Here is a 144179-nt window from a genome sequence, read left to right on the forward strand (position 1 = left end):
CTTTACTCCAGAATAAGAAATCAAGGGGGATCAATCTACTAAAAAGTTATTAATATTCCCAGACTCTGTGGCCTTCCGTATTTTCTTTTTAAGAAGATTCACCTAGTGCAAATCTTATAAATATTTTTACCATTTAATATGCCCAGACAAAATGGATACAAAAATTAGATAAAAGAGAAAACAACAAAAACAGATCCCCTTTGTTTTCAAAACATTTGATGTTTACATCAAAATATTTTGTTGAAAATGAAGTGATTTTTAATCTATAGTTAAAAGACACTACAATGATATTTAGAACATATTACAGATCTGGATTTTTACAAATAGATTTTTATTTAAAAGAGGTCTCACACTGATATCAAGAAACCAGGCACTCTAGAACAAAATGTGGAGAGATGGCAATTATGCGATGACTTCTTAATACTCCAAGGGAAAAAGATTTTTTCCAAAGTAGTCCATCTACAATATTAACCCTTAAGATCTACTCCCCTTGATAGGTTTCAATATTATTTTCTGTTTTATACACATTTACTTTATAATTAACTCCTACAGGAGGACATTTCTGGAAATGTTCCCAGATATCTACAGCCACACTTTCTGTCATGATCACACCATGGAAAAAGTAGGGAACCTCCAGATCCTGATGATCCAGGGGTTTCATAATTACCCCTTTGAGGTCAGTCAGAATCATAATCATTCCCAGAACAGGGTCGGTCTTTACATTTGTGCCCCTAGACATGCAGATTGTAACACTACCCACCCAAAGGCAAGTTGTCTTCCTTACTCAGGTTTGCAGGGGCACCACTCACTGTGGTAGCTAGAAGAGTCCGTTGCCCCCAGCCCGGACCTGCATTCTCTACTCTCCACAGACACATCGTACTACAGATATACCAGTGGTGCTGATGAAACTTCCAGAAAGCTATAAAATAATGCATGCCAGGCACGGTAGATGAGGATTTAGAAAATGCTAACATCTTCTCTAGGAAATAAAGGTGACATACCTATGTGGCTTTAAGCATTTTTGTGCATTAGCTGGCCCCCTGGATCTGGGAAAAAGCATCTGATTTTAAAGTTTCTCAGCCTCATTCTCTGCAATGAAATCTGAAGCTCTTCCTTCCTTCTCTGAGTCCAGAAGCTGGAATTGATACAGTCTGCTCTCTGTGATTTGTCTCTACCATTTGTTTCCAGTGACCACTTCAACTCAGATATCTCTCAATTCAGGGATCACTCCTAAACTTCAGGACGAAGGTCACTGCCCTTTTTATTCCCACCACAATTTTATGCTAGTGACCCTTTACAGTGTCAATAAATTTATTTTGTAGAATGTGCCCCCTGGACTCCACCTGCTAAATCTGTTTTGTGGGCAAATCATTTGTTACTTAGCTAAACAAATTTTATAAAATCATAGTTCATACAATTGTATTTTATAAAATGTTACTTTCTTATTTTATAAAATTGGTAAATCCAGGGATTTAGGCTTAATTCTTATTTTTAAAAATGTTGGTACTCATTTTGCCAATTTTTCTCTTTTTACATATATCAGAAAATATGTTAAGAACTCAACTGTGAAGATACCACTATTTTTATTTTTTCTCACTTTTTGTACTTAACTTTTATAACAAACCTTTATTATTGCACAGGAAACAGGAAAGTTTGTTCCTTGGAAAACATCAGGTCTAAGAACGTACTAAGTTAAAGCTTAGCATGTTAGATCTGCGAGTAGACTTGTCTTTTTTTTTTTTTTTTTTTTTTTTTTTTTGGTACGCAGGCCTCTCACTGTTGTGGCCTCTCCCGTTGCAGAGCACAGGCTCTGGACACGCCGGCTCAGCGCTCATGGCTCACGGGCCCAGCCGCTCCACGGCATGTGGGATCTTCCCGGACCGGGGCACGAACCCGTGTCCCCTGCATCGGCAGGTGGACTCTCAACCACTGTGCCACCAGGGAAGCCCAACCTTGTCTTTTTTTTAATGATGCTTTTTCCTGAATTGGTAAAAAAAAAAAAAAAAAAAAAAAAAAGAAAAAGCCTTAAGGCTTAGGAACAGAAGCAAATTGAGAATTAAAATCCAAATCATTCAAATGAAGTTTGTCAGAACAGTTTGTGTGTGGAGAGGACAGCTTCTAGGCACTTCAGAGAAACCAGCAGGACAGATTTGAGAATAGCCAGCACCTTACAGGGCTTCTCACAGAAATGCTTTAATGCAAAGAGGTGACTATATTTCACAGGGAGACCAGGGAGAGGATGCAGAGATAATTAAATCACATTCAAGCACCTGTTTACCTGGGAGGTAAGTTCCTTCATATTGTGGTCAGATGCTGTTTAGGGGGACACTGGTGCAGGGGAGGTGTTGGGAGGATGAACTCTTTTCTGAGTGATTTTGCAAGTGTGAAAATTCATCCAACAGAGATGCTAGAAAAATTTGCTCCTAGTAGCAAGCATCCAACATGATATTTTGGGACAAAAATGTGTATTTGGAAGAATTTTTCACAAAAGAACAGTGATGGGAGGAAAAGATTCATATGGGCCTGGCTAGTAATAGTCTTCCTTCACAATTTTCTTGTGGGTTCCTGAGGCCTGTTGTGACTGCTTGGAGACCTGGTCCCCAAGCAATGGCCCTCTTTGTCATACTCAGGGTAACCCAGGAAGTTGCTTGTCTGAAGCAGAAAAGGTTCTCCCTTCCACTCATGTCCTCTTGCTGATCAGATGAACACATGGCATCATCTACAGCTGAGAGGTGTTTGTTAACTACCTTTGTTTCATAGGACACAACTCATATATACTCTACAGTAATGTTTATCACTGTCTTTTATAATCTCAAGGTAAGAGGTAATCAGTGTTAAAATCATTCTACTGGAATAACAAAGAACATGATTTTTTTTTCCCTAATAGTGATTGTATTTGTTTGCTAGGGCTGCCATAACAAAATACCACACTAGCTACTAGGTGGCTTAAACAACAAAAATATATTTTCTCATAGCTCTAGAGGCTAGAAGTCCAAGATCAAAGTATCAAGTTTAGTTTCTTTGAGGTCTCTCTCCTTTGATGGCTACCTTCTTGCTGTGTCCTCACATGGTTGCCCCTCAGTCTGTGCATGTCTGTGTTCTAGTGTTCCCCCCTTATAAAGATACAAGTCATATTGGATTAGAGTCCATCCATATGATCATTTTACCTTAATTTTCTCTTCCAAAGCAGTATTTCCAAGTAGAAGTTAAGCTTACTGTACAAGCAATCAGGTATTGAATAAGAGGCATTGCCATGGAGACAAAAAAACTATGGTTAATAATGGAGGCAAATTTCATATCAGGTTTTGAGTTCTGAGGGTAGACAGTTGAGAAGATCTCTAAATGTCAGGGTTAAAGCATCTTTTGTAGTTTGAATGTCCATCAGATGTTCAGGTAAACTTTCTGAGTGGTCCATAGAGCAACAGGAATGAAGAAGACTGTCTAAACATGAGCTGCTGTGGAGATTTCTCTGAAGTTTATATTAAGATATCTACCTTCAGTATGCAGGACTTCAGAAAAAAAGGCAGTTTTAGTTTCAATGATTCCAAGTTAAAAGGGTGGGAGAAAATTTGGAAACACTAGTTTGGAGAGTTGTAGTCGGATAGTGGAGGAAACTAGAAGAATTCAGGACACAGTCCAGTTTTCAGGTAATTAACAAAACTTCAAGGAAAATTAATAGCACTAGAATCTAATATCCACAATACGTATTTTGGTTTCTATCGAAAGATAATTTTTCTCTCTAAAATCACCCTCATTTCTATCAAAGATAGCCAAATTAAGACAAATTTGTTTGCAAAATAAGTCTAGATTCAATAAACTTGGTCTTATTTATATAAGTATAGCAAGGATCGTGACTGACCATATAGGCTTATTTTTTATTTTTATTTTTTGCTTTTATTAAGAGAATTTATTGCCTCTCTCTCCTCCCAATAGCTCAAACATGAAGAAGCAACATCAGAGGAAGAGAGACAGACAGACAAATGGCTCTTGGAGTTTGTCCTTCTTGGCACTGGTGAAGGAAGAGGCAGCTTTCTCAAAGTTTTTATCTGCTTAATTGGATGTAGTAGAGAAAGGGAACAAGGAAAGTCAGAGGATAAGTGAACAGGCTCTGCACCTACCAAGGATGTGTTATCCTCCTAATCGTCCCAGTAGGAATATTCCATTCATGTTCTTTGATCTGATCCTTGCATTGGAAGACACTTCTTTTGTTAATCTCTTTTTTTTCAATTTAATTTTAATTTTATATTGAAGTATAGTTGATTTACAATGTTGAATTAGTTTCAGGTGTACAGCAAAATGATTCAGTTATACATATACATATATCCATTCTTTTTCAGATTCTTTTGCCATATAGGTTATTACAGAATAGTGAGTAGAGTTCCCTTTGCTATACAGTAGGGTCTTGTTGATTATCTATTTTATATATAGTAGTGTGTATATGTGAATCCAAACTCCTAATTTATCCCTCCCCATACCTTTTCCCTTTAGTAACCAGAAGTTTGTTTTTTAAGTCTGTGAGTCTGTTTCTCTTTTGTAATTAAGTGCATTTGTATCATTTTTTTTCAGATTCCACAGATAAGTGATATCATATGATATTTGTCTTTCTCTGACTTACTTCACTTAGTATGATAATCTCTACATCAATTCATGTTACTGCAAATGGCATTATTTCATTCATTTTTATGGCTGAGTAATATTCCATTGTATATATGTACCACATCTTCTTTATCCATTCATCTGTCAATGGACATTTAAATTGCTTTCATATCCTGGTTATTGTGAATAGTGCTGCACTGAACACTGGGGTGCATGTCTCTTTTGGAAGTATAATTTTCTCCAGATACATGCCTAAGAGTACGATTGCTGGATCATATGGTAGTTCTATTTTTAGTTTTTTAAGGAATCCCATAATATTCTCCATAGTGGTTGAACCAATTTACATTCCCAACAACAGTGCAGGAGGACTCCTTTTCTCCACACCCTCTCCAACATTTTGGTAGTCTACAGTTTGTAGACGTTTTGATGACGGTTACTCTGACTGGTGTGAGGTGATACCTCATTGTAGTTTTGATTTGCATTTCTCTAATAATTAGCGATGTTGAGCAGATTTTCATGTGCTTTTTGCCCATCAGTATGTCTTCTTTGGAGAAATGTCTGTTTAGATCTTCTGTCCATTTTTTGATTGGGTTGTTTGCTTTTTTGATATTGAGCTGCATGAGCTATTTGTATACTTTGGAGATTATTCCATTGTCAGTCTCATCATTTGCAAATATTTTCTTCCATTCTGTAGGTTGTCTTTTTGTTTTGTTTATGGTTTCCTTTGTTGTGCAAAAGCTTTTAAGTTTGAATAGGTCCCATTTGTTTATTTTAGTTTTTGTTTTCTTTCCTCTAGGAGGTGGATCCAAAAAGATATTGCTGCTGTGAAAGAGTGTTCTGCCTGGATTTTCCTCTAAGAGTTTTATAATATCCAGTCTTACATTTAGGTCTTTAATGCATTTTGAGTTTATTTTTGTCTGTGGTGTTAGAAAATTGTTCTAATTTCATTTTTTTACATGTAGCTGTCCAGTTTTCCCAGTACCACTTATTGAAGAGACTGTCTTTTCTCCATTGTATATTCCTGCCTCCTTTGACATAGATTAATTGACCATAGTTGTGTGGGTTTATTTCTGGGCTTTCTATTCTGTTCCATTGATCTATATTTCTGTTTTTGTGCAAGTACCATACTGATTACTGTAGCTTTGTAATATAGTCTGAAGACAGTGAGCCTGATTCCTCCAGCTCCATTTTGCTTTCATAGTATGCTTTGGCTATTTGGGGGTTTGTGTTTCTATACACATTTTAAAATTTTCTGTTCTAGTTCTGTGAAAAATGCCATTGGTGCGGGCTTCCCTGGCTGTCCGGTGTTTGGGACTTCACCTTCCAATGAGGAGGATGCAGGTTCAATCCCTGGTTAGGGAGTTGGGATCCCACATGCAATGCAACCAAAAAAAAAAAAAACCAAAAAAACAAAAACAAAAACATAAAACAGAAGCAATATTGTAACAAATTCAATAAAGACTTTAAAAATGGTCCACATGAAAAAAATCTTAAAAAAAATTCCACTGGTAATTTAATAGGGATTGCATTGAATCTGTAGATTGCCTTAAGTAATATAGTCATTTTGACAGTATTGATTCTTCCAATCCAAGCACATGGTATATCTCTCCATCTGTTTGTGTCACTTTTGATTTCTTTCATCAGCATCTTAGAGTTTTCAGAGTACAGGTCTTTTGTCTCCTTAGGTAGATTTATTCATAGGTATTTTTTTCTTTTTGATGTGATGGTAAATGGGATTCCTTCCATAATTTCTATTTCTGATCTTTTGTTTTTAGTGTATAGGAATGAAAGAGATTTCTGTGTATTAATTTTGTATTCTGTGACTTTACTGAATTCATTGATGTGGTGTATCACACTGATTGATATGTGGATATTGAAAAATCCTTGCATCCTTGGGATAAATCCCACTTGATCATGGTATCTGAGCCTTTAAATGTGTTGTTGGATTCACTTTGCTAGTATTTTGTAAATGAGTTTTGAGTCTATGTTCATCAGTGATATTGACTTATTTTTTCTTTTTTTTGTAGTACCTTTGTTTGGTTTTGGTATCAGGGTGATTATGGCCTCATAGGATGAGTTTGGGAATGTTTCTTCTTCTGAAATTTTATGGAATAGTTTCAGAAGAACAGGTGTTTAGTGTTCTCTAAATGCTTGATAGAATTCACCTGTGAAGCCATCTGATCTTGGACTTTTGTTTGTTGGGAGTTTCTTTTTTAAAAATAAATTTTAATAAATTTTTTAAAATAAATTTATTTATTTATTTATTTTTGGCTGCATTGGGTGTTTGTTGTTGTATGTAGGCTTTCTTTTTTTAGTTGTGGCAAGCGGGGGCTACTCTTCATTGCGGTGCATGGGCTACTCATTGCGGTGGTTCTCTTGTTGCAGAGCATGGATCTAGGCATGTGAGCTTCAGTAGTTGTGGCATGCAGGCTCAGCAGCTGTGGTTCATGGGCTCTAGAGAGCAGGCTTAGTAGTTGTGACCCACGGGCTTAGTTGCTCTGTGACATGTGGGATCTTCCTGGACCAGGGTTCGAACCCGTGTCCCCTGCATTGGCTTGTGTTTTCTTAACAACTGCGCCACCAGGGATGCCCTGTTGGAGTTTCTTCATCACAGTTTCAATTTCAGGACTTGTGATTTGTCTGTTCATATTTTCTATTTCTTCCTGGTTCAGTCTTCGAAGGTTGTACCTTTCTAAGAATTTGTCCATTTCCTCTAGGTTGTGCATTTTACAGGCATACAGTTTCTGGTAGTAGTCTCTTATGAGCTTTTGTATTTCTGTGGTGTCCATTGTAACTTCTTTTGTATTTCTAATTTTATCGCTTTGAGCTCTCCCCATTTTTTTCTTGATGATGCTGGCTAATGGTTTATCAATTTTGTTTATCTTTTCAAAGAACCAGCTTCTAGTTTCATTGATCTTTCCTACTGTTTTCTTTGTCTCTCATTTATTTCTGCTCTGATCTATATGATTTCTTTCCTTCTACTAAATTTGGGTTTTGTTTGTTCTCCTTTCTCTAGTTGCTTTACGTATAAGGTTAGGTTGTTTATTTGAGATTTTTCTTGTTTCCTGAGGTAAGATTTTATCACTATAAACTTCCCTCTTAGAAATGCTTCTGCTGCATCCCATAAGTTTTGGATCTTCGTGTTTTTGTTTTCATTTGTAGGTATTTTTTAATTTTTGCTTTGATTTCTTCAGTGATACATTGGTTGCTTATAGCATATTGTTTAGCCTCCATGTATTTGTGTTTTTTACAGTTTTTTTTTCTTGTAGTTGATTTCTAATCTCATAGCATTGTGTTTGGAATAGGTGCTTCATATGATTTCAATTTTCTTAAATTTACCAAGGCTCACTTTGTGGTGCAGCGTGTGATCTATCCTGGAGAATGTTTCTTGTGCACTTGAGGAGAATGTGTATTCTGCTGCTTTCAGATGGAATGCTCTCTAAATATCAATTAAGTCCTTCTGGTCTAATGTGTCATTCAAGGCCTGTGTTTTCATATTGATTTTGTCTGGATGATCTGTGCATTGATGAAAGTGGGGTGTTAACATCCCCCAATACTATTGTGTTACTGTCAATTTCTCCTTTTATGGCTATTAGCATTTGCCTTATATATTGAGGTGCTCCTATGTTGGGTGAATATATATTTACAATTGTTGTATCTTCTTCTTGGATTGATTCCTTGATCATTATGCAGTGTCCTTCTTGGTCCTCATTACAGTCTTTATTTTAGAGTCTATTTTGTCTGATATGACTATTGCTACTCTGACTTTCCTTTGATTTCCATTTGTATGGAATACCTTTCTTTTACCCTCTCACTTTCAGTCTGTGTGGGTGTCTAGATCTAAAGTGAGTTTCTAGTAGGCAGCATATATATGGTTCTTGCTTTTGTATCTGTTCAGCCAGTCTATGTCTTTTGGTTGGAGCATTTAATCTATTTACTTTTAATGTAATTATCAATATGTATGTTCTTATTGTCATTTTGTTCATTGTTTTGGGTTTGTTTTTGTAGCTCTTTTTTCTTCCCTTCCTCTTTTGTTCGCTTCCCTTGTGGTTTGATGACCATCTTTAGTGTTGCATTGGGGTTGCTTTTTCTTTGTGTATCTATTGTAGATTTCTGGTTTGTATTTCCCATGAGGTTTTGATATAGCATAGTGTGTGTGTGTGTATATATATATATATATACATATATATATATATATACATATATATATATATGTATATATATATATATATATATATATATATATATATATATATATATATATATATATATATATATATATATATATATATATATATATATATATATATATATATATATATATATGAAAAGTTGCCTTAAGTTGCTGGTCTCTTAATTTCAAATGCATTTCCAATATCCTGCATTTGTACTCTCCTCCTCTCATGATTGCTTGTTTTGATATCATATTTGTGATTGGATGATTTCCTACCTTTACTGTATGTTTGCCTTTAATGGTGAGCTGTCCCATTCATAATTTTCTTTTTTTCTAGTTGTGGCATTTTCTTTTTCATCTAGAGAAGTTCCTTTAGCATTTGTTGTAATGCTGGTTTGATGGTGCTGATTTCTCTTAGCTTTTGATTGTCTATAAAGCTTTTGATTTCTCTGTCAGGTCTGAATAAGAGCCTTGCTGGGTAGAGTATTTTTGGTCATAGGTTTTTGCCTTTCATCACTGTAAATATATTGGGCCACTCCCTTCTGGCCTGCAGAGTTTCTGCTGAAAAAATCAGCTGATAACCTTACTGGGGTTTCCTTATATGTTATTTGTTGTTTTTCTCTTGTTGCTTTTAATGTTTTCTTTGTCTTTCATTTTTGTCCATTTGATTCATGTGTGTTGGCATGTTCCTCTTTGGGTTTGTCCTGTATTTGACTCTCTGTGCTTCCTGGACTTGAGTGACTGTTCCTTTTCCATGTTAGGGAAGTTTTTGGCTATTATCTCTTCAAATATTTTTTCAGCCCCTCTGTCTCTCTCTTCTCCTTCTGGGACCCCTATAATGTGAATGTTGGCACATTTAATGTTGTCCCAGAAGTCTCTTAGACTGTCCTCATTTGTTTTCATTGTTTTTCTTTATTCGGTTCCAAATCTCACCAATCTGTCTACCAGCTCACTTATTTATTCTTCTGCCTCATTTATTCTGCTATTGATTACTTGTAGAGTATTTGTCATTTCAGTTATTGTTTGTCTCTCTTTGTTTTTTAAAACTTCTAGCTCTTTGTTAAAATTTCATCTATGTTCTTGGTCTGTGCCTCCATTCTTTTTCCAGTTACTTGTATCATCTTTACTATCATTACTCTGAATTCTTTTTCAGGAAGATTGCCTATCTCCACTTCACTTAGTTGTTCTTCTGGAGTTTGATGATGTTCCTTCATCTGGAACACATTTCTCTGCCTTCTGTGTTTGTAGCCTCCTTTCCTCAGGCTGCAGGATCATGGCTCCTCTCACTTCTGGTGCCTGCCCCCTGATGGGTGAGGTTGGTCCAGGAGCTTGTGCAGTCTTCCTGATGGTAGGGACTGGTGCCTGCCCACTGGTGGGTGGAGCTGGGTCTTCTCCCTCTGGTGGGGAGGGCTGTGTCAAGTGGTGTTTAGAGGCGGCTGTGCGATCAGAATAACTTTAGGCAGCCTGTCTGCTCATGGGAGGGTCTGTGTTCCCACCCTGTTGGTTGTTTGCCCTGAGGCATCCCAGAATGGAGACTGCAGGCTATTGGGTGGGGCCAGGTCTCAGTGCCCAAATGGTGACCTCCAGGAGAGCTCACACCAAAAAATATTCCCTGGGTTCTCTGCCACCAGTGTTCTTGCCCCCACAGTGAGCCACAGCCAACTTCTTCCTCCCCAGGAGACCCTCCAAGACCCTCAGGTAGGTCTGTCCCAGGCTTTTATGGAGTTACTAGTTTGCCCTGTGTCCCAGGACACATGAAACCTTGTGTGCACCCTCCAAAAGTGGAGTCTCTTTCCCCCAATCCTGTGGAGCTCCTGCCCTCAAGTCCCACTGGCCTTCAAGATCAAATGCTCTGGGATCTCCTCCTCTCATTGCCATGTCCCCAGGCTGAGGAGCCTCACGTGGGTCTCAGAGCTCTCACTCCTGTGGGAGAACCTCTGTGATATGATGATTATTTTCCACTTTCTGGGTCGCCCACCCAGCAGGTATGAGATTTGATTATATCATGAAAGCACCCCTCCTACCATCTAGTTGTAGTTTCTTCTTTGTCTTTGGATGTAGAGTGTCTTTTTTGTATGTTCAAGTCTTTTTTGTTGATGGTTGTTCAGCAGTTCGTTGTGATTTGGGTGGTTTCATGAGAGGAGGTGAGCTCACGTCCTTCTACTCTGCCATCTTTGTCTCTACCCTCTCTCCTGAATGTCACTGTGAGGAGTTCTGGCTTCTTAAAGTTCAATTTTGATTGAAATTCATGAAGGACTTCAGGCTTTACCTCTGGTCAACCACTATCTCTGCAGAAAATCTCCAGGGTTAGAGGGAAATCTCCCATATAGGCTCTTTTAAATCTGCTTTGCTGGAACTTTTTATAAGGAATCTCCAGATTAAACTTTTAATAGTCCCTTGAGGCTAAGAAGCCAAGCCAATCATTTGACATCTATAGATTTGGGTGAATTCTTCTCCTCAATGTCCCCCACATATTCTGAGGTTCTTGCATTTGCCAGGAAGTGACCTTCCTTACTCAACTAGTAAGGCTGCTGGGAACTCTAAGCAAGGTACCACACTATTTTCCCAAGGGGCTTTATTGGCTCCATGAAGTCAACCTTAGTTTCTTAAAGCTGTTTGGTCAAACCCAAGTTTATGTATATCTCTCTCAAATATGATATTCTAGGCAAAACTTTAGTAATATAATCAATGTTTGCCATTATGTGCTATTATAAGGAGAACAGATTCTTATTGAAATTATGCAAATAACTATATTGCCAAGAAAACAAGAATGTTCACTGAAAGCTTCTGAATTCAGGAGGAATCGGATAGGGAGAAAAAGACAAATGATTCAATTTTGCTTACCAGGGTATAATTTACCAAACTGCTCTAAGCTTAAGAGAGAAAAACAAATTTTCCTACATTTGGAGAAACAAAACTTAAAAAAAAATAAAACCAGCAATGTTTCAAATTTAAATAGCCTAGGGCTACCCTGGTGGTGCAGTGGTTGAGAGTCTGCCTGTGATGCAGGGGACACGGGTTCATGCCCCGGTCTGGGAGGATCCCACATGCCATGGAGCGGCTGGGCCTGTGAGCCACAGCCGCTGAGCCTGCGCATCCGGAGCCTGTGCTCCACAACGTGAGAGGCCACAACAGTGAGAGGCCTGCGTACCACGAAAAAAAAATCATAAAATGGGGCTTTCCTGGTGGCACAGTGTTTGAGAATCTGCCTGCCATTGAAGGGGACATGGGTTCAAACCCTGGTGCAGGAAGATCCCACATGCCGCAGAGCAACTAAGCCCACGTGCCACAACTACTGAGCCTGTATTCTAGAGCCCATGAGCCACAACTACTAAAGCCCACGAGCCACAACTACTGAAGCCCATGCACCTAGAGCCCATACTCTACAACAAGAGAAGCCACTGCAATGAGAAGCCCACGCACCACAACGAAGAGTAGCTGCCATTCGCTGCAACTAGAGAAAGCCCACACACAGCAACAAAGACCCAATGCAGCCAAAAATAAATAAACTAAATAAATTTATTTTTAAAATCATAAAATATTATAACCATCTTCTTCAGTTTACTTAGTCCCATGTAATTAATTCTTGTTTTGTTTGATCTTTTGTTAGAAGTTTTATGAAACCGTCAATTTCTCCATTAGCGTTTTGTACATTCTTAGTTCAGTGTAATGATTTGAAATTCATCAGAAACTTGTGTTCTCGAATACTTGTTAGATCCTTTTCCATGAATTTCTCTGAACATGAAACACATTTTCAGGAAGCTTTTGTAAAAGCATCTGAGTAAAACCATTGTCTAAGTAATAAAAGACAAATATCCATTACTAAAAATTTGATTCATTCTAATGGAATTGACAAGAAAATTTATCTCTGTGACACAAAACATTTAAGATAATAACTAGAATTATGACTGATAACATTATACTAGGACATATCCAATTTTAGGAATTTCATATACTTTCTAGAACATTTATATTAATAACATTCACCATTATGATATAACCTAGAGTTTATGATCATTTAGTTAGCAATGCTTCCCACGTAAGTAACATACCAAAGAAGCCTAATGAGTTTCATAGCTCTCTTTTCTAATAAGATAAAACAAATCTTTGAGGGTGTTCCAAGGGGCCTCTGGAAAACCTGAACATTATTTCCAGGTCAATAAGACTTCATTTAGAATTTGACTTGGGGGAAAATCTACTTTTTCAAAAATAAAAATGTTTTAAAACACTTTGTCAAATATGATCATATGTCACTGTGAATTAATATTTAGTTATCAATTTAATCAAAGTGACAAAGATTCACATGTAAATACAGACAGTTAAATAGTGTAAAAAGACTTAGCTCTTTTAATGTTGAAAGCACTCAGTTTTTCTTCAAAATTATCAAAGACTCATCAAGACAAAATGTACAATATTTGTTTTGCTAGACAGATTACATTAAATGTAAAAAAAAGTCTTTGTTTACAATTTCTCATTAAGAGCAGACCAATAATTAAGAAAATTTTGCAAAAAGAGAGAAAAAACAAATTTTAATTTTCTACCAGCTTACTTTGGATATTAAAACTCAATCACTTTATTAAATTCATTCCAATCTTAGACCTGACTACACATAAAATTCCTTTCTAAAGATTCCTTTTTAACAAACCTCTTACAACTTTCTCTGCCCATTTTGATTTGTCCCTTGTTCTCTTTCCCATTTAGAAGTTACCAGCTTTAGGACAAAAACCACTTAACAAAGTTTTTACATGAACAAAAACATCTCCATAGCTTACACTTTTTCTTACCCCCAAACATATTCTAATTTCCTTATAATTCCTAGTAGCTTTAACCACATATATTATTTACAATTCTTAATCCTTTGAAGCTTTAATTTTTTTGTAAAGATAAAGTTAAAAATTATTAACTGTGTAAGTATTTTGTGGCTTGGCAAACTTATAAATACATTTCATAATTTCTAGAAACATATTCTACTTCATAGTACAAGCTTTTAATGAAGCACAAGACATGTTTACTAATAGAACCAAACATATTTAGTGTGTAATAAGAGGTCAAAAGTAGGTAAACTTAGACTCGTTCAGCAATTAATATTTCAGTATTTTGTCTTAGTTGGAAATGATCTAGACATTCAATTCGTTTAATTTAGCTTAGCAAAACTCTAAGGGTACAATTTATCAAAGACATTTAGAAAACTATTTAAGTTGACATAGCAAAAACAATTATTGCTAAAAAAAGTTTACCTAAAAGAATTCTTATCTTATGTCTATTTAATTAATTTGTTCTTAACAATCACTCAGATTACTCATGACAATTTCATAAGATGTTAAAGTAGTGTTAGCCATCATCTTAAATTATTATTATTATTACTGTTTTCTGAGAAATTTTGTAAAAGAGATAACATGAGCTTATTTGACTTTTAGTAAAACTACCTAGCATAAAGCTAGTATACTTAATGCTGATAACTCTTAAGATATGTCTGTATTAATTAATCCATTAAACCTGAACTAGATTTTACTTACCAAAAATTATCCAAGATAATGTGAATTTGAAAAATATTTGTATTCGTTTTTGTTATATTTTTGAGAATTTTTAGATTGCTTGTTGGAATAAATTAAGTTTACTCACTCAGATAGCTACAGTCTTTTATTAATTATGGAGAAGACTTTTAAGTCTTCTTGCCCTTTAAGTGCACTTGCCCTTGATAAACAATTTTAAGGAGACTGTGATTTAGAGTTTGAGCAAGAGTGGGTTTTTTTGGTGGTTTTTGTTTTAAAAAAAACACCTCTTTCCTTTTTTTTCTTTAAATTTTAGTTTCAGGTTCTAACAATTGAGATAATCTGGGCTCAGTCTCAGGCAATGTGGCTGTGTTTACGTTTCAAAGACATAGTAAGATTTATAACTTTAAGGGACAGAGAAAAAAATGTAAATTTTCTTCTATGAGTTTTGGAGTGTATTTTTCTATTATCATAAGTCTCAGGGTAATTATTATTTTAAAAACTTTTTCTTCTTAAGTACAGGACAATTTTGCTCCAATTATCCTCAACTTTTATAATATCTACAAGAATTTGAGAGGAATAGGTTTCAGGGTTGGTGAAGATAAATGGGCCTTGACTTGTTCCTAAGTTGCATTTCTGGTTTTGTAGAGATTTGGAAGACAACGATAATTGTTTCTATTAGCTCTTGAATATTGGCTTCTTCCAACTGATCTTTTCCTAATTATTTGTAGGAGGGCCTAAGGAATTGCTGAGGAGATGGGGCAATTTTTTAAATTTTTCTTAAAAAGGGGAATTCACGTTGGATCTTTATTTTAAGTCTAATTTCTGTTATTTCATCTTAATAACGATTCCCTAAGGCTAGCTGTTATACATTATTTTTCCTTTCAATTTGATCCTTCCATAAATACCAATATGACAGCTGTTTATGATGAGAGCTCTCAAAAAGGTAATCTTTTAAATACAGCAAATTTAAAGGAGCCATCATCTGGCCATTGAGGAGTAAGACCTTTCATTAATTTCAAATAGTGACTCAAATCAGTAAGGCTTTTTATGGAACGACCCAGAGGTAACTTTTCAGGCTTAGAATAAATCCTTACCATGGATGAAATAAGCATACTTTCACATGGAGAGGGCACGGATGGTATAGCCCCTATAATGTGAAAATTCATTTCCAAGGATAATCTAAGAAAGCAAAGGCCTTCATTGCACAGGCAGTAAGGGTGGTATAGTGCAAACTGTGTCCCTGGTCTCTCCTGGGAATTTGAGGCACCCCTGATCCCAAACGTATTAATCTGTGACATCAGGCATATGCTGCTGGAATGGGACTTTTCCAACACTTACAAGGTAATGAAGGTTGAAACAACAAAGGCCCCTTATGGACTGGGTCCCCTTAGGACAAACTCCTCTGACAGCTGGCACAACAAGACTAGAGTGTGTTGTTTATGACTTTGCATCTCAGAACCCCAGTCAATTCAACTGGTTACCAGATGCACCCCAGTAAATACACCATCCAGATGGTGGAGACCAGAGAGAATATTCTCACTGGACAAAAAGCCAAACTCTCAGGACATAGAAAAATACAGAAGGAAAAATCTCATCCAGTTTTTATATAGAGGACTGACAGCAAAGTTTGTCTTAATAGGCACTGGACTGGAGAGAACTGTTAACTCACCAGTCTGTGAGGCTGTCTCCAACAGCAAGCTTATAGGGCCTATGCCTGTACTCTGCCCTATGGTTCTTTCTTCTTATGAAACATGACTCAGGAGACAGAGACAAAGAAAAACAGTGACTATCTCTGGGAGGAAAGGATTAAGAAAAACTGAGACGAGATTACTCATTTCCAAAAACCAGATTTTCTATGTCACAAGGATCTTGCTTGATAAGTATTTTCTTCTGCTAATCTAAATTTAGAGATAGAGAAAAGGAGACTCTTAAGCACTTTCCCGCCCACCAGACCTTACAGGCCTGGGAAGTTGAGGAGATAAGAAATTTTACCTTCTGCTGGCCTTTGTCATGTGTCCTAGGATCTCTCAGCTGCAGCAGTCTTGTGTTGGGAAGCAGGGTTTAGCCAGCCTCCTGGTTGTCTTGTCAGCTGTTGAGGAGGAAGAAATGTCCCTGCCAACCTTCTTGAGTTAAAGAAGTAACAAGGTTTATACAGCCTTCTTGACCCTGCATTCCCTATCTCTGGTGCTAATGATGTCTTTCTACCTCCTGGTACAGGGAGGGCACCATTCACATGAGATATTAATTTTCTGCTTTCATGGAGACAGATAGGAAGGTCAGTGTGTCTCTCTTGCATCAGTCATTTCTTCAGTAACTTTAATTCAAAGTAATATTCCACTGAGGCATATTTTGGAGCATCCTGCCCTGGGCACCAACAAAGTCAAATGGTTTAGAGAGAAAGAAAGTCCCTTTGTCAGCAGTGACCTGTGCTCATGGTGATTGTTATTCCATCTCCACAATACCGTTGGGCTGGGTGCTCAAGAAACAGAGCTGTGAAAACATGGCTCCTGTCTCTTATAATTTATAGTACCAATGTTTCAAAGAAAAACTTTTATTTAGTGCCTCCTTTGTGTTAGACAATAATGCTGGTATATTTTCAAGATATACAAATAATAGAAAGAGACATGTATGGTACTTGAATTGTAGTGAGACATTAAAAATTTTCCCCCCAAAAAAATCTTTTTCTTTATACTTATAAGAAAAAAAAATGTAGATTCATTTTGGACAAGATAAAGAAAATTTATGAAGTGATAAATCTAACCTGAGAAAGTAGAAAAGAACACAGTACATAGGCTCTGAGCATTCTACTCACAGAAAATATTGTCCTGTTCTTTTGCAATATGGACTTGTTCCCCTGTCCCTATGGCTGTCTCTTCCCCTCTCTGTTTCTGCTCCTCTTCTCTCTCTCCCTCACACATACAATTTTCCCCTACAGAAAAACCCATTGACTAAATGCTAATGGGCAGGCACTGTGCTCAAACTGAGGCTACAGTGGTGAGTTAAAAGCAGAGATCATTTTTCCATCCTCATCAAACGTATATTCCAAGATGGAGAAAGTGAATACTAACCAAAGAGTCACACAACTATAATATTGCAACCACAACTAACAACCATAACCACGGAGTTAAGCTAAGCAAGCCACTATTGTCAGCTTTCTCTCAACCCTCAGTAGAGTGTGTTCCACTTAAAGGCCTTGAGTAAGTCAATATTCTGTTGAGAAAATCCAGGAAATTTCTCAGTCTTCCACATCTGAAATTATGCAGTTTGGAATGTCAGGAACAAGAGTGAGGGGAAAGGTCATTCAGAACTGCAGCTAACCAGTTTCTCTCTTTCTGACTGCTGCAATAACCTCCTAGTATATCCTGTTTTTACTCCTGTTCCTCTGGCCTGTTCACAGAGCTGCCAAAGTGGTCCCTTAAAATTTAAGCCTGATTGTGTCACTCTATACTCAAAATCGTCCAGTGAATTCAATTTAATTACAATAAATCCAAAGTTCTCACCAAGGCCTCAAAGTCCTTTTTGATCTGTTCTCCCCTTCTCCCATGTCTCTCTTGGCCTCATTCCTACCACTCTCTCCCTTGTTTTCTGTAATCCAGCCAAACTTGCTTCTTCTCCAGCTTTTACTAAAACACTACTTAGTAGACAAACAATTTATTTTAAATTAGGCAAAAACTTTAATAAGACACTTAACCAAAGAAGATACATGAATGGTAAATAAGCAACATTTTAAAATGTTCAGCATTATTAGTCATCAAAGAAAAATTAAAACCACAATGCAAATAACTTCACATCTACTAGAATGACTAAAATTAAAAAGATTGATAGCATCAAATGTTAGTAAGGATGGAGAACAACCAGAAGTCTCATACATTCCTGAAGAAAATGTGAAATGATGTACTACTTTGGAAAACTATTCGGCATTAATACAACCCCCTAATTTCACCCCCTAGGAATTTAAATGAGAAAAATATGTCCACACAAAATGTGTACATGAACGTTCATAGAAACAACTTTATTCATGATTGTGAAACTGAGTAGAATCCTGTGGGGCCTTCCCAGTGACAGACTCCCAGTGTTCCCTGCTTCTTGTTTGTAGAACAAAGCTTTAGTCTCCTAGGCCCCCCTTGATTTCCAAAGAGCAGTTAATGATTATAGAACTGACCAAATTCAGAAACAAAGGAAAAGCAGTCAAGCAAGAAAAGTAACAATAGATTGAAAAACAGTGTTTTCTCTATCCCTTTCTCCTCAAGGGATATAGATAACAGTCTGACACATATCCTTGATGTGGTGCTCCAAGGACAATGTTGCTTCAAGGACAAAGGACAACCCTCTCTGAAAAAGAGTCAGTGTTACACCCCTTATCAGACCCTTAATTGCCCTCCCCACCATGTTGTGATGGTTATGAAATTCCTGAGCCCAGCTGGGCGATGAGACCTGTCCCAAATAAGAAAAGGCATCTTCCCTGTCCCACTGCCACTCTATAGAAGGAAAGTATATGTGCCTCGACCAATTAGTAAAAGAAATTTTCACCTTGAGCATTCCTTTGTTTTCTGGCTATAAAAACTGATCAATAGCACATGTTTGGGGTCCACTCCCCCAGACTACTAGGAAGTCAGCCTGCTGTTCTGGCAGACACACTCTCCTCTAATAAATTCTATCTTCTTTACATTCTGCCTTGTGTCTGGAAATTCTTTTCCAACCCACGTATGGACCACGACACTTGAGCGTTTTCTGTAGACACTAAGGCTCTCCACCTGATGGAGGATTTGACTACATGCTGATCACAAGCATGTAGGTCCCAGACTGGTTGGAACAAGAAGGCTGATGATTAAGGTTCCCAAAACATCACCCTGTCACTTCTCCATCAACTAATCAAAAGAATGTCCATGAACTGATAATTCACCCTGAGACCCTCACTCCTAATGTTGTCTTTAGAAACACTTGCCCAAAAGTCTTCAGGGAGTTTGGGTCTTTTGAGCATTAGCTGCTTGTTATCCTTGCTTCGCATCCTGCAAATAAACACTGTACATTCCTTCACCACAACTGGTATCAGTAGATTGGCTTTGCTCTGCATTGGGTCAGTGAATCTGTGTTTGGTTTGGCAATAATTTTGGCAACCATGAAGGGGCCACCAACCCTAGTGGGCATCTCAAACATAGCACACTGGCCCCTGACCAGTGACAGCTCATGGATACGACTCAGCAGCTGCTTGAGCACCTTTGTCTCAGAGATGGCCCTGAACACTTGCCACTGAGCAGGCACCATTGGCCCATGGCACTTTTGATTTCTGTGGTAAAGGGAAAAAGACACATACTTTGCTGGTTGAGATTTCTCTAGTAAGTAGTGGAACTTGTGTGTGATAATACCAGGGTATTCATTCTCTTAGCCATCTGGGTCTGTCAGTGGCTAAACATTTGTTGGGATTTTCCCTTTTGGGCTGAGGAGTTTGAAACCCTGAGAGATAACATTTGTTTGTTTGTTTGAGATTTTAAGATTACCAGCCATAAACAACTGAGAATGGGTAATCAGAGCTCTGTTTCATCTTATATTCCCTACGGTGTATTTTGCAGAATTGGGAAATTCTTAGCTCTTAGTTTCGTGGGCTCATACCCATGAAAAGGAGAAGGTGATATTTTTCTAAAAATCATGTGGTCACAGTATTCTTTAGGCTCTGGAGAATAATGCCCCAGATGGGGCACTTTTTGACATTCTAAATCTTGTTTTTGCATATGAAAAAGCTGGCTTGTTAAAAGTATCTCTTCACTCTTCTGACCAGAAGGAAACAAATCTTACTAGGAGGAACTTACATTTTTCTCCCTGTGCCTCTGAAATGTAAATGTTCTACCCTGGGCTCTAATGTACTCTCACTCACTCTTGTCTATACCATTGCCAATTCCTGAGACTGAGGGGGAAAAAGGGAGAAGAGTCCTTTTAAAACTCAGGCAGGAAAACTGTGAGATCTCTGTTTGTCTGGAATGTATGTATGTCCATGTGTACATTATAAATATATCTCTTTTCCTTTGGATGGTATTATCAAAGTTAGTTTTTAAATGAGCTCTATTTAATTGACTTAAAGGAAATTAAGCACTTACAGAAATTCTCAGAAATATAAAAGAAACTAACTTGAATGAATTTCAGATTCATGTGATCTGAAAAATATTCAATATTCAATTTGGGATAATGGCTGACTTGGTCTAATGTCTCATAAAGTTTTCTTGGGTAATCTAAACATAATTTTTGAGAACAAGTGAATAAAATAGAAGTAAATGAGACAAGAGTTTTTAGGTGAACTCTGGGAATAATTATGTTTTAGGAATGTCTACTTAAAAATAGCTTTTCTGGAAGTTTTAGTAACTTGAAATTTTAGAGTTTAACTAAATTAAGCTAAATGATGAGAATTCATTGAATATCGAGGTCTTTTCCAAATAAAATGATATACTGAACTATTAATTACTAAACATTGGCTTCCTTTTACAGAGAAAGTAAAGATATTTAAGACTATTAATAAATATGTTTGGTGTCACACTGAGACATTTTCCATAAGAAAGTACATATTTTTAGAAATTATAAATAGCATTTATGTATAAATTTGCCAATCTACAGAATGCTAATGTAAAGAACAGCTCATAATTGCTTACTTCTTAATTTTCACTAGGAATTTAGGTTTTTAAGACTTGAGAATTCTAATTAAATATGTAATTAAAGCCACTAGAAATAATGAGAACATTTTCATATACAGGGTAATAGGATGTGTGTTTTCATTAAAAGAAGGTATGAAGAATAGGAATTTATTTTGTTAAAGAAAAAGGAAGTAATTTTGTCTTAAAGCTGGTTATTTCTAAAGAGGAAATAAAATAAAGGGCAAGTTAATATGAATATAGAAAGTTGTAGATTTCTGGGGAAAAAGTAATCTTTAGAAAGAAATTCTATGTGTTGTCAGGACTCACTAAGATTAGAATGAATTTAATTGAGTAAATGAATTTTAAGATTAAAAGTAAAGTGGTACAAAAACTTAAAATTTTTTTCTCTCTCTGTTAAGAGAAAAACGTTTTCTTGGAATATTGATTTGCTTTTGATTACAGATTGTAAATTTTCTTTACCTTTTAAATAATCTGTTATAACTTTCTTTATTTGCTTTAAAAATCTTTCATTGTAACTTTGGTTAAATGGATACACATTGTTTCACAGTGATCTGTAATCCTATTTGACCAAGTGTCTTGAAACTTTTTAACATTTTGGATAAACTTCTCAAGGATAGAATCCTAATGAAAGATATTTTGACCTCTTGATAGTTTTGGGATGTTTCAGAGGACCCCTAAGTCATCTCAAAGAGAGATATCAAACTAATTAGGATTATTTGGTATGTTATGGGAGGCACTGTCAATTGATTAGAGATAAATGTATCTCCAACATTTTAGGTTATACATTTAGATTATACTAAATATCATTAATATAGATATTCTTATGTTATATGAAATTAAATAAAATTTCTAAAATTTGAATATGTCAAATTTGTATGTTACAGAAGTAAACACATTTTTTTGTCAATTGCATTTTAACCAGCTCTTTAACTGTGTCTTTTTAAGTCTTTTTATCATTCATAGATGCTTTTGCAAAAATGCTTCATCTTCAGGAAGATTCATACTAAAGACTTTCTGACAAGTGCAGGTTTCTGATAAATTTCAAATCATACCATTGAATTGGGTAAGAAATTAAAGAATTCTAATGGAAATCCCGATGGTTTCATAAAGGTTAAGGCTGCAAACTGTAAACAGCTCAAATGTTGATCATCAAGTGAATGAGTAATTCACATCAGCAATAAAGGTGAATGAAATATTAATATACATAACATGGATGAATCTCAAAACATGCTGAATGAAAGAAAACAGGAACCAAATACACACTGTTAGATTCTATTTATGGAAATTTGAGAATGGGAAAACTATAGTCACTGAAAGCAAATCATCATATCACTTTTGTAGGAAGGTGAGGATTGACCACAAAGCAGCCTAAGGAAACTTTCTGGGTAATGGAAATTTTCTGTATCATGATTGTGGTAGTGATTACACAAATGTACATATTTGTCAAAATTTATCTAACTGTGCTATACACTTAACATGAGTGCTATTAGTTGTATGTAAATTGTACCCCAAAAGGGGTGATTAAAAGGAAATATATATTATGTATGACATATAAATATATGTTTACATATATTACATATATATCATGACAATAGAATAAAATATGTTCTTAGTGATTAAATTGCCATTTAGCCAACATCCAGAATGCCAAACATCCTTATTTTTTTCTTGTTTTTCCTTTCTCTAACCTCTCAAAAAGCATCATTTTTAAGTCACATCAACATTGCTGATTAGATTTGCAGTAATTTGAAAACACAGAAGACATTCCTTTTACAAATATAAACAAAAGCTTCTTTCATCTGCTCTCTAGATCTTTTTATTCTTATGCCACATTCTTTACACCAGTTGACCAAATGAGTTAGGCACTCATTTCCTTTTTCACAAATCTTTGTTGCGTTTCTGCTAGTTCTGCATTAGGGACTATTAAGGAGGAAAACCACTGACACAAAATGGTTTCATTTGTGCTGAAGCCCACGATACCACGCATATATTTAATGCCTAACCTACTTGCAATTTCGACCTTCACCAGAAATGTTATCTTAATTCTGAAATCTGGAATTTTCTGGTCAGCACCAATGTGGTAATCTATCACAGGGGCCCTCTCCATCTCCCCCAAACCAAGAAGAAGAGGCAATCTGCATGATAAACTCAAGGCTTCCCTTCCCTACAAAGAGAAGATAGTACTGGTCCCAAATAACCTTTTTTTCTTTTGCTAATGACTTTCTTGCCCACCCTCCTTTCTATAAAAACCTTCCACTCTGTATAACTTCTCAAAGTGCCCTTCTATTTACTAGATGAGATGCTGCCCAATTCATAAAGCATCAAATAAGGCCAATCAGATTTTCAAATGTACTCAGTTGAACTTTGTTTTTTAACAAGACATGATCTTAAACAAGATAAACATTGCCCCTGTTTTCATCTCAGGTGGCCTCAGCCTGCAGCTGCTTGAAGCAGGATTTTGGTTCCTGGCCAGAGATTGAAGTCAGGCCAGGGCGGTGAAAGCACTAAATCTTAGCCACTAGACCACCAGGGACTAGTGGCCAGTGACAAGTTCCTGGCCTGTCTGCTGTGTAGAAATGAATTTCCACAGACATGGAAAGTACTGAAACAAGTAAAGTGTTTATTAGGAGGACAAAGAATACATGTGGCTAGACACATGGGTGGGCTCAGAGAGAGAGTTGCGCTCACTTGGTAGTTTGAATCACTTTTATGGGGAATTTCTTCCAGGTTTCCTGTGACCAATCATCTTGCTTTGCCTGGTTCTGAGTCCATATTTGGTATACCTCAGGTTCCTCCCGTGTTCATGTGCATCTCTTAGCCAAGATGGATTCTAGCGAAGAGGCCTATGGGTAGTTGACATCACTTACTATGGGGTGGTGCCCTCTCCCTTTTTGACCTCCAAGGAACCTTTCTGCACATGTGTAGCTGGGAAGGTCTCCTTGACTACGAGAATGAGGAACATCTAGTCTTTTATCTCTTATCTGGGCAGGGCACAGCCTCCTTTCTCGATTGCCCTGTTATTGATATTTTGGAGTTTCTGTCCAGAGGGAATGAACTCCTGCTGCTTACCCTGGGGCCCATCTATCTCCTGCCTCACTTTCACAGAACTCACAATCTGCTATGAGAGACAGTCAGAATATGAGCACACACACACAAATAATTTTAAAGCCCGATAGATTTGAAGTCAATAGAAAAGACATTGAGGGCTTCCCTGGTGGCACAGTGGTTAAGAATCTGCCTGCCAGTGCAGGGGACACGGGTTCAAGCCCTGGTCCAGGAAGATCCCACATGTCGTGGAGCAACTAAGTCCGCGAGCCACAACTACTGAGCCTGCATGTTACAACTACTGAAGCCCATGAGCCTAGAGCCCGTGCTGTGCAACAAGAGGAGCCACCACAATGAGAAGCCCTCACACCGCAGCAAAGAGAATCCCCCGCTTGCCACAACTAGAGAAAGCCCACGTGCAGCAACGAAAACCCAATGCAGCCATAAATAATTAAATTAATTTTAAAAAAATTTTAAAAAAGACATTGAAAAAGAAATGGGCCTCCTTTTGATAAGGAAGTCAGAGGTTTCTCTGTAACTTCTTTTGAGAACAATAAGCCATGTCTTTTCCTTCTTCTACATTTTCTCTCCCCACTGCTGACCCCAACAAAATGCTGAAGACAGAATTTGCACTCAATAGATTACCTTTTAAATTGATGTAAAAGTATAAAGTATATTTATGTGTGTTAAAGTATGGAAGGGCATACATTTGGAGCATAAAAGCTCAGTACCTGCTGGAAATATCACGTAATTGATGAATATAAAACTAATTATATAATAGGGAAATTAAAAAGAAATTTCAGGCTGTGTAGAGACTAAATTAAGAGAACAATAACATATATAATAGCTGGATATTTTGGCATTTGAAATTGGAATTTAAAAAATAGATAAGAGAGGAAGAAATAGGAGTCAATTAATAACTGAAGGACAGAGGGGGCATAGGTAGCTTATTTAGCTAATTTCTGCCTTTTTAGTTGCAGAAAGTATCAGTTTTGAAACCTGATATGGTTGCAATGTATTAGTTCTGCACAAAGTGCTTGCTAGGATGAGTTTCCCCACACCCACAGTTTGGGGATAGTGCTTTACTCATAACTCATCTTTCATGCATTTGCCTAAATTCTTGTGAAATACAGCTGGACGTGCAGCTCATAAATATGACCTTTGGATGTGTTTTAAACACTACTGAACTCCATTTTAATTTTACATATTAAAGCCTCTGGGCTCTATTTACTCTTTCATTATATAACATTCATTTATCTTATGAAAAACACTGTGATTCACTGTTGGTCTAGCTTTTTTTTTTTCACTTATTTGGATGATTTTTAGAATCCAAACTGTATTGTTATTTATCTTGGAAAACAGAAACACTTTCGGGAGTCAATTCTCTGAGTCTCAAACCCCTCACCTGACACCCTCTTGTGGTGCTGTGCTCTGGGGGGAGGATACAGCAGGATCTGCAGGTGGAGAGGCCTAGAGAGCTGAGGGTATTATGGGTCTGGTTTATCTCCAAGATTAGTCAAGCCCCAAATTATAGTGTTGAGGGAGAAACTTTTCACGTAATGAGGTATGGGGAAGTCATTTAGGCTTATACATGGTTCAGTGTAAACTTTGTGTGAACTGAAAGAGCCTGTCAAACACACACAGCACATCTGCTTTAACCATTAAGGAAAAGATATGTCTGATTCAAAAAGAAGGATAAATGACTCCCTTCTTATGATGCCCATGTTAACACTCTCTCGAAGATGAGGCTCCTTTCCCACGTGCCAGGACCCTACTGTGTCACTAGATATGTCCTCAATCTGTCTCTTTTGAAATCTTTAAGGAATAGACCCCTTTCATGTTTGATGTATGTTCTTTGTTCTGATAAAGTATAAGACTACCATGCTTCAGTGGAGAAGTTCCTTAGAGCCATTTGAGGGGCTGCCTCCCAGATTATAGCCCTCAGCTTGGCTCAAATAAAACTATTTTCTGTTCCTATTATAAATTCTTTATTATTTCCCTCCACAGTGTGTTATTCCTTATGAAGTCCAGCTGTTCTAGGCTGACACCAAGCCACCCTGAAGCAGCCATCGTGTCTTCATTGCTTCTTTCTCACATATGGGTCCTTGAAGGTTGCTGAGATCACACTTGCTTGTCTGTGTCCATGGAACCCAGGGCAGAGCCCAGGTCCTCCCACCAGGGCCCTGGATTCTGGTACCAAACCCAGGAAAAGGTGTGCTCTAGTGATATCAGCCTCACCTGGCACCAAGGCCAAGATCATCATGTGTTTTTTCCCAGACTTCTTCTGTGGGAAAGGGTTTTGTGACGTTTTGTTTTCCCTAGTTCACCCTAGAGAGATGCAAGGAGGAAGTCTGATGCAGACTTTCCAGCTTACAAACATCTGAGGGCTGTGTCTCAGGTCAGGATCAATGTTCCCTTTTCCATGGGCATTCAAGTCAGTGAGGCAGCCTGACTTGAGGGCCAGGAATCTGCCTCTGGAGTTGATGGCTGAAGGCTGGGGACAGGGCCGCTGCAGTTCTTCCCAAGGGGAATTAAAGGCCAGAAAGCCCTGGTTTCTGCAGGAGTCTGATCATCGCCTGGAATATATGCCAGTTAACATATAATTTCTTTATCCTATTTATTCATTATTGTTATTTCTCATTGTAATTTGGGACTCAATTTTTTATTGTTATAGAAATCCAATGTTTTCAAAGATTCTCCCTCAAGGATTCTACTGTTAACATTTTTCATTAAGAGAAATGCCTGTCTATTCCAATCTTTTTTCCCTCCATTATTGACTGTGTCTTTTCTAGGTCTTGTCCTTGTCTCCTGGGCCACAGTCAGTAATGTCTCCACTTATGTATTCTGAGTGTGTGATCATTTGGTCCAAGGGATTCTGCTGAATGAAGTATAAATTCTGATATCTTTCTCTTGAAAACTTTCAAAACCTACAAATAAAATGAAGATATGGGCAATATAAAATGAAAATATGATTTTCCATTCTTATTAATATCTATCTCTATATTTCAATAGAATTCAATTATTGGCCCCTGGTGACTATATTTTTCAAAAGAATTCCCTAAATAATTACCAGTAATTCACTACTCCAATGTAATGTAGAAGATATTCTTAGTGTATTCTTTAAATTCATGTTGATGGAATGCTCAAGTTCCCTATATCAAATTGAGCTCCTATATTCCCTCTGAATAATAAAACTAAGATATGTTTGCTAAAGGTTGTTGAAAAACAACATTTTAGCTTGACATGGATGGTACAAATATAGTATCACTAAGGGTGAAAATTTAGTATATGTCCTGTGGACTACCAGTTTCATGTTCCACAATCACAATCGAACCATTTAAATACAGAATTATTTCCTAATTCTGTTAAATAAACCTCATTATAAATAACAAGCATTTTGAAAGCTTTAAATTTTTAACTATAGCTAACTAATTTGTACCTTTTCTCCTCTATCAACAAAAATTGACTTTCATGGTTAACTCAGTTAAAAAATAAAACAGCACAATAGGAAAGAAGTAAAATATCTCCACTGCCTACAATATATAATAATATATATAAATATGTTGATGAAAAAACGTGGGTCTGCTCTCCCATGTGCAGTAAAGCAAATCTACTGACACCAGGTTATGGCGAAGGAAAGTGCAGCGTTTATTTCAGGTGCCAGGCAGGGAGTTCAGGTCAGGTAGTGCTCAAAACACCTGAACCCCCTTTCCTGATGGGTTTTATGAAAGCATTTTTAAATACCAGGTGAGAGAGGGGAATCACAGGGTATGTGATCAGCTCCTGCACAATTCTTTGGTTGATGTGAGGTAACAGAGCAGTGTCACAGTGGTTAACATTATCAATCCTCAGGCTCCAGTAAAAGATCTCCTACTTAAAACAGTTTTAAAAGTTAAAAAAAATAAACATTAACTGAGTAGAGGGAAGGTATCCTCAATTTCAGAACAGTGTAAAGTCAGCAAATATCACAACTGGTGCACCCCTTGAAGATACTGATCTTGACTGGTTGCAATTTTTAAGAAAACACATTTGGGTAAAATTAACTCTGCACTTAAAACAATTGAGTCACAGGTTTTAGGTTTTCTAAATGCTCTAAAAGTACTTATTTTTCCTTTCCAAGAAGGGACTTTCAACCTCCCCCAAAGTAAAAGGGCAGTGCCTCTTGTATTGCTTCTCTCACTGAACACACCGAAGAAAAATTGCATCATGTTGGTGTCTATCTGAATAATGTGCTCAGGGCTCTCCCTGAGTCATTGCATGGTTCTCATTTGCACGTGGGAGCCAATGGGTCTAAGTGCAGGCCACCACAAGATGTGCCACTATGGCATGTGGATTATTTTGAGCTGAAAACAATCAAGGCCCAAAAGACTCAGGAAAAGCCTTTGAACTTCCCCCTTATTGCCTAAAATAATTTAAAACAGGAGGCCTGTCCCAGGAAGAAGCTATCACTAGAGATAAATGTAGTAGAATACTAGGTGTGGTAGAACAGGAGGAACATTGAAAAGCCCATTTGATCAAAATCCTCTCTGTGGGGCTTCCCTGGTGGCGCAGTGGTTGAGAGTCCACCTGCCGATGCCGGGGACACGGGTTCGTGCCCCGGTCCGGGAAGATACCACATGCCGCGGAGCGGCTGGGCCCATGAGCCATGGCTGCTGGGCCTGTGCGTCTGGAACCTGTGCTCCGCAAGGGGAGAGGCCACAACAGTGAGAGGCACGCGTACCGCAAAAAAAAAAAAAAATTCTCTCTCTGTCTCATTGTCTTTGGATAGATCAGCAAACATTTGTTTACCAAACATTAACTCTTTTTAACTTCCTGTGAATTACCTTACTTCCCCTTGAAATTTCAGACCCATACCTCCTTCTGATGCCGAAATTTGGCCTCTGTGCACTGGTATGGAATCGAATTCGGTGGCAGAGTTTGGGTGAAGTAGAAAAGAATAGGTTTATTGCATTGCCAGGCAAAGGGGGACACAGCAGGCTAATGCTCTCAAAACTGTGTGTCCCAACCTGGCGGAATTTGGTGAGGAGTTTTATAGCAATGGTTCAAGGTCAGGGTTGCTGATAAGGATTATGGTGTGTTCAGGGCCTGCAATCCTTTAATGTGGCCTCAGGTGGTCTCCTGATGAGCTTCTATGCTTCTCAAGGTTATCAAACTGTGACCTTCTCTCTAGAATGAAGGATGCTTCATCAAGCAGTTAACATCTTCCATTTGTTGGGAGTTTGAGTTCTGTAGAAGAGCTCAAAGTTATTGTTTTATGTTTCCCTTGAGGCAGAACCAGGATCTTGTCCCAAAGCTGCACTATTGTTTCTTGACAGTTCCTCCCTTGCCTCTGCAGCATCTCGCTTCCCTGATTAGCAACTATTTGACCCTACCCTTTGGAATTCAGGGAAGGTTGTGGAGGCTGAAGCCTAGTCCCTGCAAACAAGAAATGGGGGACACAGAAAGACTTTAGTGCCCAGGAGCGCCACAGGGTCCTGCTCAGTTTCACTTCTCTTTAGTCAAGAATATATATATGTCACCTTTTCTTGCTGTCTTTGGAATTCTTCATACTTACGTGAATTCCCCATGTGCACATAATAATTTAATTTTCTCTTGTTAATCTGCCTTATGTCATTTTCATTGCCAGCCAAAGAGCTAATGTTACCCAAAAACCTGGGTTTGCCTCTTGGTGGGCGTCAAGCTGAAAGGCACAACAAAAACAAAGATTGGGAGAAGAAAGGATTTGTTACTTGCAGCAAGTAAAGAGAACACCGGGGGTCTTTCCCAAAGCAGTGTCTTCCTGAACAGCAAAATGGGGGAATTTTTAAGCTAAGGGTATATGCATATTCATGAAGGGGTTTGGGTGGTCCACAGAGTCCAAGCTTTAGTGGACTGAAGTCATGAGGGTCAGAAAAGGTCAATATCATCATTCCTTATGTTCCCAGTTGGTCAGGCTAATCTTTACCATTGAAAGAGAACTGGGAGTCTTTACAATTATCTTTGTTATTGTTACTTCTTTGACCTGAAAACAGTCCTTTGATTCTGCATTATTTTGTTCCCTTAAGATCATTAATTACTGAGACCCTTTCAACGGCAAGCATCCTGGGCAGGCTTAGATTGCAAAATGTTTTAGGCCAAAAATGACTCCTAGATATACATATTATTAAACTTTTGTTTTATTTTCTCCTGTTAATCAGTCTCACGTCAATTTAATTCTTAGACCAGCTCAAAGTGTTACCTGAAACACTTCTTTTGTTGAGCCAAAAGACACAACCAAGCCAAAGGGCAGGAGAAGGAAGGGTTTATTACTTGCAGCAAGTAAGGAGAACAGCAGGGATTTTCCCAAAACGGTGGCTCCTTGAACAGCCAAATTGGGAAAGTTTTAAACTGTCAACTGAAAAAAAAAAAAGCACAAACTGACAGTTGTGAGTTAAGTTTCATTTGGGGCAAAATGAGGACTATAGCCAAGGAAACAGCCTCTCAGATAGCTCTGAGGAACTGCTCGAAAGAGTTAGGGGGAAGGTCAGCATGTATGTGATTTTGGTGAAGGGGGACACATGTAATCAGGGACACATTTTGGCAGAAATTTGCTGCTAGTCACGAAATGGTGGCTGCTAGTCACAAGGAGCAGATGTCTCCATTCATGATTTTAGTGCTTTTCTAGATATGAGAAGATAAAAGAAACTGGGCTCATAAAATCTTCTGAAAATATTGAACTATCTGAAGGCCTGTTCTGCCGGGTTTTCTCAGAGCATAGACCACCTCATTCCTGATCTCAGTCCTGAATTCCATTCGGGGTGTGTTGAAGGTTGTGAAACAAAATTTATATTTTATGGCAAGACAAGAGAAATTTAAACATAAATTCTTCTCTGCCCTTTGGTCTCCTCTCTCCCCACACTGTGCACTGTGCATCTGCATTATACATTGACCAAACCTCCCCCATAGGCAGGGACACTTGCTCAACCATAAAGAGCAACATTCTCCTAACATCAACAAGACAACTCCCTCCTTAAGAGCTAACATTTCTTCTTGACCTTGTAAGGGGTTACATGACCAGCAGGATGGCACTTAGATCTGAATTATGTAAACGTTCAATAAAATGTCATTTGATGTACAGCCCTCTGTCTCAAAAAAAACTTATACACCTCCCTGGGTTTCTAATGGGCAGAACAGTTTTCAGAGTTTTCTGAGATGCTCTTCCCAGGTTATAATCCTCAAATTTGGCTCAAAGAAAAATTTCCAGTTCTCTTTTAGATCAAGTGATTACTTTTTTGTCAAGGTCAGAGACTACAGTGGCTAGTGACTTTATTCTTATAGAACCAGATGGTAAGGGACAATTTTATTTCACAAGATCATTAATTACTGAGATCTGTTCAAGAGCAAGCATCATGACCAGGCTGAGATCACAAATGATTTAGGCTTAAAATGGCTTCTCTTATGTCAAAAAGTTATATTTGATTCTTTTTCTTTGGGGACCCCCTACTCCATTTGCCTGCAGAAGGGCAGAGGAAAAGTTCTTCCTCTCTGACAGTCTTCATGACTGCCTGGAGAAACAATGATGGACTCAGGAGTTCTTCTCAGCCTCGATGTGCACAGAAATCTTTATGCCTATGGTAAAGGGGCATGGAAAGGAGAGGGTTCTCAATGTGTATAAGTTCAGATGCTTTCAAAGGCAGGCAATGTGCCCTGCACTATAATGCCTGTTGGGCAGGAAGAAAGTTTCCTGTACCCTTCTAGATTTTTCTGGTTAGTCTAGGAATTAAATTGACATGAGACAGATTAAGATTAACAGGAGAAAATCAAACAAAATTTAATAATATGTATACATGGAAGAGACCCAGGAGAACTCAGTAAATCTCCCAAATGGCTGAAATCCTCACCTTAAATACCACTTTCAACTACAGACAAAGATGTTGGGTGGAGTGGTTTGGGACTTCAAAGGGGAGGAAGGCAATTCTTCCTCTGACCTCATACGTGAAGTCACCATACCTCAAGGGGAAATTCAGTTTGCAGTACAACTTCAACTAAGGAACAGTTCTTCATGTAACACTGCCGGATATTGGAAGATACACAGGCCCCTCGGCCGACCGAAGGCATTCCTTCATTGAGGCAGTTCGCTAGCCGCAGAACACCCTGCTTTAAAAAGTTGATTCAGTTTAGGTCACAGTGGGTAGCTTGTGTCTCTTTTCCTTGTTAGAAAACACACGTATTTAGGCTGCGTGTCAATCTAGACATGGCGTCTATAGCGAAAAGCCTGGTTTTCCCATTTTGAAAGCTCCATTCTTGCAGCCGGAAAAAACCTGAAAAACACTGTTGTTGCCGTGTTTCTAGTCCCTGCAGGCATGGCTCTGAGAAAAAAAAAAAGAGTTTTCTCGAAAGAAAGAGGGTGCTTCCAGGTCCTGGGTGGGAGCTCTTCCTGCCCTGCTCTAGAGCTAAGAGGAATCTCAACGGGGGCCCTAGCCTCAACGTAAGGTCTTGATTTGGCATCCAGAAGGGTAGGCGTGAAGCAGGTTCCCTGAGGCCTTAGTCGCAGTTCTGCATTCGTTTAACGGCAGTAAGTGTCTAGAGACTCGTGGCCCCGTCGCGTCAGCGCCAGTTTCAGGACAAGAACTCTGAGGACCCGCCGGCTCCCCTGGGCTTGCTGGGCCACACTCAGACCCGTAGGCCCTTCAGGGTGCCCCAGGGTAGGCCGAGGGAAGGGGAACACACTGCAGTCTACCTTGGGGGAGCTAGACGTTGATGTTCCAACTACCGAGGTTTTTTTTTTTTTACAAGAACCCCTAAATATCCTGTGCCCTCCCTTACCTCTTCAGAACAGTCCCTCAGAGCTATCTGAGAGGCTGTCTCCTGACTTAAGTCCTCAGTATGTCCTCCAAATAAAACATAATTCTCAACTTTTAGGTTGTGCATTTTTTTTCAGTCAACATTTAATTGTATGGCTCATGTAGGCATTATGCCTAAATGTAATGGGATGAGCTGTAAATTATTAAAACTAGATAAATTCTGTCAGCTCTACCACTAGCTGAGATCAGGCTTTCTTCTCTGGATACTTCTGTCATAGACCTTGGCAGATATGGGGTCTGTGTTGGTCTTAAAATTATTCTTAGAATTGTGGGGACTCATTCATTCTTTCAACAAATTTTACTGCTTATATTCTATGTGTCAGTTACAGTTCTGGGTTTTGAAATACAGAAGGCAACACACGAAAATACAAGGCTAAAACGCATTTTCTACCATATTAACTTTTTTCATTCATTAATTCATCCTTAAGTCATTCAACACGCATCTTCTTATTGAATACTGATGAGGGATCAAATGCTATGCTAAACACTGAGTATATAACTGCAAATGAGATGGATAGGCCCTGATTTTGATGTCACTACTATCTTTTGTCGTGCCATATAGTGGGACAGCTTCATTATTCCCTTTACCGTAAGTTTTGAGTTTTTTTGCGGTACGCGGGCCTCTCACTGTTGTGGCCTCTCCCGTTGTGGAGCACAGGCTCTGGATGCGCAGGATCACTGGCCATGGCTCATGGGCCCAGCCGCTCCACAGTATGTGGGATCTTCCCAGACGGGGGCATGAACCCGTGTCCCCTGCATCGGCAGGCAGACTCTCAACCACTGTGCCACCAAGGGAAGCCCTACCCTAAGTTTTTATCACAAATTGCTAATGAAAATAAAACTGTTAGTGGAGTTTCAACATGCATAGGTAAATGAGAACACAGAACTCCCCTTTCGCATGCCCCATTCTCCTCCTTCTAACTCCCTATATGAACTCACTTTGTGCCAAGTCCAAGAAGATGTGCCCCAATAAGAACCAAGCTGATTTCCTCACACTGACTGGGGCTATTGCTCACTTAGAAGACTTGATGCTTAATTTTGATAAGCAACTAGAAGACCATGGAGACAACCTATAAAAATGATGTGTCTTGGGAGAAAATACTAAAAAGGGTTAATGTGCTCTTTCACATGTCTAACCTCCTGGGATTAAACCACAGGCACCAAGGTCACCAAGTGTACTTGGCAACAATGAGCTAAAAATGAAAAAAAAAAGAGCATCATACTGTTATTGTATTCATCTTCCCCCAAGGCACTCTCTGATAAACACCACAACCACTAAGGGAATTGAGAACAGCTTCCTTGTGGGGCAGGTTATATATGCATCTTTTTCCAAGAAGTTAAATCATATCCAGCTATCAGCACACCTTACTTAAGGTCATTGTAATGTATGAGATTAAATGTTCCTACCTGATTGGAAAACTTGTTGTCCTCAATTCATTGGCTATACTGGATTATTTTTCTTGGGTCAGACCTTCAGAATTCTACCAGAAATCGTTCCTTTGGGGAAACCAGGCCTTCCCAGAAACTCAGGAAACTGAAATGGAGACAGCAAGAGAGAAGGAAATTATTTGGACATATAGACCTCAATTGTTTGGTTTTAAGTAAACGTCCCAGCAAACATCTTCTAAATGGTATAATAACTTTAGGGAAATTCACAGTTTATAAGTTTGTGTACTCATAAACTGAACATATTATGATAAGAGTACAGGTTGCATTTTGTGTCTTCAACTCAAGCAAAGACTTCAAAAAAGGCCCAGTTATCCTTTGTTCATTAAGACACAAAGAGAGGGCAAAAAGGGCAAGTTTCTAAGTCTTTTTCTTTAAAATTTACTTCCTTTCTTCAGTCTTCATCAAGATCTTCAGGAAATTAACTTTACTAAAGTTAATTATTCATAAAATAAACATAGGAACCTGCAGAAGACTATCTCACAGAGACCTGTAATGTACAATATCCATTGCATACCTGCACCATGAGCTTGTCTTTTCTAGCACTGGCATACACAAAACTCTGTGTGTGTGTGTGTGTGTGTGCACATGTGTGTCTTTTTTTGTGATGGAGCCATAGGGAGAAAATAAATCTATTGGCTGCAATTCAGTGATGTAGAAAGATTTAAGGGTAAAGGAAAAGGCTACATCAAGTGAAGCAATAAAGTCATGAGGTTGTGCTTCCATAATAATAACAATAGCAGTCTTCTGTAACCAAAGGAGCAGGCTCCTCAAATTATAGTCACACCTGTTAGACCATCTGCCCATAAATTTCACACTATCATTAATGGAAAACAAATGGCACTGTCTCTCCTTCCCTTTATCCATTGGCCATTCTCATATAAACGATTTTTCTCTTCAAGGTCGTGCTCTTTCCTATCTGTTTAAAAATATTAGGATTTAGGAGGAGTGATACATAATGTGCCATGCCTTGGTACTTGTACCAGTGATGGCTCTGTAAGGAGCACTGGATTGTTAGGAGGCTATAAATTGAACTCCCCTAGAAGCAGAACCTGAGGCAATAATTTGAATGCAAACTGTTCATCTGGGAGGTGCTTCCAGAAAACTCAGAAGTGGAGTGGGAATTGAGAATGGAGGCATGGAAGGAAGCCAACAGAGGTGCATTACTGAATCAATTACTCCTGCAGGGAACTGCTGCCAGTACTTCAGGGGAGTTCTGTGAAACTCTATAGAACATGTCTCAGAGTTATCCAAAGAACTGGTGAGAAACTTGAAGTACTTATCTTCCAGTCCCCTCTGTCCTTGGTTGAAAGCTACACCCAAATACATTAACTCCTGTACATTTCTGGCCTGCCCTAAGGTGGATAATTGCAGGTGGTAGCATGAGTCTATCAGCATATACTGTAATGATGAGTGCTGGGGAGATATGAGTGGAGCATTGAAACCATCTAATACAGTGGGGGCAGGAGATATTAATTATTGGCTTGCAAGTCCAAATGGTAACCTTAAATTCCTGGGTTAATGGTTTTACTTTGAGGTATTTAAGCATGATGTATGAGTAAAAATTTCCTCTATTAAATCAAGTTGAAGATCCTAAGTCCCTAATCTTCTGGAAAACCGTGGGTATCTTTTGAACAGATTTTTGAAAAGTAACATGCTTAAGATTTCAAACTGACCATCCATTCATTCATTCATTCACTCATTCAACAAACATTTATTGAACACCTAAAGTATGCCATGGGTTAAACTAGGCACCAGTGTTACTGTTACTAACATCATTATCGTGCCATCTAGAAGTCAATGTATTGTGACACTCAAATAAGAAAATCCATAGTTACCGTAAAAATTATTACAGAGTGCTATAGGAAGACATGGTAAGACCTTAATTCATGCTGTAGACAGTAGTATATGGGGGATATCAGTAGGGCTTCCTGTAGAAGGCAATTGAAATGGATATGTAACATGAAGGAAGGGTGAATTTTTGAGGAAAAGAGAAGATAAATTCATGTTTGCCAGAAAATGAATGGTTAAGGATCAGTCCAGAAAGGAGTTCCATTCATAATCAGTATAAGAAATGTCACTGGGGCTTCCCTGGTGGCGCAGTGGTTGAGAGTCCGCCTGCCGATGCTGGGGACACGGGTTCGTGCCCTGGTCCGGGAAGATCCCACATGCCGCAGAGCGGCTGAGCCCGTGAGCCATGGCCGCTGAGCCTGCACGTCCGGAGCCTGTGCTCTGCTACGGGAGAGGCCACAACAGGGAGAGGCCCGCGTACCGCAAAAAAAAAAAAAAAAAAAAAAAAAAAAAAAAAGTGCTCACTGGAGTGTAAGAAAAGAAGACAATGGAGAGGGTGGTAGAAGCCAGACCTTGAATGGTCCATGTATGTATAGTAAGTGCTATGGTCTAGTCTTTGTGTTCCCCTCCAAATTTATACTTTGAAATCTTAATTTCCGGAGGTGATAGTAGTAGTAGGTGGGGCTTTTGGGAAATGATAAAGGTATTAGTGCTCTTATAAAAGAGACCCCACAGAGCTCCTGAAGTTCTTCTGCCATGTGAGGTTACAATGAGAAGTCTGTGACTCAGAAGAGGGCCCTCATCTGACCATACTGTCACCCTATTCTTGCACTTGCAGCCCCCAGAACTGTGAGAAAAAAAATGCCTGTTGTTTATGAGCCACCCAACCTGCACCATAATCTTACAGCAGCCCAAAAGGACAAAGAGAGTTTGCATGTCAGATTTTACTCCAAGAAAGATGGGAATCCATTGAAGGATTTTAACTGGTAACTTAGAAGAGAGAAAAGTTTCATAACACAATCAGGTATTTTTATAAGAAAAATTTGTTTCATTTTCAGAAAGATCACTCTGGAAATACTGTGACTAGATTTTTGGAGAAGGGTGATGGCAGTCCCGGATATAGAAAGATGAGTTAGTAGTCCATTAATGTAAGTCGAACAAGAAAGTGGATATAAAACGTGTGAATTTGTGGCTGAGCGTTCTTTTCTTTTAGCACTTGAAAAATGTTATGTCAATGCTTCTGACTCCAGAGTTTTAGACAAGAAATATGCTGTCATTGGAACTGGTGTTTCTGAATAAGTAATGCATCGTTTCTTCCTGTCCACTTTCGAGATTTTTTTTGTCTCTACTTTTCAGAAGTTTAGTTATGACGCGTCTTGGCAAGGATATCTTTGCGTTTTTCCTCTTTGGGTTTGTTCAGATTCTTGAATTTGTGTTTTTGTCTTCTAAAATTTTGGGAACTTTTTAGCCATGATTTCTTTGAATACTTTGTCAGTCCTACTTGCTCTCTGTTTTCATTCTGGAACTTTGATGATATGAATGTTAGTGCTTTTGTTACTGTTTACACGTTCTTGAGATCCTGTTCTTTCTCCCATCTTTACCCCTCAGTCTATTTCTCTCTGTACATTTGGTACGTTGTATTGATCTGTTCTAAGTTCATGATTCTATGCTTTGTAATCTCCACTCTACTCTTGAGCAAAGTTTTTTTTTTTTTGAGCAAAGTTTTTTGATTGTTGTATTTTTCAGTTCTACTGTTCTCACTTGTTTTTATTGTTATAGCTTGTAGTTATTTGTTTACATTTTCTATTTTTCCCATTTCTGTCAAGGAACACATAATTGCTAATTGAAGCATTTATGTGACAGCTTATTTAAAATCCTTGTCTGATCATTTCAATAGATGTTTTATCTCAGTGTTGGTGTATGTTTATTGTCTTTTCTCATTTATTCTGTGATTTCCTGGTTCTTGGTGTCATAAGTATTTTTCCATTTTATTCTAAACATTGTGAGTTATTATATGACTCTGTAACCCATTTAATTTTATTAGTACATTTTAGAAGGAAGTCATCCTATTTGAGGCGAAGTATGAGGACTGGGGGGTTACATACAGATTTCCATTGGGCCCTACTGACGATACCCCAGCAAAAGTGGGCACTTACATTGCCTCACTGCAGACAGATCAAGTAGAAGTTCAGCTATCCTATGGCCCTTCTGACACCTTCCCCCAAAAGTGGGAACATTAATACCATTGTGTTGCCTTTTAGTAGGAGTGGAAGTTCATCTCCCCAGTAGATTTCTTGACACAGGGGAGGGGAGAAGTGAAGTGTTTGCTGTCCTTCCTCCCACTTCATTCCTTCTTGTTGATGCCGGGTGTGGGTAGAGGGTCAGCTACGTGCTGGCCCCACTGACACCAGGGTAAGAGGAAGAGAACTGCCAACTAGCCCTGCTTGTGCCATCTCATTCTGTCTTATTGCCTCAGGATGGTTATGGGGATTCCGCACCCCATTGGGTCTCACTGACATCATGTGTTGGGGGTTAGTGGGGTGCCTACTCTCTCCAACCTGTAACATCCTATTCTTATTGATGTCAGGGAGAGATGGATGCTATGTCCCACCATTGGACCCCACGACTGTGTGTGGGCAGCCCAGTGTTAACTAGCCTGTCAGGCACCACCTTTTAAAGTCTGTTTGCTAATGGAAAGGGGTGGAGGCTCAGCTCACCACTGGACCACACTGAAACAAACCTGATGGGGAATCAGAGCGCTGACTCTTCTGGAGGGCAGGAGTGGGGTGGTGTGGAAGATCAAATCTTAGCTTGGCCCAACTGAAACGACAGGACATAGGGGACGGGTGCAATATTCCACTGGCACTTGGCTCGAGTAGTGTGTATATTCCACTGGCACTTGGCTCGAGTAGTGTGTATATTATTGCCCAAATGGTCTTCTGTCTTTAGCAACCCCTTTCCTCATACTTTGGCTAGGGGGAAAAGGGTTTTGTGTTTTTTTCTGAAGCTTTTTTGTCTGTTGTTCTGTTGGTGGTTATTGATTGGGGGTTCCTGTAATACCCTCTCCAGGATGTATGGGAAGCAACAGGAAACACAGGGGACTCATCACCATGTTATTCCTCAAGTCCCAAAGTCCCTAGTTAAGTCTGCCTTCTCATTTCCACCTTTCAGCGTCTTCCTATGTTTGTTTGTTGTTATGTTCAGGGTTTTAGTTTTAAGTGGGAGAACCTGGGAGAAATGGGCTACTTCTTCTTCTTGGAAGCAGAGGTCTGGAGGCCTACTGATGTTAAAAAGTACTGCTGACTGTAAATTAATATTTGATGATATACATCTTGCCCTTTAAGAATTATTCTACTAGATGATGTGGCTTCCAAAGTTGCTACAATTTGATTTTCATACTTCTAAAAGCCAAGTGTTTTGCTGGAGTTGAAATTTAAAGATAAGCAAGAGATGAGGCTAAGATGATCTATGTGGTAACAGATTAAAGTTGGAAACATCAATATACATTCATGTTTAGCTTAATATTGCTTCATATTACCTTAATACACATGGTTATGTAGAGAGATACTTATAGATATGTGCGTATACATGGGTCATGTACACACATATTATCTCTTTGCTCTGTCAGCTGAGAAGATCTAGAAGCAATGACATCCGAGCAGCAATTAGCACACCCCACACCCAGATCCTCCTGTCTAATACCGTTCTCCACTAAAAAGACCTAGTTATCCTTGAAGAAATAGCTGATTCTAGGACTGGGGCAGTAAATATACAAGATTTATAGACAAGACAATCTTATAGTGTCAGAAAGTAAGGAAGTTTCAAAAAAAATATATAGGATGGGGATACCTCAGAGTGGCACAAGAGCCAACTGAAAAGAGTTCACAAGGGTCAGGACTAGAGCAATTTGAGGAACAAAGTAACTAAAGTAGAATTAGATTATAACCCAAAGTATAAAATAAAAATCCATGAGTTCTTCTGATATAAATAAATAATTGGATACATAAATAAATGCAGGAGAATAGATAAATCTCCAGTGCAAAGGAATTCCAAATAGTTTATGTAGTACTCCATCCTAAGCATAACTCCCTATTCTTTAGTTGTGGGCTGAGCATATTGACTTCCTTCCAAAAAAGTACAGTATGAAAAAGGGAAAACAGTAATCTTAGGATGGAGAAACCTGAAAAACACTACCTCAGCCTGGTGATCAAAGTCGACCTCAGCATTCATAATGCATATTCATACTTTGTACACTTGATGTGATCTGACAAAATAACCCTTCTACTCTGTGGTCTTCCTCCCCAAAACACATAATCCCAATATGATCATGAAAAATGCATCAAACAAATTCTAGTAGTGGGCATCCTACAAAACCCTAACTACTCAAAATTGTCAAGGTCATCCAAGGAAAACCCGAGAAGCTATCAAACCCAAGAGGAGCCTCAGGAAACATGGCAACTAAAGGTAATGTGATGTTTTGGATGAAATCCTGGAATAGAAAAGGACATTAGGTAAAGACTAAGGAACTGGACTAATGTATGGACTATAGTAAATTATAATGTATCAATATTTGTTAATTGATTGTAACAATGTAACATACTAATATAAGTGGATCATCATAGAGGGAAATGGGTATAGTGTATATGGAAACACTTTATACTATCTTCTCAATTTTTCTGTAAAATTAAAACACTTCTAAAAAATAAAGTCTATAAAAACGCTGTGTTTTCTTTTTTTAAGATTATGTCCCTGTATTTCCTAATGAATATGTAAATTTGCTTTACCTTCCTTGATACTGATATTACAGAAAATACTAAGTAAATTTGAAAGAATTTGTAACTCCAATTCAACAAGCAAAAATTCTTGTGTTAACTTTTTGGAAGAACCCACTGAATAAATCAAAGCAAATTGTCTTTAAAGACTGAATTTCTTTTCAGTGTTTAATCTTTTATATTATTAATGCATACCACAAGCAAGATTCTGTTTCAAAGGGCATAAAACAATGATTGTAGGCAATGTCTAAAGTACAGTGAAATATTAATGCATGATGCTATAACAACTTTAATGTGTTTTATATTTTCAAAATGATGAATTGTTATTTCAGTATTAAAGTATTCACTTTTATACATGTCCTACCCATCTTTTCCCAAGACACCCACAAGGAAATGATACTATCATCTGACATTAGATTCCTCAATTTAAATTGGAGTTTTTGGTAGCTGTGATTGCCAATGGTACTGGAATGTGTGATACTTTTACAAATCCTCTCCATGGCAAAATCTGATCCTCACAAGGTAAATCACAGTAGGTGCCTAAAGCCAAATGACATATTGCTTTGTAGCTAGATTACCAAGCATGTTACTTAGAGACACAATAGAATGTAGAAAAGGCCATTTCTCTTTCTGTCTTTTTCTGCTCAAAGGTCACTCACCATCTTGCTTTTTATCAGCCATTTCAGAAGTTTTCCATAAATTTAGACTATATAATGTCACTTAATGTGAATGTAGCTCAACCTTCTGTTTTAGTACAGCTAATCTCACATTATTTTATTGGTGCTAAATATGTAAATCATCAGCAAATTTTTGGACTTAACTTTTTTTTTTGATGTGGACCACTTTTTAAAGACTTTATTGAATTTGTTACAATACTGCTTCTGTTTTATGTTTTGGTTTCTTGGCTGTGAGGCATGTGGGACCATAGCTCCCCAACTTGGGATTGAACCCACACCCCCTGCATTGGAAGGTGAAGTCTTAACCACTGGACCGCCAGGGAAGTCCCTGTACTTAATTTTTTTTTTTTTTTTTTTTTTTTTTTTTTGCGGTACGTGGGCCTCTCACTGTTGTGGCTTCTTCCATTGCAGAGCACAGGCTCCGGACACGCAGGCTCAGAGGCCATGGCTCACGGGCCCAGCCGCTTCGTGGCATGTGGGATCTTCCCGGACCAGGGCACGAACCCATTTCCCCGGCATCGGCAGGCTGACTCTCAATCACTGCGCCACCAGGGAAGCCCCCTGTACTTAACTTTTAAAAATAATTAAAATAAGCTATTCAACACTTTTTTCCTTAAAAAAAAAAAAAAAGCAATTCTCCTTAGGCTGGCCCTGGGCACATATGTGACTCTGCCATTTTTTCCATGGACTATTTTCTTATCTGTTTTACAGTGTCACATTTGTTCTACCTTCTCAAAAAGAAGCATTTAAAAATTCATCTACGCGTTCATGCATTCATACATTTATTAAATAAATCTATTGAACACCTACAGATGGCACAGAAAAAAAGGCAGAAAACTAATCTGGGTTGCACAGAAAGTAATGAACTCAGTTAAAATTTTGGGTGAAAACAGTTGTTAATCTACTGGAAATTACATTTCATTATGGGGACACACAGACTCCAGGAAAACCAAGACCTAAATAATAATAAAGTAATAAAAGGACTAGCCATTTACTGAGTGCCTGCTTGTACCTGACTCTGAAACTCTGAAATCATTACGGATGTTCTGATGATTGTCTGATATAATTGTAATCTCCATTTTACAGATGAAAATAACAAGGTTCAGAGACATTAGGTTACTTGCCTAAAGTGAAGTGGCCCAGAAACTACAGAACTGGAAATTGAACCTTAGACTTCATAATGCCAAAGTCTGTGCTTTTAATCACAATGTGTGTGTGTGAGAGAGAGATAGAGAGAGAGAGAGAGAGAGAGAGAGAGAGAGAGAGAGAGAGAGAAAGAGAGAGAATGTGTTTAATAGAGAACCTCTGAGAAATGGCAAGAAAACTGCCAGGTATCCATAAAACAATAATTTAGGAGCTTCTTACTATACAAGTAATTGTTAATCATATGGCTGGATTAAGCATCTCTCACTTTTGAACTAAGACATGAAAAGCTTCCAGAAGTTGAGTCTAAATTTTACACTTACATAAGATACTTCATACAGAATGCTAAAGTATAATAACTAAAGAGCTCTGAAAATACTGGAAGCATTCATATAAGTATGATTTCATAATGTGGATAATAGAGGATTTAAGAAATTGGCAGAATCAACTGCAGACTCATTTGTTATCATTTCTGTGAAGGGCAAGATAAATGAATAAAATGCGAAAAATGAAAAAAGAATGGCTAGCAATTTTAGGTAGTTTGCTGAATCTCCATACTAGGAAAGACTAAGCAAAAAAAAAAAATGCTTGAAATATTATTTTGAAAGCACCTACAAGTGTATATGGTCTTTTTATACCAAATAACTTGGAGTTATGAACTGTCAAATAAGTCTAATCTTCTCTGATGATAAAATTGCTGACTTTACTTGAAACTATGGAATGAAAAATGAGGTAATAATCAGAAATTCTTAAGAAAAGGAGTAGAAAAAACAAAATTATAAGAGTTATGTTAAAAAATATTTTGAAACAAACATAAAATCCCCATTACTGGTACAGAGCTTTTAAAACTTTATTTTGGTTTTAAGTTTTAATAAATATTTATATGTTTACATAATTACTGTCATAGGAAGACACAATTGTAGGTCAATTTTCTTCATTCTTTCTTTATTAAGCATTATTCTATTTTGCTCCATCATCTTGTAATTATAATATAGTAACTGAGTAACTTTCTACTAAGTGGATATTTCCTAAACTGTTTTCCTATTGTTAACAATTAAAGGTGTTTCCAATTTTTTGTTATTGCAAATGACATGATAATGAGCATCTTTATATAATAATTTTCTGGATTATAAATCATTTATTGGCATAAGCTTCCAGAATTAGAATTAATGTGTAAAAAGCTCTTAACATTTTTATCTTGCTAGACATTGCCAAATTACTTGTCAAAAGATGGAACCAAATTATATTGCAAAAATCTTTGCCAACGGAAGACATTATATATAATTTTTGATTTTGCTAAATTAATAAGTTGGAAACCTATGTTCCATTTCTTTGAATTCTTTGATAACAGAGTGCTGCTGGAGGCTGGGAGGGCAGCCATGTCTGTGAAGCCTCCCCAGAGTTGGAGCGGGGAAGTGGAAAAAGGTAAAAAAAAAATAATAATTTTATTTAACCTCCATTGTTATCTCTCACTCTCTTCTGCCTCTGTGTAACTTATATCCAGGTAGCTGGAGAAAAATCATGTGGCAGGGCAAATTGATATTCCAATAAATTAATAATCACCAGCTTCAAGTGGATTTTCAAGACTGGAAATAGTGCTCTGACTTACAGTAAGCTCTTTCTAATTCTCCTTAAGGACTCTTTTCTTAGAAGCTTTACTTAACCTCCATCCTCTCTACTTCCTTCACTCTGAGCTGGTGAGGTGCTTCATAGCTCATTAAGAACACAGAAGTCAGTAAATAGTCCACTGCCAAATCCATTAATTCATTAGCATTTGCGTTGATCTTTGTATTCCCTTTTACTACAGGAGTTAAAGTTAAAAGGCCATGTGCACTACAGATAGCATTTCATTTTCCCTCATCTTCTCAAGTACTTCACAGCACTGCATTTTCTACAACCCATCTACTCCTTATGAATGATTCTTGCCACAATTCAGCCTCATTCTAGACTAGTAACTCCAACTGAAAATGTTAAAATCTATACGTGTAACATGAAAGCCTCCCTCCTCCCCTAATCCCTGCATATCTTCTTTAGCCAATTCATGTCTGAGCTTTTCAAAATTGTTATCTTCATGTATTGTTTCCATTTCCTCACGTCCCATCTACTCTATAATTTACATCCATCTGACTTATCTCACTGTAGTCTCACTGCCCACTGTCCTGAAATTTTACTTATGAAGGTCACCAGTGATCCCCATATCAGTATAGCCAATGAATAGTTTTTGTCCTATTTCTAGGCTCTTTCCTTCTTTAAAAAAGAAAAAGAATAAGAAAAACAGAAACCATTTTTTTCTTCTATGCTTTTACACTCTTATCATCTTCTGTCTTGGTATATTTTACTGGCTTTCTGTGTTTAATCTGATTTCTAATATTCCATTAGTTTCCTTTATCTTCAGTGGAATAAACCAGTATATGAAGGATTATTCTCCACAGTTAGTTCTCATAATAACAGTACTAGTAGCAGCAGTCAACACTCTGTGATGCTTATCATGTGCCAGACACTATTCTAAGACACTGTTTAAATACATATATATATACACACACACACACACACACACATATATATATATGAGGTTTTCCTCATAGGCCTATGAAATAAGCCTATTATTATATCCGTGTTACAAATGAGAAAACTGAGGCAATGAGAGGCCAAGGTCACATGATCAGTACTTGGTGAAGCCCCGCCTGAGTTAATGCTGGAACTTTAGAGTAGACAAGTTAATAATGTCTCACAGATTGGCCTTAAATGTGAGCAGCATTTAATTAATGACTTGTGAAGTATCAGAAAAAAATGGAACATTTTAAATTGATTGGGAACTACTAAGTCATGTATCAGTAACTAAGAATGACTCTTATTGAATGAAATTATTTTTCATTATTCTTTTGAAAGAAGAATATTCTTGTGTTAGTGTTTCACAGTTTTTTTTATTCACATATTTATTCATTTATTAGCCACACATTTCCTACACACCTTCTATGTGCCAGTGTCTGCTGCAAGCCTTGGAAGATTCAGCGGTGAGCAAAAAATTACAAAGTCCTTGCTCTTAAGCAAATGTCCAGTGGTGGAGGAAGAGAGAGTAAACATGTAAATAAATTTTGTACAGCGACAGAAATACGACTAGACAATGGGACGGAGAGGCACTGAGGAGGCAGGTCTCTTTGGTCAAGATAGTAGTGGTGGCGTTTGAACCGAGACCTTAATGATCAGAGGGAAATTGGTCTGGGTAGAAGGATTAGCCAATCTAAAGCTGGGAGAGCAAGAAGTAGAGCTTGTTGCATCTGAGGGACTGAAAAAGACAACTTTGCCTCGAACCCCATGAAGGTCAGGGAAAGATGTAGTAAGTGACCAGAGCACATGGTCCCTGTGAGCCTGGCTAAGTAGTTGAAAATTTAATCTCTCTACAATAGATAGCCTTTAGAGGTTAGAAGCAGTGCAATAATAGCATCTGATTTGTGCTTTTTGAAAGACTACTTTGACTGTTGAGTGTCCTACAAAAGCAAAATACTTGTGTCTCTATGAAGTGAAGATAGTAAAATTTAAAAAGCCCAATGAGCTCATAAGCAGTTGGTTTACTAAGTGTAATCATTTATCTTAACTAGACTTCATTAATATAAGCTTGGTGACCTTGGGGTCCTGGGACATATTAGATTAGGGAACCCCAACTATTTTCAAATAGTGTGATTTAAAAAATTTTCGAAATTGTTGGGATTCAGGAAGATTATTTTATTGCTGGGCCTGGATGGGAAGTTTAGAATAAGAAAAGAAAGTATGATGGCTGGCTTCCATCTATTCTCCCTTCCTGTGGGAGAAATGATGGTGGGGTGACTACTTTGCTGTTGACCCAATGCTTAAATTTCAGAGCTAGTTCAATCCAGTAAATATTTGCTGAACAATTATTATATGTTAGGCACCTTGCTGAAACTGGGAATATAGAGAATAATTAATAATAAAAGCAGGTATTACTAACAAGAGACAGGCACTGTGCTAATGCTAAACATGCACCATCTCAAGTTACATTAATTTACACACTAACCATATAGGGTAGATGCATTTATGATACCATTTTCCGGATGAGAAATCTAATCCATTTAAGGGGCTTAAGTTACTTCTCCAAGGTTACACAGCTAGTTAGGGGCATAGGCAGTATTTGGACTCAGGTCTGGTATCAGCACCAATTCTCTTAGCCATTATGCTCTATAAGGACCTTACTTGAGAAGTTCAGGATTATACATATATGGGTACAACCAACCCTAAGACCATCTGGCAAAACTGGCTGCTTGAGAAGTCCTGGATTTATGTAAGATGCTCTTGGAATGGAGAAGATCGTGAAGGAGGGTCCCCAAAACACACTCTCTAAACTAAGGGGTAAAAAGAGAGAAAGAATTAGCCTACAGCAGTATGATATTGAGGACCAAGAATCAGTGTTTCTCTCTTTTGTGAATAGTTATTAAATTATTTCTACTTCAAAATATCAGAAAGAAATCACAGTACTATGGACAGTTTGTGGAGCCACCCTATCTTCGCGTGAATCCTGGCAGGTGTAGAGTTCATAGTATGACCCTGGCACCTAAGTGTAGTTAAGTAAGCTTTCATTTTTCTTTAGCCTTAAAGCAAAGTAGCTTTCTGATAGGTATAGTTTAGGAAAGTCTTCAAAGAAAATATTTAAAGTCCACTATCTCAGAGAAAAGCAATTTTGCAAAAGATCTGTCAGCAAAAGCAAGGCCAAACACACCAATTATTTAGTGAGACTTGTATTGTTATATCATTGCTCATGTTGTTTCTTTATGCATTTACCTGGAAGAAGGCTTTTAATGTTCAACAATTCTCAAAGAGATAAAGACCCACACTGACGTGTCAGAAAGAGCTGTGCCCTGGAATTAGATCAGTTTAGGTTTGACAACTTACTAGAATTAGGTAATGTTCTTAATCTTTCTGAGCCTGTTTCCTATCTGCAAATAGGGATAACACTATCTATTAGAGAGGGATGTGGTTAAATTAAATGACACATGTAAATGAAATATATCCTTCCAGACTGAGAACATACCTAGTAAATGTTAAGTGATCTGCAAATATTCTGCTTTCTTGAAATGGATGAAACCTGTTATCATGTTCTTAACCAATGGCCTAAATATCAAGACAATATTTAATTAAAAGTTATATTGGTTCTTTCACTGTCCATCTGCATTTTAACATATCCTAACATATTATCCTTGATCAATTGTGTCAATATTAGTAACATTTGTCATTTAAGCTATTATTGTTCATATGTTTAAAATATTTCAAGGTGATAAAAGTCATTATTCAAAGGGATGCCTAGCTGGCTTTGTCAAAGATTTATTTTAAGTAAAAATAAAAGACACATTTTTCATTTTCACCAAGTTTTATTGAACAGTGTATTCATTAACTGTATGAACTCTGTGGCCAACCCATTACAGTAGCCAAGACACGGAAACAACCTCAGTGATTTTTGTGGATGAATGGATGAAGAAAATGGGGTGCATACAACCTAATATTATTCAGCCGTGATAAAGAAGGAAACCTGGCTATTTGTGACCACATGGGTGGATTTGGGGGGCATTATGCTAAATGAAATGTCAGACAGAGAAAGATAAATACTTTAGGATCTCATATGTGAAATCTAAACTACTGAACTCATGATAGAAAGAATGGAATGATGGTTGACAGAGCTGGGGGTTGGAGGTGAGGAAAATGAGTGAAGATGATCAAAAGATAAAAACTTCTAGTTATAAGATAAGTGAGTAATGGTGATGTCATGTACAGCTTGGTCGCTACAGTTAACAATACCGTATTTTATGCTTGAAAGTTGCTAAGAGAGTAGATCTTGAAAGTTCTCATCACAAAAATAAAATTTGTAATTATGTGAATTAAGGTTAACTAAACTTATTGTGGTAGTCATTTCACACTATATATATATATATATATATATATATATATATATATATATCATCACATTGCACACCTTGGACAGATACAATATTATATATCAATTCAATCTCAATAAAACTGGAAAAATCTCATTTATATTTTAGCATAAATATATCAAATGTGTTTCTTGACAAGATGAATAATAACTATAGATAAAAGGAAATAAGATATTGTTGTTGCTGTTGTTTGCTTTTCCAGAGTGCAAAACACTAAAAAGGGGGGAGGTGAGTATGGGCTTGCAGATGCTGCTTCATGTGCCCTATTGCTATGATACAGACATTTAGTCCAGATCTGAAAGAGAACTTGAGTCATTTCAACAAATCTGCAAAACAGTCATGTTCAAACATGAAGAGATATCAGTAAATTCTTTTTCACACTGCAAGAAATCTGCCTTCAGCTTTCAGCAAAACCTCAGTTTTTGGGTTATGAGGGTAACAGTTCTTAAGCAAGCAGTACAATGTTTCCACCAGTGCTTTCTGCCTATGATGAATAAGTTTTCAGTCTCCCCACCAGTGCTCATCCCTTCTCCCCTTAATGTCTTGGCCAAAATTCAACCATCAGCCCAGAAAACTCCTTCCCAGTTTCATTAACTGTACGTGACCACGTTATTTCAATCACCTTGGCACATTTATATTACCTACTTCCTAAGGTAGGTATTATATATATGAGATTTTAAATAAAAAATGCCTGTAAAGTACTTAATGTTCAACTCCTAACACAATATGAATATTCTGTAACTGCTGACTAGCATTATTATTATATCATTTACATTAAAACTAATCTGTACTTTCTTTCACACACCCATGTTCTTTGTCCCCAACTGGGGTAAAGGAAATAAATGAACATTTATTGATTATCTACAGTGAGAGTATAGAATGCAGTGTAGGCTATAGACTTAGTGGTGTTCAAGACTGAAACTGACCTGGATTTGAATTCCAGACCTCTCACCTACTTAGACTTTACGATGCCTCAGTTCCCTTACTGATAATTAGAGATAATAGACATTTCAGGGACCACGGTAAGGATTAAAAATATTATAATGTTTGGATCCAGAAAGGGCATTCATTACCTCATTTAATGTAAACTCTTAGATAATCTGATTGAGTTTTGAGAATCTGATAACGGCTCTGCATCCTTTTGCTATTTGCTAACTATTCATAGCATTTTGCATAGAATTCCAGGGCTTTGCTAATACGAAAATCAATCAAAGGCTTTAGTTGGCACAAAGAACTCAGAGAAATTGTTATGGGGCAAGAATTAGAATTCTTCTTGAAATACAGACTATCATCCTGGAGAAGAAAGAACAACATTTTAATGTGGTCAAATTTGGGTCAAAACTATGCACTTCCATAATGGTGTTTCTACCAGGTCTTTATTTCACTGGGATTGAAATTTCTGACATTACTGTCCCCATCACAGACTTGAAAACCTGGCAGACAATCACGTGTCACCTACAGTTAAAGGTCGCTCATCTAAAAAAAATGTGTATGTTACTACCATTCTGACAAGAGCGTTATGAAGATTAAGAAAAAGCACAAATAAACTCTCCTAACACTTGACAGCCAAGTAATACATCTTTCAGCTCTTTCAATTCTTTTTCCTTCTTACCTGACTTATTTCCTTCCTTGCTCTGAGTTCTCACTGTGTTTCACATCCCACAATGCTGAAGTCATTGTAATGCTTTTACTCAGAAATCTCATTTAACATTTAGCATAGTAAATAAGAAAGCCTAAGAAGTGATTGAGGTAAACTGCCATTATTACATCATTCTGATAACCTGATTTGTCCAGAAATGTAACTATGTGATTCTCCTTTACTTCTAGTTGCTCACCATTCATGGGCACAAATTGAGTGTATATCAGATATATTAAATTCCTGCAAATTCTCTGTGGTGTGATTTGGGGTTCTCTTTGTGTACTACAGCTTTCCTAAAACTAAACTATTATCATTTCTACTACTCTTCTGTCTGAAAATCCTCAAAACATAATTTCTAATTAATAGTTATACTAATTGGCATTATAGTCATTCTTTTTTGCTTTTTCTCTGATTATAAGTATCTTCTGACGCTTAAGTCAATCAAATGGGTTCTCTACATATGAGGAAGTTCAAAGGGGAAAGTAGGAGGAGTAGGGTAAGAAGACAGTCACACATAGAATTAGTGGAAGCCTTAGCAGTAACAAAGCTAGTGAAATTAGAGCTCATTAATTAGCAGTCAGGAAAATTTCATCATGTGTTGTCATTAATTGGTCGACTAGGGTAATTAGGCTTACAAACAATAGAAAGCAAAGAATAGAAAATCTATTGCTTCTTCCAGCTTCTCCTGCTTGTTATAAGCGTATTTTTCTCCTAGTTTATGAAACAATAACAGTTTGGTATTAGAATTTAAATGCCATCAATATAAGATATGGAGATATGTGAAGCCTACTACACTTTCTTCGTAAACTAGTACTATAGCATCATAAATTCCAGTAGAATGATTTAGTTGAAAGATAAAATTCATGCAGAGTACACTATTTGTTTAAACTTCAAAAGAATCAAAAAGGATTGTTATATCTTGGCACACTCTTCTTTGTAGAATATGCTAGAGCCAGCCTTTTTTTGATTAAGAGCTACTGTTCTGTAGAGAACACATTTTTCATATTCATAATCATCAGGCAAATAAAGGATCTGACTTCCTTAGAATCAGTAAGTGTTTTTTTCCTCACTTCTTACCAAAGAACAGAACAGCTGATAAGAAAACTAAAATACCTCTTTTTATTGATGTATAGATGATTTACGATATTATATTAGTTTCAGGTGTACAACATAGTGATTCAATATTTTTATAGATTATACTACATTTAATTATTATAAAGTGATGGCTATATTTCCCTGTGCTGAACAACAAAATCCCTCTTTTGTTAAAAAAATAGCAAATGATGGAATGTTAGAAAATTAATTTATTTCCCATGAATAATGATCAATAACTATGGGACACTGGCCCATGTAAATTAAGAGGCTTCTTTTTCCATGTGATTCTGAATACAAAATGTATCCATATTCAGGAATCGTTTTCAAAGTGAATTTTTTTTGGTACCTTAATAATCATAATGGGTAGTAAGATCAATTTGTTTTAACACTTATGTAGATTAGTGTTGAATATAAAATGATAAAACGTAGGGTCTTTTCACTTTTTAATTTTAACTCTGTATATGAGACAAAGAAAATGAACTGCTTTCTATCATACTGTAGTTTTTGCTCAACTCCTACGACCAAAATCCTTGAAAGAGAGAATTACCTGTTTGTGTCCTTTCAGAACAACCCCCTTGCATACCAGGGCCATAAAAAAACAATAGCCTTGAGAGACCATTCAAGGAAATCATTGTTATTGATTCATCCCTCAAATAGGACCCAATTGAGCAACAAAATGATGCTGAAGTTTATCGTTTCTTCTCAGTGAATTTGTAACTCTGGAAGATTTAAATGTCTTTTCCTAGATGACAGAGGTGGCTTCTATACACATACTCAATGGACACATACACACAAATAACATCCTGATATCCATTTTACATCTGTAATTCCACTCTGAATACTCCCTGCCATTAACCAACTCAAATGCCACATTATTCAACTCCTTTCCCTTGCTGGTTGGATTGGGTTCAGGAAACAGGGAGCAATTTTAATGTCCTCTTTAGTAAACCTACACCCTATTTATGAACTAAGAAGAAATAGTTTTGGTTTCTATTTTCTGATATCTTGAGCCTTTCATATGACTGCATCTCTCCAACTATATAGCTTGCAGAATTAGTATTATGACTAGAGATGCAGAAAAGTTTTGATGCCTAAAAATGTCTTCTCATCTACTAACTGATGGTTGGCACTCAACTCTCATCCCTTTATCTCGGAATCTCATCCCTTTAGCTTAAATCTTTTTTCCCATTAAAATTCAAATACTGGTTGTGCTTTAAGATCGTAGTCATTTTTACCTCAGCCTGAATGATCCAAAAGCAAGTTTTGATGATGTGCAAGAGGGAAGAGAACTTGAGGGCATAAGTGTTCTGCAGAGGGTATTAGGGAATAGAGAAGACAGAGCAATAAATAGACTCACAGGGGCATCTCAGAAAGTGGAGCTTGATGAAACAAGCAAACATCATGGTTTTGCTAAGGTCTATTCTAATTAGTTGTTATTTGTGTGTAAAAGTTTGCCTAAAAAGCATAACCTATGAGTGATTTGTGCCCCTGAATATTACGGATGTATAATATAATTCAAACAGTGCAAGGAACACACAGATTACCACATGGCCTCAGCCATGCTCCATTTTGTAGTCTGCCCACTTTGAGCATCAGAAAATGGATTGTAGAAATCTGGTTCATCTTATTTTAAACTTCTCATTCCCCAAATTTGAAATAGTATTTATTTAAAAACTAGGCTCTTTATAAAGATCGCAAAAACACTATAAAGTATTCATTGAAAAGAACCTAACATTTACTACTGTAGTACATTATGTACAATTTATTGACTATTTCTACTGAATATACATTTATGTATTATATAATCTAACATTTATATTAAGTATAACTATAATATGATTCTTGTGTCAACCTTGACAAAGCTGGTGAAATCCTTTGCTACAAAAATATGTCTCTGCCTTATCTTTTTGTTTCAGTATTAGTTTCCACATTTGCCAGCACGATACTTTTCATCCTACTAAACTAATAGGCCACTTAGTTGAATACTGGATAAAATACAAATTGCAGAGAATTCTCCATTTCTGTTGATAATTTTAAAAATTTCAACTAAAAGTGCAAAGATTTCATCAATTTCTGTAGCTTGCTCTCTTCCTAAACCTACTTGCTTCTTCCATCAATATTTAAGTTTCTGGTTTTAAATAACTGTGACTCTCCTTTAATGTGTTCTCTGTTAAAGGCTTTCTCTCCCTTTAGAATTGTTAGTAGGAGAAGTGGTATTTTTGTGGGAAGAAAACTGCATCTTCTCTACTACTCAGCTGTCAGGACTATAGAGCTACATCCTCAGTTGTATAATCAAAAACCTGGCCTGGCATCAACTAGTGGGATTAAAAAGACTATGCAAAAAAGCCAGTTGTTTTAAAACATTATGGCTGGTGATATAAATGGCTGCAGCATATTATATCTACACCTGCATGTTTTTAACTTCCAGAAACTAAAAATCACCTCTGCAACATGCAATCAGCCATGAAGAAAGAAAGAAACAAACAAAAACCCAGTACTGAAAATTTTCTGCCTGATACGTGAATGTATTGGCGAACAAGCCTGCTACTTCTAGTATTTACATAAAGACAGTAGTCAAATAACCAATGCACTAAAACAAACAATTCTTCTGTGAGAAAAAAGAATGATGCTACTTAGAGTTGATGTACATGAACTTTAGGAATTTTAGAGCTGAAAATAATCTTGGAGGCCTCCTTTTAGAGATGAGGAATATGAGGTCTATGGTGGTTAAGTGAATTGTCCAAGCCAGAGATGGGACTAGGGTCAAAGTTGAGGTCTTCTTCCAGGATGTTGAGCTTACTCTTTGAACTTGCTGGGTGTATACATATTGCATCAGCAGAGCCTATATGTACTGGATTTTCTTCCATTTACTAATAGAAGCAAGTTAGTGCCTTTAAAGGTATTGTAGTATAAAATCAGCCCATTCAGCCAAAAATTAGTCAATCTAGGAGTCCCAAAGAGACAATGCTTTGCAGGCTTTTTCTTTTCTTTTCTTTTCTTTTCCACTGGAAATGGGAATTACATACATAATGCATGTTTGTGTGTATGTATGTATGTATATATATATATATATATATATATATATATATATATATATATATATAGTTATATCTTGTTCAAATTTAGAAGAATACAATTTTTATAGTCTAATTATGTATGACATAAAAATAGAACATCGTTAATCAAATACATTTGCAGTATTTATTTTTGTAAATAACTTCCTTTCTTTATATATCTATACAGTTTTAAAGATAATGGGACGACACAGAAATATTATTCATTTTCAAGCTAACACTGATAAATAATGTTTTGTAAGTGCCCTAAATTATGTAAAGACTTAAAGTTCCATTGTTCTATCTATTCTATGGAAAGTGGTTGATGTTTAGCTATGAAATAATGTATCAATCTCAGGAAACAATTCTTAGGTTAAAAAAATCATTTTCCCTATGATGTCTTTTCACAAAGTTTTAATTCAAAGAATTTACCTTTGTAAGATCTCCATCACTTTTCACCATTGTTCCCATGCATGTTCCTGTTAAGAGTGCCTGATTCTGTTGCTAAGCAACCTTGCAGTCTTGTTGGGTCATGACGGTGAACTAATGATTATTTAAAATGTGTCTGTTTGTATAGGGTCTTTTAAAGAATATCATGATACTTTTGTGTAAGAGGCTGGGTAAGAGGGTTCTTCATTTCAACTTACAGTTCTATAGGAATATAAGTGATAGAATGATGTTTTCCAGAAGAGTTGGAAGAATGCCAAGAGTACACTAAAAAGCACTAGGTCTTACTTCCTCCCGGTATGCTTTTTGTCTAGAAAAGGGTAAAAGTCAGTCAGATGACAAGTCAAGAAATTTACCAAAGGATTTCAAAGGAATAAGAGGAACATCAATATTCCTTTTATTGACTAGATTAAATTATTATGTTTTTCCTTCTCATCCCAAATTCTTAAGAAAAATTGTCAAGCCATATTATGTTGAAAAATAAGTCCCATGTAAGCGAGACATGGGTATTTGAATTTTATCAGGCTTCCAGATAAAACTAAATTGTTGATTAAATCCTCTCCATCCTGCTTGCTCTTGTCCCAGACATCCCTCTCCAGTTCAGGAATATCCTCCTTTAAACAGCTTATTTAACCATATGGAACTGATGCCAGTAGCCTTAATATTTTCTGTACGGTATACTGGGATATATAAGGGGACTACCATCATATCTCTAGCATGTAGTGAGTGTTGGTAAATAGCATTCCCAGTGTGTATCTGGAAAAACAAAAAGGTTGTTCCTTTAAACAATCTTTTTTGGTGATAAAGCAAAGAATCAAAGGTATTTTATTACTAAAAAATCCGAGAATGTCCTAACTCTAAGAGAAGAGCACTTCTAATGTCATCTCAATATCCATCCAATCCAGAAGCAGAGCTGATGGTGCTACCAAGAGACAGAGTCTCCTTGTGGGGACACCACCTTCAAAAGTTTTGGAAGGTACCCCCAAACATCACCAGTTTTCTTTACACCCTTGCTTGTCTCTAGTATTTAAAGATACATCTGATACTTATTGATTCTATTTATATTTTGAGGGTGATCCCTTCTTAGGGATATCATCTCATATGCAAAGTTAAAAGTATTGATCATTTTTCTCTCCTAAACTTAATCTATTATAATTTATGTTTAAGGCAGCCAAGTTTAATAGCTTTATGACTTGGGGCCATAAAAGTGAGTGTTTCAATCTTGGTTCACTGTTCTGTAGGTGGTATATGGCCACTCCAGGTATCAGTTTTCTTACTTATGAAATAGGGTTTGCAGTGCTTTCTTCACAGAGAAACGATTAAATTTGATATGCTAACATGGTGTCTACCATATAGTGTACATTAAGTGTGAGCCCTCTTTCATATCTCCACTGGGTGTGGCCAACTTCTAGTTTTCTAGGATTTACTAGAAAATTTCATACCTTCTAGGAATATATGGCTTCTGATCATATTCCCTTACCATTTTCATTTTACTAACCTAAAGGCTCTTAATTTTTTTGTAATTCCCACATTCTTATTTCCTATCTCAGCTACTTTTCTGTTAATTTTTTAGAATTCAGTTTATTCTAGCAGGCGTTAATTGAGGTAAGGGGAATTACAGTAGGTCCTATGGTTACAAATGTAAACAGGATCCCTGTTCTCAGGTACCTTACAGTCCCGTGTCAAGAGTAGTAAACAGAAAAAAATTGCAATTTGACCTGATAAATTCTGTGATATTGGTAAGCCTGTGACAACACAAGTGAAATATCTAAATCGGATTAGGGAGGATGGGAGATTAAAGATAAAGGAGCTTGCCATACTTGTAGGCTTTTCTCTAGAGTTGGCAAACATCTGTACCTGTGTTCAAGGTTTAGATTGACCAAGACAGCCTTAACATTCCTTTCAGCTTAATAAAACTTTAGACAGGTTTCTTCCTGACTTATAGGCCCTTGACCTCCCCTTATTTAGAACATTTACTCTAAAAAACATGCAAATTCTTTTTTCACCCCTTTGACTCGTAAATCTTCTTCTAGTCATCTTGCCAGATTTACAACCCAGGAATGTCTTTCTCACGGACATGGGAGCCAGTTTTCGAAATGTAATCATCAAGAAAGATGGCACCACATTCTCTGTGGGAAGGCAAGGGTCTAACTTCAATAAGTGCTGATTAGCAAACACAGATGGCCTAATCCCATTAACCAGTCTCCTCCTAATGTCCTCCAGTACCAGTCCACTAGCTCACTCCAGAATTGATAAACTGTCCCACCTTTTGTTTCAGCAGAGTTTAGTCCAATCTCTCTCTCCAATTGCAAGTTTTCAGTAAACTTTCCCTTGCCTGTTTAAGTCTGTCCTTGGACAGGATGCATCCAGGTTTTGTACAAGGGGAAAAAACGGATTTTTGCCCAATAATCTACTCACTGATGCCTGGCACTTGGTCAACTTTTGTAATTGCTGATTTAAATAAGTCCATCATGTCAGTGTCTAGGGGGAAATGTTTTCAATGGCTCTAAACACTTTGAGCAGTGATAAATGAAATCTCTGAGTTCACCATCTTCTAACTGGAACTAAAATTATTTTTCCAAAAATATATTTCTTTACACTTATGCAGAAAATGAGCCTCTGCCTCAAAGAGACTGTGAGTAGGCTCAAGTATCCACTTGTCCTAATAGCTTTATACTCATTCTTTTGGTATTTCAATTATCTCAAGTGTTCAGAATCATGAATAAAGTTGGGAGCAATTCATGATGATGTTAATCAATTATAAATTACTCAACAAGGGCTCCCCTTATTATAATCTCCATGAAGCTCTCTAGAGGATCAGCTCAGGTACTGGCCTCAGGCACAGTCTAGATTGAGAGAGGATTTCAAATAATTGATGGCTTTAGGCAAAATTTTGAATTCTAAAAATGGATGGAAATTTGGAAATTCTAAATCAATCATAGCAAATTACAAATTACCATCAAGAAAGATGGCATAATAAAAATTTCTAAAGGTTACTGTAGAAATTAAGCTTAAATTCAAATTTAATTCTAAGGTAAATAAAACTATGTATTCTATTTTCTTTCTTCATTATAAAATTTATAAAACCAGAATTTTCCTTCTAATGTACGCATTTGGTGTACTTGCTTTTTATTTCCAAAAAAAGTTTCCCTAACTTAAGGACATATACAACATAAGGTACCTTAGAATTAAGGAAATATGGGAGAATGATTTTGATTACCTCCTCATGCTACAGGAAAATTCATTACTTCAAACTTTCTTGAACAGTTTTTTTAAAAGATGCCAGTTACCTAACTTATACAAACGCCCATATACATATGTACATCTTTCTTGTTGGGGAACAGACTTATATTAGTGTCAATAAGTGGTCATTAAAGTTAATGTGTTCATTTTATATAGTCATAATTTAAGATATAGTAGAAATTCGTTTGAACATGATATATACCTTTTTAAAATATATTAGAGACTTATAGAACCACCTCACAGTGACTATATTTGTCCATTATGAGGTTTAGAATATACTTTACTACTTAAATGAGTTGAGTATGATATTTTATCATTATACCTTTGCTTTTATCATATATCGTGGATGTAGAGTCTTTGGTCAGAAACATACCCTCTATATTATACAAACATCATTATAGAAAAATTTAGTATTCTTTTAATATATAATTTAACATGAAACTAGGACAGATTTTCAGCAAAAGAAGGGAGCTGCATATCGTTGGCTTTTACTGGCAGGCCTGTTTCTGCCCAGTAATTACCCAGTCTTTACATACATGTTACAGTTCAGTGCTTTGAAGGAAATCCAGCTTTCTTTGCTCTCTGATCTTTTCTTCTCACAAAATACTTAGCAAACACATAGCTATTAGCTCCATAGGAAGTGGTTGTATACATCAGGTATTTTTCACAAGCCCACTTAACCAAGGTACCAAGTAATTTGACTAGAATCCAAACCAAATCAGTTGAAGAGCTAAGTGTGCAAAAAATCCTTTAACACACTAGATTCCATTGAGCCACAGTTTTATTAACACTGCATCACTTAGCAAACTCAGATGGGGTCTTTGGGTCTTTAGGTTGAGTTTCTTTAATTGGCAAATGCTTAAGAGCACACTTTACTGATTGATTGATTGATTGATTGATTAAAGAATCATCTTTTTTTTTAAATTTATTTATTTTTGGCTGTGTTGCGTCTTCGTTGCTGCACGCGAACTTTCTCTATTTGCGGGGAGTGGGGGCTACTCTTCATTGTGGTGCGTGGGCTTCTCATTGCGATGCCTTCTCTTGTTGCAGAGCACGGGCTCTAGGCACGTGGGCATCACTAGTTGTGGCACACGGGATCAGTAGTTGTGGTGCATGGGCTTAGTTGCTCCACGGCATGTGGGATCCTCCCGGACCAGGGCTCGAACCTGTGTCCCCCGCATTGACAGACGGATTCTTAACCACTGCGCCACCAGGGAAGTCCCTAAGAGCCCACTTTAAATGCAGTTACACAATGACATCATGATAAGAAATGCTATAGGAATATAGGCATAGAAAAAAAAATTATCATCACTCACATATGCCCTGAGCATTTTCTGCTGGAGAATCTGAACTTCATAATGAGGGTACTAATATATTACATGCTTCTGATAGTAAGTTCTTATCACTTGAGAAATATCATTAAACGTTATATCTCTGCAGCTTAATCCTTCTTAACCTGAAATATACGTTTAGAAATAATATTTTAACAGTTTGAGAAAATTCAGCTATTACATAGCTATTTGCCTAAATATTTATGTGAGATAATTATGAAAGCATTCTATTAATAATTTTTTGAAGACATTGTAATAACAATTTAGTCAGAATTTTAGAAAAAAAATAAACCAATAAAGGTACTCCTTCTGGTTCAAACTGTACAAATGAAAATTCTGAAGCTAAGTAAATTGGGCAAAGTATGTTGCTGTTTCATAAGTTAATGAAAGTAAATTTATTTATTAAATTTTTATTTATTTATATTTTCATGGGTTTATAACACATAAGGTTCATGTGTAAAATATTATATTTTGACATTTATATAAACTACAGTGTGCTCACCACCAAAAGGTTAGTTGTCAACTGTCATCATATTGTTGACCCCGGCATTGGGTGTCCAGCACTGTAGCTTGCTGGGCATTGAATGGAGCTGGGTCTTGGTGTTGAGATGGAGATCTCTGGGAGAGTTTCGCCATTTGATATTACATGGAGCTGGGAGGTCGCTTGTGGAACAGTGTCCTGAATTTGGCTCTCCTACCTTAGAGGCACAGCACTTTCGCCTGGCTGGAGCACCAAGAGCCTTTCATCCACACGGCTCAGAATAAAAGGGAGAAAAAGTGAATGAAAAAAGAAAGAAAGAAAGAGAGAGGAAGGAAGGAAGGAAGAGGATAAAATAAAATAAAATAAAGTAATATAAAATGAAATAAAGTTATTACAATAAAATATAATTATCAAGGAATCAATTTTCTTTTTAAAGTAAAGAACAAAAATGGACGGACAGAACCCTGGGACAAATGGTGAAAGCAAAGCTTAACAGACAAAAGCTCACACAGAAGCATACATACACACTCAGAAACAGAGGAAAAGGGGAAAAAATAATATATCTTGCTCCCAAAGTCAACCGCCTCAATTTTGGGATGATTTGTTGTCTATTCAGGTATTCCACAGTTGCAGGGTACATCAAGTTGACTGTGGAGATTTAATCCACTGCTCCTCAGGCTGCTGGGAGAGATTTCCCTTTGTCTTCTTTGTTCGCACAGTTCCCGGGGTTCAGCTTTGGATTTGGCCCCGCCTCTGCGTGTAGGTCGCCTGAGGGCATCTGTTCTTCGCTCAGACAGGACGGGGTTAAAGGAGCAGATGCTTCGGGGACTCTGGCTCACTCAGGCCGGTGGGAGGGAGGGCTACGGAGTGCAGGGCGAGCCTGCGGCGGCAGAGGCCGGCGTGACGTTGCACCAGCCTGCGGCGTGCCGTGTGTTCTCCCGGGGAGGTTGTTCCTGGATCACGGGACCCTGGCAGTGGCAGGCTGCACAGGCTCCCGGGAGGGGAGGTGTGGATAGTGAGCTGTGCTTTCAAACAGGCTTCTTGGTGGCTGCAGCAGCAGCCTTAGTGTCTCATGCCCGTCTCTATGGTCCGTGCTCTTAGTCGCAGCTCGCGCTCTTAATCCCCTCTCCTCATGCACCAGGAAACAAAGAAGGAAGAAAAAGTCTCTGGCCTCTTCCGCTGGTCCTGACTTTTTCCCAGACTCCCTCCCGGCTAGCCGTGGTGCACTAACCCCTTCAGGCTGTGTTCAGACCGCCAACCCCTGTCATCTCCCTGGGATCCGACTGAAGCCCGAGCCTCAGCTTCCAGCCCCAGCCTGCCCCGGCGGGTGAGCAGACAAGCCTCTCGGGCTGGTGAGTGCTGGTCGGCACCGGTTCTCTGTGCGGGAATTTCTCTGCTTTGCCCTCCGCACCCCTGCTGCTGCGCTCTCCTCCGTGGCTCCAAAGCTTTCCCCCTCCGCCAGCTGGAGTCTCTGCCCGCGAAGGGGCTTCCTAGTGTGTGGAAACCTTTCCTCCTTCATGGCTCCCTCCCACTGGTGCAGGTCCCGTCCCTATTCGTTTGTCTCTGTTTTTTCTTTTGCCCTACCCAGGTACGTGGAGAGTTTCTTGCCTTTTGGGAGGTCTGAAGTCTTCTGCCAGCGATCAGTGGGTGTTCTATAGGAGCAGTTCTAGTAAACTCAGGTAGAATAAAATTTGTTTACATTCATTATTGTAATTAAACCAACACACATTTTAATTAAAATAACAAACTTAAACTAGGTTTTATTTACTGAAGATTATCCCAGATTAACACTTGGGTTAGTTTCTCTATTTCTGAGAGTTTTAGAAGACCCAAGTTTTTCAAGTACTTGACCTTCAACCCAACTAAATAGAGCTCTTTTACAAATTAATTTTGGCAATACCATCCTAAGGTAGAAAAATACCACACATATACAGTGTACATATATAGACACACGTACATATATAGACACACATAAACATACAGGCAGATGCAAACAGGCCTTATAACTATAGTTTTAAAATTTTAGCTATGATTAAGGTACAGTAATATAAAACTCGCTAGTTTATAAATGAACAGGTGGATCCAAATTTTGTTTTGGCAGTTGGAATAAGTGACGTTCACCTGCTCAGATGGCTAAAGCTTTTTATTAATATTTGTGGAGAGGACATTTAAGATTTTTTTTAATTGCCCAATTTCCAATTACCATCCCTCCCCGTTTTTCGGATGAGGAACATCTCCCTAAGATTTGCATTTTAGGGAATGGCTGTTGAGTCAATAGAGGAGATGGAGGTAGAAAATCTACATCACAGAGAAAGTATCCAAGTTTTCTCCAAGATGGAGTTTTTCAGGCATATTTGCCTGTTTTCAGAGGTCCAGGGTAATTACTATTTAAATTTTTCTTTTTCTTAAGTGCAAGACAGTTCTGTCTCCAATGTCCTGGTTTTTAACAATATCTACAAGCATTTTGAGATGAATAGGGGAGGTGTGGAGATTGGTAAAATAGGTGGAATTTGATTTGCTTCTAGAGCCACATTTCTGGTTTTTTAGAGGTTTGTAAGACAAAGATTGTTGTTTCCAATTCCCCAAAGACCTGGTTAACAGCCTATCAAGGGACTGATGTGCCCATCCAACTAAACTTGCTTCTTTATATCAGGGAGATTTCCAACTAAGATGAAAATTAAAAGATTTCTAGAGCTTGAGGGTTTAATGCAGTATGCCTTCAAAAAGTCTGTCTAAAGCATTTAAGAAAGACCTTTCTGAGTCAAAATTCAACCTCAGACCAATTCACCTTAGGGAGAAACCTGTACTATTGCTTCTACTAGCCCCTAAACATTGGCCTCCAGGTGACCCATTTGCCGATCATTTGTAGGACGGCCTGGGAGAACTTCTGGCCATCTGTTTCCTCTGCAGCGGGGAGGTGTTCCTCAGGGGACTGCCTGGCTTGTCTGATAGCTGTAGTATAATCAAGGGTGGGAAGAACATCCCTTAACAGCCAATCTAGGTTGCTGTGAGTGTGGTTGTGAATGGCCACTAAGCTTTCCATTCCTCTCTAAATTTGGTAAGAGGTTCTGAAAGTTGAGGTAAAAGGCTTTATAACTTAGAAGATCTGCTGCTGTCTGGGGGCCATGAATTTTTTGTGGTGTGGGTCCTGGAAACAACCACAGAGGCATTGCATAGGAAGGCGTAAAGCTGGCAGAGCCTGTTTACAGAGCCCTGGAAAGTGGCATGTGTCATAAGGGATGGAAAAATGATCCCTACCATCTGTCTCTGGTACTTGTTCTAAATTCAGTTCCTTGCTTTTAGTATTTTAATGCCTAATCTGTATACCCCAGGCCTAGAGGTTAGGCCAGAGTGCTCTCTGTAAATCTTGTAAAGAAAGGGAAGTCAAAACAGGCAACTTGATGTTTAATGGATTTGGGGGGAAGTTGGAGGAATCTGGGGACCTAAGGGAGTTCACTGAGGTAATGGAGTTGGATTTTGAGAGGTAGGGTTTAGACCAGAGGCCCAGAGAGCCAAAAGATCTGGAGGGTCAGGGACAGGAAGTTGGGGGTAAAGGAATGTATAAGAGGATGAAAAAGGGGAATTTATGTCAGGTGTAGATGTTATTTTTGTTCTGAATCTAATTTCTGTTCTCTCGTCTTATTAAGGGAGTCCCTAACAATAGCCATTACACTTAAATATAGCCAATTCGAAGCTCCCATTGTCTGGCAATTGATAGGTAGGATCTTATATTAATCTCAATATCAAATCAAACCAATAAGACTTTTTATGGCTTAACCATGGATGCAAGAAATGTCCCAAAGGAGACTGCAAACATGCAGCCCTAACAATATCTAGAATGAGACAATGAAGGTTGAGATGACAAAGGCCCCTTATGGCGCAGGGCCCCTTGTGACAGACTCCCCTGAGAGCTGGCATAGTCAGACAAAGAGATGCCAGTTGCAAGCCCAGATTGTTACCAGTGATTCTGATCAACTGGCTACCGCACTTGGAATCCCAGTCTTTTCAACTGGAAATGCACATAAGTATAGGTACCTTCCAGGTGGTGGAGACTAGACGTGATATTCTCACTGGTCATAAAGCTAAGCTCTTAAGCATAGAACAACACAAAAGGAAAATTTCCTGCACCTCTTTTTTTGTTTGTCATGTACACATGAATGGCTTCAGCTAAGCCTTGGGTCTCTTGGAGCCAAACTGATAGCTAAGAGGCATGTGCCACTGGATTGGGGATTGTGGTATTTTACCATGTACCTCATGACATGGAAATTTTCTTGAGGTTGGTGGTGACCTAGTCAATTTAACCCATTCATGACCAACTTATCCTAACCTGGGGGTCTTGGAGTTAGGTTGCAAGTGCTCTAACAGCTTTTAAGTGCTCGACTGTGCCCACCAATTCTGTGGCTTGCTTCTGAAATTCCATTCGTCATAGCCTTTACCTCATGTGCACATTAACTCACAGTGCCTGTCTGGTGAGGACTGTGAACTCACCAGTCTGTGAGGCAGGCCCAAATGACAAGCTTATAGGACTTTTGCCTCTGTTATACACTGTGGTTTTCATCCTTATGGCAAATGACACAAAATACATAAACAAAGAAAAGAAACAGTAGGAAAAGAATCAATAGAAAACAAGAGTACTCATATCAAATTTTTACCAGAATAGGTGTTCCTAAGGAACGAATTCACCCAAATATTTTCTCCTGCTAATCTAAATTTAGAAAAAGCAAAGGACTCTCACCACCTTCACTTCCATCAGACCCTGCAGGCAGAGATCTGGGAGACTGACATGAAATTTCTTCTTTTGGCTTTTGTCAGAGGTCCCAGGTTCTCTCAGCTGCAGCAGCCAGAGTGAGCAGTGTCCAGCCAGTGAAGGTCGCTTCATGGTTGCCAACTCGAGTGGAAACATTTTCCTACTACCCTTCTAGGTTCTTTGGCTGGTCTAATAATCAAATTGACCTAAGACATTAACAGGAGAAAAACAAATTTAATTTTATATGTATGGGAGTCCCATAAAAATAAGAGCCCCAAAAGGCAGCCAGGGAATTGAAGCTTATATAACATTCTGAGCTAAGGAAAGGGGTAGGGGTCTGGGGGTACAAAGGGAAAGAAGGCCATTCACAGGAAGGAAGAGATGTTTAGAAAACAAAGTTTGCCCTGTTACGCAAGTAAGTCTCTTAGGTAAAAAGTTCTCTCTGGTAATAGCTTTTTTCCTGGTACAGGCTCCCTTTCCAATGTAAATTTAAGCTGTTGAGGGGCAGGTAAAGGGCTTTTCCTGAATCTAATGTATTTTGATTATCTTTCACTCAAAATAATCCTTATGCCAAAGAGACATCTTTTGGGGTAGAAAAATGTGTTCCTCTTTAATCCTCCTATAATAAAATACAGAGTAACAGGAATAAAAAGAGAATTTTAAAAATAAATTTATTTATTTTATTTTATTTATTTTTGGCCACATTGGGTCTTTGTTGCTGCATGCGGGCTTTCTCTAGTTGTGGTGAGTTGGGGATACTCTTCGTTGCAGTGCGCGGGTTCTCATTGCGGTGGCTTCTCTTGTGGCAGAGCATGGGCTCTAGGCATGCGGTCTTCAGTAGTTGTGGCTCGCAGGCTCTAGAGTGCAGGTTCAGTAGTTGTGGTGCACGGGCTTTGTTGCCCCGCAGCATGTGGCATCTTCCCGGACCAGGGCTCGAACCCATGTGCCCTGCATTGGCAGGTGGATTCTTAACCACTGTGCCACCAGAGAAGTCCCCAAACAGAATTTTAATAGCAGGTATACCTCCTATATACATGGGAGGTACCCAGGAAAACTGAGTATCTCCCCAAAATGGCCCAAGCCACCACCTGAGATACCATCTCCAGCTAAAGACAAAGAAGATGTTTAGTGTGGGGGGGCAGTTATGGGAGGTTACTGGGCAAAGCACAGTAAATAAAGATATGTTTGTTATGCAGATTCAAGTCATTTTCCTCTCTACTGATAAGAGTTTCTAGAGATTTAGAGTCATCCTTCCTGTTCTGATATAGAGGGGGAGACACCCTTACAAATGGAGATTTCCCCTTGTAAATGTCCTTTACAAAAGGGTAACTTCTACTTGGTTTTCTGAGTTTCTCCTGAGTCTGCTCTTTTTTTAAAAATAACCAGTCTAAAATAATTCTTATGCCAAAGAAGCATATTTTGGGGTCCCAAATTTTCCTCCACTTTTGTATAATGGATGATAGAATTGAATTAATGTTAATTTTCATAAGTGTGGTAGTGGTGATATGTGTTTGTATCCTCATTACAGGCATAATGAAGTATTTAGAGGTGAAGTATAATATCCTCAGGCTAATATCAGATTGTTTGATAAAAGAGACATAGGTGTGTGTGAGTGTGTGTGTGTGTGTGTGTGTGTGTGTGTGTGTGTGTCTGTGTTTGGAGAGTGAGAGAGAGAGAGAAAACTGGCACTGTGGTACATTAATAGTTGGTATATTTATTCATTATACTGGTCTTTCAACTTTTCTTTGAGTTTGATACTTTTCTCACAAAAATGCAAAAAATAAAATATGAATTAAAAATTTGGTTTAACTGCTTATAGACATTATCAACTGTATGTGTATTTATGCGATTTTATAGATTTTAATATTTCATCTTTTTTTCCATAAATAATTGTATACCAAAAATCTATGGAACATCAATTTGAAGGAAACACTATAAGTACGAATACCAAAAGTGTTGCGTGTAGTGAGTATCAGCTCATGTTTTTTTTGTTATGTATATAGATGATTGTCAATGAATCTATCTGTGGACTCAAGGGACATTTTGATATCAGCATTCAGTTCTCTCCTTGAGTCCATAGAATAAATGTACAAAAATCATAGTTGACTATGAAAGAGAGTTTGACTTAGAATAGATTTTCAAGAAAGGCTCACAGTATTTTTAAAGAACAGTAGTAAAATTAATGCTAGAGTAGATTAATGTCTGTGAATTTGGATTTTTTTTCAAGTCTTGAGATATTTCTCTCCAATTAATTTCACGGAATTATTGTATAATGTGTCACCCAAGTAGAACTAACCTTAACATATGGATGTTCATACATTATTTCAATTCTGTTTTGTTCTTTTTATACTATGCAATCTCATTATGAGGACACTGCATAATGATAGGTTTTACTCAATCTCACGGTAAGCTTAATATTCTCTTTTCATATTGTGTGAAATATTGTGGTTTGGGGGGGAATACATATTACTTTTAGAAATCATAACCAAATCGGGTATATAGAATGGATTGAAATGGGAATTAAATGATCTGGTTAAAAGTATTCTAGCAAGACCTAGTAACTGGAAAGAAAATATTTTTAATAAAAACGATTATTTTGTAGTTTCATTTTCATTGCTAAAGCATATATTTCACATTTTTATGTTCAAAAAGCTAAAATTTCCATTATTCTTTCTTTCACCTTCCACACTTGAGAAACCGATTTTTTTGTACCTGCGAGTGTCCTACTTTATAATAGTAACGCAAGTGCAATTCTGATAGCATTTATGCTATCATAAAAATTGGCCTTCTACTCTCACCTCTCTTAAAAATTATACTCTTAGATTAATAGATTACCTTCGCATGCTAGATATTTAATAGTCTCCCACCAAAGTTATATATAATTGTGCACCACTAATTGTGCACTTTAGTCATAAAAGCTTTGGTTCCACCAGTGTTATATGATGTCACTTTCTCTACAGAAACTTTTATTTGCAAAAGTAGGTCTACAGGATTCACATCAGAATCATATTTAGAAAATTCCTCAGTCTACAATTTTCTGTAGTCTAGCAGTTTTCTGGAAAGACATCTAACAAAGCAATTTTTACCTAATATACTGATGCTAGTTAATTGTTTCTTTTGTTTTTAATGCTCTTTAAGATAGCTTTCTAATTATGGTACATATTTTCACATTTACTAATGTTGAGGTACTCTGTAGCACATAACAGAGTTTATTATAGTGGTTCACTTCTTGGAAGACAATTGTGCTATTTTGTGAGGAGTTTATGTTTAGGATAATGGCTTTAGTTTGCAAAGCTCATTCATGTGAATTATTCATGTCAACACATGTTTAATGTGTACTTACTATGTTCCATATACAAGGTTATGTACTAGAGATAAAAGGAAAAGGAGGAAGAGAGAAGGACTGGCCCAAGGAGGAGGAGAAAGCATGATCTAAGACTCAGGACTTAGTAAAGGACATTGATCCATTACAGTTTTTTTTTTAACTTTTACTGTTTACAACTATTTAAACTTAATAAAACAGCACAGAATCACTAGTATATCCAAAACTCAGAGTCAAGATGTGATTTTTCCCTATTTGATTGGTACCTTGTTTTAGAATAAAATATTAGTGATACACATGAGAGCTCTCAAAGTCCATGGCATTTTCCTTGCTGCTTAGTTACACACGGTCTAAAGTTTGACTATACTCTAGCATCCATATTTTTGTAAATCAAGAATTTGTTTATAGTTAGAAATCCTATTCTACTCTTTTATATTTTGAACTTGCATAAATAATATATTTCCATTAGTAACTTGCATTTTTCATTCAATGTTATGTTTTTCCCCTCAACAGATTTGGAGTTTATCTATTCTAATTCTAGATTTTTAGTAATTAAAGGTCGAACATTCCTACTTGAGTGATCACAGTCTTATATTTAATAGCTCTAACCCTTACAGAAAACAAAATTGATGAGTTTCAAAGCATTGGTTCTGATTGTATTTTATATCATCTCCATGTAATTATCATCTCTATTTTAATTGTACTTATTTATTATTATTATTATTTTAGTTTCTAATTTCTTTTTTTTAATATCTATATTGGAGTATAATTGCTTTACAATGGTGTGTTAATTTCTGCTTTATAACAAAGTGAATCAGTTATACATATACATATGTTCCCATATCTCTTCCCTCTTGCATCTCCCTCCCTCCCACCCTCCCTATGCCACCCCTCTAAGTGGTCACAAACCACCTAGCTGATCTCCCTGTGCTATGCGGCTACTTCCCACTAGCTATCTATGTTACGTTTGGTAGTGTATATATGTCCATGCCACTCTCTCACTTTGTCACAGCTTACCCTTCACCCTCCCAATATCCTCAAGTCCATGCTCTAGTAGGTCTGTGTCTTTATTCCCATCTTACCACTAGGTTCTTCATGACCTTTATTTTTTCTTAGATTCCATATACATGTGTTAGCATACGGTATTTGTTTTTCTCTTTCGACTTACTTCACTCTGTATGACAGACTCTAGGTCCATCCACCTCACTACAAATAACTCAATTTCGTTTCTTTTAATTGCTGAGTAATATTCCATTGAATTGCACTTTATTTTATTTTATTTTTTTTATTTTTTATTTTTTAGTGTTTATTTTTACTTGTTGACAGTTTTGCTTTATTTATTTATTTATTTTTTGGCTCTGTTGGGTCTTCGTTTCTGTGCGAGGGCTTTCTCCAGTTGTAGAGCAGGGGCCACTCTTCATCGCGGTGCGTGGGCCTCTCACTATCGCGGCCTTTCTTGTTGCGGAGCACAGGCTCCAGACGCGCAGGCTCAGTAATTTTGGCTCATGGGCCCAGCTGCTCCGTGGCATGTGGGATCTTCCCAGACCGGGGCACGAACCCTTGTCCCCTGCATCGGCAGGCATACTCTCAACCACTGTGCCACCAGGGAAGCCCCTGCACTTTATTTTTGACTTGGCCCCCAAATTAGTCACACAATTACACAGTGTTTAACAGTTAAACTTCTTGGATTTATCTACCTGTATATCACATTCTTTGCTCAGTTTGTTCCTTAATCCCACTTCTTCACAGTGAGTTTAATTCCCTTCAGTAAGAAACCTATTCCTTGGAAGTTTTAGTATTGAAGATCTATAGGTAGAAATTTCTGTCTTTGTCCGAAAATGCCATCTCTTTCATTTTTTAATATGGTTAGTTAAATGTTCTATTCTAGGTTAAGAGTGATTTTTCCATTAGTACTTTAAGGATAGTGCTTTCAGTTATCTTCTGGCATCTATTGTTACTGATGAGAAGATTGCTACTAGTCTACTTGCTCTTTTTATTTGATATTCTTTCTTTCTTCCAAGTTGCTTTGTAGACTTTCCTCTTTGCCATTATGTGATGTGGTTTACCAGCTGTTTTTTAGCCTTGCTTCCCCAGAAAGCAGAGCCTCAGGCCAAGAGTTTATGTGCTATTATTTAATTAGAGAGTACAATGCAAGTGAACCGGATTGCAGGGCAAAAGCAGTGAAGCAGGGAAGGCTGGCGATTCAATATGAGAATGCATGATCAAGCTGGGATTTGACCTCTGGAAGTTCTGTAAACTGGATCTCAAAATTATGGGGAGGGAATGTGAAGAAAGGAATAAGAATTCATCCATGGGTTTAGCCTGTGGGAGAACTGAAAGGGTTGCTTTAGGAATATTCTCACCTGCTGGAGTAAGGAGAGAGGTGGAGGATAGATTTGTTGGAATCATGAACACAGTGAGACACTGCCAGATTGTATATATAAATAGTCTGCCAGTGTTGCACATTCTTTTAATGTGGAACAAAGGAAGGATCAGGCTGAGGTGAGGTATACGATACAGGATATAGTCATATATTTGTTTTCATTTCTTTTACTGGTGACTCCATGCACTTCTTTTATCGGAGTATTTATTTCTAACTTAATCTCTGAGAAGTACTATTTCTTCAAATACTTGTTAAATTCACTCTAATCTCACCTTCTAAAAATATTATTAGATGAATGTGGGTCCTCCGTTTTGTCCTTTATTCCTTTATCATTCACATTTTCATTTAATCTCATCATTTTTTTCTTGCTTATTTTCAACTTATAAAATTCAAATTCAGTTTTATCAAATATGTTATTTAAACTTTCTATGGAGTTTTGAACTCCAATGAACATACTTTTTCTGCCTTTTTCTGCATCAATTGAGATGATCATGTGGTTTTTCTGTCCTTCATTCTGTTAATGTGGTGTATCACATTGATTGATTTTTGTGTGTTGAACCATTTTACACATAAATCCCACTTGGCCATGATGTATAATCCTTTTAATATGGTGTTCAGTTCATTTTTTCTAGTTGGATTATAGCTTATCTTTGAAGGTTCCAGCTTATCCTTGATCTCCTAACTTCAGATCATCTCTCATTCCTGACTGCCAGCCCTACTGACTTCAGGACTGGCACCAAGAGGCAGGGGCAGTGGATTTACATAGACTGCTTAACAAAGCCCCACTATCATGTAAGGTTTAATCTCTATAATAAAGTCCTTCTAGTGGTTCTACTTGTCCAACCAAACCTTAATATAGAGTTTATCAAATGTCATTTGATATTGTGATGAAGGAGAAATGGAGAAAGCCAAGGTATAAAGTATAGGAACAGAAAGAAAAATAACACAAAGGGAAATATATTAAATTTAGGATGATGCATGGAACATAAATATGCTGTAAAAATCTAAAAACTGGATGAAATTGATTATTTCCTAGTAAAATATATACCACCAGAATTGATTCCAGAAGAGTGTGAAAAACAAAAGAGAACCCTTAGAAGACCTTCATTGCTACTTTTTGTGAATTTGTCCACATTTCCATCTGGTTTGGCTTGGAGATCCCACCTCCATATTCTCGTGCTGGGCATGTGACCAAGACCTGGCCAGTTAGAATTCCCTGATCTTGAGGTTTTAACAGAAATCCCAAGCTGAGTCAGTCTTTTGTACAAAGGCTGTCTCTTTGCCTGGGTTCAGTAAATTGGTAATATACAAAAATAGAGTTGTGTTTGGTCATTTTTCTTACCACCCCTTGGAGAAAGTTTTCCACAAAATAATATAAAACAAAACAAAACAAAACAAACAAAACAAACTGCAGAGGGAAGAATATCCAAGTCAGAGAAACATTTTCTATTTATATCCTTTGGGCCCCCACACTTACCTGTGTCTGAAAGTATCAACACTTTCAAACTTTGTTGTATTGTGAGTCAATAAATTCCTTTTTAGCCTTTAAACTAATTTGTAAGTGTTCTCTAAAATTACAACTTAAAATTAATACAATGACCATGGCAGCAATTGCATAAGATTTCAAGAAGCTAATTTTCTTGCAAAAATGAAGTTATGGGTATATACTCTTTCAAGTCCAAATACTCTGAAACCCTTTCCCTCTTGCTGAATTTTTAAATTCCTTTATATTGGATTTCAAAATACAAAAGAAATTGGGCTCTGCTTCAAGATGTTTGTGACTGCAAGCATACGTAGCCATTACCTTTGCCTCTCAAAAACCTATCATAATAACGGTGAAATCTGAAAGAAAGGGAAGTCCACTACTATAATATGCAAGGAGGGGACTTCAGCTTCTGAGATATATATGTGCTCAGCAGAACTCCTGAGTAACTCAGGATGGCAAGAGGGAGACGTAGACTGAATGTCTATGTGGGGCAGAGTTACTTCACCTACACCTTTTTCTCCAAACAAAAAGCCTGACAGAAAGGCATTTAACCACCCTCTTACCAATTCTTTCTTTTAAAAAGGAGCCTTTTAAAAAAGATATGTAAAGACTGTTTCCAGGTGATCTATAATGGCCAGTGTGTTTGTTACAGTTCCTGCCAAAGACTTATTCTTTCAACATTTGTATGTGTTTAGAATAGTGGCAGGTCTCCATCTGCTCATGGTAAAACTAAGCCTTTCAGGTTCTTTCCTAGTCCATGAATTATTCTTATTTCTCCCAGGATTTATTTTGCTATTTTTAATATTTATCTTATTCTCTCTTATGTCATGCCTATCTCAAATATCTCAACAAATATTTATGGAACATCGACTTTGGGCAAGGCAGTATTTTTTGGGTGCTATGACTATTGTAGTGAAAATTACAAAACCCTTGTTTTCCTAGTAGTTTACATTCTTCTTAACATCTAGAGATATTTTGTTTTCTCTTCATATTTACGAATGAAGACCATGAGTTCTGTGTTTATGATTATCTGTACACCTCTCATTTTTCTGTCTTGATTATCTTTGCTAGCTTCTTTATGCCTGTCTACTTTATAATTGCTCCTGTTCCAAAGGATTCCATCCATCTCCCTCCACTTCTACCATGGAACATACTTTCACAGGCAATACCTCATACTTCTTTGACTTCAGTCTGGCATCTTTATCCTAATTTTAGAAGCATACTTGATATTCCGTGATAGCTAGATGAACATTGCCACTAAAATATCACTCTGACATCTCAAATCTCAGAGATTCCAGCTGAATTGTCATCTATTCCTCTACTATGACAAACAAGTTATATTGCATTTCTTATATCAGTGGAACTTCTCACCATCTACTCAGTCACCTAAACCAGAAACTTAAGGTCATCTTTAAATTATCCAAGCTGCCACCAAATTTTATTGTGCTTCTTTAATACTACTTGAATCTATATGCATCCATATCTCAACTGTCTCACCATTATATCAGGACTTTATACTTTTTTCTTCCAGTTAATGCCATAACACCATAATTGGGACAATCTAAATTTTGACAAACTGTTCATATCCCTGCTAGTATGACCATTCTAAAAATTGAAAAATTTTATTCCTATTAGAAAAATCGGACCCCGGAGGAAGATGGCGGAAGAGTAAGATGCGGAGATCACCTTCCTCCCCACAGATACATCAGAAATTCATCTACACGTGGAACAACTCCTACAGCACACCTACTGAACACTGACAGAAGACCTCAGACCCCCCAAAAGGCAAGAAACTCCCCACATACCTGGGTAGGGCAAAAGAAAAAAGAATAAACAGAGACAAAAGGATAGGGACGGGACTTACACCAGTGGGAGGGAGCCGTGAAGGAGGGAAGGTTTCTATACACTACAAGCCCCTTCGCAGGTGGAGACTGCAGGTGGTGGAGGGGGAAAGCTTCAGAGTAGCGGAGAAGAGCACAGCAACAGGGGTGTGGAGGGCAAAGCGGAGAGATTCCGGCACAGAGGATCGGTGCCCTTAGGCACTCACCAGCCCGAGAGGCTTGTCTGCTCGGCCGCCGTGGTGGGGGGGCTGCGAGCTGAGGCTCGGGTATCGGCTTTCAGTCAGAGCGCAGGGAGAGGACTGGGGCTGGCAGCAGGAAGAGAGCCTGAAGGGGTTAGTGCACCACGGCTAGCCCGGAGGGAGTCCGGGGAAAGGGTCTGGAGCTGCTGAAGAGGCAAGAGACTTTTTTCGCTTTTGTTTCCTGGTGCGCGAGGAGAGGGCATTAAGAGGGCTGCTTGGGGAAGCGCCGGAGACAGGCGCGGACCTCGGAGACGGGCGTGGGACGCTGGGGCTGCTGCTGCTGCCGCCGCCACAGGGCCTGTGTGCGAGCGCGGGTCACTGTCCGCCCCGCCTTCCGGGGGGCCTTGCACCCCGCCACTGCCGGGGTCCCGGGACCTGGGGACGGCTATTCTGGGAAAGCGCACAGAGCGCCTCGGGCTGCTGCAATGTCACGCCGGCCTCTGCCGCCGCAGGCCCGCCCCACACTGCGCTCCCCTCCCTCCCCTCTGCCTGAGTGAGCCAGAGCCCCCGAATCAGCGGCTTCTTTAAACCCGTCCTGTCTGAGTGAAGAACTGACGCCCTCCGGTGACCTACACGCAGAGGCGGGGCCAGGTCCAAGGCTGAGACCCGGGAGCTGTGAGAGCAGAGAAGAGAAAGGGAAATCTCTCTGTGCAGCCTCCGAGGCAGCAGATTAAAGCTTCACGGTCCATTTGATGTGCCCTGTGTCTGTGGAGTGCATAAATGGACAGCGAATCATCCCAAATTGAGGAAGTGGACTTTGAGGACAAGATTTAAGACTTTCCCCCCTTTTCATCTTTTTACAACGAATTATCCCAAATTAAGGAGGTGGACTTAGAGAGCAAGATTTCAGACTTCTTGCCCTTTTCCTCTTTTTACAACGAATTATCCCAAATTGAGGAGGTGGACTTGGAGAGCAAGATTTTTGATTTTTCCCCCTGCTCTCTTTTTGTGAATGTGTATGTGTAATCTTCTGTGTAAGATTCTCTCTGTATAGCTTTGCTTCCACCATATGTCCCAGGGTTCTATCTGTCCGTTTTTTTTTCAATAATTACTTTTTAATTTTAATAACACTACTATATTTCATACTTTATTCTATTTTACTTTACCTGATCTTTCTTTTTTTCCTACCGTCCCTACCTCCCTCCCTCCTTCTGCTCCTCCTTTCCTTCTTTCTTTTGCTTTCCTCCCTCCCTGCCTCCCACCCTTCTTTCCACTTTCTTTTACTTTCCTTCCTCCCTCCCTCCCTCCTGTCTTTCTTTCTTTCTTTCCTTCCTCCCTCCCTCCCTCCCTTCTTCCATTCACTCTTCCTTTTGCTTTCACTCCTCCCTCCATCCCTCCTTTCTTTCTTTCTTTCTTTCCATCCTTCCTCCCTCCTTCCCTCCTTTCATTCTTTCTTCCTTCCTTCCTCCCTTTCTTTCTTTCTTCCTTCCTTCCTTCCTTTCTTCCCTTCTTCCTTTCTTTCCCTCTGTCTTTCTTTCTTCTACTAATTCTTTCTGCTTTTTCTCCCTGTTATTCTGAGCCGGGTGGATGAAAGGCTCTTGGTGCTGCAGCCAGGAGTCAGTGCTGTGCCTCTGAAGTGGGAGAGCCAACTTCAGGACACGGGTCCACAAGAGACCTCCCAGCTCCACATAATATCAAGCAGCGAAAATCTCCCAGAGATCTCCATCCCAACACCAACACCCAGCTTCAGTCATTGACCAGCAAGCTACAGTGCTGGTCACCCTATGCCAAGCAACTAGCAAGGCAGGAACACAACCCCACCCATTAGCAGAGAGGCTACCTAAAAACATAATAAGGCCATAGGCACCCCAAAACACACCACCAGACGTGGACCTGTCCACCAGAAAGACAAGATCGAGCCTCAACCACCAGAACACAGGCATTAGTCACCCCCACCAGGAAGCCTACACAACCTACTGAAACAAACTTAGCCACTGGGAACAGACACCAAAAACAACGGGAACTACAAATCTGCAGCCTGCAAAAAGGAGACCCCAAACACAGTAACATAAGCAAAATGAGAAAACAGAAAAACACACAGCAGGTGAAGGAGCAAGATAAAAACCTACCAGACCTAACAAATGAAAAGGTAATAGGCAGTCTACCTGAAAAAGAATTCAGAATAATGATAGTAAAGCTGATCCAAGATTCTATTTCCAAGATCCATAATCTTGGAAATAGAATAGACAAAATGCAAGAAACAGTTAACAAGGACCTAGAAGAACTAAAGATGAATCAAGCATCGATTAAAAACACAATAAATGAAATGAAAAATACTCTAGTTGGGATCAATAGCAGAATAACTGAGGCAGAAGAACGGATAAGTGAGGTGGAAGATAAAATAGTGGAAATAAGTGCTGCAGAGCAAAATAAAGAAAAAAGAATCAAAAGAACAGAGGACAGTCTCAGAGACCTCTGGGACAACATTAAATGCACCAACATTCGAATTATAGGGGTTCCAGAAGAAGAAGAGAAAAAGAAAGGGACTGAGAAAATATTTGAAGAGATTATAGTTGAAAACTTCCCTAATATGGGAAAGGAAATATTTAATCGAGTCCAGGAGGCATAGAGAGTCCCATACAGAATAAATCCAAGGGGAAATACGCCAAGACACATATTAATCAAACTGTCAAAAATTAAAAACAAAGAAATCATATTAAAAGCAGCAAGGGAAAAACAACAAATAACACACAAGGGAATCCCCATAAGGTTAACAGCTGATCTCTCAGCAGAAACTCTACAAGCCAGAAGGGAGTGGCAAGACATAATTAAAGTGATGAAGGAGAGAAGCCTGCAACCAAGATTACTCTACCCAGCAAGGATCTCATTCAGATTTGATGGAGAAATTAAAATGTTTACAGACTAGCAAAAGCTGAGAGAGTTCAGCACCACCAAACCAGCTTTGCAACAAATGCTAAAGGAACTTCTCTAGGCAAGAAACACAACAGAAGGAATATACCTACAATAACGAACCCAAAGCAATTAAGGAAATGGGAATAGGAACATACATATCAATAATTACCTTAAATGTAAATGGACTAAATGCTCCCACCAAAAGACACAGAGTGGCTGAATGGATACAAAAACAAGACCCATATATATGCTGTCTACAAGAGACCCACTTCAGACCTAGAGACACATACAGATTGAAAGTAAGGGGATGGAAAAAGATATTCCATGCAAATGGAAATCAAAAGAAAGCTGGAGTAGCAATTCTTATATCAGACAAAATAGACTTTAAAATAAAGACTATTAGAAGAGACAAAGAAGGACGCTACATAACGATAAAGGGATCAATCCAAGAAGAAGATATAACAATTGTAAATATTTATGCACCCAACATAGGAGCACCTCAATACATAAGGCAAATACTAACAGCTACAAAAGGGGAAATCGACAGTAACACAATCATATTGGAGACTTTAACACCCCACTTTCACCAATGGACAGATCATCCAAAATGAAAATAAATAAGGAAACACAAGCTTTAAATGATACATTAAACAAGATGGACTTAGTTGATATTTATAGGACATTCCATCCCAAAACAACAGAATACACATTTTTCTCAAGTGCTCATGGAACATTCTCCAGGATAGATCATATCTTGGGTCACAAATCAAGCCTTGGTAAATTTAAGAAAATTGAAATTGTATCAAGTATCTTTTCCGACCACAATGCTATGAGACTAGACATCAATTACAGGAAAAGAGCTGTAAAAAATACAAACACATGGAGGCTAAACAATACACTACTCAATAACGAAGTGATCACAGAAGAAATCAAAGAGGAAATTAAAAAATACCTAGAAACAAATGACAGTGGAGACACAACGGCCCAAAACCTATGGGACGCAGCAAAAGCAGTTCTAAGGGGGAAGTTTATAGTAATACAATCCCACCTTAAGAAACAGGAAACATCTCGAGTAAACAACCTGACCCTGCACCTAAAGCAATTAGAGAAAGAAGAACAAAAACCCCCAAATTTAGCAGAAGGAAAGAAATCATAAAGATCAGATCAGAAAAAAATGAAAAAGAAATGAAGGAAACGATAGCAAAGATCAACCAAACTAAAATCTGGTTCTTTGAGAAGATAAACAAAATTGACAAACCATTAGCCAGACTCATCAAGAAAAGAAGGGAGAAGACTCAAATCAATAGAATTAGAAATGAAAAAGGAGAAGTAACAACTGACACTGCAGAAATACAAAAGATCATGAGAGATTACTACAAGCAACTCTATGCCAATAAAATGGACAACGTGGAAGAAATGGACAAATTCTTAGAAATGCACAACCTGCCAAGACTGACTCAGGAAGAAATAGAAAATATGAATAGAACAATCACAAGCACTGAAATTGAAACTGTGATTAAAAATCTTCCAACAAACAAAAGCCCAGGACCAGATGGCTTCACAGGCGAATTCTATCAAATATTTAGAGAACAGCTAACACCCATCCTTCTCAAACTCTTCCAAACAACTTCAGAGGAAGGAACACTCCCAAACTCATTCTACGAGGCCACCATCACCTTGATACCAAAACCAGGCAAGGATGTCACAAAGAAAGAAAAGTACAGGCCAATATCACTGATGAACATAGATGCAAAAATCCTCAACAAAATACTAGCAAACAGAATCCAACAGCACATTAAAAGGATCATACACCATGATCAAGTGGGGTTTATTCCAGGAATGCAAGGATTCTTCAATATACACAAATCAATCAATGTGATACACCATATTAACAAGTTGAAGGAGAAAAACCATATGATCATCTCAATAGATGCAGAGAAAGCTTTCGACAAAATTCAACACCCATTTATGATAAAAACCGTGCAGAAAGTAGGCATAGAGGGAACTTTCCTCAACATAATAAAGGCCATATATGACAAACCCACAGCCAACATCATCTATATGGTGAAAAACTGAAACCATTTCCACTAAGATCAGGAACAAGACAAGGCTGCCTACTCTCACCACTCTTATTCAACCTAGTTTTGGAAGTTCTAGCCACAGCAATCAGAGAAGAAAAGGAAATAAAAGGAATCCAAATTGGAAAAGAAGAAGTAAAGCTGTCACTGTTTGCAGATGACATGATACTATACATAAAGAATCCTAAAGATGCTACCAGAAAACTACTAGAGCTAATCAATGAATTTGGTAAAGTAGCAGGATATAAAATTAATGTACAGAAATCTCTGGCATTCCTGTACACTAATGATGAAACATCTGAAAATGAAATCAAGAAAACACTCCCATTTACAACTGCAACAAAAAGAATAAAATATCTAGGAATAAACCTACCTAAGGAGACAAAAGACCTGTATGCAGAAAATTATAAGACACTGATGAAAGAAATTAAAGATGATACAAATAGATGGAGAGATATACCATGCTCCTGGATTGGAAGAATCAATATTGTGAAAATGACTCTACTACCCAAAGCAATCTACAGATTCAATGCAATCCCTATCAAACTACCACTGGCATTTTTCACAGAATTAGAACAAAAAATTTCAAAATTTGTTTGGAAAAACAAAAGACCCCAAATAGCCAAAGCAATCTTGAGAACGAAAAATGGAGCTGAGGAATCAGGCTCCCTGACTTCAGACTAGACTAAAAAGCTACAGTAATCAAGACAGTGTGGTACTGGCATAAAAACAGAAAGATAGATCAATGGAACAGGATAGAAAGCCCAGAGATAAACCCACGCACATATGGTCAACTTATCTTTGATAAAGGAGGCAGGAATGTACAGTGGAGAAAGGACAGCCTCTTCAGTAAGTGGTGCTGGGAAAACTGGACAGGGACATGTAAAAGTATGAGATTAGATCATTCCCTAACACCATACACAAAAATAAGCTCAAAATGGATTAAAGACTTAAATGTAAGGCCAGAAACTATCAAACTCTTAGAGGAAAACATAGGCAGAACACTCTATGACATAAATCACAGCAAGATCCTTTTGGACCCACCTCCTAGAGAAATGGAAATAAAAACAAAGATAAACCAATGGGACCTAATGAAACTTCAAAGCTTTTGCACAGCCAAGGAAACCATAAACAAGACCAAAAGACAACCCTCAGAATGGGAGAAAATATTTGCAAATGAAGCAACTGACAAAGGATTAATCTCCAAAATTTATAAGCAGCTCATGCAGCTCAATAGCAAAAAAACAAACAATCCAATCCAAAAATGGGCAGAAGACTTAAATAGGCATTTCTCCAAAGAAGATAAACAGACTGCCAACAAACACATGAAAGACTGCTCAACATCATTAATTATTAGAGAAATGCAAATCAAAACTACAATGAGATATCATCTCACACCAGTTAGAATGGCCATCATCAAGAAATCTAGAAACAATAAATGCTGGAGAGGGTGTGGAGAAAAGGGAACACTCTTGCACTGCTGGTGGGAATGTGAATTGGTACAGCCACTATGGAGAACAGTATGGAGGTTCCTTAAAAAACTAAAAATAGAACTACCATATGACCCAGCAATCCCACTACTAGGCATATACCCTGAGAAAACCATAATTCAAAAAGAGACATGTACCAAAATGTTCATTGCAGCTCTATTCACAATAGCCCAGAGCTGGAAACAACCTAAGTGTCCATCATCGGATGAATGGATAAAGAAGATGTGGCACATATATACAATGGAATATTACTCAGCCATAAAAAGAAACGAAACTGAGCTATTTGTAATGAGGTGGATAGACCTAGAGTCTGTCATACAGACTGAAGTAAGTCAGTAAGAGAAAGACAAATACCGTATGCTAACAGATATATACGGAATTTAAAAAAAAATGTCATGAAGAACCTAGGGGTAAAACGGGAATAAAGACACAGACCTACTTGAGAATGGACTTGAGGATATAGGGAGGGGGAAGGGTAAGCTGTGACAAAGCGAAAGTGAGGCATGGACATATATACACTACAAAACGTGAGGTAGATAGATAGTGGGAAGCAGCCGCAGAGCATGGGGAGATCAGCTCGGTGCTTTGTGACTGCCTGGAGGGGTGGGATGGGGAGGATGGGAGGGAGGGAGATGCATGAGGGAAGGGATGTGGGAACGGATGTATATGTATGACTGATTCACTTTGTTATAAAGCAGAAACTGATAAAAAAAATTAAAAAAAAAGGAAAAGAAAAATCGTGTTGACTGTGCATTGCTTAGAAGATCTAGTTCAAATCTTCAGCCTGATACACAATACCACTTGTTACCTCTTTGGCCTCATCTCTTCATTTCTTGCGAATGTACTTACATCTCTTCCTCTTCTACCCCAGAGCATGATGATTCATACTTACTGTTTACTGAGCCCTAAAGCAGGGAACACCCTGCTTTAAAAAGTTGATTCAGTTTAGGGCACAATGGGTAGCTTGTGTCTCTTTTACTTGTTAGAAAACACACGTATTTAGGCTGCGTGTCAATCTAGACATGGCGTCTATAGCGAAAAGCCTGGTTTTCCCATTTTGAAAGCTCCATTCTTGCAGCCGGAAAAAAACTGAAAAACACTGTTGTTGCCGTGTTTCTAGTCCCTGCAGGCATGGCTCTGAGAAAAAAAAAGAGTTTTCTCGAAAGAAAGAGGGTGCTTCCAGGTCCTGGGTGGGAGCTCTTCCCGCCCTGCTCTAGAGCTAAGAGGAATCTCAACGGGGGCCCTAGCCTCAACGTAAGGTCTTGATTTGGCATCCAGAAGGGTAGGCGTGAAGCAGGTTCCCTGAGGCCTTAGTCGCAGTTCTGCATTCGTTTAACGGCAGTAAGTGTCTAGAGACTCGTGGCCCCGTCGCGTCAGCGCCAGTTTCAGGACAAGAACTCTGAGGACCCGCCGGCTCCCCTGGGCTTGCTGGGCCACACTCAGACACGTAGGCCCTTCAGGGTGCCCCAGGGTAGGCTGAGGGAAGGGGAACACACTGCAGTCTACCTTGGGGGAGCTAGATGTTGATGTTCCAACTACCGAGCTTTTTTTTTTTTACAAGAAACACTAAATATCCTGTGCCGTCCCTTACCTCTTCAGAACAGTCCCTCAGAGCTATCTGAGAGGCTGTCTCCTGACTTAAGTCCTCAGTATGTCCTCCAAATAAAACATAATTCTCAACTTTTAGGTTGTGCATTTTTTTTCAGTCAACATTTAATTGTATGGTTCATGTAGGCACTATGCCTAAATGTAATGGGATGAGTTGTAAATTATTAAAACTAGATAAATTCTGTCAGCTCTACCACTAGCTGAGATCAGGCTTTCTTCTCTGGATACTTCTGTCATAGACCTTGGCAGATATGGGGTCTGTGTTGGTCTTAAAATTATTCTTAGAATTGTGGGAACTCATTCATTCTTTCAACAAATTTTACTGCTTATATTCTATGTGTCAGTTACAGTGCTGGGTTTTGAAATACAGAAGGCAACACACGAAAATACAAGGCTAAAACGCATTTTCTACCATATTAACTTTTTTCATTCATTAATTCATCCTTAAGTCATTCAACATGCATCTTCTTATTGAATACTGATGAGGGATCAAATGCTATGCTAAACACTGAATATATAACTGCAAATGAGATGGATAGGCCCTGATTTTGATGTCACTACTATCTTTTGTCGTGCCATATAATGGGACAGCTTCATTATTCCCTTTACCGTAAGTTTTGAGTTTTTTTGCGGTACGCGGGCCTCTCACTGTTGTGGCCTCTCCCGTTGCGGAGCACAGGCTCTGGATGCGCAGGATCAGTGGCCATGGCTCATGGGCCCAGCCGCTCCGCAGTATGTGGGATCTTCCCAGATGGGGGCACGAACCCGTGTCCCCTGCATCGGCAGGCAGACTCTCAACCACTGCGCCACCAGGGAAGCCCTACCCTAAGTGTTTATCACAAATTGCTAATGAAAATAAAACTGTTAGTGGAGTTTCAACATGCATAGGTAAATGAGAACAGAGAACTCCCCTTTCGCATGCCCCATTCTCCTCCTTCTAACTCCCTATGTGAACTCACTTTGTGCCAAGTCCAAGAAGATGTGCCCCAATAAGAACCAAGCTGATTTCCTCACACTGACAGGGGCTATTGCTCACTTAGAAGACTTGATGCTTAATTTTGATAAGCAACTAGAAGTCCATGGAGACAACCTATAAAAATGATTTGTATTGGGAGAAAATACTAAAAAGGGTTAATGTGCTCTTTCACATGTCTAACCTCCTGGGATTAAACCACAGGCACCAAGGTCACCAAGTGTACTTGGCAACAATGAGCTAAAAATGAAAAAAAAAAGAGCATCATACTGTTATTGTATTCATCTTCCCCCAAGGCACTCTCTGATAAACACCACAACCACTAAGGGAATTGAGAACAGCTTCCTTGTGGGGCAGGTTATATATGCATCTTTTTCCAAGAAGTTAAATCATATCCAGCTATCAGCACACCTTACTTAAGGTCATTGTAATGTATGAGATTAAATGTTCCTACCTGATTGGCAAACTTGTTGGCCTCAATTCATTGGCTATACTGGATTATTTTTCTTGGGTCAGACCTTCAGACTTCTACCAGAAATCGTTCCTTTGGGGAAACCAGGCCTTCCCAGAAACTCAGGAAACTGAAATGGAGACAGCAAGAGAGAAGGAAATTATTTGGACATATAGACCTCAATTGTTTGGTTTTAAGTAAACGTCCCAGCAAACATCTTCTAAATGGTATAATAACTTTAGGGAAATTCACAGTTTATAAGTTTGTGTACTCATAAACTGAACATATTATGATAAGAGTACAGGTTGTATTTTGTGTCTTCAACTCAAGCAAAGACTTCAAAAAAGTCCCAGTTATCCTTTGTTCATTAAGACACAAAGAAAGGGCAAAAAGGGCAAGTTTCTAAGTCTTTTTCTTTAAAATTTACTTCCTTTCTTCAGTCTTCATCAAGATCTTCAGGAAATTAACTTTACTAAAGTTAATTATTCATAAAATATACATAGGAACCTGCAGAAGACTATCTCACAGAGACCTGTAATGTACAATATCCATTGCATACATGCACCATGAGCTTGTCTTTTCTAGCACTGGCATACACAAAACTCTGTGTGTGTGTGTGTGTATGTGTGTGCACATGTGTATCTTTTTTTGTGATGGAGCCATAGGGAGAAAATAAATCTATTGGCTGCAATTCAGTGATGTAGAAAGATTTAAGGGTAAAGAAAAAGGCTACATCAAGTGAAGCAATAAAGTCATGAGGTTGTGCTTCCATAATAATAACAATAGCAGTCTTCTGTAACCAAAGGAGCAGGCTCCTCAAATTATAGTCACACCTGTTAGACCATCTGCCCATAAATTTCACACTATCATTAATGGAAAACAAATGGCACTGTCTCTCCTTCCCTGTATCCATTGGCCATTCTCATATAAACGATTTTTCTCTTCAAGGTCATGCTCTTTCCTATCTATTTAAAAATATTAGGATTTAGGAGGAGTGATACATAATGTGCCATGCCTTGGTACTTGTACCAGTGATGGCTCTGTAAGGAGCACTGGATTGTTAGGAGGCTATAAATTGAATTCCCCTAGAAGCAGAACCTGAGGCAATAATTTGAATGCAAACTGTTCATCTGGGAGGTGCTTCCAGAACGCTCAGAAGTGGAGTGGGAATTGAGAATGGAGGCATGGAAGGAAGCCAACAGAGGTGCATTACTGAATCAATTACTCCTGCAGGGAACTGCTGCCAGTACTTCAGGGGAGTTCTGTGAAACTCTATAGAACATGTCTCAGAGTTATCCCAAGAACTGGTGAGAAACTTGAAGTACTTATCTTCCAGTCCCCTCTGTCCTTGGTTGAAAGCTACACCCAGATACATTAACTCCTGTACATTTCTGGCCTGCCCTAAGGTGGATAATTGCAGGTGGTAGCATGAGTCTATCAGCATATACTGTAATGATGAGTGCTGGGGAGATATGAGTGGAGCATTGAAACCATCTAATACAGTGGGGGCAGGAGATATTAATTATTGGCTTGCAAGTCCAAATGGTAACCTTAAATTCCTGGGTTAATGGTTTTACTTTGAGGTATTTAAGCATGATGTATGAGTAAAAATTTCCTCTATTAAATCAAGTTGAAGATCCTAAGTCCCTAATCTTCTGGAAAACCGTGGGTATCTTTTGAACAGATTTTGAAAAGTAACATGCTTAAGATTTCAAACTGACCATCCATTCATTCATTCATTCACTCATTCAACAAACATTTATTGAACACCTAAAGTATGCCATGGGTTAAACTAGGCACCAGTGTTACTGTTACTAACATCATTATCGTGCCATCTAGAAGTCAATGTATTGTGACACTCAAATAAGAAAATCCATAGTTACCGTAAAAATTATTACAGAGTGCTATAGGAAGACATGGTAAGACCTTAATTCATGCTGTAGACAGTAGTATATGGGGGATATCAGTAGGGCTTCCTGTAGAAGGCAATTGAAATGGATATATAACATGAAGGAAGGGTGAATTTTTGAGGAAAAGAGAAGATAAATTCATGTTTGCCAGAAAATGAATGGTTAAGGATCAGTCCAGAAAGGAGTTCCATTCATAATCAGTATAAGAAATGTCACTGGGGCTTCCCTGGTGGCGCAGTGGTTGAGAGTCCGCCTGCCGATGCTGGGGACACGGGTTCGTGCCCTGGTCCGGGAAGATCCCACATGCCGCAGAGCGGCTGAGCCCGTGAGCCATGGCCGCTGAGCCTGCACGTCCGGAGCCTGTGCTCTGCTACGGGAGAGGCCACAACAGGGAGAGGCCCGCGTACCGCAAAAAAAAAAAAAAAAAAAAAAAATGTGCTCACTGGAGTGTAAGAAAAGAAGACAATGGAGAGGGTGGTAGAAGCCAGACCTTGAATGGTCCATGTATGTATAGTAAGTGCTATGGTCTAGTCTTTGTGTTCCCCTCCAAATTTATACGTTGAAATCTTAATTTCCGGAGGTGATAGTAGTAGTGGGTGGGGCCTTTGGGAAATGATAAAGGTATTAGTGCTCTTATAAAAGAGACCCCACAGAGCTCCCTAAGCTCTTCTGCCATGTGAGGTTACAATGAGAAGTCTGTGACTCAGAAGAGGGCCCTCATCTGACCATACTCTCACCCTATTCTTGCACTTGCAGCCCCCAGAACTGTGAGAAAAAAAATGCCTGTTGTTTATGAGCCACCCAACCTGCACCATAATTTTACAGCAGCCGAAAAGGACAAAGAGAGTTTGGATGTGAGATTTTACACCAAGAAAGATGGGAATCCATTGAAGGATTTTAACTGGTAACTTAGAAGAGAGAAAAGTTTCATAACACAATCAGGTATTTTTATAAGAAAAAATTGTTTCATTTTCAGAAAGATCACTCTGGAAATAGTGTGACTAGATTTTTGGAGAAGGATGATGGCAGTCCCAGATATAGAAAGATGAGTTAGTAGTCCATTAATGTAAGTCGAACAAGAAAGTGGATATAAAACGTGTGAATTTGTGGCTGAGCGTTCTTTTCTTTTAGCACTTGAAAAATGTTATGTCAATGCTTCTGACTCCAGAGTTTTAGACAAGAAATATGCTGTCATTGGAACTGGTGTTTCTGAATAAGTAATGCATCGTTTCTTCCTGTCCACTTTCGAGATTTTTTTTGTCTCTACTTTTCAGAAGTTTAGTTATGACGCGTCTTGACAAGGATATCTTTGCATTTTTCCTCTTTGGGTTTGTTCAGATTCTTGAATTTGTGTTTTTGTCTTCTAAAATTTTGGGAACTTTTTAGCCATGATTTCTTTGAATACTTTGTCAGTCCTACTTGCTCTCTGTTTTCATTCTGGAACTTTGATGATATGAATGTTAGTGCTTTTGTTACTGTTTACAGGTTCTTGAGATCCTGTTCTTTCTCCCATCTTTACCCCTCAGTCTATTTCTCTCTGTACATTTGGTACGTTGTATTGATCTGTTCTAAGTTCATGATTCTATGCTTTGTAATCTCCACTCTACTCTTGAGCAAAGTTTTTTTTTTTTTGAGCAAAGTTTTTTGATTGTTGTATTTTTCAGTTCTACTGTTCTCATTTGTTTTTATTGTTATAGCTTCTAGTTCTTTGTTTACATTTTCTATTTTTCCCATTTCTGTCAAGGAACACATAATTGCTAATTGAAGCATTTATGTGACAGCTTATTTAAAATCCTTGTCTGATCATTTCAATAGATGTTTTATCTCAGTGTTGGTGTATGTTTATTGTCTTTTCTCATTTATTCTGTGATTTTCTGGTTCTTGGTGTCATAAGTATTTTTCCATTGTATTCTAAACATTGTGAGTTATTATATGACTCTGTAACCCATTTAATTTTATTATTACTTTTTAGAAGGAAGTCATCCTATTTGAGGCGTAGTATGAGGACTGGGGGGTTACATACAGATTTCCATTGGGCCCTACTGACGATACCCCAGCAAAAGTGGGCACTTACATTGCCTCACTGCAGACAGATCAAGTAGAAGTTCAGCTATCCTATTGGCCCTTCTGACACCTTCCCCCCAAAAGTGGGAACATTAATATCATTGTGTTGCTTTTTAGTAGGAGTGGAAGTTCATCTCCCCAGTAGATTTCTTGACACCAGGGGAGGGGAGAAGTGAAGTGTTTGCTGTCCTTCCTCCCACTCCATTCCTTCTTGTTGATGCCGGGTGTGGGTAGAGGGTCAGCTACGTGCTGGCCCCACTGACACCAGGGTAAGAGGAAGAGAACTGACAACTAGCCCTGCTTGTGCCATCTAATTCTGTCTTACTGCCTCAGGATGGTTATGGGGATTCCGCACCCCATTGGGTCTCACTGACATCATGTGTTGGGGGTTAGTGGGGTGCCTACTCTCTCCAACCTGTAACATCCTATTCTTATTGATGTCAGGGAGAGATGGATGCTATGTCCCACCATTGGACCCCACGACTGTGTGAGGGCAGCCCAGTGTTAACAAGCCTGTCAGGCACCACCTTTTTTTTTTTAATAAGTAAATTTATTTATTTATTTGGCTGTGTTGGGTCTTCATTCCTGTGCAAGGGCTTTCTCTAGTTGCGGCGAGCGGGTGCCACTCTTAATCGTGGTGTGCAGGCCTCTCACTGTTGTGGCCTCTCTTGTTGCGGAGCGCAGGCTCAGTAGCTGTGGCTCATGGGCCCAGCTGCTCCGCGGCATGTGGGATCTTCCCAGACCAGGGCTCGAACCTGTGTCCTCTGCATTGGCAGGCAGATTCTCAACCACTGCGCCACCAGGGAAGCCCAGGCACCACCCTTTAAAGTCTGTTTGCTAATGGAAAGGGATGGAGGCTCAGCTCACCACTGGACCACACTGAAACAAACCTGATGGGGAATCAGAGCGCTGACTCTCCTGGAGGGCAGGAGTGGGGTGGTGCGGAAGATCAAATCTTAGCTTGGCCCAACTGAAACGACAGGACATAGGGGATGGGTGCAATATTCCACTGGCACTTGGCTCGAGTAGTGTGTATATTCCACTGGCACTTGGCTCGAGTAGTGTGTATATTATTGCCCAAATGGTCTTCTGTCTTTAGCAACCCCTTTCCTCATACTTTGGCTAAGGGGAACAGGGTTTTGTGTTTTTTTCTGAAGCTTTTTTGTCTGTTGTTCTGTTGGTGGTTATTGATTGGGGGTTCCTGTAATACCCTCTCCAGGATGTATGGGAAGCAACAGGAAACACAGGGGACTCATCACCATGTTATTCCTCAAGTCCCAAAGTCCCTAGTTAAGTCTGCCTTCTCACTTCCACCTTTCAGCGTCTTCCTATGTTTGTTTGTTGTTATGTTCAGGGTTTTAGTTTTAAGTGGGAGAACCTGGGAGAAATGGGCTACTTCTTCTTCTTGGAAGCAGAGGTCTGGAGGCCTACTGATGTTAAAAAGTACTGCTGACTGTAAATTAATATTTGATGATATACATCTTGCCCTTTAAGAATTATTCTACTAGATGATTTGGCTTCCAAAGTTGCTACAATTTGATTTTCATACTTCTAAAAGCCAAGTGTTTTGCTGGAGTTGAAATTTAAAGATAACAAGAGATGAGGCTAAGATGATCTATGTGGTAACAGATTAAAGTTGGAAACATCAATATACATTCATGTTTAGCTTAATATTGCTTCATATTACCTTAATACACATGGTTATGTAGAGAGATACTTATAGATATGTGCGTATACATGGGTCATGTACACACATATTATCTCTTTGCTCTGTCAGCTGAGAAGATCTAGAAGCAATGACATCCGAGCAGCAATTAACACACCCCACACCCAGATCCTCCTGTCTAATAACATTCTCCACTAAAAAGACCTAGTTATCCTTGAAGAAATAGCTGATTCTAGGACTGGGGCAGTAAATATACAAGATTTATAGACAAGACCATCTTATAGTGTCAGAAAGTAAGGAAGTTCCAAAAAAATATATAGGATGGGGATACCTCAGAGTGGCCCAAGAGCCAAGTGAAAAGAGTTCACAAGGGTCAGGACTAGAGCAATTTGAGGAACAAAGTAACTAAAGTAGAATTAGATTATAACCCAAAGTATAAAATAAAAATCCATGAGTTCTTCTGATATAAATAAATAATTGGATACATAAATAAATGCAGGAGAATAGATAAATCTCCAGTGCAATAGAATTCCAAATAGTTTATGTAGTACTCCATCCTAAGCATAACTCCCTATTCTTTAGTTGTGGGCTAAGCATATTGACTTCCTTCCAAAAAAGTACAGTATGAAAAAGGGAAAACAGTAATCTTACGATGGAGAAACCTGAAAAACACTACCTCAGCCTGGTGATCAAAGTCGACCACAGCATTCATAATGCATATTCATACTTTGTACACTTGATGTGATCTGACAAAATAACCCTTCTACTCTGTGGTCTTCCTCCCCAAAACACATAATCCCAATATGATCATGAAAAATGCATCAAACAAATTCTAGTAGTGGGCATCCTACAAAACCCTACCTACTCAAAATTGTCAAGGTCATCCAAGGAAAACCCGAGAAGCTATCAAACCCAAGAGGAGCCTAAGGAAGCATGGCAACTAAAGGTAATGTGATGTTTTGGATGAAATCCTGGAATAGAAAAGGACATTAGGTAAAGACTAAGGAACTGGACTAATGTATGGACTATAGTAAATGATAATGTATCAATATTTGTTAATTGATTGTAACAATGTAACATACTAATATAAGTGTATCATCATAGAGGGAAATGGGTATAGTGTATATGGAAACACTTTATACTATCTTCTCAATTTTTCTGTAAAATTAAAACACTTCTAAAAAATAAAGTCTATAAAAACGCTGTGTTTTCTTTTTTTAAGATTATGTCCCTGTATTTCCTAATGAATATGTAAATTTGCTTTACCTTCCTTGATACTGATATTACAGAAAATACTAAGTAAATTTGAAAGAATTTGTAACTCCAATTCAACAAGCAAAAATTCTTGTGTTAACTTTTTGGAAGAACCCACTGAATAAATCAAAGCAAGTTGTCTTTAAAGACTGAATTTCTTTTCAGTGTTTAATCTTTTATATTATTAATGCATACCACAAGCAAGATTCTGTTTCAAAGGGCAGAAAACATTGATTGTAGGCAATGTCTAAAGTACAGTGAATTATTAATGCATGATGCTATAACAACTTTAATGTGTTTTATATTTTCAAAATGATGAATTGTTATTTCAGTATTAAAGTATTCACTTTTATACATGTCCTACCCATCTTTTCCCAAGACACCCACAAGGAAATGATACTATCATCTGACATTAGATTCCTCAATTTAAATTGGAGTTTTTGGTAGCTGTGATTGCCAATGGTACTGGAATGTGTGATACTTTTACAAATCCTCTCCATGGCAAAATCTGATCCTCACAAGGTAAATCACAGTAGGTGCCTAAAGCCAAATGACATATTGCTTTGTAGCTAGATTACCAAGCATGTTACTTAGAGACACAATAGAATGTAGAAAAGGCCATTTCTCTTTCTGTCTTTTTCTGCTCAAAGGTCACTCACCATCTTACTTTTTATCAGCCATTTCAGAAGTTTTCCATAAATTTAGACTATATAATGTCACTTAATGTGAATGTAGCTCAACCTTCTGTTTTAGTACAGCTAATCTCACATTATTTTATTGGTGCTAAATATGTAAATCATCAGCAAATTTTTGGACTTAACTTTTTATTTTAATGTGGACCACTTTTTAAAGTCTTTATTGAATTTGTTACAGTACTGCTTCTGTTTTATGTTTTGGTTTCTTGGCTGTGAGGCATGTGGGACCATAGCTCCCCAACTTGGGATTGAACCCACACCCCCTGCATTGGAAGGTGAAGTCTTAACCACTGGACCGCCAGGGACCTCACTGTACTTAATTTTTTTTTTTTTTTCGCTATGTGGGCCTCTCACTGTTGTGGCTTCTTCCGTTGCGGAGCACAGGCTCCGGACGCGCAGGCTCAGCGGCCATGGCTCACGGGCCCAGCCGCTCCGCGGCATGTGGGATCTTCCCGGACCAGGGCACGAACCCATTTCCCCGGCATCGGCAGGCTGACTCTCAATCACTGCGCCACCAGGGAAGCCCCCTGTACTTAACTTTTAACAATAATTAAAATAAGCTATTCAACACTTTTTTCCTTAAAAAAATGCAATTCTCCTTAGGCTGGCCCTGGGCACATATGTGACTCTGCCATTTTTTCCATGGACTATTTTCTTATCTGTTTTACAGTGTCACATTTGTTCTACCTTCTCAAAAAGAAGCATTTAAAAATTCATCTACGCGTTCATGCATTCATACATTTATTAAATAAATCTATTGAACACCTACAGACGGCACAGAAAAAAAGGCAGAAAACTAATCTGGGTTGCACAGAAAGTAATGAACTCAGTTAAAATTTTTGGTGAAAAGAGTTGTTAATCTACTGGAAATTACATTTCATTATGGGGACTCACAGACTCCAGGAAAACCAAGACCTAAATAATAATAAAGTAATAAAAGGACTAGCCATTTACTGAGTGCCTGCTTGTACCTGACTCTGAAACTCTAAAGTCATTACGGATGTTCTGATGATTGAATGATATAATTGTAATCTCCATTTTACAGATGAAAATAACAAGGTTCAGAGACATTAGGTTACTTGCCTAAAGTGAAGTGGCCCACAAACTACAGAACTGGAAATTGAACCTTAGACTTCATAATGTCAAAGTCTGTGCTTTTAATCACAATGTGTGTGTGTGAGAGAGAGATAGAGAGAGAGAGAGAGAGAGAGAGAGAGAGAGAGAGAGAGAGAGAGAGAGAGAGAAAGAGAGAGAATGTGTTTAATAGAGAACCTCTGAGAAATGGCAAGAAAACTGCCAGGTATCCATAAAACAATAATTTAGGAGCTTCTTACTATACAAGTAATTGTTAATCATATGGCTGGATTAAGCATCTCTCACTTTTGAACTAAGACATGAAAAGCTTCCAGAAGTTGAGTCTAAATTTTACACTTACATAAGATACTTCATACAGAATGCTAAAGTATAATAACTAAAGAGCTCTGAAAATACTGGAAGCATTCATATAAGTATGATTTTCTAATGTGGATAATAGAGGATTTAAGAAATTGGCAGAATCAACTGCAGACACATTTGTTATCATTTCTGTGAAGGGCAAGATAAATGAATAAAATGAGAAAAATGAAAAAAGAATGGCTAGCAATTTTAGGTAGTTTGCTTAATCTCCATACTAGGAAAGACTAAGCAAAAAAAAAAAAATGCTTGAAATATTATTTTGAAATCACCTACAAGTGTATATGGTCTTTTTATACCAAATAACTTGGAGTTATGAACTGTCAAATAAGTCTAATCTTCTCTGATGATAAAATTGCTGACTTTACTTGAAACTATGGAATGAAAAATGAGGTAATAATCAGAAATTCTTAAGAAAAGGAGTAGAAAAAACAAAATTATAAGAGTTATGTTAAAAAATATTTTGAAACAAACATAAAATCCCCATTACTGGTACAGAGCTTTTAAAACTTTATTTTGGTTTTAAGTTTTAATAAATATTTATATGTTTACATAATTACTGTCATAGGAAGACACAATTTTAGGTAAGCTTTCTTCATTCTTTCTTTATTAAGCATTATTCTATTTTGCTCCATCATCTTGTAATTATAATATAGTAATTGTGTAACTTTCTACTAAGTGGATATTTCCTAAACTGTTTTCCTATTGTTAACAATTAAAGGTGTTTCCAATTTTTTGTTATTGCAAATGACATGACAATGAGAATCTTTATATAATAATTTTCTGGATTATAAATTATTTATTGGCATAAGCTTCCAGAATTAGAATTAATGTGTAAAAAACTATTAACATTTTTATCTTGCTAGACATTGCCAAATTACTTGTCAAAAGATGGAACCAAATTATATTGCAAAAATCTTTGCCAACGGAAGACATTATATATATATTTTTTTTGGGGGTGGGGAACGCGGGCCTCTCACTGCTGTGGCCCCTCCCATTGCGGAGCACAGGCTCCGGACGCGCAGGCTCAGCGGCCATGGCTCACACGCCCAGCCGCTCCGCAGCATGTGGGATCTTCCCGAACCAGGGCACGAACTCGTGTCCCCTGCATCTGCAGGCGGACTCTCAACCACTGCGCCACCAGGGAAGCCCTATATATAATTTTTGATTTTGCTAAATTAATAAGTTGGAAACCTATGTTCCATTTCTTTGAATTCTTTGATAACAGAGTGCTGCTGGAGGCTGGGAGTGCAGCCATGTCTGTGAAGGCTCCCCAGAGTTGGAGCGGGGAAGTGGAAAAAGGTAAAAAAAAAAAATACTAATTTTATTTAACCTCCATTGTTATCTCTCACTCTCTTCTGCCTCTGTGTAACTTATATCCAGGTAGCTGGAGAAAAATCATGTGGCAGGGCAAATTGATATTCCAATAAATTAATAATCACCAGCTTCAAGTGGATTTTCAAGACTGGAAATATTGCTCTGACTTACAGTAAGGTCTTTCTAATTCTCCTTAAGGACTATTTTCTTAGAAGCTTTACTTAACCTCCATCCTCTCTACTTCCTTCACTCTGAGCTGGTGAGGTGCTTCATAGCTCATTAAGAACACAGAAGTCAGTAAATAGTCCACTGCCAAATCCATTAATTCATTAGCATTTGCATTGATCTTTGTATTCCCTTTTACTACAGGAGTTAAAGTTAAAAGGCCGTGTGCACTACAGATAGCATTTCATTTTCCCTCATCTTCGCAAGTACTTCACAGCACTGCATTTTCTACAACCCATCTACTCCTTATGAATGATTCTTGCCAAAATTCAGCCTCATTCTAGACTAGTAACTCCAACTTAAAATGTTAAAATCTATACGTGTAACATGAAAGCCTCCCTCCTCCCCTAATCCCTGCATATCTTCTTTAGCCAATTCATGTCTGAGCTTTTCAAAATTGTTATCTTCATGTATTGTTTCCATTTCCTCACGTCCCATTTACTCTATAATTTACATCCATCTGACTTCTGTCACCGTAGTCTCACTGCCCACTGTCCTGAAATTTTACTTATGAAGGTCACCAGTGATCCCCATATCAGTATAGCCAATGAATAGTTTTTGTCCTATTTCTAGGCTCTTTCCTTCTTTAAAAAAGAAAGAGAATAAGAAAAACAGAAACCATTTTTTTCTTCTATGCTTTTACACTCTTATCATCTTCTGTCTTGGTATATTTTACTGGCTTTCTGTGTTTAATCTGATTTCTAATATTCCATTAGTTTCCTTTATCTTCAGTGGAATAAACCAGTATATGAAGGATTATTCTCAACAGTTAGTTCTCATAATAACAGTACTAGTAGCAGCAGTCAACACACTGTGATGCTTATCATGTGCCAGACACTATTCTAAGACACTGTTTAAATACATATACACACACACACACACACACACACACACATATATATATATATATGAGGTTTTCCTCATAGGCCTATGAAATAAGCCTATTATTATATCCGTGTTACAAATGAGAAAACTGAGGCAATGAGAGGCCAAGGTCACATGATCAGTACTTGGTGAAGCCCCGCCTGAGTTAATGCTGGAAGTTTAGAGTAGACAAGTTAATAATGTCTCAGAGATTGGCCTTAAATGTGAGCAGCATTTAATTAATGACTTGTGAAGTATCAGAAAAAAATGGAACATTTTAAATTGATTGGGAACTACTAAGTCATGTATCAGTAACTAAGAATGACTCTTATTGAATGAAATTATTTTTCATTATTCTTTTGAAAGAAGAATATTCTTGTGTTAGTGTTTCACAGTTTTTTTTATTCACATATTTATTCATTTATTAGCCACACATTTCCTACACACCTTCTATGTGCCAGTGTCTGCTGCAAGCCTTGGAAGATTCAGCGGTGAGCAAAAAATTACAAAGTCCTTGCTCTTAAGCAAATGTCCAGTGGTGGAGGAAGACAGAGTAAACATGTAAATAAATTTTGTACAGCGACAGAAATACGACTGGACAATGGGACGGAGAGGCACTGAGGAGGCAGGTCTCTTTGGTCAAGATAGTAGTGGTGGCGTTTGAACCGAGACCTTAATGATCAGAGGGAAATTGGTCTGGGTAGAAGGATTAGCCAATCTAAAGCTGGGAGAGCAAGAAGTAGAGCTTGTTGCATCTGAGGGACTGAAAAAGACAACTGTGCCTCGAACCCCATGAAGGTCAGGGAAAGATGTAGTAAGTGACCAGAGCACATGGTCCCTGTGAGCCTGGCTAAGTAGTTGAAAATTTAATCTCTTTACAATAGATAGCCTTTAGAGGTTAGAAGCAGTGCAATAATAGCATCTGATTTGTGCTTTTTGAAAGACTACTTTGACTGTTGAGTGTCCTACAAAAGCAAAATACTTGTGTCTCTATGAAGTGCAGATAGTAAAATTTAAAAAGCCCAATGAGCTCATAAGCAGTTGGTTTACTAAGTGTAATCATTTATCTTAACTAGACTTCATTAATATAAGCTTGGTGACCTTGGGGTCCTGGGACATATTAGATTAGGGAACCCCAACTATTTTCAAATAGTGTGATTTGAAAAATTCTCGAAATTGTTGGGGTTCAGGAAGATTATTTTATTGCTGGGCCTGGATGGGAAGTTTAGAATAAGAAACGAAAGTATGATGGCTGGCTTCCATCTATTCTCCCTTCCTGTGGGAGAAATGATGGTGGGGTGACTACTTTGCTGTTGACTCAATGCTTAAATTTCAGAGCTAGTTCAATCCAGTAAATATTTGCTGAACAACTATTATATGTTAGGCACCTTGCTGAAACTGGGAATATAGAGAATAATTAATAATAAAAGCAGGTATTACTAACAAGAGACAGGCACTGTGCTAATGCTAAACATGCACCATCTCAAGTTACATTAATTTACACACTAACCATATAGGGTAGATGCATTTATGATACCATTTTCAGGGTGAGAAATCTAATCCCTTTAAGGGGCTTAAGTTACTTCTCCAAGGTTACACAGCTAGTTAGGGGCATAGGCAGTGTTTGGACTCAGGTCTGGTATCAGCACCAATTCTCTTAGCCATTATGCTCTATAAGGACCTTACTTGAGAAGTTCAGGATTATACATATATGGGTACAACCAACCCTAAGACCATCTGGCAAAACTGGCTGCTTGAGAAGTCCTGGATTTATGTAAGATGCTCTTGGAATGGAGAAGATCGTGAAGGAGGGTCCCCAAAACACACTCTCTATACTAAGGGGTAAAAAGAGAGAAAGAATTAGCCTACAGCAGTATGATATTGAGGACCAAGAAACAGTGTTTCTCTCTTTTGTGAATAGTTATTAAATTATTTCTACTTCAAAATATCAGAAAGAAATCACAGTACTATGGACAGTTTGTAGAGCCACCCTATCTTAGCGTGAATCCTGGCAGGTGTAGAGTTCATAGTATGACCCTGGCACCTAAGTGTAGTTAAGTAAGCTTTCATTTTTCTTTAGGCTGAAAGCAAAGTAGCTTTCTGATAGGTATAGTTTAGGAAAGTCTTCAAAGAAAATATTTAAAGTCCACTATCTCAGAGAAAAGCAATTTTGCAAAAGATCTGTCAGCAAAAGCAAGGCCAAACACACCAATTATTTAGTGAGACTTGTATTGTTATATCATTGCTCATGTTGTTTCTTTATGCATTTACCTGGAAGAAGGCTTTTAATGTTCAACAATTCTCAAAGAGATAAAGACCCACACTGACGTGTCAGAAAGAGCTGTGCCCTGGAATTAGATCAGTTTAGGTTTGACAACTTACTAGAATTAGGTAACGTTCTTAATCTTTCTGAGCCTGTTTCCTATCTGCAAATAGGGATAACACTATCTATTAGAGAGGGATGTGGTTAAATTAAATGACACATGTAAATGAAATATATCCTTCCAGACTGAGAACATACCTAGTAAATGTTAAGTGATCTGCAAATATTCTGCTTTCTTGAAATGGATGAAACCTGTTATCATGTTCTTAACCAATGGTCTAAATATCAAGACAATATTTAGTTAAAAGTTATATTTGTTCTTTCACTGTCCATCTGCATTTTAACATATTCTAACATATTCTCCTTGAGCAATTGTGTCAATATTAGTAACATTTGTCATCTAAGCTATTATTGTTCATATTTTTAAAATATTTCAATGTGATAAAAGTCATTATTCAAAGGGATGCCTAGCTGGCTTTGTCAAAGATTTATTTTAAGTAAAAATAAAAGACACATTTTTCATTTCCACCAAGTTTTATTGAACAGTGTATTCATTACCTGTATGAACTTTGTGGCCAACCCAATACAGTAGCCAAGACATGGAAACAACCTCAGTGATTTTTGTGGATGAATGGATGAAGAAAATGGGGTGCATACAACCTACTATTATTCAGCCATGATAAAGAAGGAAATCTGGCTATTTGTGACCACATGGGTGGATTTGGGGGGCATTATGCTAAATGAAATGTCAGACAGAGAAAGATAAATACTTTAGGATCTCATATGTGAAATCTAAACTACTGAACTCATGATAGAAAGAATGGAATGATGGTTGCCAGAGCTGGGGGTTGGAGGTGAGGAAAATGAGTGAAGATGATCAAAAGATAAAAACTTCTAGTTATAAGATAAGTGAGTAATGGTGATGTCATGTACAGCTTGGTCGCTACAGTTAACAATACCGTATTTTATGCTTGAAAGTTGCTAAGAGAGTAGATTTTGAAAGTTCTCATCACAAAAATAAAATTTGTAATTATGTGAATTAAGGTTAACTAAACTTATTGTGGTAGTCATTTCACACTATATATATATATATATATATATATATATATATCAATCATCACACTGTACACCTTGGACAGATACAATATTATATATCAATTCAATCTCAATAAAACTGGAAAAATCTCATTTATATTTTAGCATAAATATATCAAATGGGTTTCTTGACAAGATGAATAATAAATATAGATAAAAGGAAATAAGATATTGTTGTTGCTGTTGTTTGCTTTTCCAGAGTGCAAAACACTAAAAAGGGGGGAGGTGAGTATGGGCTTGCAAATGCTGCTTCATGGGCCCTAATGCTATGATCCAGACATTTAGTCTAGACCTGAAAGAGAACTTGAGTCATTTCAACAAATCTGCAAAACAGTCATGTTCAAACATGAAGAGATATCAGTAAATTCTTTTTCACACTGCAAGGAATCTGCCTTCAGCTTTCAGCAAAACCTCAGTTTTTGGGTTATGAGGGTAACAGTTCTTAAGCAAGCAGTACAATGCTTCCACCAGTGCTTTCTGCCTATGATGAATAAGTTTTCAGTCTCCCCACCAGTGCTCATCCCTTCTCCCCTTAATGTCTTGGCCAAAATTGAACCATCAGCCCAGAAAACTCCTTCCCAGTTTCATTAACTGTACGTGACCACGTTATTTCAATCACCTTGGCACATTTATATTACCTACTTTCTAATGTAGGTATTATATATATGAGATTTTAAATAAAAGAATGCCTGTAAAGTACTTAATGCTCAACTCCTAACACAATATGAATATTCTGTAACTGCTGACTAGCATTATTATTATATCATTTACATTAAAACTAATCTGTACTTTCTTTCACACACCCATGTTCTTTGTCCCCAACTGGGGTAAAGGAAATAAATGAACATTTATTGGTTATCTACAGTGAGAGTATAGAATGCAGTGTAGGCTATAGAATTAGTGGTGTTCAACACTGAAACTGACCTGGATTTGAATTCCAGACCTCTCACCTACTTAGACTTTACGATGCCTCAGTTCCCTTATTGATAATTACAGATCATAGACATTTCAGGGACCACGGTACGGATTAAAAAAATTATAATGTTTGGATCCAGAAAGGGCATTCATTACCTCATTTAATGTAAACTCTTAGATAATCTGATTGAGTTTTGAGAATCTGATAACGGCTCTGCATCCTTTTGCTATTTGCTAACTATTCATAGCATTTTGCATAGAATTCCAGGGCTTTGCTAATACGAAAATCAATCAAAGACTTTACTTGGCACAAAGAACTCAGAGAAATTGTTATGGGGCAAGAATTAGAATTCTTCTTGTAATACAGACTATCATCCTGGAGAAGAAAGAACAACATTTTAATGTGGTCAAATTTGGGTCAAAACTATGCACTGTCATAATGGTGTTTCTACCAGGTCTTGATTTGACTGGGATTGAAATTTCTGACATTACTGTCCCCATCACAGACTTGAAAACCTGGTAGACAATCACGTGTAACCTACAGTTAAAGGTCGCTCATCTAAAAAAAATGGGTATGTTACTACCATTCTGACAAGAGCGTTATGAAGATTAAGAAAAAGCACAAATAAACTCTCCTAACACCTGACAGCCAAGTAATACATCTTTCAGCTCTTTCAATTCTTTTTCCTTCTTACCTGACTTATTTCCTTCCTTGCTCTGAGTTCTCACTGTGTTTCACATCCCACAATGCTGAAGTCATTGTAATGCTTTTACTCAGAAATCTCATTTAACATTTAGCATAGTAAATAAGAAAGCCTAAGAAGTGATTGAGGTAAACTGCCATTATTACATCATTCTGATAACCTGATTTGTCCAGAAATGTAACTATGTGATTCTCCTTTACTTCTAGTTGCTCACCATTCATGGGCACAAATTGAGTGTATATCAGATATATTAAATTCCTGCAAAATTCACTGTGGTGTGATTTGGGGTTCTCTTTGTGTACTACAGCTTTCCTAAAACTAAACTATTATCATTTCTACTACTCTTCTGTCTGAAAATCCTCAAAACATAATTTCTAATTAATAGTTATACTAATTGGCATTATAGTCATTCTTTTTTGCTTTTTCTCTGATTATAAGTATCTTCTGACGCTTAAGTCAATCAAATGGGTTCTCTACATATGAGGAAGTTCAAAGGGGAAAGTAGGAGGAGTAGGGTAAGAAGACATTCACACATAGAATTAGTGGAAGCCTTAGCAGTAACAAAGCTAGTGAAATTAGAGCTCATTAATTAGCAGTCAGGAAAATTTCATCATGTGTTGTCATTAATTGGTCGACTAGGGTAATTGGGCTTACAAACAATAGAAAGCAAAGAATAGAAAATCTATTGCTTCTTCCAGCTTCTCCTGCTTGTTATAAGCGTAATTTTCTACTAGTTTATGAAACAATAACAGTTTGGTATTAGAATTTAAATGCCATCAATATAAGATATGGAGATATGTGAAGCCTACTACACTTTCTTCGTAAACTACTACTATAGCATCATAAATTCCAGTAGAATGATTTAGTTGAAAGATAAAATTCATGCAGAGTACACTATTTGTTTAAACTTCAAAAGAATCAAAAAGGATTGTTATATCTTGGCACACTCTTCTTTGTAGAATATGGTAGAGCCGGCCTTTTTTTGATTAAGAGCTACTGTTCTGTAGAGAACACATTTTTCATATTCATAATCATCAGGCAAATCAAGGATCTGACTTCCTTAGAATCAGTAAGTGTTTTTTTCCTCACTTCTTAACAAAGAACAGAACAGCTGATAAGAAAACAAAAATACCTCTTTTTATTGATGTATAGATGATTTACGATATTATATTAGTTTCAGGCGTACAACATAGTGATTCAATATTTTTATAGATTATACTACATTTAATTATTATAAAATAATGGCTATATTTCCCTGTGCTGAACAACAAAATCCCTCTTTTGTTAAAAAAATAGCAAATGATGGAATGTTAGAAAATTAATTTATTTCCCATGAATAATGATCAATAACTATGGGACACTGGCCCATGTAAATTAAGAGGCTTCTTTTTCCATGTGATTCTGAATACAAAATGTATCCATATTCAGGAATCGTTTTCAAAGTGAATTATTTTGGTTCCTTAATAATCATAATGGGTAGTAAGATCAATTTGTTTTAACACTTATGTAGATCAATGTTGAATATAAAATGATAAAACGTAGGGTCTTTTCACTTTTTAATTTTAACTCTGTATATGAGACAAAGAAAACGAACTGCTTTCTATCATACTGTAGTTTTTGCTCAACTCCTACGACCAAAATCCTTGAAAGAGAGAATTACCTGTTTGTGTCTTTTCAGAACAACCCCCTTGCATACCAGGGCCATAAAAAAACAATAGCCTTGAGAGACCATTCAAGGAAATCATTGTTATTGATTCATCCCTGAAATAGGACCCAATTGAGCAACAAAATGATGCTGAAGTTTATCGTTTCTTCTCAGTGAATTTGTAACTCTGGGAGATTTAAATGTCTTTTCCTAGATGACAGAGGTGGCTTCTATACACATACTCAATGGACACATACACACAAATAACATCCTGATATCCATTTTACATCTGTAATTCCACTCTGAATACTCCCTGCCATTAACCAACTCAAATGCCACATTATTCAACTCCTTTCCCTTGCTGGTTGGATTGGGTTCAGGAAACAGGGAGCAATTTTAATGTCCTCTTTAGTAAACCTACACCCTATTTATGAACTAAGAAGAAATAGTTTTGGTTTCTATTTTCTGATATCTTGAGCCTTTCATATGACTGCATCTCTCCAACTATATAGCTTGCAGAATTAGTATTATGACTAGAGATGCAGAAAAGTTTTGATGCCTAAAAATGTCTTCTCATCTACTAACTGATGGTTGGCACTCAACTCTCATCCCTTTATCTCGGAATCTCATCCCTTTAGCTTAAATCTTTTTTTCCCATTAAAATTCAAATACTGGTTGTGCTTTAAGATCGTAGTCATTTTTACCTCAGCCTGAATGATCCAAAAGCAAGTTTTGATGATGTGCAAGAGGGAAGAGAACTTGAGGGCATAAGTGTTCTGCAGAGGGTATTAGGGAATAGAGAAGACAGAGCAATAAATAGACTCACAGGGGCATCTCAGAAAGTGGAGCCTGATGAAAAAAGCAAACATGATGGTTTTGCTAAGGTCTATTCTAATTAGTTGTTATTTGTGTGTAAAAGTTTGCCTAAAAAGCATAACCTATGAGTGATTTGTGCCCCTGCATATTACGGATGTATAATATAATTCAAACAGTGCAAGGAACACACAGATTACCACATGGCCTCAGCCATGCTCCATTTTGTAGTCTGCCCACTTTGAGCATCAGAAAATGGATTGTAGAAATCTGGTTCATCTTATTTTAAACTTCTCATTCCCCAAATTTGAAATAGTATTTATTTAAAAACTAGGCTCTTTATAAAGATCGCAAAAATACTATAAAGTATTCATTGAAAAGAACCTAACATTTACTACTGTAGTACATTATGTACAATTTATTGACTATTTCTACTGAATATACATTTATGTATTATATAATCTAACATTTATATTAAGTATAACTATAATATGATTCTTGTGTCAACCTTGACAAAGCTGGTGAAATCCTTTGCGACAAAAATATGTCTCTGCCTTATCTTTTTGTTTCAGTATTAGTTTCCACATTTGCCAGCATGATACTTTTCATCCTACTAAACTAATAGGCCACTTAGTTGAATACTGGATAAAATACAAATTGCAGAGAATTCTTCATTTTTGTTTATAATTTTAAAAATTTCAACTAAAAGTGCAAAGTTTTTATCAATTTCTGTAGCTTGCTCTCTTCCTAAACCTACTTGCTTCTTCCATCAATATTTAAGTTTCTGGTTTTAAATAACTGTGACTCTCCTTTAATGTGTTCTCTGTTAAAGGCTTTCTCTCCCTTTAGAATTCTTAGTAGGAGAAGTGGTATTTTTGTGGGAAGAAAACTGCAACTTCTCTACTACTCAGCTGTCAGGACTATAGAGCTACATCCTCAGTTGTATAATCAAAAACCTGGCCTGGCATCAACTAGTGGGATTAAAAAGACTATGCAAAAAAGCCAGTTGTTTTAAAACATTATGGCTGGTGATATAAATGGCTGCAGCATATTATATCTACACCTGCATGTTTTTAACTTCCAGAAACTAAAAATCAGCTCTGCAACATGCAATCAGCCATGAAGAAAGAAAGAAACAAACAAAAACCCAGTACTGAAAATTTTCTGCCTGATACGTGAATGTATTGGCGAACAAGCCTGCTACTTCTAGTATTTACATAAAGACAGTAGTCAAATAACCAATGCAGTAAAACAAACAATTCTTCTGTGAGAAAAAAGAATGATGCTACATAGAGTTGATGGACATGAACTTTAGGAATTTTAGAGCTGAAAATAATCTTGGAGGCCTCCTTTTAGAGATCAGGAATATGAGGTCTATGGTGGTTAAGTGAATTGTCCAAGCCAGAGATGGGACTAGGGTCAAAGTTGAGGTCTTCTTCCAGGATGTTGAGCTTACTCTTTGAACTTGCTGGGTGTATACATATTGCATCAACAGAGCCTATATGTACTGGATTTTCTTCCATTTACTAATAGAAGCAAGTTAGTGCCTTTAAAGGTATTGTAGTATAAAATCAGCCCATTCAGCCAAAAATTAGTCAATCTAGGAGTCCCAAAGAGACAATGCTTTGCAGGCTTTTTCTTTTCTTTTCTTTTCTTTTCCACTGGAAATGGGAATTACATAGATAATGCATGTTTGTGTGTATGTATGTATGTATATATATATATATATATATATATATATATATATATATATATATATATATATATATAGTTATATCTTGTTCAAATTTAAAAGAATACAATTTTTATAGTCTAATTATGTATGACATAAAAATAGAACATCGTTAATCAAATACATTTGCAGTATTTATTTTTGTAAATAACTTCCTTTCTTTATATATCTACACAGTTTTAAAGATAATGGGACGACACAGAAATATTATTCATTTTCAAGCTAACACTGATAAATAATGTTTTGTAAGTGCCCTAAATTATGTAAAGACTAAAAGTTCCATTGTTCTATCTATTCTATGGAAAGTGGTTGATGTTTAGCTATGAAATAATGTATCAATCTCAGGAAATAATTCTTAGGTTAAAAAAATCATTTTCCCTATGATGTCTTTTCACAAAGATTTAATTCAAAGAATTTACCTTTGTAAGATCTCCATCACTTTTCACCATTGTTCCCATGCATCTTCCTGTTAAGAGTGCCTGATTCTGTTGCTAAGCAACCTTGCAGTCTTGTTGGGTCATGATGGTGAACTAATGATTATTTAAAATGTGTCTGTTTGGATAGGGTCTTTTAAAGAATATCATGATACTTTTGTGTAAGAGACTGGGTAAGAGGGTTCTTCATTTCAACTTACAGTTCTATAGGAATATAAGTGATAGAATGATGTTTTCCAGAAGAGTTGGAAGAATGCCAAGAGTACACTAAAAAGCACTAGGTCTTACTTCCTCCCGGTATGCTTTTTGTCTAGAAAAGGGTAAAAGTCAGTCAGATGACAAGTCAAGAAATTTACCAAAGGATTTCAAAGAAATAAGAGGAACATCAATATTCCTTTTATTGACTAGATTAAATTATTATGTTTTTCCTTCTCATCCCAAATTCTTAAGAAAAATTGTCAAGCCATATTATGTTGAAAAATAAGTCCCATGTAAGCGAGACATGGGTATTTGAATTTTATCAGGCTTCCAGATAAAACTAAATTGTTGATTGAATCCTCTCCATCCTGCTTGCTCTTGTCCCAGACATCCCTCTCCAGTTCAGGAATATCCTCCTTTAAACAGCTTATTTAACCATATGGGACTGATGCCAGTAGCCTTAATACTTTCTGTACGGTATACTGGGATATATAAGGGGACTACCATCATATCTCTAGCATGTAGTGAGAGTTGGTAAATAGCATTCCCAGTGTGTATCTGGAAAAACAGAAAGGTTGTTCCTTTAAACAATCTTTTTTGGTGATAAAGCAAAGAATCAAAGGTATTTCATTACTAAAGAATCAGAGAATGTCCTAACTCTAAGAGAAGAGCACTTCTAACGTCATCTCAATATCCATCCAATCCAGAAGCAGAGCTGATGGTGCTACCAAGAGACAGAGTCTCCTTGTGGGGACACCACCTTCAAAAGTTTTGGAAGGTACCCCCAAACATCACCAGTTTTCTTTACACCCTTGCTTGTCTCTAGTATTTAAAGATACATCTGATACTTATTGATTCTATTTATATTTTGAGGGTGATCCCTTCTTAGGGATATCATCTCATATGCAAAGTTAAAAGTATTGATCATTTTTCTCTCCTAAACTTAAACTATTATAATTTATGTTTAAGGCAGCCAAGTTTAATAGCTTTATGACTTGGGGCCATAAAAGTGAGTGTTTCAATCTTGGTTCACTGTTCTGTAGGTGGTATATGGCCACTCCAGGTATCAGTTTTCTTACTTATGAAATAGGGTATGCAGTGCTTTCTTCACAGAGAAACGATTAAATTTGATATGCTAACATAGTGTCTACCATATAGTGTACATTAAGTGTGAGCCCTCTTTCCTATCTCCACTGGGTGTGGCCAACTTCTAGTTTTCTAGGATTTACTAGAAAATTTCATACCTTCTAGAAATATATGGTTTCTGATCATATTCCCTTACCATCTTCATTTTACTAAACTAAAGGCTCTTAATTTTTTTGTAATTCCCACATTCTTATTTCCTATCTCAGCTACTTTTCTGTTAATTTTTTAGAATTCAGTTTATTTTAGCAGGCATTAATTGAGGTAAGGGGAATTACAGTAGGTCCTGTGGTTACAAATGTAAACAGGATCCCTGTTCTCAGGTACCTTACAGTCTAGTGTCAAGAGTAGTAACCCGACAAAAAATTGCAATTTGACCTGATAAATTCTGTGATATTGGTAAGCCTGTGACAACACAAGTGAAATATCTAAATCAGATTAGGGAGGATGGGAGATTAAAGATAAAGGAGCTTGCCATACTTGTAGGCTTTTCTCTAGAGTTGGCAAACATCTGTACCTGTGTTCAAGGTTTAGATTGACCAAGACAGCCTTAACATTCCTTTCAGCTTAATAAAATTTTAGACAGATTTCTTCCTGACTTATAGGCCCTTGACCTCCCCTTATTTAGAAGATTTACTCTAAAAAACATGGAAATTCTTTTTTCACCCCTTTGACTCGTAAATCTTCTTCTAGTCATCTTGCCAGATTTACAACCCAGGAATGTCTTTCTCACGGACATGGGAGCCAGTTTTCGAAATGTAATCATCAAGAAAGATGGCACCACATTCTCTGTGCGAGGGAAAGAGTCTAACTTCAATAAGTGCTGATTAGCAAACACAGATGGCCTAATCACATTAACCAGTCTCCTCCAAATGTCCTCCAGTACCAGTCCACTAGCTCACTCCAGAATTGATAAACTGTGCCACCTTTTGTTTCAGCAGAGTTTAGTCCAATCTCTCTCTCCAATTGCAAGTTTTTAATAAACTTTCCCTTGCCTGTTTAAGTCTGTCCTTGGACAGGATGCATCCAGGTTTTGTACAAGGGGAGAAAACGGATTTTTGCCCAATAATCTACTCACTGATGCCTGGCACTTGGTCAACTTTTGTAATTGCTGATTTAAATAAGTCCATCATGTCAGTGTCTAGGGGGAAATGTTTTCAATGGCTCTAAACACTTTGAGCAGTGATAAATGAAATCTCTGATTTCACCATCTTCTAACTGGAACTAGAATTATTTTTCCAAAAATATATTTCTTTACACATTTGCACAGAATGAGCCTCTGCCTCAAAGAGACTGTGAGTAGGCTCAAGTATCCACTTGTCCTAATAGCTTTATACTCATTCTTTTGGTATTTCAATTATCTCAAGTGTTCAGAATCATGAATAAAGTTGGGAGCAATTCATGATGATGTTAATCAATTATAAATTACTCAACAAGGGCTCCCCTTATTATAATCTCCATGAAGCTCTCTAGAGGATCAGCTCAGGTACTGGCCTCAGGCACAGTCTAGATTGAGAGAGGATTTCAAATAATTGATGGTTTTAGCCAAAATTTTGAATTCTAAAAATGGATGGAAATTTGGAAATTCTAAATCAATCATAGCAAATTACAAATTACCATCAAGAAAGACTGCATAATAAAAATTTCTAAAGGTTACTGTAGAAATTAAGCTTAAATTCAAATTTAATTCTAAGGTAAATCAAACTATGTATTCTATTTTCTTTCTTCATTATATATTTATAAAACCAGAATTTTCCTTCTAATGTACGCATTTGGTGTACTTGCTTTTTATTTCCAAAAAAAGTTTCCCTAACTTAAGGACATATACAACATAAGGTACCTTAGAATTAAGGAAATATGGGAGAATGATTTTGATTACCTCCTCATGCTACATGAAAATTCATTACTTCAAACTTTCTTGAACAGTTTTTTTAAAAGATGCCAGTTACCTAACTTATACAAACGCCCATATACATATGTACATCTTTCTTGTTGGGGAACAGACTTATATTAGTGTAAATAAGTGGTCATTAAAGTTAATGTGTTCATTTTATATAGTTATAATTTAAGATATAGTAGAAATTCGTTTGAACATGATATATACCTTTTTAAAATATATTAGAGACTTATAGAACCACCTCACAGTGACTATATTTGTCCATTATGAGGTTTAGAATATACTTTACTACTTAAATGAGTTGAGTATGATATTTTATCATTATACCTTTGCTTTTATCATATATCGTGGATGTAGAGTCTTTGGTCAGAAACATACCCTCTATATTATACAAACATCATTATAGAAAAATGTAGTATTCTTTTAATATATAATTTAACATGAAACTAGGACAGATTTTCAGCAAAAGAAGGGAGCTGCATATAGTTGGCTTTTACTGGCAGGCCTGTTTCTGCCCAGTAATTACCCAGTCTTTACATACATGTTACAGTTCAGTGCTTTGAAGGAAATCCAGCTTTCTTTGCTCTCTGATCTTTTCTTCTCACAAAATACTTAGCAAACACATAGCTATTAGCTCCATAGGAAGTGGTTGTATACATCAGGTATTTTTCCCAAGCCCACTTAACCAAGGTACCAAGTAATTTGACTAGAATCCAAACCAAATCAGTTGAAGAGCTAAGTATGCAAAAAATCCTTTAACACACTAGATTCCATTGAGCCACAGTTTTATTAACACTGCATCACTTAGCAAACTCAGATGGGGTCTTTGGGTCTTTAGGTTGAGTTTCTTTAATTGGCAAATGCTTAAGAGCACACTTTACTGATTGATTGATTGATTGATTGATTAAAGAATCATCTTTTTTAAAAATTTATTTATTTTTGGCTGTGTTGCGTCTTCGTTGCTGCACGCGGACTTTCTCTAGTTGCGGGGAGTGGGGGCTACTCTTCATTGTGGTGCGTGGGCTTCTCATTGCGATGCCTTCTCTTGTTGCAGAGCACGGGCTCTAGGCACGTGGGCATCACTAGTTGTGGCACACGGGCTCAGTAGTTGTGGTGCATGGGCTTAGTTGCTCCACGGCATGTGGGATCCTCCCGGACCAGGGCTCGAACCTGTGTCCCCCGCATTGACAGACGGATTCTTAACCACTGCGCCACCAGGGAAGTCCCTAAGAGCCCACTTTAAATGCAGTTACACAATGACATCATGATAAGAAATGCTATAGGAATATAGGCATAGAAAAAATAAATATCATCACTCACATATTCCCTGAGCATTTTCTGCTGGAGAATCTGAACTTCATAATGAGGGTACTAATATATTACATGCTTCTGATAGTAAGTTCTTATCACTTGAGAAATATCATTAAACGTTATATCTCTGCAGCTTAATCCTTCTTAACCTGAAATATACCTTTAGAAATAATATTTTAACAGTTTGAGAAAATTCAGCTATTACATAGCTATTTACCTAAATATTTATGTGAGATAATTATGAAAGCATTCTATTAATAATTTTTTGAAGACATTGTAATAACAATTTAGTCTTAGAATTTTAGGAAAAAAATAAACCAATAAAGGTACTTCTTCTGGTTCAAACTGTACAAATGAAAATTCTGAAGCTAAGTAAATTGGGCAAAGTATGTTGCTGTTTCATAAGTTAATGAAAGTAAATTTATTTATTAAATTTTTATTTATTTATATTTTCATGGGTTTATAACACATAAGGTTCATGTGTATAATATTATATTTTGACATTTATATAAACTACAGTGTGCTCACCACCAAAAGATTAGTTGTCAACTGTCATCATATTGTTGACCCCGGCATTGGGTGTCCAGCACTGTAGCTTGCTGGTCGTTGAATGGAGCTGGGTCTTGGTGTTGAGATGGAGATCTCTGGGAGATTTTCGCCATTTGATATTACATGGAGCTGGGAGGTCTCTTGTGGAACAGTGTCCTGAATTTGGCTCTCCTACCTTAGAGGCACAGCACTTTCGCCTGGCTGGAGCACCAAGAGCCTTTCATCCACACGGCTCAGAATAAAAGGGAGAAAAAGTGAATGAAAAAAGAAAGAAAGAAAGAGAGAGGAAGGAAGGAAGAGGATAAAATAAAATAAAATAAAGTAATATAAAATGAAATAAACTTATTACAATAAAATATAATTATCAAGGAATCAATTTTCTTTTTAAAGTAAAGAACAAAAATGGACGGACAGAACCCTAGGACAAATGGTGAAGGCAAAGCTTAACAGACAAAAGCTCACACAGAAGCATACATACACACTCAGAAAAAGAGGAAAAGGGGAAAAAATAATATATCTTGCTCCCAAAGTCAACCACCTCAATTTTGGGATGATTTGTTGTCTATTCAGGTATTCCACAGTTGCAGGGTACATCAAGTTGATTGTGGAGATTTAATCCACTGCTCCTGAGGCTGCTGGGAGAGATTTCCCTTTGTCTTCTTTGTTCGCACAGTTCCTGGGGTTCAGCTTTGGATTTGGCCCCGCCTCTGCGTGTAGGTCGCCTGAGGGCATCTGTTCCTCGCTCAGACAGGACGGGGTTAAAGGAGCAGATGCTTCGGGGACTCTGGCTCACTCAGGCCGGTGGGAGGGAGGGCTACGGAGTGCAGGGCGAGCCTGCAGCGGCAGAGGCCGGCGTGACGTTGCACCAGCCTGCGGCGTGCCGTGTGTTCTCCCGGGGAAGTTGTTCCTGGATCACGGGACCCTGGCAGTGGCAGGCTGCACAGGCTCCCGGGAGGGGAGGTGTGGATAGTGAGCTGTGCTTTCAAACAGGCTTCTTGGTGGCTGCAGCAGCAGCCTTAGTGTCTCATGCCCGTCTCTGTGGTCCGCGCTCTTAGCCGCGGCTTGCGCTCTTAATCCCCTCTCCTCGTGCACCAGGAAACAAAGAAGGAAGAAAAAGTCTCTTGCCTCTTCCGCAGGTCCAGACTTTTTCCCAGACTCCCTCCCGGCTAGCCGTGGTGCACTAACCCCTTCAGGCTGTGTTCAGACCGCCAACCCCTGTCATCTCCCTGGGATCCGACTGAAGCCCGAGCCTCAGCTTCCAGCCCACACCTGCCCCGGCGGGTGAGCAGACAAGCCTATCGGGCTGGTGAGTGCTGGTCGGCACCGGTTCTCTGTGCGGGAATCTCTCTGCTTTGCCCTCCGCACCCCTGCTGCTGTGCTCTCCTCCGTGGCTCCAAAGCTTTCCCCCTCCGCCAGCCGGAGTCTCTGCCCACGAAGGGGCTTCCTAGTGTGCGGAAACCTTTCCTCCTTCATGGCTCCCTCCCACTGGTGCAGGTCCCGTCCCTATTCTTTTGTCTCTGTTTTTTCTTTTGCCCTACCCAGGTACGTGGGGAGTTTCTTGCCTTTCGGGAGGTCTGAAGTCTTCTGCCAGTGATCAGTGGGTGTTCTATAGGAGCAGTTCTAGTAAACTCAGGTAGAATAAAATTTGTTTACATTCATTATTTTAATTAAACCAACACACACATTTTAATTAAAATAACAAACTTAAACTAGGTTTTATTTACTGAAGATTATCCCAGATTAACACTTGGATTAGTTTCTATATTTCTGAGAGTTTTAGAAGACCCAATTTTTTCAAGTACTTGACCTTCAACCCAACTAAATAGAGCTCTTTTACAAATTAATTTTGGCAATACCATCCTAAGGTAGAAAAATACCACACATATACAATGTACATATATAGACACACGTACATATATAGACACACATAAACATACAGACAGATGCAAACAGGCCTTATAACTATAGTTTTAAAATTTTAGCTATGATTAAGGTACAGTAATATAAAACTCACTAGTTTATAAATGAACAGGTGGATCCAAATTTTGTTTTGGCAGTTGGAATAAGTGACGTTCACCTGCTCAGATGGCTAAAGCTTTTTATTAATATTTGTGGAGAGGACATTTAAGATATTTTTTAATTGCCCAATTTCCAATTACCATCCCTCCCCGTTTTTCGGATGAGGAACATCTCCCTAAGATTTGCATTTTAGGGAATGGCTGTTGAGTCAATAGAGGAGATGGAGGTAGAAAATCTACATCACAGAGAAAGTATCCAAGTTTTCTCCAAGATGGAGTTTTTCAGGCATATTTGCCTGTTTTCAGAGGTCCAGGGTAATTACTATTTAAATTTTTCTTTTTCTTAAGTGCAAGACAGTTCTGTCTCCAATGTCCTGGTTTTTAACAATATCTACAAGCATTTTGAGATGAATAGGGGAGGTTTGGAGATTGGTAAAATAGGTGGAATTTGATTTGCTTCTAGAGCCACATTTCTGGTTTTTTAGAGGTTTGTAAGACAAAGATTGTTGTTTCCAATTCCCCAAAGACCTGGTTAACAGCCTATCAAGGGACTGATGTGCCCATCCAACTAAACTTGCTTCTTTATATCAGGGAGATTTCCAACTAAGATGAAAATTAAAAGATTTCTAGAGCTTGAGGGTTTAATGCAGTATGCCTTCAAAAAGTGTGTCTAAAGCATTTAAGAAAGACCTTTCTGAGTACAAAATTCAACCTCAGACCAATTCACCTTAGGGAGAAACCTGTACTATTGCTTCTACTAGACCCTAAACATTGGCCTCCAGGTGACCCATTTCTCGATCATTTGTAGGAGGGCCTGGGAGAACTTCCGGCCATCTGTTTCCTCTGCAGCGGGGAGGTGTTCCTCAGGGGACTGCCTGGCTTGTCTGATAGCTGTAGTATAATCAAGGGTGGGGAGAACATCCCTTAACAGCCAATCTAGGTTGCTGTGAGTGTGGTTGTGAATGGCCACTAAGCTTTCCATTCCTCTCTAAATTTGGTAAGAGGTTCTGAAATTTGATGTAAAAGGCTTTATAACTTAGAAGATCTGCTGCTGTCTGGGGGCCATGAATTTTTTGTGGTGTGGGTCCTGGAAACAACCACAGAGGCATTGCATAGGAAGGCCTAAAGCTGGCAGAGCCTGTTTACAGAGCCCTGGAAAGTGGCATGTGTCATAAGGGATGGAAAAATGATCCCTACCATCTGTCTCTGGTACTTGTTCTAAATTCAGTTCCTTGCTTTTAGTATTTTAATGCCTAATCTGTATACCCCAGGCCTAGAGGTTAGGCCAGAGTGCTCTCTGTAAATCTTGTAAAGAAAGGGAAGTCAAAACAGGCAACTTGATGTTTAATGGATTTGAGGGGAAGTTGGAGGAATCTGGGGACATAAGGGAGTTCACTGAGGTAATGGAGTTGGATTTTGAGACGTAGAGTTTAGACCAGAGGCCCATAGAGCCAAAAGATCTGGAGGGTCAGGGACAGGGAGTTGGGGGTAAAGGAATGTATAAGAGGATGAAAAAGGGGAATTTATGTCAGGTGTAGATGTTATTTTTGTTCTGAATCTAATTTCTGTTCTCTCGTCTTATTAAGGGAGTCCCTAACAATAGCCATTACACTTAAATATAGCCAATTCGAAGCTCCCATTGTCTGGCAATTGACAGGTAGGATCTTATCTTAATCTCAATATCAAATCAAACCAATAAGACTTTTTATGGCTTAACCATGGATGCAAGAAATGTCCCAAAGGAGACTGCAAACATGCAGCCCTAACAATATCTAGAATGAGACAATGAAGGTTGAGATGACAAAGGCCCCTTATGGCGCAGGGCCCCTTGTGACAGACTCCCCTGAGAGCTGGCATAGTCAGACAAAGAGATGCCAGTTGCAAGCCCAGATTGTTACCAGTGATTCTGATCAACTGGCTACCGCACTTGGAATCCCAGTCTTTTCAACTGGAAATGCACATAAGTATAGGTACCTTCCAGGTGGTGGAGACTAGACGTGATATTCTCACTGGTCATAAATCTAAGCTCTTAAGCATAGAACAACACAAAAGGAAAATTTCCTGCACCTCTTTTTTTGTTTTTCATGTACACATGAATGGCTTCAGCTAAGCCTTGGGTCTCTTGGAGCCAAACTGATAGCTAAGAGGCATGTGCCACTGGATTGGGGATTGTGGTATTTTACCATGTACCTCATGACATGGAAATTTTCTTGAGGTTGGTGGTGACCTAGTCAATTTAACCCATTCATGACCAACTTATCCTAACCTGGGGGTCTTGGAGTTAGGTTGCAAGTGCTCTAACAGCTTTTAAGTGCTCGACTGTGCCCAACAATTCTGTGGCTTGCTTCTGAAATTCCATTAGTCATAGCCTTTACCTCATGTGCACATTAACTCACAGTGCCTGTCTGGTGAGAACTGGGAACTCACCAGTCTGTGAGGCAGGCTCAAATGACAAGCTTATAGGACTTTTGCCTCTGTTATACACTGTGGTTTTCATCCTTATGGCAAATGACACAAAAGACATAAACAAAGAAAAGAAACAGTAGGAAAAGAATCAATAGAAAACAAGAGTACTCATATCAAATTTTTACCAGAGTAGGTGTTCCTAAGGAACGAATTCACCCAAATATTTTCTCCTGCTAATCTAAATTTAGAAAAAGCAAAGGACTCTCACCACCTTCACTTCCATCAGACCCTGCAGGCAGAGATCTGGGAGACTGACATGAGATTTCTTCTTTTGGCTTTTGTCAGAGGTCCCAGGTTCTCTCAGCTGCAGCAGCCAGAGTGAGCAGTGTCCAGCCAGTGAAGGTCCCTTCATGGTTGCCAACACGAGTGGAAACATTTTCCTACTACCCTTCTAGGTTCTTTAGCTGGTCTAATAATCAAATTGACCTAAGACATTAACAGGAGAAAAACAAATTTAATTTTATATGTATGGGAGTCCCATAAAAATAAGAGCCCCAAAAGGCAGCCAGGTAATTGAAGCTTATATAACATTCTGAGCTAAGGAAAGGGGTAGGGGTCTGGGGGTACAAAGGGAAAGAAGGCCATTCACAGGAAGGAAGAGATGTTTCAAAAACAAAGTTTGCCCTGTTACGCAAGTAAGTCTCTTAGGTAAAAAGTTCTCTCTGGTAATAGCTTTTTTCCTGGTACAGGCTCCCTTTCCAATGTAAATTTAAGCTGTTGAGGGGCAGGTAAAGGGCTTTTCCTGAATCTGATGTATTTTGATTATCTTTCACTCAAAATAATCCTTATGCCAAAGAGACATCTTTTGGGGTAGAAAAATGTGTTCCCCTTTAATCCTCCTATAATAAAATACAGAGTAACAGGAATAAAAAGAGAATTTTTAAAATAAATTTATTTATTTTATTTTATTTATTTTTGGCCACATTGGGTCTTTGTTGCTGCATGCGGGCTTTCTCTAGTTGTGGTGAGTTGGGGATACTCTTCGTTGCAGTGTGCGGGTTCTCATTGCGGTGGCTTCTCTTGTGGCAGAGCACGGGCTCTAGGCATGTGGTCTTCAGTAGTTGTGGCTCGCAGGCTCTACAGTGCAGGTTCAGTAGTTGTGGTGCACGGGCTTTGTTGCCCCGCAGCATGTGGCATCTTCCCGGACCAGGGCTCGAACCCATGTGCCCTGCATTGGCAGGTGGATTCTTAACCACTGTGCCACCAGAGAAGTCTCCAAACAGAATTTTAATAACAGGTATACCTCCTATATACATGGGAGGTACCCAGGAAAACTGAGTATCTCCCCAAAATGGCCCAAGCCACCACCTGAGATACCATCTCCAGCTAAAGACAAAGAAGATATTTAGTGTGGGGGGCAGTTATGGGAGGTTATCGGGCAAAGCACAGTAAATAAAGATATGTTTGTTATGCAGATTTAAGTCATTTTCCTCTCTACTGATAAGAGTTTCTAGAGATTTAGAGTCATCCTTCCTGTTCTGATATAGAGGGGGAGACACCCTTACAAATGGAGATTTCCCCTTGTAAATGTCCTTTACAAAAGGGTAACTTCTACTTGGTTTTCTGAGTTTCTCCTGAGTCTGCTCTTTTTTAAAAAATAACCAGTCTAAAATAATTCTTATGCCAAAGAAGCATATTTTGGGGTCCCAAATTTTCCTCCACTTTTGTATAATGGATGATAGAATTGAATTAATGTTAATTTTCATAAGTGTGGTAGTGGTGATATGTGTTTGTATCCTCATTACAGGCATAATGATGTATTTAGAGGTGAAGTATAATATCCTCAGGCTAATATCAGATTGTTTGATAAAAGAGACATAGGTGTGTGTGAGTGTGTGTGTGTGTGTGTGTGTGTGTGTGTGTGTCTGTGTTTGGAGAGTGAGAGAGAGAGAGAAAACTGGCACTGTGGTACATTAATAGTTGGTATATTTATTCATTATACTGGTCTTTCAACTTTTCTTTGAGTTTGATACTTTTCTCACAAAAATGCAAAAAATAAAATATGAATTAAAAATTTGGTTTAACTGCTTATAGACATTATCAACTGTATGTGTATTTATGCGATGTTAGAGATTTTAATATTTCATCTTTTTTTCCATAAATAATTGTATACCAAAAATCTATGGAACATCAATTTGAAGGAAACACTATAAGTACGAATACCAAAAGTGTTGCGTGTAGTGAGTATCAGCTCATGTTTTTTTGTTATGTATATAGATGATTGTCAATGAATCTATCTGTGGACTCAAGGGACATTTTGATATCAGCATTCAGTTCTCTCCTTGATTCCGTAGAATAAATGTACAAAAATCATAATTGACTATGAAAGAGAGTTTGACTTAGAATAGATTTTCAAGAAAGGCTCACAGTATTTTTAAAGAACAGTAGTAAAATTAATGCTAGAGTAGATTAATGTCTGTGAATTTGGATTTTTTTTTCAAGTCTTGAGATATTTCTCTCCAATTCATTTCACGGAATTATTGTATAATGTGTCACCCAAGTAGAACTAACCTTAACATATGGATGTTCATACATTATTTCAATTCTGTTTTGTTCTTTTTATACTATGCAATCTCATTATGAGGACACTGCATAATGATAGGTTTTACTCAATCTCACGGTAAGCTTAATATTCTCTTTTCATATTGTGTGCAATATTGCTGTGTGGGGGGAATACATATTACTTTTAGAAATCATAACCAAATCGGGTATATAGAATGGATTGAAATGGGAATTAAATGATCTGGTTAAAAGTATTCTAGCAAGACCTAGTAACTGGAAAGAAAATATTTTTAATAAAAACGATTATTTTGTAGTTTCATTTTCATTGCTAAAGCATATATTTCACATTTTTATGTTCAAAAAGCTAAAATTTCCATTATTCTTTCTTTCACCTTCCACACTTGAGAAACCTATTTTTCTGTACCAGCGAGTGTCCTACTTTATAATAGTAACGCAAGTGCAATTCTGATAGCATTTATGCTATCATAAAAATTGGCCTTCTACTCTCACCTCTCTTAAAAATTATACTCTTAGATTAATAGATTACCTTCGCATGCTAGATATTTAATAGTCTCCCACCAAAGTTATATATAATTGTGCACCACTAATTGTGCACTTTAGTCATAAAAGCTTTGGTTCCACCAGTGTTATATAATGTCACTTTCTCTACAGAAACTTTTATTTGCAAAAATAGGTCTACAGGATTCACATCAGAATCATATTTAGAAAATTCCTCAGTCTACAATTTTCTGTAGTCTAGCAGTTTTCTGGAAAGACATCTAACAAAGCAATTTTTACCTAATATACTGATGCTAGTTAATTGTTTCTTTTGTTTTTAATGCTCTTTAAGATAGCTTTCTAATTATGGTACATATTTTCACATTTACTAATGTTGAGGTACTCTGTAGCACATAACAGAGTTTATTATAGTGGTTCACTTCTTGGAAGACAATTGTGCTATTTTGTGAGGAGTTTATGTTTAGGATAATGGCTTTAGTTTGCAAAGCTCATTCATGTGAATTATTCATGTCAACACATGTTTAATGTGTACTTACTATGTTCCATATACAAGGTTATGTACTAGAGATAAAAGGAAAAGGAGGAAGAGAGAAGGACTGGCCCAAGGAGGAGGAGAAAGCATGATCTAAGACTCAGGACTTAGTAAAGGACATTGATCCATTACAGTTTTTTTTTAACTTTTACTGTTTACAACTATTTAAACTTAATAAAACAGCACAGAATCACTAGTATATCCAAAACTCAGAGTCAAGATGTGATTTTTCCCTATTTGATTGGTACCTTGTTTTAGAATAAAATATTAGTGATACACATGAGAGCTCTCAAAGTCCATGGCATTTTCCTTGCTGCTTAGTTACACACTGTCTAAAGTTTGACTATACTCTAGCATCCATAATTTTGTAAATCAAGAATTTGTTTATAGTTAGAAATCCTATTCTACTCTTTTATATTTTGAACTTGCATAAATAATATATTTCCTTTTGTAACTTGCATTTTTCATTCAATGTTATGTTTTTCCCCTCAACAGATTTGGAGTTTATCTATTCTAATTCTAGATTTTTAGTAATTAAAGGTCGAACATTCCTACTTGAGTGATCACAGTCTTATATTTAATAGCTCTAACCCTTACAGAAAACAAAATTGATGAGTTTCAAAGCATTGGTTTTGATTGTATTTTATATCATCTCCATGTAATTATCATCTCTATTTTAATTGTACTTATTAATTATTATTATTATTTTAGTTTCTAATTTCTTTTTTAAAAAAATATCTATATTGGAGTATAATTGCTTTACAATGGTGTGTTAATTTCTGCTTTATAACAAAGTGAATCAGTTATACATATACATATGTTCCCATATCTCTTCCCTCTTGCATCTCCCTCCCTCCCACCCTCCCTATGCCACCCCTCTAAGTGGTCACAAACCACCTAGCTGATCTCCCTGTGCTATGCGGCTACTTCCCACTAGCTATCTATGTTACGTTTGGTAGAGTATATATGTCCATGCCACTCTCTCACTTTGTCACAGCTTACCCTTCCCCCTCCCAATATCCTCAAGTCCATGCTCTAGTAGGTCTGTGTCTTTATTCCCATCTTACCACTAGGTTCTTCATGACCTTTATTTTTTCTTAGATTCCATATACATGTGTTAGCATACGGTATTTGTTTTTCTCTTTCGACTTACTTCACTCTGTATGACAGACTCTAGGTCCATCCACCTCACTACAAATAACTCAATTTCGTTTCTTTTTATGGCTGAGTAATATTCCATTGAATTGCACTTTATTTTATTTTATTTTTTTTATTTTTTATTTTTTAGTGTTTATTTTTACTTGGTGACAGTTTTGCTTTATTTATTTATTTATTTTTTGGCTCTGTTGGGTCTTCGTTTCTGTGCGAGGGCTTTCTCCAGTTGTAGAGCGGGGGCCACTCTTCATCACGGTGCGCGGGCCTCTCACTATCGCGGCCTCTCTTGGTGCGGAGCACAGGCTCCAGACGCGCAGGCTCAGTAATTTTGGCTCATGGGCCCAGCTGCTCCGTGGCATGTGGGATTTTCCCAGACCGGGGCACGAACCCGTGTCCCCTGCATCGGCAGGCATACTCTCAACCACTGCGCCACCAGGGAAGCCCCTGCACTTTATTTTTGACTTGGCCCCAAAATTAGTCACACAATTACACAGTGTTTAACAGTTAAACTTCTTGGATTTATCTACCTGTATATCACTTTCTTTGCTCAGTTTGTTCCTTAATCCCACTTCTTCACAGTGAGTTTAATTCCCTTCAGTAAGAAACCTATTCCTTGGAAGTTTTAGTATTGAAGATCTATAGGTAGAAATTTCTGTCTTTGTCTGAAAATGTCATCTCTTTCATTTTTTAATATGGTTAGTTAAATGTTCTATTCTAGGTTAAGAGTGATTTTTCCATTAGTACTTTAAGGATAGTGCTTTCAGTTATCTTCTGGCATCTATTGTTACTGATGAGAAGATTGCTACTAGTCTACTTGCTCTTTTTATTTGATATTCTTTCTTTCTTCCAAGTTGCTTTGTAGACTTTCCTCTTTGCCATTATGTGATGTGGTTTACCAGCTGTTTTTTAGCCTTGGTTCCCCAGAAAGCAGAGCCTCAGGCCAAGAGTTTATGTGCTGTTATTTAATTAGAGAGTACAATGCAAGTGAACCGGATTGCAGGGCAAAAGCAGTGAAGCAGGGAAGGCTGGCGATTCAATATGAGAATGCATGATCAAGCTGGGATTTGACCTCTGGAAGTTCTGTAAACTGGATCTCAAAATTATGGGGAGGGAATGTGAAGAAAGGAGAAAGAATTCATCCATGGGTTTAGCCTGTGGGAGAACTGAAAGGGTTGCTTTAGGAATATTCTCACCTGCTGGAGTAAGGAGAGAGGTGGAGGATAGATTTGTTGGAATCATGAACACAGTGAGACACTGTCAGATTGTATATATAAGTAGTCTGCCAGTGTTGCACATTCTTTTAATGTGGAACAAAGGAAGGATCAGGCTGAGGTGAGGTATACGATACAGGATATAGTCATATATTTGTTTTTATTTCTTTTACTGGTGACTCCATGCACTTCTTTTATCTGAGGATTTATTTCTAACTTAATCTCTGAGAAGTACTATTTCTTCAAATACTTGTTAAATTCACTCTAATCTCACCTTCTAAAAATATTATTAGATGAATGTGGGTCCTCTGTTTTATCCTTTATTCCTTTATCATTCACATTTTCATTTAATCTCATCATTTTTTTCTTGCTTATTTTCAACTTATAAAATTCAAATTCACTTTTATCAAATATGTTATTTAAACTTTCTATGGAATTTTGAACTCCAATGAACATACTTTTTCTGCCTTTTTCTGCATCAATTGAGATGATCATGTGGTTTTTCTGTCCTTCATTCTGTTAATGTGGTGTAACACATTGATTGATTTTTGTCTGTTGAACCATTTTACACATAAATCCCACTTGGCCATGATGTATAATCCTTTTAATATGGTGTTCAGTTCATTTTTTCTAGTTGGATTATAGCTTATCTTTGAAGGTTCCAGCTTATCCTTGATCTCCTAACTTCAGATCATCTCTCATTCCTGACTGCCAGCCCTACTGACTTCAGGACTGGCACCAAGATGCAGGGGCAGTGGATTTACATAGACTGCTTAACAAAGCCCCACTATCATGTAAGGTTTAATCTCTATAATAAAGTCCTTCTAGTGGTTCTACTTCTCCAACCAAACCTTAATATAGAGTTTATCGAATGTCATTTGATATTCTGATCAAGGAAAAAGGGAGAAAGCCAAGGTATAAAGTATAGGAACAGAAAGAAAAATAACACAAAGGGAAATATATTAAATTTAGGATGATGCATGGAACATAAATATGCTGTAAAAATCTAAAAACTGGATGAAATTGATTATTTCCTAGTAAAATATATACCACCAGAATTGATTCCAGAAGAGTGTAAAAAACAAAAGAGAACCCTTAGAAGACCTTCATTGCTACTTTTGGTGAATTTGTCCACATTTCCACCTGGTTTGGCTTGGAGATCCCACCTCCATATTCTCGTGCTGGGCATGTGACCAAGACCTGGCCAGTTAGAATTCCCTGATCTTGAGGTTTTAACAGAAATCCCAAGCTGAGTCAGTCTTTTGTACAAAGGCTGTCTCTTTGCCTGGGTTCAGTAAATTGGTAATATACAAAAATAGAGTTGTGTTTGGTCATTTTTCTTTCCACCCCTTGGAGAAAGTTTTCCCCAAAATAATACAAAACAAAACAAAACAAAACAAACAAAACAAACTGCAGAGGGAAGAATATCCAAGTCAGAGAAACATTTTCTATTTATATCCTTTGGGACCCCACACTTACCTGTGTCTGAAAGTATCAACACTTTCAAACTTTGTTGTATTGTGAGTCAATAAATTCCTTTTTAGCCTTTAAACTAATTTGTAAGTGTTCTCTAAAATTACAACTTAAAATTAATACAATGACCATGGCAGCAATTGCATAAGATTTCAAGAAGCTAATTTTCTTGCAAAAATGAAGTTATGGGTATATACTCTTTCAAGTCCAAATACTCTGAAACCCTTTCCCTCTTGCTGAATTTTTAAATTCCTTTATATTGGATTTCAAAATACAAAAGAAAATGGGCTCTGCTTCAAGATGTTTGTGAATGTAAGCATACGTAGCCATTACCTTTGCCTCTCAAAAACCTATCATAATAACGGTGAAATCTGAAAGAAAGGGAAGTCCACTACTATAATATGCAAGGAGGGGACTTCAGCTTCTGAGATATATATGTTCTCAGCAGAACTCCTGAGTAACTCAGGATGGCAAGAGGGAGACGTAGACTGAAAGTCTATGTGGGGCAGAGTTACTTCACCTACACCTTTTTCTCCAAACAAAAAGCCTGACAGAAAGGCATTTAACCACCCTCTTACCAATTCTTTCTTTTAAAAAGGAGCCTTTTAAAAAAGATATGTAAAGACTGTTTCCAGGTGATCTATAATGGCCAGTGTGTTTGTTACAGTTCCTGCCAAAGACTTATTCTTTCAACATTTGTATGTGTTTAGAATAGTGGCAGGTCTCCATCTGTTCATGGTAACACTAAGCCTTTCAGGTTCTTTCCTAGTCCATGAATTATTCTTATTTCTCCCAGGATTTATTTTGCTATTTTTAATATTTATCTTATTCTCTCTTATGTCATGCCTATCTCAAATATCTCAACAAATATTTATGGAACGTCAACTTTGGGCAAGGCAGTATTTTTTGGGTGCTATGACTATTGTAGTGAAAATTACAAAACCCTTGCTTTCCTAGGAGTTTGCATTCTTCTTAACATCTAGAGATATTTTGTTTTCTCTTCATATTTACGAATGAAGACCATGAGCTCTGTGTTTATGATTATCTTTACACCTCTCATTTTTCTGTCTTGATTATCTTTGCTAGCTTCTTTATGTCTGTCTTCTTTATAATTGCTCCTGTTCCAAAGGATTCCATCCATCTCCCTCCACTACTACCATGGAACATACTTTCACAGGCAATACCTCATACTTCTTTGACTTCAGTCTGGCATCTTTATCCTAATTTTAGAAGCATACTTGATATTCCGTGATAGCTAGATGAACATTGCCACTAAAATATCACTCTGACATCTCAAATCTCAGAGATTCCAGCTGAATTGTCATCTATTCCTCTACTATGACAAACAAGTTATATTGCATTTCTTATATCAGTGGAACTTCTCACCATCTACTCAGTCACCTAAACCAGAAACTTAAGGTCATCTTTAAATTATCCAAGCTGCCACCAAATTTTATTGTGCTTCTTTAATACTACTTGAATCTATATGCATCCATATCTCAACTGTCTCACCATTATATCAGGACTTTATACTTTTTTCTTCCAGTTAATGCCATAACACCATAATTGGGACAATCTAAATTTTGACAAACTGTTCATATCCCTGCTAGTATGACCATTCTAAAAATTGAAAAATTTTATTCCTATTAGAAAAATCGGACCCCGGAGGAAGATGGCGGAAGAGTAAGATGCAGAGATCACCTTCCTCCTCACAGATACATCAGAAATTCATCTACACTTGGAACAACTCCTACAGAACACCTACTGAACGCTGACAGAAGACCTCAGACCCCCCAAAAGGCAAGAAACTCCCCACATACCTGGGTAGGGCAAAAGAAAAAAGAATAAACAGAGACAAAAGGATAGGGACGGGACCTGCACCAGTGGGAGGGAGCCGTGAAGGAGGGAAGGTTTCTACATACTACAAGCCCCTTTGCGGGCGGAGACTGCAGGTGGCGGAGGGGGAAAGCTTCAGAGTAGCGGAGAAGAGCACAGCAACAGGGGTGTGGAGGGCAAAGCGGAGAAATTCCGGCACAGAGGATCGGTGCCCTTAGGCACTCACCAGCCCGAGAGGCTTGTCTGCTCGGCCGCCGTGGCGGGGGGGCTGGGAGCTGAGGCTCGGGTATCGGCTTTCAGTCAGAGCGCAGGGAGAGGACTGGGGCTGGCGGCAGGAAGAGAGCCTGAAGGGGTTAGTGCACCACGGCTAGCCCGGAGGGAGTCCGGTGAAAGGGTCTGGAGCTGCTGAAGAGGCAAAAGACTTTTTTCCCTTTTGTTTCCTGGTGCGCGAGGAGAGGGCATTAAGAGGGCTGCTTGGGGAAGCGCCGGAGACAGGCGCGGACCTCGGAGACGGGCGTGGGACGCTGGGGCTGCTGCTGCTGCCGCCGCCGCAGGGCCTGTGTGCGAGCGCGGGTCACTGTCCACCCCGCCTTCCGGGGGGCCTTGCACCACGCCACTGCCAGGGTCCCGGGACCCGGGGACGGCTATTCTGGGAAAGCGCACCGAGCACCTCGGGCTGCTGCAATGTCACGCCGGCCTCTGCCGCCACAGGCCCGCCCCACACTGCGCGCCCCTCCCTCCCCTCTGCCTGAATGAGCCAGAGCCCCCGAATCAGCGGCTTCTTTAAACCCGTCCTGTCTGAGTGAAGAACTGACGCCCTCCGGCGACCTACACGGAGAGGCGGGGCCAGGTCCAAGGCTGAGACCCGGGAGCTGTGAGAGCAGAGAAGAGACAGGGAAATCTCTCTGTGCAGCCTCGGAGGCAGCGGATTAAAGCTTCACGGTCCATTGGATGTGTCCTGTGTCTGTGGAGTGCATAAATGGACAGCGAATCATCCCAAATTGAGGAAGTGGACTTTGAGGACAAGATTTAAGACTTTCCCCCCTTTTCATCTTTTTACAACGAATTATCCCAAATTAAGGAGGTGGACTTAGAGAGCAAGATTTCAGACTTCTTGCCCTTTTCCTCTTTTTACAACGAATTATCCCAAATTGAGGAGGTGGACTTGGAGAGCAAGATTTTTGATTTTTCCCCCTGCTCTCTTTTTGTGAATGTGTATGTGTAATCTTCTGTGTAAGATTCTCTCTGTATAGCTTTGCTTCCACCATATGTCCCAGGGTTCTATCTGTCCGTTTTTTTTTCAATAATTACTTTTTAATTTTAATAACACTACTATATTTCATACTTTATTCTATTTTACTTTACCTGATCTTTCTTTTTTTCCTACCTTCCCTACCTCCCTCCCTCCTTCTGCTCCTCCTTTCCTTCTTTCTTTTTCTTTCCTCCCTCCCTGCCTCCCACCCTTCTTTCCACTTTCTTTTACTTTCCTTCCTCCCTCCCTCCCTCCTGTCTTTCTTTCTTTCTTTCCTTCCTCCCTCCCTCCCTCCCTTCTTCCATTCACTCTTCCTTTTGCTTTCACTCCTCCCTCCATCCCTCCTTTCTTTCTTTCTTTCTTTCCATCCTTCCTCCCTCCTTCCCTCCTTTCATTCTTTCTTCCTTCCTTCCTCCCTTTCTTTCTTTCTTCCTTCCTTCCTTCCTTTCTTCCCTTCTTCCTTTCTTTCCCTCTGTCTTTCTTTCTTCTACTAATTCTTTCTGCTTTTTCTCCCTGTTATTCTGAGCCGGGTGGATGAAAGGCTCTTGGTGCTGCAGCCAGGAGTCAGTGCTGTGTCTCTGAAGTGGGAGAGCCAACTTCAGGACACGGGTCCACAAGAGACCTCCCAGCTCCACATAATATCAAGCAGCGAAAATCTCCCAGAGATCTCCATCCCAACACCAGCACCCAGCTTCAGTCATTGACCAGCAAGCTACAGTGCTGGTCACCCTATGCCAAGCAACTAGCAAGGCAGGAACACAACCCCACCCATTAGCAGAGAGGCTACCTAAAAACATAATAAGGCCATAGGCACCCCAAAACACACCACCAGACGTGGACCTGTCCACCAGAAAGACAAGATCGAGCCTCAACCACCAGAACACAGGCATTAGTCCCCCCCACCAGGAAGCCTACACAACCTACTGAAACAACCTTAGCCACTGGGAACAGACACCAAAAACAACGGGAACTACAAATCTGCAGCCTGCAAAAAGGAGACCCCAAACACAGTAACATAAGCAAAATGAGAAAACAGAAAAACACACAGCAGGTGAAGGAGCAAGATAAAAACCTACCAGACCTAACAAATGAAAAGGTAATAGGCAGTCTACCTGAAAAAGAATTCAGAATAATGATAGTAAAGCTGATCCAAGATTCTATTTCCAAGATCCATAATCTTGGAAATAGAATAGACAAAATGCAAGAAACAGTTAACAAGGACCTAGAAGAACTAAAGATGAATCAAGCATCGATTAAAAACACAATAAATGAAATGAAATATACTCTAGATGGGATCAATAGCAGAATAACTGAGGCAGAAGAACGGATAAGTGAGGTGGAAGATAAAATAGTGGAAATAACTGATGCAGAGCAAAATAAAGAAAAAAGAATGAAAAGAACAGAGGACAGTCTCAGAGACCTCTGGGACAACATTAAATGCACCAACATTCGAATTATAGGGGTTCCAGAAGAAGAAGAGAAAAAGAAAGGGACTGAGAAAATATTTGAAGAGATTATAGTTGAAAACTTCCCTAATATGGGAAAGGAAATAGTTAATCAAGTCCAGGAGGCACAGAGAGTCCCATACAGAATAAATCCAAGGGGAAATACGCCAAGACACATATTAATCAAACTGTCAAAAATTAAAAACAAAGAAATCATATTAAAAGCAGCAAGGGAAAAACAACAAATAACACACAAGGGAATCCCCATAAGGTTAAGAGCTGATCTCTCAGCAGAAACTCTACAAGCCAGAACGGAGTGGCAAGACATAATTAAAGTGATGAAGGAGAAAAACCTGCAACCAAGATTACTCTACCCAGCAAGGATCTCATTCAGATTTGATGGAGAAATTAAAACGTTTACAGACAAGCAAAAGCTGAGAGAGTTCAGCACCACCAAACCAGCTTTACAACAAATGCTAAAGGAACTTCTCTAGGCAAGAAACACAACAGAAGGAAAAGACCTACAATAACGAACCCAAAACAATTAAGAAAATGGGAATAGGAACATACATATCGATAATTACCTTAAATGTAAATGGACTAAATGCTCCCACCAAAAGACACAGAGTGGCTGAATGGATACAAAAACAAGACCCATATATATGCTGTCTACAAGAGACCCACTTCAGACCTAGAGACACATACAGACTGAAAGTAAGGGGATGGAAAAAGATATTCCATGCAAATGGAAACCAAAAGAAAGCTGGAGTAGCAATTCTCATATCAGACAAAATAGACTTTAAAATAAAGACTACTAGAAAAGATAAAGAAGGACACTATATAATGATCAAGGGATCGATCCAAGAAGAAGATATAACAATTGTAAATATTTATGCACCCAACATAGGAGCACCTCAATACATAAGGCAAATACTAACAGCCATAAAAGGAGAAATCGACAGTAACACACTCATAGTAGGGGACTTTAACACCCCACTTTCACCAATGGACAGATCATCCAAAATGAAAATAAATAAGGAAACACAAGCTTTAAATGATACATTAAACAAGATGGACTTAGGTGATATTTATAGGACATTCCATCCCAAAACAACAGAATACACATTTTTCTCAAGTGCTCATGGAACATTCTCCAGGATAGATCATATCTTGGGTCACAAATCAAGCCTTGGTAAATTTAAGAAAATTGAAATTGTATCAAGTATCTTTTCCGACCACAATGCTATGAGACTAGACATCAATTACAGGAAAAGATCTGTAAAAAATACAAACACATGGATGCTAAACAATACACTACTCAATAACGAAGTGATCACTGAAGAAATCAAAGAGGAAATTAAAAAATACCTAGAAACAAATGACAATGGAGACACAACGGCCCAAAACCTATGGGACGCAGCAAAAGCAGTTCTAAGGGGGAAGTTTATAGTAATACAATCCCACCTTAAGAAACAGGAAACATCACGAGTAAACAACTTGACCCTGCACCTAAAGCAATTAGAGAAAGAAGAACAAAAAACCCCCAAAGTTAGCAAAAGGAAAGAAATCATAAAGATCAGATCAGAAAAAAATGAAAAAGAAATGAAGGAAACAATAGCAAAGATCAACCAAACTAAAATCTGGTTCTTTGAGAAGATAAACAAAATTGACAAACCATTAGCCAGACTCATCAAGAAAAGAAGGGAGAAGACTCAAATCAATAGAATTAGAAATGAAAACGGAGAAGTAACAACTGACACTGCAGAAATACAAAAGATCATGAGAGATTACTACAAGCAACTCTATGCCAATAAAATGGACAACCTGGAAGAAATGGACAAATTCTTAGAAATGCACAACCTGCCAAGACTGACTCAGGAAGAAATAGAAAATATGAATAGAACAATCACAAGCACTGAAATTGAAACTGTGATTAAAAATCTTCCAACAAACAAAAGCCCAGGACCAGATGGCTTCACAGGCGAATTCTATCAAATATTTAGAGAACAGCTAACACCCATCCTTCTCAAAGTCTTCCAAACAATTTCAGAGGAAGGAACACTCCCAAACTCATTCTACGAGGCCACCATCACCTTGATACCAAAACCAGGCAAGGATGTCACAAAGAAAGAAAACTACAGGCCAATATCACAGATGAACATAGATGCAAAAATCCTCAACAAAATACTAGCAAACAGAATCCAACAGCACATTAAAAGGATCATACACCATGATCAAGTGGGGTTTATTCCAGGAATGCAAGGATTCTTCAATATACGCAAATCAATCAATGTGATACACCATATTAACAAGTTGAAGGAGAAAAACCATATGATCATCTCAATAGATGCAGAGAAAGCTTTCGACAAAATTCAACACCCATTTATGATAAAAACCCTGCAGAAAGTAGGCATAGAGGGAACTTTCCTCAACATAATAAAGGCCATATATGACAAACCCACAGCCAACATTGTCCTCAATGGTGAAAAACTGAAACCATTTCCACTAAGATCAGGAACAAGACAAGGCTGCCCACTCTCACCACTCTTATTCAACCTAGTTTTGGAAGTTCTAGCCACAGCAATCAGAGAAGAAAAGGAAATAAAAGGAATCCAAATTGGAAAAGAAGAAGTAAAGCTGTCACTGTTTGCAGATGACATGATACTATACATAAAGAATCCTAAAGATGCTACCAGAAAACTACTAGAGCTAATCAATGAATTTGGTAAAGTAGCAGGATACAAAATTAATGTACAGAAATCTCTGGCATTCCTGTACACTAATGATGAAACATCTGAAAATGAAATCAAGAAAACACTCCCATTTACCATTGCAACAAAAAGAATAAAATATCTAGGAATAAACCTACCTAAGGAGACAAAAGACCTGTATGCAGAAAATTATAAGACACTGATGAAAGAAATTAAAGATGATACAAATAGATGGAGAGATATACCATGCTCCTGGATTGGAAGAATCAATATTGTGAAAATGACTGTACTACCCAAAGCAATCTACAGATTCAATGCAATCCCTATCAAACTACCACTGGCATTTTTCAGAGAATTAGAACAAAAAATTTCAAAATTTGTTTGGAAAAATAAAAGACCCCAAATAGCCAAAGCAATCTTGAGAACGAAAAATGGAGCTGGAGGAATCAGGCTCCCTGACTTCAGTCTAGACCACAAAGCTACAGTAATCAAGACAGTGTGGTACTGGCATAAAAACAGAAAGATAGATCAATGGAACAGGATAGAAAGCCCAGAGATAAACCCACGCACATATGGTCAACTTATCTTTGATAAAGGAGGCAGGAATGTACAGTGGAGAAAGGACAGCCTCTTCAGTAAGTGGTGCTGGGAAAACTGGACAGGGACATGTAAAAGTATGAGATTAGATCATTCCCTAACACCATACACAAAAATAAGCTCAAAATGGATTAAAGACTTGAATGTAAGGCCAGAAACTATCAAGCTCTTAGAGGAAAACATAGGCAGAACACTCTATGACATAAATCACAGCAAGATCCTTTTTGACCCACCTCCTAGAGAAATGGAAATAAAGACAAAAATAAACACATGGGACCTAATGAAAGTTAAAAGCTTTTGCACAGCAAAGGAAACCATAAACAAGACCAAAAGACAACCCTCAGAATGGGAGAAAATATTTGCAAATGAAGCAACTGACAAAGGATTAATCTCCAAAATTTATAAGCAGCTCATGCAGCTCAATAACAAAAAAACAAACAACCCAATCCAAAAATGGGCAGAAGACCTAAATAGACATTTCTCCACAGAAGATATACAGACTGCCAACAAACACATGAAAGGATGCTCAACATCTTTACTCATTAGAGAAATGCAAATCAAAACTACAATGAGATATCATTTCACACCAGTCAGAATGGCCATCATCAAGAAATCTAGAAACAATAAATGCTGGAGAGGGTGTGGAGAAAAGGGAACACTCTTGCACTGCTAGTGGGAATGTGAATTGGTACAGCCACTATGGAGAACAGTATGGAGGTTCCTTAAAAAACTAAAAATAGAACTACCATATGACCCAGCAATCCCACTACTAGGCATATACCCTGAGAAAACCATAATTCAAAAAGAGACATGTACCAAAATGTTCATTGCAGCTCTATTCACAATAGCCCGGAGCTGGAAACAACCTAAGTGTCCATCATCGGATGAATGGATAAAGAAGATGTGGCACATATATACAATGGAATATTACTCAGCCATAAAAAGAAACGAAACTGAGCTATTTGTAATGAGGTGGATAGACCTAGAGTCTGTCATACAGAGTGAAGTAAGTCAGTAAGAGAAAGACAAATACCGTATGCTAACACATATATATGGAATTAAAAAAAAATGTCATGAAGAACCTAGGGGTAAAACGGGAATAAAGACACAGACCTACTTGAGAATGGACTTGAGGATATGGGGAGGGGGAAGGGTAAGCTGTGACAAAGCGAAAGTGAGGCATGGACATATATACACTACAAAACGTGAGGTAGATAGATAGTGGGAAGCAGCCGCAGAGCATGGGGAGATCAGCTCGGTGCTTTGTGACTGCCTGGAGGGGTGGGATGGGGAGGGTGGGAGGGAGGGAGATGCATGAGGGAAGGGATGTGGGAACGGATGTATATGTATGACTGATTCACTTTGTTATAAAGCAGAAACTGATAAAAAAAATTAAAAAAAAAGGAAAAGAAAAATCGTGTTGACTGTGCATTGCTTAGAAGATCTAGTTCAAATCTTCAGCCTGATACACAATACCACTTGTTACCTCTTTGGCCTCATCTCTTCATTTCTTGCTAATGTACTTACATCTCTTCCTCTTCTACCCCAGAGCATGATGATTCATACTTACTGTTTACTGAGCCCTAAATTTTCAGTGCATCTTTACTGTTGCATGCAGTGTTTATTTTGCTTAGAATAAAATTAATGACTTCATTTCATTGGCTAATTGCTACTAGTCCTGTAAGATACAACTCAGATATAACCCAACTTTAAGGAGGTTTGAATTATTAGTGTAGATTTCTCCACCTAGATCATTCCATTTTATCCTGTATCTGAATCTGTGTCAGGGCATCCCTGACATAGAGTGTTACTGTATGTTTATTCATCTGCCTTCTTTAAAATGTAATACATTTCTTCATGATAAGTGCTGTACTTCGTAACTATAACCCTAGCACCCAGCATCACGCATGGCACATTCTTGGTCAGTGTTGAACGCCTGAAATAGTGATTTAGAAAAGGGTTGGCAGATATTATAACTTAATAGGCAAGAAACCCTATACAAATATGTTAAGTAAGTGAGAGAGATCTATTTTGAAATACATCAAATCCAGGATGGTAGGTAACAGTATTAAAATAGGTTTTCTTTGGAGAATAAAGGGTGAAAAATAAGTCTGGGATGCTCACAGTGGCCAAAAATTCTGAAGCAGTGTGTGTGTGTGTGTGTGTGAGTGTGTGTGTGTGTGTATGCCAGTAACTGTTCTAGTTTTTAGAAATGTAGTAGTAATTTTAAAAAAAAGAAAGATCTTTTGGAGCTTCTATTTTGGGATAGGAATGGGGAAGAAAACAAGCACAAGATAAATAAAAAATGTTTTAGATAGTCACAAGTGCTACTAAAGAAAAAAAAATACACTTCCAGAATAGAAGATGACAAGGCCAGGGGTGGTAGATAACTGTGTTGTGACTAGTGATGTGAGAATGGAGAACCCAGAGCCCAGAGTTGGCTTATAATTAGTGTCTGTCCTCTACGAATGGTGGATGAGAGAAAAAGGATTTTCCCCAACATGCTTTTCCAAATCTCCACATTTTTGCAGTGATGTTAAAGATGCTGGCTTGATGCTTAAAAATGGAGAGTTTTGAATATCACACAAAGGAGAGCCTCTTATTTCATAGGGAGAAAGCCTGAGTTAGGATGGTAAAGAATTTTCAAATCTTAAATGAAGTGACAGAAAAGAAATGCAGTTCAGTTTCCATTCGAAATTCTCATACCAGGAACTTCTCATTGAAGGGAGTATACATTCACCTCTCAAATAATGAAAAGACATGAAATGTTTGGTTAATTGTAGTAAAGAAGATACTGAAGATCTCAAAGTATTGCATATGGATAACAAGTAATATTATTTAACAGAAACGTCACATTTCTTTGTGAACTTTCCAGTACATGCAGTGTTTTGATGTTCATGTTGTTCGATGCTCAGGCTTGTTTGCATTTACAAAAGAATCTTTATACTTAATTCTTCATGGAATATTGAGAGCACAACTTATTTTCATGGTTAGCCAAAAAAGATAGACTTTATATTGCTATCAAAAACTTATCCACAGGCTATAACTACTTTCAAAAAGAATTTGTTATTCAGACAAGGTTGTTTTTTTTGGAATTAGGCCTAAATAAACAAATGTTTTAAAAACTACCAAGAAAATACAGAGAAAATTCTTAAGATGGAAATATTTATGCTCACAACCACAGTGATGCTGTGTATTTAAACTGATATACTGTAATGTAAAAAACGTATCAGGTTGAGCTCAGAAGATTCAGGTACAAATCTTCTCCATTTCTGATTTGTCAGGGCAGACAGAGAGGAATATGATTTGGAAGAGCAATATAATACTCAGCAATCGCTTTGAGAGAAAAATAAGTGGCTCTATAGTTTCAAAGTCAGAGTGTTAAATTGGGTTTATGATATAAGCAGCATATACTGGTAGAATGAGATAGGGTGATGTGAAGTAAAGTTAGAGCGATACGATATTGGTGGTTGTTCAAACAGGAAGGATACTGTCTTCTAGCAGCTTCAGTAGCAGGAATTAGGGATTCCATTTATGGGAAAAATGGTAGAATATAATGTTATAGTGGGCCTAGAACCAAGACATTAAGCCATTTACTTGTCTAGGACTCATTATAATCATTTTCTAGGTACAGGATGGATCCTAGATGAGAAGTTGTATTAGTTGTCTGTTGCTGCATAAGAAATTAGTACAAATGTAATGGCTTAAAACAGCATCCCTTTATTAGCTCACAGTTCTATAGGTGGGGATACTGGCATGGAGTGACTAGGTTCTGTGTTCAAGGTCTTAAAGGTCTGAAATCAGCATTTTTAAACCCTTGTCAGATAATTCTAACATCTAATTCATCTCTGTTGGCATCATCTGTCACATCTTATTCAAGCTGTCATGTATCTGGTTCTTGGTATAAGTAGTGATATTTTATTGTCTTTTGGACATTTTGGCTATTATGTTAGGATACTTTGGTCCCTATTTAAAGTGTTTTGTTTTTTTTAATTTTTAGCAGGCATTCACTCTTTATAGGTTTGGCACACATTTCCTGTACTTTTATGGACGGTGGTTCCATGATAACCTAATTTTCTGACCCTTTGTGGTACTCTTTTGGTCTGTTACTCTTGTGCAGGTGGGGTTACCTCTGGTCCCTTCTCATGCTGCTTATGGGGTCTGAAGTAGCTTCCCCAGGATACGGCACTTGGTGCTTCTGGTGAGGGAAGGGAATCTCTGGAACACGTGATGAAGAGTCCTTCCTGGGCCAGGCACTTGTGACAGGGTCTCCCTGGACTGTAAGGAGTGGAGGGTGCTTACCAGGTTGAGAGCTTTCTGTGGAGGGATCTCCGTTGCTGGTACCAGCAAGTTGCCTGATGTTTCTGGGGAGGGGAGAGGAGTCTCAGGCCCATCTGAGGAGAGCATTGTCCAGGTGGGAGCTTTTTGTGGTAGGAGCACTTTTGCTGGGACCCTTAGCCACTGATGTGTCTGGGTGGTGAAGGGGGATCTCAGGCCCAGTGGGGAAGGAAAGCACTTTCCCTGGTCACTTAGTGTCATCAGGGCTTCCAATTGTTCGTCCTTGCAGGTTCTGCAAGGATCGCCTGGTGTTTGGGGGATTCCCATTTGATGTGATGGAGGAAGAGCCTCTTTGAGCCACTTCCTGTTACTAAGTTGGGAGTTAGGAAATGCTGGGCCTGGATCACATTTTTTTGTTGGTAGAGGGTCATAAGGTGCCCTGCCATGAGGCTGTTCATCCATTCTGAGGGTCCCTAGGCAATTCACCTTCTCTAGACCTTTCAGAGATCTCCTTTGGTTGTCTCATATTATTTCCAGGATATATAGTTGTGCGTATAAAGGGGGAACAGGGAGAGGGAAGTATAAACCATCTTATCTGGATTAGAAGTCCTCTCTGTGCCTTTGAAGTGCTCACCTGATTAGGTCAGGCTCACTCTGGATAATCTCCCAATCAACTGTGCTATATATCATAATCTAATAATGGGAATGATATTCCATCACATTCACAGGTCTCATACTCAAGGGGAGGGGCTCCTACAAAGATCATTGGGCATCATCTTAGAATTCTGTCGACCACAGAAGGTGCATGTGAATGTACTGAAGCATTAATTAAGCAATTATCATCCTTTGGAAGGTTTTAATCTGTTAGGATAGTATGAAAGCCAAGTACTGTTATAATTATTCTACTCACTTTAAGTGAAGTATATCTGATATCAAAAATACTTCCTAAAAATCAGACTATTCAAACAACTTTCAGAAGTTAATGTAAATTTCAGAGGTTTGAGCCAAGCCTTCATTTCTGGCCATGCAGATATCTTCCGTGTGAAAAATATCCTACCTCAAAGATGTTTTCAAAAACTTCACCACCACTCCCCATTTATATTTTGTAGTTATGTGCAAATACTGTGGCTGCCAGCAATTCACATAGAAAAGAAAGGTCAGTGATGTTTCTGACTTTAACTTTTTAGAGAAGGTGTATACTTAACACTGCCTACATTTGTATAGGCTGCACATTGCACAAAATTTCTGATTATTGCTTTAGGTTATAATACAATGTACTCTCACCTATACCAGGATTGAAAAATTTAAGCAAAATTTTCTGGACTGGCCAATACAACCCCCCAAAAATAGCCTTCAGGCTGAATTAGGAGAAAAATCCTTCACTATGTTTAGGTTGGAAGGAAGCATGACCTAAATTTTGATTTCAAATACTCGGGGTTTTGGGTGATGGTTTTTCTGGGGACAGTTAGAATTGAACTATGTAGACATGTTTCCTGAAGCCAAGTTTTACCTTTAAGGCTTTCATATTGCAGCTTGTGAGGCTCCAAGCAGCAATTGGCTACTTTGGGTCATTCACATGAATTCACTCTTAATCATATGATTGAGTCATATATAAACCATAAAACCCTTTATAAGAAATTAGAATCTGTTTTAAAAATTAATTATATGAACTAAACATATATAGAAAGAAATTGAAGCTTGAATATATTGAAGAAGCTAAAATTAAAGACATACCTATAACTGCCCTTTATCCTTAGTTGTTTACAATCACAGCAAATCAAAGTGTGACATGTTTAAGAGAAAGGTAATTAAGTTCTAAGGCTTTGTCATCTTATCACTTTTAAAAATACAAGATCTGAGTAAATGAAAGGAAAATAGAGAGGGTTGTTAAAGAGCTGAGTCATAGAGTGGAATAGAGAACAAGCGGAAGTGGAAGAGGCAAGAAAGCATACACAGGCTGGGTTTGAAGAGAGTTGGGAATGCTGGTTGTGGTAGATGGTCTCTGATTTGCTTACCGGATCTACTCGCTATCCTTCTTAACCCTGCTTCGTGATTCCAGGAGGCTGATCTTTATCAGCTTCATCGACCAGTCTCTCTGTGTCTTCAGGTTGGGTTTGGTTAATATGAACTACTGATAAGTGATTAGAAGTCAGGAGGAAAGAAGGCAAGGGTATTTATTTCCATGATCTGCCCCCTTCCAAACTTTAGGTTGGCAGTGGATGCCATTTTCTAAGGTTACATCTCTTGTTGGGTGGGCTTCTCCTATAACTCGAAGACATTCTGGGTTGCAGGAACTGCTATCTCTCTATGCCCCTTCAAACCTAGTGGTTATAATACTGGCTTCTCACAGCTGCTAGCCTCAGGCTACTTCATCATCTCTTGGTTTCCCCTCATTCTTTACACACTTTAGTCTCTTCATTAAATGCTATTCCATCACTCTTTTAAAGTGTGCCATCAGTTTTTAGCTAGAACTGACTGATACATTGGTAGTGGGGAATATGCGAAACGTTAAGGTAGTGTTAGGGAGGTGGGATAAACTGCTGTGGAGAGAGATAGGAAGAGAAGGGTTTCAAAGCTTTTTATGGCATTCTAGGAATGTAACATGACTTCTTTATGTGAATGACTCTAATGTAGTCTTAAATGGCTTCTTAATTATTGATATTTGGTTGGGTTTCTGTTTCTTTGCATGCACAATCAGGATTGAACAGGGCTAAGAGATGTCTGGGATTTACATGATGAGATAATACTACTAGGATCTATCTAGATTCATTATATCATATTAAGACATTTCTCCCATGGAATCAGGAACATCCCAACCCAGTGCACATGCTAAGTTTTTATTGAAATTCAGTGAACTGCTATGGTGTGAAATTAATTTTTATTGTCAGTCCCCTGCGTCGGCAGGCCGACTCTCAAGCCCTGTGCCACCAGGGAAGCCCTATAACACTTTATATAGCTGAGAATTCATCGATCAGGATTTTCACTCTCATTGGAATCCACTACTTGCCTACGACAAATCGGACACGTAGAGTTCTCAGACAGCCAGCGATCAATGCAGTGAATGTGATATTCATGGGAGCAAGGTAGTATGCGAAGCTTGCTCTTTTCTGTGTACTCTGTAAGGCAAATGCTACAGGCTTTTAGTGTATCATTTTCACCAAAAGATCTTACAGCCAAGCTGTCAATCTGTGCTTTGGTGAGTCCTGTAGTTTGCAGATTATGGGAGGACCCAGAGTCACTTTCATCATATATTATTAGGCTAATTTGTCTAACCCCTTGGCTGGTCTCTGATGATAAGTTTGTTTCTTCAATGCCTTCAAACATCAGTGATCTAATTCCTGAATTTTCATCACTTGAGCTGGAACCAGAAATAGGACTAGAACTGGAACTAGACGTACAATTGGGGCTTGAATGCCAACTCAGTGTGGAACTTGAATGGGTATCATAGCTAGCATTTGAATCAGAACCAAATATACCACTACTACTACCATTAGGTGACTCTAGCCATTCCATGTTTTGACTTGGAGGTGAGACACTATGCTCTAAATTACTGTCACTGTCCATAAGGTTATTTGAGTTACTAAATTCTGTCATTGTCTGCCTTAACGTGCTCTGAGTTGGAACAGATGTTGTATCATTTAAGCTAGTATTTAACATTCTGCAAACGGGATTTCTAATGGTATTGACATAAGCTCTCACACCTGCCTGCTCAGAATGTGAATACATATGCCTCAGTCCTCGTTCACTTTCAGAAGTGACAGTGTTGTTTGGTGTCTCAGATGTTAACTGAGTTCTACTAGCTCTGCTGTCTCTCTGAGAATATGCTCCAGAATGAACTTGTCCTACTTCAAGATTGAACGGTATGGTTGGATATATTTCCCTCATTCCCCAAGATTCACCACTGCTGGTTGTATCTGGAGAATTTTCTCCATGAACGGCATTCCTTGTTCTAGAAGTTTCAATAAGACCGCTATTTTGCAACTCAAATCCAGTCATTTGCTGTGTCAATATTTCTTGGTGCTCAGTTCTAGTAAATCTCGCATTGTCACTTAGCAGAGGCTGCTCAAATTTCTGAGAGGGTATACTATGATTAAGTCTTTGTACAATTTCCCTAAGTGAACGTGGAGGCAACCAACTTTCAATTCTTGCTCTGTTTCTCCGATACTCTGGACTCCTAATTCTTGCTCGTCTCTGACTTCTGGTAGGTGGGAATTCCATTAATGTTTCAGTTGTATCTTGTTCAGGCATAGATGGTCTTGTAAATATTGATTCAGATTGTGGACTTTCCACTTGCCTTTGGCTGTCTTCCATATTTTCTCTTCTGGGAAGTCTTGCAGATGCTACATATTCATTCTCTGGATTTGGACTCCCATTATCAAGGTTAGCATTTATTTCTAAACTGAATATGAACTGATCACTTTTAGGATTAATTTGGCTCTCTTCTCTCCAAGATTGGTTTTCTCTTTGTCCACTTGTCATATTTTCAGTTTGTCCAGAACAGTTAAGCCAGTCTATTAGAGAGTCACCACTAGACACGTCATCTGAAGAGTCTCCTCTGTCTGTTAACAAAAAAAATGGGGAGGATTCATAAAAGAACTACCAAAATTAGAACCATCATAAAATAGCACTCTGAAACTTTGTTTCAAAAACAAACAAAAAATGAGAACTTAAATACTCAGGTGTTTTCAACTGATTTCACATTTATAGAGTTAATATTTTATAAACTGCACTGTGTGGATTTATAAGTAAAGGTAGAAAAGTTTCGATTCCATCCAAAAAGAGTGAGCTAATCCTAGATAAACTTAGAGAATTTTTTAAAAAGGGAATCCGGAGGAAGTCTATGTTTCAGTATTTCATCATATACACAGCCCTGTGTACCACTGTCAGAGGAATGTCAAGAGACTTTTTTTTCTGTCCACTGTCAAAACACTAATGCAATTAAACAAGGTAAACACCAGTTAAGGTACAATGCTAGTAGTTTAGTTCAATTTACATTATTGTCTAATTTTCATTAGTCTCCAACATGACTACTTGTAGGCTCTTCACTTATGTGCTTTTGATAATAGATAAGCTGTTTTAAAATATAAGGTTACTGCCCAAACATAAACAAGTTTTATAGGTTTAAAAGTGTTTGCATTTTGAATACTTCTTAATGTTAACAAGATTTTTAATTGACATTAAATTGAAGGTCAGATCAAATGAATAGACTGAACCTAGCATGGTACATATAAGACCATATTCAAGACCCAAAGTATTATAGTATCTTCTTCATTAGACAGCAAAATCCTCTACTTCACACTGGAAGGGAAGGCACCAGACCTGAGGTCCGAGCAGGGTTTCTCAGCCTTAGCACTATTGACATTTTGGTGCTGGACAATTCTTTGTTTTGGGGAGCTATCCTGTGCATTGTGGGATCTTTGGCAGCATCCCTGGCCTCTGCCCACTAGATGCTAGTAACACCCATGCCTCCCCTGTGACAACCAAAAATATCTCTAGCCATTGTCAAATGTCCCCAGGTGTTGAAGAGAGCACAATTGTCCCCAGTGGAGAATATTTCTGTTTGCTTTTTTTACATGTCTATGTAGAAAAAATAATTCAGGAAGTAGGAGGGATTTTCAGTTGAGGTAGAAAACCAAGAAAAATACAAATAGGCTACTTTGCACTGTTTCCCAATTAAAACAACCCAGATGTGAATCAGGAAAACAAACAAACAGACCTTGACATGCTCACCAAAAATCAAGTAAATGCCAGTTCTTTTTATGAGAAGTTACTTACCAAATTAATGTAAGTCACTTCTGTATAATTTACGATTTACTATTATGAAGTTACTATTTCCTATTATGAAGTTCCTTATTCATCCCATCCGATTCCCTCCAAAAGCAAAATATACCTGTATTTTCATCTGAGTCTTGTGGTGCGTTTTCTTTAATTAGCTGAAGTCTTCTCAGCAACTCTTCTTCCGTACTTTCACCTGGAATGCCTAGAAGATTGTTGTCTCTCATAAGTTCGTAATCTTCTTCACTCAGAATATTTACGAACCTGGAGAAATCTTCTTCCCGAACCAATCGGTCCGTTTGACTTATGTGTTGGGCCGAAACTCCATCTCCTTCATCGTTGGAATCCGAGTTTTCCACCTTAATAAACAAGTGGAAAATTATCTGAAATTCACGACGTGTTGTTGAAATTCACCAATGGTCGTTTCGTTTTCTTCGCTTTCTACTTCCTGCCAGAGTGTCCGGTTCCGACTCAGTCGGATGACCCTCCACACAGATTCCTCCCTTCTCCCTTCCCGACTCAGTTCTGTGGCCCCTGGTGACGCAACAGATGGGAGCCGCCTCTAGCCCAGAACTTGCTAGACGTTGCCTAGGCACCCATTATCTTCCCCGCTGTTACCGAGTAGGGACTGGATTCAGGTTAGGTTTCATTTCATTCAAAACCAGCCAATGTTACTGAGGGTTTATAGTGTACCAAGCACCGTGCTTCACCTCGTTTCACCCACAGGAGCCTATTCTCAGGTTTTCAGGCTCTGATATGCTCTATTTATTCGTTACATTCCATATGACTACCTTCTTCAAAATGCCATGCCAAAGTCAGCCTAGTTCAATGCAGCAATTCTCATTTTCAGGTGCCCAGGGACCTCCGCCTTTTCTCATGAATTTCTCAAATCCTAGACTCTCACTAAGAAAGCCCACAATTTTTGATAATTTACCAGGGCCCTGGCTGAGTCTCTTTAGTGTGTCCTCTCCCTTTTAACTGTTAATGGCTTCATCTTGCATTATATGGTCTTTTAGTCTTGTTTCAAACAAACAAGAAACACCAAAACTTTGGCAGGCTTTTCTGCTCAGCCAGGGAATTCCTTCTCCACAAAAGCATCAGGTTCATTTTTGTCCTCCTTTCTCATAAATATTATAAATAGTACTTAAGCAAAACTAGCCAGAACATCACAGGAACTTTTAAGACAGATACATAATAGTTACTTTGTCTGCCACAGTGAGTACTGACTTTGCTGATTTTGTCGCATGTATCACCTGAAAGGCTTGGTGAAAATAAAATAACGCTCATTTGCAATGCTATCTGGAGGAGACCTCTAATTCACTCTCAGTACACAGCTTAGAAGTTGAAGGAGCTGTGTAAATTCACAGTTGTTGTTTTGTTCACGGTCCACAGCAGGCTTTCTTGTTTGTTCTCAAGGAGATGGAAGGATGGTAACTTTACTGGTGTGACAGTGAAGAATCTAAGTCTATGTCCTGCTTTTGACATTTGTTCCATGCCTTGTTTAACTTAAGCTAGAAAAATCAATCTTTCCCCTCTGAATCAAATCTCAGCAAGACTTTGGATGAGAACAGAATCCCCTAGACTACCCTGCCTCCTTTATGGACTTCTGAGTGTATTTGTTATCTTTTACTGAAGTTATTCTTTTCACAGGGGAACTCTGTTGTAAACTTGTTTGCTGTGCCTCAATCAAGACTAGCAGTATTATGAAAATTCAGCGTGATTTGTACTCTTGATGCAGGAAACCCTCACAATCGTTAGTGTTCTTGAGAGTGATTGATTCAGTTTAATTCAATTCAATCAATTCAAGTGTCAAGTATGTTTAGCGTTTGTTAAATGTCAGTCATATTATCGGATATTAAGATACAAAGATGAGTATATTTAAGAATCTGTTGTCATTAGAGTATAACAAACAATTGAGCTACACAGAGGTAAAATTACAGTTTTGAGGAGAAAGTGATTTGAGTGAGAGAGAAAATCGGTTTCACTGCATTTGGGGTTTAAAGGATGAACAGGAGTTTTCTAAGTGAATGAAAGGGGGAAATATTTTCAAGTGAGAACAGCAACTGCTAACACTCATAAAACAACAAGGATAGTAGATTTTAATTACTAAAAAAAGACATTAGTTAAATTGGCAGAGCAAGGTCAAAAAATGGAGACCTTTATGACATGTTTAGAAGTTGGACTTTATCATTAGTGCAATGGAAAGATGTTGAAGTCTTTAGACAGTTGATGGTCAAATTTGCAATTTAGAAATAATATTGATAGTAGTGTTGAGGATGAATATGAAGGGCAACAGTTCAGATGGGAGGGTCAGAAATAGATAGAGGGCAGCCTAGGCTAGTGATGATAAGGATCTGAATCAGGGCAAAGGAATATGATTAAAATGAAGGACTTTAACAGATCTCTAGGCAGCAGAACTGATTAAACCTAGTAATATATGGGAAAGAGGGAAAAGTGGGGAGGGGGAATATATGAGGGAAAGGCAGGGGTCAGGATTACTTCTGTATTTCTGTCTTTGCTTAGTGGACAGTGGTACCAATAAGAAGTAACACCTGATTCTGAAGTTGTATGGTTTAGCTTAAGAGGGAGCATGATTGCTTATGATTAGAATAGTATTCAAGTTACCTGAAGATTCAGAAAGTCTTACAATCATTCCAAATTTAGGTACAGAAGCACATGAACTAATAGCCCCGGATGTTTGGTGTTCCCTGTAGTTGGCTCTCAGTGTCAATGACTCTAGCTTCCTGAACTATTTGTTCCTGGTTATGTCCCAATTCTGGTGCAAGTAACAGGGTATAGGGATCATCATCCCAGAGACCTACTTATTGACCTTGATTATTTAAATAGAAGCCACCAATATAGCTGTGCTTTACACTTAGTTCTCTCATGTCTTGACTTTCCTTCTGAATATTGCAGTGTAGGTTCAGTAGTTTTTCCTCTGGATGGCAATATTGCTGCTTTGGCCTTTGTTCTATCCCTTGTCTTGATATCAGAAGTCTTCTGAAGATATTTTTTTCTTCACTTCTCATTTCAGAGATGGGAGATGCATCAGGAAGTCCTGAGGTTGACTAGAGCATCACTCTAAGTTGAGTTGGAGGGGAAGAGGTTGAAGATGGAAAGCTGCTTACTTTCAATCAGAGTCAAGCACTTAAAAATTTGGCCAATCCATTGTTTATGATGTGGTGAAAAAATGGGGTGTGTGTGAGCAGATTTGGCTGTTCTTTTGTCCTGGTTGTAATAATGGAGTTTTGTAATCAAGAGTTTTCTTTTACTGACTCTGTCCAAGGAAGCTTCTGAACAGATTCTATGACTCAAAGGGAGACTGAAAATAAGCAAGAGATAGCATTCTCCCTGAATATGGGTAAAAGGAGTTCTGTGGCTTTAGAACTGTAAGAAATGATCAAGACATATATTCCAGATACCTATTGCAGTATAACAAACCAGTCCAAAACGCAGTGGTAGATACATTAGAAACCATGCTGTTATAGTCAGGACTTTGTGAGCTAAGAATAAAGATAAAGAATACTGGGGATGGCTCATCTCTGCTCCATCATGACTGGGCCTCAGCTGTGGTGGCTTGAATGATTGGAGATAGATTAGACAACTTGACTGGTGTCATATGTCTGGGGCCTTGGTTCTGGCTAAGTTTTCTTTGAGTCACATCTTTTGGTGCTGAAATGTCCAACCAAGATGGCATCTTCATTCACAAATCTGGGGCTTGAGTTGGGCTGCACAGGCTGAAAAATTTGGGCTGGCTTTCCCTGTGTCTCTGTCTTTCTCCATGAAATTTCTCGGTGTAGTTTTGGAGTCTTAGCAACCTGGATATCTCAAAATATTTGCATTCTTACATAGTGAGTGGCTTCACCCAAAGTAAACATCTCAAGAGACTTGGCTGGAATCTGTAAGTCTTCCTATGACTTAACCTCACAAGTGCAAGAACACCTTTTCTCTTGCATTCTGTTGATTGAATAAGCCACTGGATCAACCCATATTCAAGAAGAGGGACACCACATTCTACCTTTCAATAGAGAGATAACAAAGATTTTATGGTTATATTTAATGTACTATAGCACATGAAAAAAATCTTATAATGATGACTTTTCAGTTGAAGTGGAAATTAATCTCTCCCTCTGTTTTCTGAATTGCATTATTCTCTGGGTAAAAATTAAAAAAGGGAGGACATAAAATCTGAAGTTCTTTGCATTCAGCCTGATTTTAAAGATACCCGATTAAGGATCTTTTTATTATGTAATAGTTTTCCCACATCAGAGACCATTGGTAATATTAAGAGCTATTTACTGAGCAACTGTAATTGCTAGACACTCTGCTTGTGTTTTAACTTATTTGATCTCAAGCCCCATGCAAGATAGGTATTACTATTCTCAGAGATAAAGGCATGGAGGCTGATGCAAATTAAGTGATTTTCTCAAAGTTACAGTAATAGATAATAGTTTAGATTCCAACAAGGTCTATAGGATGACTCTCCCTGTTTCGCTCTACTCTGTTATGTTTAATGAAAACACAATATCACACATCATTACACAAACGTAGTAAAATCTCAGTTAAATGAGATGCTTGAATCATGTTTGATCATTTTCGTGTGCCATTTCAATTCTGCTTTGGAGTTAGTCTAGAATATCTTCGTTTTAACTTAATAAAGAGTAATTTTAAATCAAGAAGTAAACATAATTAAAGCTTGATAAGATATTTCATATATTTATGTCTTTTTCTTTCCCACCAGAAGGATGCGTTAAAAGCTTGAAAGCATTGATGCAGAAAAATGAATCTAAATATGCATGTCTCATGGAATCTACTGGAATTGGTTCTTTGACACAAATACTTGTTTTGAATCTAAACACGAAATTCTTGTTCATTGAAATCACACCCTTTCCACTTACA

Source organism: Mesoplodon mirus (assembly GCF_964341445.2).
Source record: "Mesoplodon mirus genome assembly, chromosome: 1".
Lineage (NCBI taxonomy): Eukaryota > Metazoa > Chordata > Mammalia > Artiodactyla > Ziphiidae > Mesoplodon > Mesoplodon mirus.